Source organism: Dendrobates tinctorius, unplaced genomic scaffold, assembly GCF_039654945.1.
Source record: "Dendrobates tinctorius isolate UK_male_01 unplaced genomic scaffold, ASM3965494v1 ptg000070l, whole genome shotgun sequence".
Lineage (NCBI taxonomy): Eukaryota > Metazoa > Chordata > Amphibia > Anura > Dendrobatidae > Dendrobates > Dendrobates tinctorius.
The window spans coordinates 84,012,740-84,147,500 of record NW_027361738.1 but is presented as its reverse complement, the minus strand read 5'-3'; the positions used below and the strand labels follow the sequence as shown (position 1 = coordinate 84,147,500).

At 45.6% G+C, this 134,761-nt stretch overlaps 3 protein-coding genes across 7 annotated transcripts in view; 2 read left to right on the top strand and 1 right to left on the bottom strand.

Moving 5' to 3' along the window:
* Positions 1 to 787, top strand: part of SGCE (sarcoglycan epsilon) — an 88,091-nt gene extending 87,304 nt beyond the window's left edge. For all 5 annotated transcript variants that reach the window (XM_073582064.1, XM_073582063.1, XM_073582060.1 and 2 more), the window contains one exon: positions 257 to 787. In XM_073582064.1, coding sequence (XP_073438165.1) covers positions 257 to 307 — 51 coding nt within the window. In that variant the 3' untranslated portion in view covers positions 308 to 787. The remainder of the gene's footprint in view (positions 1 to 256) is intronic.
* Positions 788 to 21,311: 20,524 nt separating this feature from the next.
* Positions 21,312 to 93,320, top strand: CASD1 (CAS1 domain containing 1). The gene is made up of 19 exons (XM_073582059.1): positions 21,312 to 21,739; positions 26,712 to 27,154; positions 30,376 to 30,472; positions 31,112 to 31,232; positions 31,708 to 31,752; positions 38,103 to 38,165; positions 38,748 to 38,792; positions 40,772 to 40,895; positions 41,092 to 41,306; positions 41,634 to 42,059; positions 61,213 to 61,302; positions 63,064 to 63,183; positions 63,525 to 63,681; positions 64,744 to 64,823; positions 65,793 to 65,894; positions 67,202 to 67,342; positions 75,813 to 75,890; positions 76,193 to 76,285; positions 83,488 to 93,320. The coding sequence occupies exons 2-19, from the start codon at positions 26,731 to 26,733 to the stop codon at positions 83,740 to 83,742; spliced, it is 2,676 nt and encodes an 891-aa protein (XP_073438160.1). The 5' UTR covers positions 21,312 to 21,739; positions 26,712 to 26,730; the 3' UTR covers positions 83,743 to 93,320.
* A 2,368-nt stretch (positions 93,321 to 95,688) lies between these two features.
* COL1A2 (collagen type I alpha 2 chain) lies at positions 95,689 to 123,904 on the bottom strand. Its single transcript, XM_073582058.1, has 50 exons — positions 123,686 to 123,904; positions 120,100 to 120,135; positions 118,187 to 118,279; positions 118,043 to 118,096; positions 117,701 to 117,745; positions 116,035 to 116,088; positions 115,894 to 115,947; positions 115,751 to 115,804; positions 115,246 to 115,299; positions 114,534 to 114,587; positions 113,769 to 113,813; positions 113,132 to 113,185; positions 112,385 to 112,429; positions 112,037 to 112,090; positions 111,854 to 111,952; positions 111,725 to 111,769; positions 111,398 to 111,496; positions 111,262 to 111,315; positions 111,009 to 111,116; positions 110,329 to 110,382; positions 110,144 to 110,242; positions 109,970 to 110,023; positions 109,192 to 109,290; positions 109,034 to 109,087; positions 108,690 to 108,743; positions 108,521 to 108,574; positions 108,387 to 108,440; positions 107,867 to 107,911; positions 107,629 to 107,727; positions 106,782 to 106,889; positions 106,587 to 106,640; positions 104,931 to 104,984; positions 104,785 to 104,838; positions 104,639 to 104,692; positions 104,435 to 104,542; positions 104,225 to 104,278; positions 104,080 to 104,133; positions 103,429 to 103,590; positions 102,500 to 102,607; positions 102,050 to 102,157; positions 101,674 to 101,727; positions 101,477 to 101,584; positions 100,502 to 100,555; positions 99,689 to 99,796; positions 99,535 to 99,588; positions 99,328 to 99,435; positions 98,918 to 99,161; positions 98,190 to 98,374; positions 97,274 to 97,516; positions 95,689 to 96,389 (listed from the first exon to the last, which is right to left on the bottom strand). Exons 1-50 carry the CDS (start codon positions 123,770 to 123,772, stop codon positions 96,243 to 96,245), a joined length of 4,077 nt encoding a protein of 1,358 aa, XP_073438159.1. The 5' UTR covers positions 123,773 to 123,904; the 3' UTR covers positions 95,689 to 96,242.
* Between the last annotated feature and the right edge of the window lie 10,857 nt (positions 123,905 to 134,761).

Here is a 134,761-nt window from a genome sequence, read left to right as displayed (position 1 = left end):
CTAAATGCCTAAGTTCTATTATTTTTATTTTTCCGTTTTTTTTTTTTTTTAAATATTGTGTAATTATCGGGGTCTCCAGTATACTACTTGGTCCCATATGGGGCTAACATCTGATAATTTGCGGCTTAGAGCAGCGCTGAGGATGGAGCAATCAACCATAGAAACGAATGAGAACGTTAGTTGGACATGATCAGCTAATATGTGGTGATGAAACCTCTTTTATTCTGGAATAATATGTATAAATTACTATTTACAGGTCAATGGTATACCTGAGGAGCGGAAACTCACCGAGGCCATAAATTTATAAAGCAGAAAGGACCAAAGCATCCTCGGTTTATCTCCAGATTTGCAGCTTTTTATTGACGGAACCTGCACGGCGCCTCGGACTCCTCCGTCTACAGGATTATATTTAATTCCAGAACTATTTGCTTTTTTTTAACTTTGACTTTTTATATGGATTTCTTTTTTGTTAACGTTACTGTAATACCTGTGCCAGATCTTGGAACAATCGGTTATATCAGAGCAACCGGCAGTGCTGGAGCAAAGGCAACGGTAGAGTAAGGGCAGTGCACCAGAACCGGGCAGTACCAGAACCGGGCAGTACCAGAACCGGGCAGTGCACCAGAACCGGGCAGTACCAGAACCATCCCTCGTTCCAAAACAACTTCTACGTAAGAGGCAGCAATAAGAATCTGCAAACAATTCTGTACGTAGGAGCCACGGACAGATCCGGGTCTACACCGCACAATGTTTCTGACTACAGTCACAATAAATTACTTTTACAATAGTTTTGCGCTCCATGTTTGTGCCTAGCGGTTAAGCGTGCGGACAAGTGACCTGTAAAGAGGATGTCAGGATATTTGGTGGCGGATCTTGCTATAAGACCTCTTAACAGGACGCTATTTAAAACAATGGGTTACCGTCACCGACCAGTGCACAATGAGTGACGGCATCACCGACTTCACATCACTTTGGCTGACAGCCGGATGGGCAGTGTAGCCGTCAGTGCAGAGGGAGCTGTCAATCAAAGTGCTGGGGCGTGCTTACAGCCGCCGCTAATAGCGCTGTGAGACGTGACTGTAGCCATTCCGTGCGGGACTGAAAGCCGGGAGAAATAGAGTAAAATTTCTCTTGTTATCCGCTGTTTTCAGCCATACAGACTGGACAGCATTGCAACGCTAGTTACCTGCAGATTAACCCTTTATGTGCAGGTTTGTAGGGTTTGTGGACAAGACGGGTTCCTTTTAAATATCTAGAATTGTTGATACGTACAGTATGTTGTTACTGGATACATGTCACTTACATTTGCTGATTGTCTTTTCAGAGAGGAAGAGGACTAGAACTCTAGCGCCACCTATAGGAAGTAGCAATCCTAAAAGTCAGTGTCGACCCTGTAACGAGCCTTGTCACATGACTTAGGATAAAAAACAAACCAGAATCTCAATTTGCAGACACTGTGTTTCGGGGTGTTGCCCCTCGATATTGCTACTTCCTATAGGTGGCACTGGAGTTCTAGTCCTCTTCCTCTCCGAAGAGGCAATTTGCATATTTAATTTCCGAGAGGAGCATGAACGGCTTATAAGTCTCCTCACTCTGACATGCCAGGCCTGGCTTGTCACTCTCCACAAGGAGAAACGTTACCTCTTAGATCCCAGTCTTAGCCACTCACCTAGCCAAATCAGATCTCATACTTTGCACTGATGAGGGGCAGTACCCTGAAACACAGTGTCTGAAAACTGAGATTCTGGTTTGGCTTTTATCCTAAGTTATATTGCAAGGCTCGTCAAAGGGAATCTGAGCTTTTGGAGTTATGTATGTGGGCAAGCAGAATGCGCAAACCCGAGATTTCAGGCTGCGCACATGATGTGAAAGTGATGTCTGAAGAGAAGGGGAGGAGAAAAGTTGTATACTGAAGACCGGAGGCAGTCTTATCTTCTAGGCCCCATAGCCTGGAAGATCGAAGCTATAAAAGATGATTTTTACTGAACTATGCCACATCTAGGAGGCATACAGGTACAACTCATTTCACCTGTATGCCCATATTCATGTATACAACCTCTACGCCCATATTCATAACTCAAAATCACATTTTTGTTTACCGACAGGGGAACGGAGTTCCTTTTTTTTACGGACTATCCAGGAATCCCTGAGCGGCTGACCACCGCATTGGGGGTGCTTTGTTAGGTAAGCGGTTGACAAGTAACATAGTTACAAAATCACTTTACTCTTAATCTAGACTTCAATGTTTATTGTGCAGTTACACTTTTTTAGGACATTCACAAATTTTTTTAGCAGCAATCCTGGCAAACTTGAGGTCTGGAAAAAAGAGACCCCCCTCTCCAAAAAGTGGACAGGACTGAGATATTTCAGGGTGGGTCATACTAGATTGAGGTGCCTGTAATGACAGCTCTAATTTTGGTAGGTTGGCTTGTAGCAATTTCTACATACTTGACATACAAAGACGCACTTTAGTAATATCAAGCCCAGAAACTAAAGGTCCAGGATATTACACATCACGCTCGTTAGGATATAATGCTCCTGGCTGTTATAGTATGTAATGTAATTTTTCCCAGAAGCTGAGGCACAGCGATGGGTTCAGTACAAGGGGGCCCCAGACCAGGTAAAGCAAGTTTACAATCAGGGAGGTGAAGGCTGATTATAGGATGCACTTCAACAGATGGCCATGCTGAAACTATACAAAACTCACTATACAAAGACCAAGATCAATATCACATACAAGTGATTACTGTACAGATATATAGTGACATTCATTCTGCTTCCAGTCGTGACTTATCCCATATTTTTCATCTGGCCCTGACCACCATGACGACTTCTCGACCAGAGTTTGCAACACAGATACATGTCACTTCCTACTTTTCCAGCACATTTCTGTGTAGCCTCCAGATCCTTTTCCTCCCTCCATTAAATTTATGAGCACCAACTGTCATCTTTTATGGAGGGAGGAGCTGGAGGCTATAAAGAGGTTCTACTGCAAGTTCTCCTGAAATGACATTTACAGTTCTCCATAGAATTTTATGAGCACCAACTGTCATCTCCTATGGAGGGAGGAGGAGGAGCTGAAGGCTACACAGATGTTCTAAAGCAGGTTCTCATGAATTAATGCTTACAGTTCTCCATAGAACTTTACGAGCACTAACTGTCCTCTCCTATCTTGGTAATAGGAAAATCTGTATTCACCGAAGACACATTCTATTTGTGAATTTGACAATGAAAGATCAGACCAGGAGGAGAGAGAAGCATCTAATAAGAAGTTTGCTATTTTTACGTGTGTTCTTGATTTATTAAAACAAAGGTTACTTTTTAAGATGTGTGTAATGCAAAGATAAATTGGATCCAGTACAGCGAGACGCGTTGTTTGTAGTTATACTTTGCCAGGTTGTCTAGGTTGTCTTCTTCTCTCTGTTATCAGCCATTTCAGGTTAGGCGTAACCTGAGTGGTATAGTTTCCTTGTAGGTGATGCCTCCCATGAATCCACCTTTATCTCACAGCTCCATATCCCGCCGCCTTTTACCTTTCATAATTCCATAAACCAAGCAGATATTTGCCTAGAAACCTGCTCTGTGCGTCCTTCGCAGGCTGCCATCCGTCAGCAGGCTGCCATCCGTCAGCAGGCTGCCATCCATCAGCAGGCTGCCATCTATCAGCAGGCTGCCATCCGTCAGGGGTTATCACTTAGGACAGTGAAGTAACCAGACATTGTATCAAGATGATAGATAAGTCAATATTTGCTCTGACTCCCAGAGGAGGCGTCCACTGACCGCCAATACAATGGCCACTGTCTGGAACATATCCTGGGGTGTTTGCAAAGCTTAGTACTAAGGCATGCACACTTTTGCAGTCATCCATCACAAATCACAGACCATAACAAAGCAAATTTTGAATATAGACTATTATAAACATTCTGTAAATTTCTGTATACACCTCCGATATGGAGAATTATCATTGGTTCCCACATCTAAAGGCCTCCATACACACTATATGGCCAGCAGTTATCGCAGCCGATCCCTGTGTATAACCTCCAGCCTCTCACACCCCAGTGAATAACCTCCGGCCCCTCGCCCCTGGAGTATTAACTTAGTCTCCTCACCCCCCCCAGTGTATAACATCCTGCCCCTCGCCCCCTGGTGTATAACCTCCGTCTCCTCGCCCCCTGGTGTATAAACTCTGGTCCCTCGCCCCCTGGTGTATAACCTCCGTCTCCTCACCCCCGGTGTATAACCTTCATCTCCTCGTGCCTGGTGTATGAACTCTGGCTTCTCGCCCTAAGTGTATAACCTCCTGCACCTCGCCCCCGGTGTATAACCTCCGTCTCCTCGCCCCCGGTGTATAACCTCCATCTCCTTGTGCCTGGTGTATGAACTCTGGCTTCTCGCCCTAAGTGTATAACCTCCTGCACCTCGCCCCTGGTGTATAATCTCCATCTCCTCGTCCCTGGTGTATAACCTCTGACCCCTCGCTCCTAGTGTATAAAATCCATCTCCATTGCCCCCCAGTGTATAACATCCGGCCACCCAAAACCTTGGGCTATAACATCCGGCCGCGCACCCCCTGGTGTATAACTTCTAGTATCTAAAACCCTGGTGTATAACATCCGGCGCTTCGCCCAACTGCGTATAATATCCGGCCCCTTGTGCCCCTGCCATTTAACATGCAGACCCTCGTCCCCGGTGTATAATATCGGGACCCATTGCCTTGGTGTATAACTTCCAACCCCCCACCATGCCGTCTGCCGGTGGTGCAGAGCTCACTGATACCAGCACGATCCTGTAATAGGAGCCACCGGGGTAATAAGTCCGTTGATGACATTTCTTCCTCATAAATCTTCCCCACCACCTGTGAGTGATATTATTGAGAAATGGAAGGAACCGCAGCAACTCAGTCATGGAGACCCCGTAAGGTTACAGAGCGGGGGGCCGAGTGCTGAGGAGCAGAGGGCAGAAAAGTCATCAACGCTCTGCTGTTCCCATAACTGCAGAATCCAGACCTCCTCTGGTATAACATCATCACAACCACTGCACCCCCTGCTGGAAGCTTCATGGCCGAACAGCTGCATGCAGCCGTACATCACCAAGCACAATGCCGAGCATTGGATGGAGTGGTGTAAAGCCGGCACCACTGGTACCGAGTTTGACCTTTCTCTTAAGGCCAGATACAGGTGCTTCTCACAAGTAGAATATCATCAAAAAGTTTATTTATTTCAGTTCTTCCATACAAAAAGTGAATCTCCTATATTCTATAGAGTCATTACACACAGAGTGATCTATTTCACGTGTTTATTTCTGTTAATGTTGATGATTATGGCTTACAGCCAATGACAACCCAAAAGTCATTATCTCAGTAAATTAGATTAGCAAAAAAAAAAAAAAACCTGTAAAGTCTTCCTATGCGTTTATAAAGGTCCCTTAGTCTGTTTCAGTAGCTCCACAATCATGGGGAAGACTGCTGACCTGACAGATGTCCAGAAGGCAGTCACTGACACATTCCACAAGGAGGATAAGCCACAAAAGATCATTGATAAAGAAGCCGGCTGTTCACAGAGTGCTGTATCCAAGAATATTAATAGAAAGTGGAGTGGAAGGAAAAAGTGTGGTAGAAAAAGGTGCACAAGCAACCGGGATAACCGCAGCCTGGAAAAGATTGTTAAGAAAAGGCCATTCAAAAATTTGTGGTAGATTCACAAGGAGTGGACTGCTGCTGGAGTTATTGCTTCAAGAGCCACCACACACAGACACATCCATGACATGGGCTACAAGTGTCGCATTCCTTGTGTCAGCCACTCATGACCAATAGACAACGCCAGAAGGGTCTTACCTGGGCCAAGGAGACAAAGAACCGGACTGTTGTCAGTGGTCCAAGGTGGTGTTTTCAGATGAAAGTAAATTTTACATTTCATTTGGAAATCGCGGTCCCAGAGTCTGGAGGAAGAGTGGAGAGGCCACAATCCAAGCTGCTGGAGGTCTAGTGTGAAGTCTCCACAATCAGTGATGGTTTGGGGAGCCATGTCATCTGCTGGTGTAGGTCCACTGTGCTTTATCAAGACCAAAGTCAGCGCAGCCGTCTACCAGGACATTTTAGAGCACTTCATGCTTCCCTCTGCTGACAAGCTTTATGGAGATGTAAATGTCATTCTCCAGCCGGACTTGGCCCCTGTCCACACTGCCAAAATTACCAATACCTGGTGTACACACAACAGTATCACTGTGCTTGATTAGCAGCAAACTCACCTGACCTTAACCCCATAGAGAATCTATGGAGTATTGTCAAGAGGAAGATGAGAGACACCAGACCCAACAATGCAGACGAGCTGAAGGCTGCTATCAAAGCGACCTGGGCTTCCATAACCCCTCAGCAGTGCCACAGGCTGATCGCCTCCATGCCACGCCGCATTGATGCAGTAATTGATGCAGAAGGAGCCCGACCAAGTACTGAGTGCATTTACTGAACATGCATTTCAGTAGGACAACATTTCGGATTTTAAAATCATTTTTTCAAGCTGGTGTTATAATGTATTCTAATTTACTGAGATAATGACTTCTGGGTTTTCATTGGCTGTAAGCCATAATCATCAACATTAACAGAAATAAACACGGGAAATAGATCACTCTGTGTGTAATGACTCTATAGAATATAGGAGAGTCACTTTTTGTATTGAAGAACAGAAATAAATTCAGTTTTTGATGATATTCTAATCTTGTGAGAAGCACCTGTATGTGTTCAGTGTCTCTTTCAAACTTTGACTATTTGTAGCGGATTTTTCTGCACAAAAAACAAATACATTGTGTACCATATGTGCGTGTGACGTGAATACATTGCGTACCATATGTGTGTGTGACATGAATACATTGCGTACCATATGTGCGTGTGACATGAATACATTGCGTACCATATGTGCGTGTGACATGGTTTCTTCCCATTCATTTGAACTTGTGAAAACTGCTGCAAAAACGCTGTAAGATCTGACAAAATGCCTGGATGGTTCAAATCCGCAAGTAGGAAATAAGATTTGTGTGCAAGAAATGTCAGAAATCGCCTTCACTTTGCTGGTACTGTAACCTGCAGAGTATTTTATCCTTGAAAAACACAGGAAAAATGAGTAAAAAATGCAGCGTGCGAACAAGCCCTTAGTTTTCTCACGATTATCTTGTTTCTCCATATTTATGCGCTCACATTAATCCACAGGTTTACACTCTGCCTCTGTCTTACTAATCTCATTTTGTACTTGATGGATCGCAGCTTGGAGGCGTCCACCTTAATAGGCATCGGATCTAGTGATCACCTACATATCGGCAATGCTGATACATCATCATGTAGCAAAACAGGTGAGTGTGCATTGCGAGCCTCAGGGGACGCGCTGAACTGTGAGCTATTCGGGAGGGAAGGAGATTGCCGAGATAGACGTCTTTCTTTCCTTTTTAATCACCTCTTAATGCAGCAGATTATTTGGAAATATATGGGTCATTCAACAATTAAGTAATTGCTATTTAACCCCTTCATGACCCAGCCTATTTTGACCTTAATGACCTGGCCATTTTTTGCAATTCTGACCAGTGTCCCTTTATGAGGTAATAACTCTGGAACGCTTCAACGCATCCTAGCGATTCTGAGACTGTTTTTTCGTGACATATTGGGCTTCATGTTAGTGGTAAATTTAGATCGATAATTTTTGCGTTTATTTGTGAAAAAATCAGAAATTTGGCGAAAATTGTGAAAATTTCGCAATTTTCAAATTTTGAATTTTTATTCTGTTAAACTAGAGAGTTATGTGACACAAAATAGTTACTAAATAACATTTCCCACATGTCTACTTTACATCAGCACAATTTTGGAAGCAAAATATTTTTTGTTAGGAAGTTATAAGGGTTAAAAGTTGACCAGCGATTTCTCATTTTTACAACAAAATTTACAAAACCATTTTTTTTAGGGACCACCTCACATTTGAAGTTACTTTGAGGGGTCTATATGGTAGAAAATACCCAAAAGTGACACCATTCTAAAAACTGCACCCCTCAAGCTACTCAAAACTACATTCAAGAAGATTATTAACCCTTTAGGTGTTCCACAGGAACTAAAGCAACATGGAAGGAAAAAAAGGACATTTTAATTTTTCCAACAAAAATTTTCTTTCAGCATCAATTTTTTCATTTTTCACATGGGCAACAGGATAAAATGGATCCTAAAATTTGTTGGGCAATTTCCCCTGAGTACACCGATACCTCATATGTGGTCAAAAACCACTGTTTGGGCGCACGGCAGTGCTCAGAAGGGAAGGAGCGCCATTTGACTTTTTGAATGGAAAATATGCTGGAATATTTAGCGCTTGCCATGTCGCGTTTGGAGAGTCGCTGTGTGCCTAAACACTGGAGCTCCCCCACAAGTGACCCCATTTTGGAAACTAGACCCCCCAAGGAACTTATCTAGATGCATAGTGATCACTTTGAACCCCCAGGTGCTTCTCAAATTGATCCGTAAAAAAAAAAAAGTACTTTTTTTCACAAAAATTATCTTTTAGCCTCAGTTTTTTCATTTTCACATGGGCAACAGGATAAAATGGATCCTAAAATTTGTTGGGCAATTTCTCCTGAGTACACCGATACCTCATATGTGGTCATAAACCACTGTTTGGGTGCACGGCAGGGCCCGGAAGGGAAGGAGCGCCATTTGACTTTTTGAATGGAAAATTAGCTCCAATCGTTATCGGACACCATGTCGCGTTTGGAGAGCCCCTGTGTACCTAAACATTGGAGCTCCCCCACAAGTGACACAATTTTGGAACCTAGACCCCTTAAGGAACTTATCTAGATGTGTAGTGAGCACTTTGAACCCCCAAGTGCTTCACAAAAGTTTATAACATAGAGCAGTGAAAATAAAAAATCATTTTTTTTCCTCAAAAATGATTTTTTAGCACGCTATTTCTTATTTTCACAAGGGTAACAGGAGAAATTGTACCACAAAAGTTGTTGTCCAGTTTGTCCTGAGTATGCTGGTACCCCATATGTGGGGGGGGGGCACTGTTTGGGTGCACGGCAGGGCGCAGAAGGGAATGAGCGCCATTTGACTTTTTGAAATGAAAATTAGCTCCAATCGTTAGCGGACACCATGTCGTGTTTGGAGAGCCCCTGTGTGCCTAAACTTTGGAGCTCCCCCACAAATGACCCCATTTTGGAAACTAGACCCCCTAAGGAACTTATCTAGATGCATAGTGAGCACTTTGAACCCCCAGGTGATTCACAGAAGTTTATAATGCAGAGCAGTGAAAATAAAAAATCTTTTTTTTTCCGAAAAAAATTTTTTTTAGTTGGCAATTTTTTATTTTCACAAGGGTACTAGGATAAATTGGACCCCAAAAGTTGTTGTCCAGTTTGTCCTGAGTACGCTGGTACCCCATATGTGGGGGGGGAACCATTGTTTGGGCACACGTCGGGGCTCGGAAGGGAAGTAGTGACGTTTTGAAATACCGACTTGATCGAATGGTCTGCGGGCATCATGTTACGTTTGCAGAGCCTCTGATGTGCCTAAACAGTGGAATCCCCCCACAAGTGACCCCATTTTGGAAACTAGACCACCAAGGAACTTATCTAGATGTGTGGTGAGCAGCACTTTGAACCCCCAAGTGCTTCACAGAAGTTTATAATGCAGAACCGTGAAAATAAAAAATCTTTTTTTTAACTCAAAAAATGATTTTTTAGCCCGCAATTTTTTATTTTCACAAGGGTAACAGGAGAAATTGGACCCCAAAAGTTGTTGTCCAGTTTCTCCTGAGTACGCTGGTACCCCATATGTGGGGGGGAACCATTGTTTGGGCACACGTCAAGGCTCGGAATGGAAGTAGTGACGTTTTGAAATGCAGACTTTGATGGAATAGTCTGCGGTCGTCATTATGTTTGCAGAGCCCCTGATGTGCCTAAACAGTGGAAACCCCCCACAAGTGACCCCATTTTGGAAACTAGACCTTCCAAGGAACGTATGTAAGATGTGTTGTGAGCACTTTGAACCCCCAAGTGCTTCACAGAAGTTTATAATGCAGAGACGTGAAAATGAAAAAATCATTTTTTTCCACAAAAATAATTTTTTAGCCCCCAATTTTTTATTTTCCCAAGGGTACCACGAGAAATTAGTCCCCAAAAGTTGTTGTGCAATTTTTCCTGAGTACGCTGATACCTCATATGTTGGGGTAAACCACTGTTTGGGCACACGTCAGGGCTTGGAAGGGAGGGAGCACCGTTTGACTTTTTGAACGCAAAATTGGCTGGAATCAATGGTTGCACCATGTCGCGTTTGGCGACCCCCTGATGTGCCTAAACAGTGGAAACCCCTCAATTCTAACTCCAACCCTAACCCCAACACACCCCTAACCACAGCCCTAACCCTAACACATCCCTAACCATAAGCCTAACCCTAATTCCAACGCTAACCCTAATTCCAACCCTAACCCTCTTTCCAACCCTAACCCTCTTTCCAATCCTAACCCTCTTTCCAACCCTAACCCTCTTTCCAACCCTAACCCTCTTTCCAACCCTAACCCTCTTTTCAACCCTAACCCTATTTTCAACCCTAACCCTCTTTTCAACCCTAACCCTAATGGAAAAATAAAAATATTTTCTTTATTTTATTAGTTGTGCCTACCTATGGGGGTGATAATCGGGGGGTTTATTTACTTTTTCTTTCATTTTGATCACTGTGAGAGTGATCAAAATGAAAGAATGGAATCTGCAGCCGGCAGATTCGGGCGGGCGCACTGCGCATGCGCCCGCCATTTTCTAAGATGGCGGCGCCCATGAACCGGACCCGTCGGACACCGGGAGCGACACGGGGACTTAGAAGGTGCCGGGGGAGGTGAGATGGGGTGAGGGGGTTATCGGAAGCTGGCGGGGAGCAGAGGGAATGGGAGGGGGCAGATCATGACAGCGGCGGCAGATCGCCGCTGTCATTCAGTTGCGGGGGGGCGATCGCCGGTGGGGGGGTGGAATCGGTGTCTCCAGCCATGTCTGATGCTACAGCAGCATCGGCCATGGCTGGATTGTAATATTTCATCAATTTTCATTGATGAAATATTACTATCGCTCTGATTGGCTGTTTCACTTTTAACAGCCAATCAGAGCGATCGTAGCCACGTGGGGGCGAAGCCACGCCCCCTGTGGCGAAGAACAAAGCCCCCTGTATCTGCGGGTCGGGTGACCTTTCAGTGACCTAGGTCACCCGACCCGCAGGGGGGCTTTAAAGTCATGACGCCACATAGGCGTCATGGGTCGTTCTGGCACGACTTTTCATGACGCCTACGTGGCGTCAAAGGTCGTGAAGGGGTTAAGCAGTTGACAACATAATGAAAAAATGCAGTCTGCAAGTATGCCTGGGATTACACAATGCAAAACAGAAGCCGCGGAGACACCATCACGTGTTTCTCAACGCAAGCAATGACCAGCCAGGTCTTTGTCCGGGAAGAAACAACCACGGGAAGGGCAGTCTCCAATGAAGGAAACCACCTATGCCAAAACAAGGTATCCATCCACATACAGCTGTTTCGGGGTATTGCCCCTCATCAGTGTGGAGTAGGAAACTGGCTGGTAGGAGCAATGCCTAGTAAAAAGACTATGAACATGAGGATGAATGAACTCATGGAGATCAACATCCGACACTGCGGAGACACCATCACGTGTTTCTCAACGCAGTGATTCTAGAGCAATGCCCCCATCCCTTATGGGAAATATGCAAAACAGAAGCCGCGGAGACACCATCACATGTTTCTCAACGCAAGCAATGACCAGCCAGGTCTTTGTCCGGGAAGAAACACAATGACATTTTATATAATCAACTTTCTATTATTTAGGGAGCTACTATTTAACTACTTGCAAACCGCCCATAGACTTTAAATGTCCAGTGTGATCCTCATTCTACTTTGGAGTAACGTTCCAAAATGTGACAGTGCAGCTACGGAGCGAGGAGCCTACCGTCACACACAGCCGAGCTCCACGTAGAGAAGGAATGGAGGGGCTGGGTACCGTCTCTGCCTTCCTGATCGCTATATACACAGCTGAGGACGAGTGTTTGTCTGAAGAGGTCGGTCTTCAGGTTCTTTTTGAAGGTTTCCATGGTAGGCGAAAGTCTGAAGTTTCCATGGTAGGCGAAAGTCTGAAGTGTTGGGATAGAGCGTTCCAGAGTAGAGGGGATGCACGGGAGAAATCTTGTATGTGATTGTGGGAAGAGGAGATAAGAGGGGAGTACAGGAGATCTTGTGAGGATCAGAGGTTGCGTGCAGGAAAGTACCAGGAGACGAGGTCACAGATGTATGGAGGACACAGGTTGTGGATGGCTTTGTATGCCATGGTTAGGGTTTTGAACTGGAGTCTTTGGGCAATGGGGACCCAGTGCAGGGATTGACAGAGGAGAGAGGGAATAGCCAGGGCATAAGTGGATTAATTAGGCAGCAGAGTTTAGAATAGATTGGAGGGGTTTGAGAGTATTAGAAAGGAGACCACAAAGCAGTAGGTTGCAGTAGTAAAGGCGGGAGATGATGAGGGCATAGACTAGGTTTTTTACGGATTCTTGGTTGAGAAATGTGCGGATTTGGGAGATATTTTTGAGTTGGAGTCTGCAGGAAGTGGAAAGGGCTTGTATATGTGGTTTGAAGGAAAGATCAGAGTCAGGGATTACCCCAAGGCAGCGAGCTTGCAGGACTGAGGAGAGCGGAAAGCATTATTATTATTTATTTATATAGCACCACTGATTTCATAGTGCTGCAGATGAGAAGGGGATACATACAAATTACAAATATCACTTACAGTAAACTAACAATCACAGACTGGTACAGGGGGGAGAGGACCCTGCCCTTTCAGGCTTACATTCTACAGGATGGTGGGGAAGGAGACAGTAGGTTGGGGGGGTTGCAGCAGCTCTGGTGATAGGGGAGTTGAGTGAGATGGGGGAAAGATACATTCTTTTTTTATCCATGTTAAGTTTTAGAACTCTAGCGGAGGATGAAATATCGGACAGACATTGCGGGATTCTGGTTAGTAAGGAGGTGATATCGGATCCAGAGATATAGATCTATGTGTCATCAGAATAAAGGTGACACTGCAAGGTGTGACACTCTATGAGCCGTCCCAGGCCTTTTGGAGACACAGGATTGAATGTTGAGGACCAGATCTGAGGAGGAGGTGAGATGGATGGGGAGGGTGGAGGGAGAGATGGCCAGTTTATCACTAGGTGTTGGGATTTGGAGGGTTAGTAGAAAGTGGAGGACAATAGGGGTGATAGTGGAAACAACAGAAACATTGTTTCCTGTGAATATGTATCCAGTTCCCTGCTGGTTCAATTATGGTCTAATTAATTTTAGAGAAACCAAACAGTATATCAGCCCAAACACCTCGTACCACCTGTCAGCTCAGTGGTGGAGAGGGGATGTTTTAGGCTTGTTTGCAGCGACAGGAACTGGCACCCTGCAGTCATTGCATTGACCATGAAATTTTTCATGTAGCAAACTATTCTGGAGTAAAAATGAGGCCATCTACCCAAAAGCTAAAGCTTGGCCGAAACTGGTTCATACAACAGGACAATGATCAGAATAGTGGAAAAAGAAAAGAATCGATGTGCTGTAATGGTTAATTCTTAAGAACTTCAAGGAACTTAAAGTGTAAACGTTGTTTTAACCCCTTAACGACCGCCAATACTCCTTTTAACAGCGGCAGTTAAGGGTACTTATTCCTCAGCGCTGCTGAGAAATAAGTGTACAGCGCCCCCCAGAATCGGAATTTCTCCTGGGTCTCGGCTACCGGGGTAGCAGAGACCCCAGAGAACATGATTCAGACCAGTTTTTGCCGACCCCAGTGTTGTGGTCGCTGTTATAAATGGGATAACGGCTATCGCACATCAGGAGAGAGAAATGGGGTCCCCCGATACACTTGCATGCCCCCCGTTAAGTCTCCCTGCTGTTGGCGTCTTCTTCCTCGAAGAACATGGCGGGCGTATGTGCAGTGCGCCTGCCGAGATCTGCAGGCCTGCACCCGGCAACAATAGGAAATTATTCCTATTGATTCATTTTGATCACTGTGATAGACCCCATCAAAGTGATCAAAATAAAAAAAAATAGTAAATCAAACCCCGCTTAAGTTAGGTAAAAATAAAAAATGTATTTATTTCCATTTTTCCATCAGGGTTAGAGTTGGGCTAAAGTTAGGGTTATGGTTGGGATTACGGTTAGGGTTGGGATTAGTGGTGTGTTAGGTTTGTGGTTGTTATTACGGTTAGGGTTGGGATTAGAGGTGTGTTATGGCTAGGGTTGTAGTTAGGGTGATGGTTAAGATTAGGGGTGTGTTGGGGTTAGGGTTGGAGTTAGAATTGGGGGGGTTGCACTGTTTAGGTACATCAGGGGGTCTCTAAACGCGACATGGCACCACCATTGATTCCAGACAATTTTGCGTTTAAAAAGTCAGAGCTCCCTCCCTTCTGAGCCCTGCCATGCGCCCAAGCAGTGGCTTTTCCCCACATATGGGGTATCGGTGTACTCAGGAGAAATTGCACAACAAATTTTGTGGTCCATTTTCTCCTGATACCTTTGTGAAAATAAAAAAACTTTGAGTTCCAAATTAAATTTTTCGTGAAAAAGTAAAATGTTCACATTTTCTTTCCACATTGCTTTAGTTCTTGTGAAGCACCTGAAGGGTTAATACATTTCTTGAATGTGTTTTTTTTGCCCACCTTGAGGGGTGCAGTTTTTAGAATGGTGTCACTTTTGGGTATTTTCTGTTATATTGACCACCCAAACTCACTTAAAATGTGAGGTGGTCCCTAAAAAAAATGGTTTTGTAAATTTTTTGGAAAAATGAGAAATCACTGATGTAAAGTAGACATGTGGGAAATCTTATTTAATAGCTATTTTGTGTGACACCACTCTCTGATTTATGGGCACAAAAATTAAAGGTTTGAAAATTGAAAAATTTTTCCCAAATTTCCATTTTTTTCATAAATAAACACAAGTTATATCTAAATTTTTTTACCACTAACATGAAGTACAATATGTCACGAAAAACATTCTCAGAATCACCGGTATCCATGGAAGCGTTCCAGAGCTATATCTTCATAAAGTGACAGTGGTCAGAATTGTAAAAATTGGCCCGGTCATTAAGAACCAAATTAGCTCTGTCACTAAGGGGTTAATTTTATATAAGTCAATAATACACACGAATAGACAAAATTTTGACATATACAGTAATAGCTGAAAGTGTTGACACCCTTGAGATTGTTCCAGAAAATTTTTGCAATTACACGTTTTGCTATACACGTTTATTTCCATTGTGTGTACAGGAACAACACAAACACAGAGAAAGAAAAGTTAATTTGACATATTTCACCCACACAAGAAAAAACAAATATGGGCCGGGCAAAATTGTTGGCACCTTTCCCAAATTGTGGGTGAACACCTTTGTTTTAAGCAAGTGATGCTTGTTCAAAACTCACTTGTGGCAAGTAACAGGTGTGGCCAATATAAAAATCACACCTGAAAAAGATTTTGCCAAAATCCCTTTAGAATGATGTGAAAGACTGATTAAAATCGTATGGAAAACAATCGCTGCGAATTAACACTGCTAAAAAGATCTCTGCAAGCTATTGATTCATGGGGTGTACTTAATTTTTCATACACGGCTTCTGCATTTTGGTGTCCTCCTGATATGTAAAACCTTTAGTGATGAACGAGCAGTAAACTGCTCGGTACTCGAATAGAGCACTTTGGAATTCTCGGGCGCTCGATTCCAGTACCGAGAGTAATGACGGTCAATGAAGCAGTGAAGGTTCCTAGTGGATGACAGCAGGCCGAGGTCTTGAATACTGTGTGATAGAGGATGAAGGGCACAGAAAGTAAGTACAGACTTTTTTTTAAGTTTTGTACGTAGTTATAGAACTTGACACAAAACTTTTACTTAAGAACACGGATCTCGGTGACTCAACAAATATTTATTCTGTTCCTGCTGACTGCAAAACTTCATTGTCGCAAAGACAATAGGATACAATTGAGATTCTGGACCAAGAATGAACAAACAAGACTCCTTACTCCTCAACACCATGAAGTACAGAGAACTGACCGCCTGCTTGATGGAGGTTATGCAAAGTGCAGAAGGCAAGATAAAATGGTCATCAGCTGCTGCGCTCTGCATGAACAGTGACTGACATGACAAACCTCAGTATAATCAATTGAGCTTTGTCTTGTAGGTTGCTGCCTATGCAGAGCGTGGCAGCCGATGAAAAACGGATCTCAACAGCTGCTTTTATTCTGCATAAGCTGCCAGAAGACGATGGATTAAAACAGTATTGAGTCATGAGCGAGGAGAGGAGGGAGGAGCTAGAGGCAAATACAGCCATATTAGGGAGGAGCTAGAGGAAGTCAGATTCTAAGGAGGAGCTAGAAGACAGACATTCTAGGGAGGAGCTAGAGGAATACCCAGACATTCTAGGGAGGAGCTAGAGGAAGAAACATACATTCTAGGGAGGAGCTAGAGGAATACACAGACATTCTAGAGAGGAGCTGAGGCAGACACAGACATTCTAGGGAGGAGCTAGAGGCAGACACAGACATTATAGGGAGGAGCTAGAGGCAGACACAGACATTATAGGGAGGCGCTAGAGGAAGACACAGACATTATAGGGAGGAGCTAGAGGAAGACACAGACATTCTAGGCAGGAGCTAGAGGAAGACACAGACATTCTAGGGAGAAGCTAGAGGCAGACACAGACATTCCAGGGAGAAGCTAGAGGCAGACACAGACATTCTAGGGAGGAGCTAGAGGCAGACAGACACTCTAGGGAGGAGCTAGAGGCAGACACAGACATTATAGGGAGGAGCTAGAGGCAGACACAGACATTATAGGGAGGAGCTAGAGGAAGACACAGACATTCTAGGGAGGAGCTAGAGGAAGACAGACATTCTAGGGAGAAGCTAGAGGCAGACACAGACATTCCAGGGAGGAGCTAGAGGAAGACAGACATTCTAGGGAGAAGCTAGAGGCAGACACTGACATTCTAGGGAGAAGCTAGAGGCAGACACTGACATTCTAGGGAGAAGCTAGAGGCAGACACAGACATTCTAGGGAGGAGCTAGAGGCAGACACAGACATTCTAGGGAGGAGCTAGAGGAAGACAGACATTCTAGGGAGAAGCTAGAGGCAGACAGACATTCTAGGGAGAAGCTAGAGGCAGACACAGACATTCTAGGGAGAAGCTAGAGACAGACATTCTAGGGAGAAGCTAGAGGCAGACACAGACATTCTAGGGAGGAGCTAGAGGCAGACAGACACTCTAGGGAGGAGCTAGAGGCAGACACAGACACTCTAGGGAGGAGCTAGAGGCAGACACAGACATTATAGGGAGGAGCTAGAGGCAGACACAGACATTATAGGGAGGCGCTAGAGGAAGACACAGACATTCTAGGGAGGAGCTAGAGGAAGACACAGACATTCTAGGGAGGAGCTAGAGGAAGACAGACATTCTAGGGAGAAGCTAGAGGCAGACACAGACATTCCAGGGAGGAGCTAGAGGAAGACAGACATTCTAGGGAGAAGCTAGAGGCAGACACAGACATTCTAGGGAGAAGCTAGAGGCAGACACAGACATTCTAGGGAGGAGTTAGAGGCAGACAGACATTCTAGGGAGGAGCTAGAGGCAGACACAGACATTCTAGGGAGGAGCTAGAGGCAGACAGACATTCTAGGGAGGAGCTAGAGGCAGACACAGGCATTCTAGGGAGGAGCTAGAGGCAGACAGGCATTCTAGCAAGGATCTGGAGGAAGACAAACATTCTAAGGAGGAGCTAAAGGGAGACACAGCCATTTTAGGGAGGAGCTAAAGGGAGACACAGATATTCTAGGTAAGAGCAAGAGGAAAGCATTTTACCTGTGAATAGAGAATTTTGAGAGTGAAAGATCAGTCCAGGAGGAGATAAAAAGATGATTTCCCTGATATTATGACAAAGGTTCTTATCTTCGCATGTACTATTTAAAATATCTTTAGTACAGGCTGCTCTGTTACATTACATCAAAGCTACAGTGATTCCATCATCCAGCATTGCCTATAGGTATCTACGGGAGTCTGAAATCCACCTCCTGTCTCATCAGAGCATTAGGAGCTCTTTATATAAAGGCAACAGCCCATAGGAATATGTCATCCAGAACAATAAAACATCTACAATCCTGCAGCTCTGCGTCGTCCAGGTTGATGTCACAGAACTTGTTTCCAGTACAATATAAGCAGCTAATAATTAACTATACGATCTAAAAACAGCGCCGCCATCAGAGTATACTACCCCACTCCCATGTACAGGTGTGGAGCATCAGATTCTTCACTAACAGCAATGGCGACCTGCCACAGGGACTCGTGGGTGCAGCTTGTGCTTTTTCCTTCAGAATTTGCAGCAAATTTCTGTAATAATCCATGATTTACATGTGTATTAAGTGTAAGAGCAGCATTGGTGGACGCACCCTTGAAGGGTTTGAGAAAAGTGTTTGCTTCTGCGATCCCACATTTTTTTAATCTTATCATTAAAATAAAAGAAATGCGGTTTTTTTGGTTGCAAATGTTTATCTTCAGCATCTTATTATTTTTGGATTGTCTGCAACTATCGAACTGGTGATGATGAATTTGGCAGCACAGGTCATCAATATCAGATCAGTGGGGGTCCGACACCCCAGCACACAACCTGTTTTCAAGGACAAATCCGGACTGGCACAGCTCCGCACATCGGGTACTGCGGCTCAGGTGTGAAATTATGTCCAATTTGCTTTTTTTTCAACTTTTTTTTTGTGTTTCAATACAAACAAAGGAAATATACAAAGCCACAATATGTCACCGACTGCATAAAGTCTTCAATTTACGGAGGGATTCACTATTGGTCTCTTCATAGAGCCCCCTGTGTCCATAGTCTAAGTGCAGCAGACACCATAGCAGATCCGCAGCAATATTTGCAAATCTGCAACATGAGCGTCAGACAGGAAAGACTTCAAAAGGCGCTTTTTTCCCCTAAAGGTTATGTCCACCCAACGCTTTTTTCAGGTGAATTCCGCATAAGTGCTTTTATAAGCAGGGGGTCTCTGAATGGGGCGAAGGATGAGCGTGCGCACTCCGCACCTTTGCTAATTTCGAATGTAAGGATTAAACGCTCTCCGCATTTCATCTTTTGTAGTTGCCATTATTAACACTTCCGGATGTGATGATAATATCTAGGTGACCTACAAGGTTTATTTTAACCTTGGGTGGAGAACAATGTAAATTACCGTACTTATAATGATAATATAAATCTTTTGTGAGGCGGCGTTCTGGGTCACGGTGACACGTCACTCGGCTGGTAAGTGGCTTGTGGATGAGTCCAGAACCCGAGGTCTCCAAAACATTCAGAAAACAAGACGTGGGCCGAAGAACCCATCGCACAAGCACCACTTTGATGACCCCTTTTCTTCTTAAGACTCCAAAATACTGAACCATTGATAGTTTAATTTTATTCCTCATTAATTCCATCTCACCGCTCAGCGCCCTGCTTGCTACATAAAACTAGAAGCGGCGTACCCTCTTCCGCAGGCTGCTTCTCGTATTGCAGCTCAGTCTGACCCGTGCACAGGCTCTCTGCAATCCTTATCCAGACTGCATAATGGAGGGCACAGTCAGGACATTACTGGTGTATGAGCAGAAGCAGAGCGGGGGGATCGGACAGGGTGAGACATGCTGCGCAGCCTGCGCTGGACCACTGTACAAACGGCCTGGCAGACTGCGTGGCACGCTGGGGCCCGGGCTAAGTAGTTTATTATGCCCCGGGGTTCCAGTCACTCACAGCCGCAGGTACTTTCATTGTATTGTCACAGCAGAGGGGACCGGCCCCAAATGACCACAGTGACATCAGACGCTGCCAGCCACCCTCTGTTCCTAAGCTGTCGGCACGCCCCGGTCCCTTGCAAAAAATGATATGCAAGAGTTCAGGGCCTGAAAGTGATGCAGGGGCAGCGGAGGAGGGCACCGAAGGACAGGGGCAGCGGAAGAGGGCACCGAAGGACAGGGGCTGTGGAGGAGGGCACCACAGGAGGGCAGGGGCAGCGGAGGAGGGCACCGAAGGACAGGGGCAGCGGAGGAGGGCACCACAGGAGGGCAGGGGCAGCGGAGGAGGGCACCGAAGGAGGGCAGGGGCAGTGGAGGAGGGCACCGAAGGACAGGGACAGCGGAGGAGGGCACCACAGGAGGGCAGGGGCGGCGGAGGAGGGCACCGAAGGACAGGGGCACCACAGAAGGGCAGGGGCGGCGGAGGAGGGCACCGAAGGACAGGGGCACCACAGAGGGCAGGGGCAGCGGAGGAGGGCACCGAAGGACAGGGACAGCAGAGGAGGGCACCACAGGAGGGCAGGGGCGGCGAAGGAGGGCACCGAAGGACAGGGGCAGCGGTGGAGGGCACCACAGGAGGGCAGGGGCAGTGGAGGAGGGCACCACAGGAGGGCAGGAGTAGCGGAGGAGGGCACCGAAGGACAGGGGCAGCGGAGGAGGGCACCACAGGAGGGAAGGGGCAGCGGAGGAGGGCACCAAAGGACAGGGGCAGCGGAGGACAGGGGCAGCGGAGGAGGGCACCGTAGGACAGGGGCAGCAGAGGAGGGCACCACAGGAGGGCAGGGGCAGCGGAGGAGGGCACCACAGGAGGGCAGGGGCAGCGGAGGAGGGCACCGAAGGACAGAGGTAGCGGAGGAGGGCAACTGAGGACAGGGTCAATGGAGGACAGGGGCAGCGGAGGAGGGCACCGAAAGACAGAGGTAGCGGAGGACAGGGGCAGCGGAGGAGGGCAACTGAGGACAGGGGCAGTGGGGGAGGGCATGGGCAGAGGAGGACAGAGGCAATGGAGGAGGGCACCGGAGGACAGGGGCACCTGAGGAGCACACCATAACTGTCAGGATCCCACCATCTGGACAGCGTCAGAGCAGTTCACGTACAAGCATGAACTTCATGTCTAGGTAACTGGCCACCTCCGCTAGACTGCAGCGGTGCTTGGTAACGTAGGCGACAAACCGTAAAGTAGAACATTAGAAAAGCCCTGTGCTCTTCTTGAGGCAAATTGCAAAATTGCTTCTTGTTTTTTACAAGCATTTTTGCAATTTTACGCGTTTATGATAGTGAGAGACAACCTCTATAAATGGTTAATCTGGGAGGGCGTTGTACTGTTAGGAGCCACTTTAATGGTCTGTCAACTGGATGAGTCATAAAATCCTAAAAATGACTTGTGCCGCATAGAATACAGAGAGTGCGGCTGGGGAGGTGGCCCCGTGGCCCTTATCACCGAGTGCAGGGGTCAGAGAGTCCTCAGGTCAATGTCTCATTCTGCAGCAGGTGAGAAGCGGACGATCTCGCCCAGCAGGTTCTAGACGTCATTCTCCGCCCCGTCATCTGTGAACGGGTCACACCGGAGGCGGCTCATTATCCCGACAGCCAAGAAACCTGGAAACTCCGCAGAACTCGCAGCAAGAAAGCTCCGGAGATCAGCGGCCGAAATCCAGAACTGCCACCCGGACAGACCCCGCTGATCCGCAGCCTCGCCCCGGGACGGAGGGAGAGACGAGGGGGGAACGCGGAGCTGATCCAGATGGTGTTCTGTGTATGCAGGATGGAAAGTGACAGCAGTGTGCAGCCTGCGGTGTGACTAGAGGAGCTGCTGGAGAAAAGCTGGGATTCGTGTACTGTATCTGAGTGCAACTGAGGGGCCACCACAAAGTGAGTGCAAGCACAGACTGCAACTGAGTGACCACCAGAGTGCAAGCGACAGACTTCAACTGAGTGACCACCAGAGTGCAAGCGACAGACTGCAACTGAGTGACCACCAGAGTGCAAGCGACAGACTGCAACTGAGTGACCACCAGAGTGCAAGCGACAGACTGCAACTGAGTGACCACCAGAGTGCAAGCGACAGACTGCAACTGAGTGACCACCAGAGTGCAAGCGACAGACTGCAACTGAGTGACCACCAGAGTGCAAGCGACAGACTGCAACTGAGTGACCACCAGAGTGCAAGCGACAGACTGCAACTGAGTGACCACCAGAGTGCAAGCGACAGACTGCAACTGAGTGACCACCAGAGTGCAAGCGACAGACTGCAACTGAGTGACCACCAGAGTGCAAGCGACAGACTGCAACTGAGTGACCACCAGAGTGCAAGCGACAGACTGCAACTGAGTGACCACCAGAGTGCAAGCGACAGACTGCAAATGAGTGACCCCAGAGTGCAAGCGACAGACTGCAACTGAGTGACCGCCACTAAGTGCAAGAGACAGACTGCAACTGAGTGACCACCAGAGTGCAAGACTGCAACTGAGTGACCGCCAATGAGTGCAAGCGACAGACTGCAACTGAGTGACCACCAGAGTGTAAGCGACAGACTACAACTGAGTGACCACCAGAGTGTAAGCGACAGACTGCAACTGAGTGACCACCAGAGTGCAAGCGACAGACTGCAACTGAGTGACCACCAGAGTGCAAGCGACAGACTGCAACTGAGTGACCACCAGAGTGTAAGCGACAGACTGCAACTGAGTGACCACCAGAGTGTAAGCGACAGACTGCAACTGAGTGACCACCAGAGTGTAAGCGACAGACTGCAACTGAGTGACCACCAGAGTGTAAGCGACAGACTGCAACTGAGTGACCACCAGAGTGTAAGCGACAGCCTGCAACTGAGTGACCACCAGAGTGCAAGCGACAGACTGCAACTGAGTGACCACCAGAGTGCAAGCGACAGACTGCAACTGAGTGACCACCAGAGTGCAAGCGACAGACTGCAACTGAGTGACCACCAGAGTGCAAGCGACAGACTTCAAATGAGTGACCACCAGAGTGCAAGCGACAGACTGCAACTGAGTGACCACCAGAGTGCAAGCGACAGACTGCAACTGAGTGACCACCAGAGTGCAAGCGACAGACTGCAACTGAGTGACCACCAGAGTGCAAGCGACAGACTGCAACTGAGTGACCACCAGAGTGCAAGCGACAGACTGCAACTGAGTGACCACCAGAGTGCAAGCGACAGACTGCAACTGAGTGACCACCAGAGTGCAAGCGACAGACTGCAACTGAGTGACCCCAGAGTGCAAGCGACAGACTGCAACTGAGTGACCACCAGAGTGCAAGCTACAGACTGCAAATGAGTGACCCCAGAGTGCAAGCGACAGACTGCAACTGAGTGACCGCCACTGAATGCAAGCGACAGACTGCAACTGAGTGACCGCCACTGAGTGCAAGAGACAGACTGCAACTGAGTGACCACCAGAGTGCAAGACTGCAACTGAGTGACCGCCACTCAGTGCAAGCGACAGACTGCAACTAAGTGACTGCCACTGAGTGACCACCAGAGTGTAAGCGACAGACTGCAACTGAGTGACCACCAGAGTGCAAGCGACAGACTGCAACTGAGTGACCACCAGAGTGCAATCGACAGACTGCAAATGAGTGACCACCAGAGTGTAAGCGACAGACTGCAACTGAGTGACCACCAGAGTGCAAGAGACAGACTGCAACTGAGTGACCGCCACTGAGTGCAAGAGACAGACTTCAACTGAGTGACCGCCACTGAGTGCAAGAGACAGACTGCAACTGAGTGACCACCAGACTGCAAGACTGCAACTGAGTGACCGCCAATGAGTGCAAGCGACAGACTGCAACTGAGTGACCACCAGAGTGTAAGCGACAGACTACAACTGAGTGACCACCAGAGTGTAAGCGACAGACTGCAACTGAGTGACCACCAGAGTGCAAGCGACAGACTGCAACTGAGTGACCACCAGAGTGTAAGCGACAGACTGCAACTGAGTGACCGCCACTGAGTGCAAGCGACAGACTGGAACTGAGTGACCACCAGAGTGCAAGCAAAAGACTTCAACTGAGTGACCACCAGATTGCAAGCGACAGACTGCAACTGAGTGACCACCAGAGTGCAAGCGACAGACAACTGAGTGACCACCAGAGTGTAAGCGACAAACTGCAACTGAGTGACCACCAGAGTGTAAGCGACAGACTGCAACTGAGTGACCCCAGAGTGCAAGCGACAGACTGCAAGTGAGTGACCACCAGAGTGCAAGCACAGACTGCAAGTGAGTGACCACCAGAGTGCAAGCGACAGACTGCAAGTGAGTGACCACCAGAGTGCAAGCGACAGACTGCAAGTGAGTGACCACCAGAGTGTCAGCGACAGACTGCAACTGAGTGACCACCAGAGTGCAAGCGACAGACTGCAACTGAGTGACCACCAGAGTGCAAGACTGCACCTGAGTGACCGCCACTGAGTGCAAGCGACAGACTGCAACTGAGTGACCGCTAGAGTGCAAGCGACAGACTGCAAGTGAGTGACCACCAGAGTGCAAGCGACAGACTGCAAGTGAGTGACCACCAGAGTGCAAGCGACAGACTGCAAGTGAGTGACCGCCACTGAGTGCAAGCGACAGACTTCAACTGAGTGACCACCAGAGTGCAAGACTGCAACTGAGTGACCGCCACTGAGTGCAAGCGACAGACTGCAACTGAGTGACCACCAGAGTGCAAGACTACAAGTGAGTGACCGCCACTGAGTGCAAGCGACAGACTGCAACTGAGTGACCGCCACTGAGTGCAAGCGACAGACTGTAACTGAGTGACCACCAGAGTGCAAGACTGCAACTGAGTGACCGCCACTGAGTGCAAGCGACAGACTGCAACTGAGTGACCACCAGAGTGCAAGCGACAGACTGCGAGTGACCACCAGAGTGCAAGCGACAGACTGCAACTGAGTGACCACCAGAGTGCAAGACTGCAACTGAGTGACCGCCACTGAGTGCAAGCGACTGAGTGCAAGCGACAGACTGCAACTGAGTGACCACCAGAGTGCAAGCACAGACTGCAAGTGAGTGACCACCAGAGTGCAAGCGACAGACTGCAAGTGAGTGACCACCAGAGTGCAAGCGAGACTGCAACTGAGTGACCACCAGTGTAAGCGACAGACTGCAACTGAGTGACCACCAGAGTGTAAGCGACAGACTGCAACTGAGTGACCGCCACTGAGTGCAAGCGACAGACTGCAACTGAGTGACCACCAGAGTGCAAGCGACAGACAACAACTGAGTGACCACCAGAGTGTAAGCGACAGACTGCAACTGAGTGACCACCAGAGTGTAAGCGACAGACTGCAACTGAGTGACCGCCACTGAGTGCAAGCAACAGACTGCAACTGAGTGACCACCAGAGTGCAAGCGACAGACAGCAACTGAGTGACCACCAGAGTGCAAGCGACAGACTGCAACTGAGTGACCACCAGAGTGTAAGCGACAGACTGCAACTGAGTGACCACCAGAATGTAAGCGACAGACTGCAACTGAGTGACCCCAGAGTGCAAGCGACAGACTGCAAGTGAGTGACCACCAGAGTGCAAGCACAGACTGCAAGTGAGTGACCACCAGAGTGCAAGCGACAGACTGCAACTGAGTGACCACCAGAGTGCAAGCGACAGACTGCAACTGAGTGACCACCAGAGTGCAAGACTGCAACTGAGTGACCGCCACTGAGTGCAAGCGACAGACTGCAAGTGAGTGACCACCAGAGTGCAAGCGACAGACTGTAACTGAGTGACCGCCACTGAGTGCAAGCGACAGACTGCAACTGAGTGACCACCAGAGTGCAAGACTGCAACTGAGTGACCGCCACTGAGTGCAAGCGACAGACTGCAACTGAGTGACCACCAGAGTGCAAGACTGCAACTGAGTGACCGCCACGGAGTGCAAGCGACAGACTGCAACTGAGTGACCACCAGAGTGCAAGCGACAGACTGCAAGTGACCACCAGAGTGCAAGCGACAGACTGCAACTGAGTGACCACCAGAGTGCAAGACTGCAACTGAGTGACCGCCAGTGAGTGCAAGCGACAGACTGCAACTGAGTGACCACCAGAGTGCAAGACTGCAACTGAGTGACCGCCACTGAGTGCAAGCGACAGACTGCAACTGAGTGACCACCAGAGTGCAAGACTGCAACTGAGTGACCGCCACTGAGTGCAAGCGACAGACTGCAAGTGAGTGACCACCAGAGTGCAAGCGACAGACTGCAACTGAGTGACCGCCACTGAGTGCAAGCGACAGACTGCAACTGAGTGACCACCAGAGTGCAAGACTGCAACTGAGTGACCGCCACTGAGTGCAAGCGACAGACTGCAACTGAGTGACCACCAGAGTGCAAGACTGCAACTGAGTGACCGCCACTGAGTGCAAGTGACAGACTGCAACTGAGTGACCACCAGAGTGCAAGCGACAGACTGCAAGTGAGGGACCACCAGAGTGCAAGCGACAGACTCAACTGAGTGACCACCAGAGTGCAAGACTGCAACTGAGTGACCGCCACTGAGTGCAAGCGACAGACTGCAACTGAGTGACTGCCAAAGTGCAAGCGACAGACTGCAACTGAGTGACCGCCAGAGTGCAAGTGACAGACTGCAACTGAGTGACCCCAGAGTGCAACTGAGAGACCATCAATAGTGATTGTAACCTACAGACTGCACCGACAGTCCCTAAGTGAGTGCACCCAAGAGATTGTTAATAAGTGAGTGCAATCCACTGAGAACAACCGAGACTACAACTGCGGGCGCCGCACAGCCTGCACTAGAGGGAGCTTGGGCCTGTCTCTCACAGCTGTCTCTTTTACAGCGGCCAGTTATCTGTCTCTCTCACTTGCAGTCACTCTTTCCCACCCTCCATGTCTCTCGTGGACGTGAACTCGGACTCCTCCGCTCACATGAAAAGCCGCATACCCGACGAGCCGGATTCCCACAGGAAAAAACGCAGCTCCGTCCCCGAGACCCCCGACGAGGACAGAGAGCCGCTACTGCCGAGCTCCGGAGACCCCGCCCCCGCGGCAGACCCCGCCCACACCCCGGCCTCTTCCAAGGCAGACCACGCCCAGTCCTCCTTCCCGCTGCGCTACTGCTGCCCCCCAGCGGCCGGCGGCTCCATTGCACGCTGCTGTCATGGAGGAGCCAAGATGGCGGCCCTGGCCTACAACCTGGGCAAGCGGGAAATCAACCAGCACTTCAGTGTGAGGAACGCCAAGCTCCTGGCGCTGGGGGCCGCACTGCTCGTCTCCGCCTGCCATGCCGTGTTCTGGGGATACTCGTCTCACGGTGAGTACTGCTCCTCCATCATTATCACCTTGTGCGGTGTCGTGACAGCTCCCCCTCCCCTTGAGGTGACAGCTGTGCTCTTATCGTGACAGGGGAACAAATCCTGCTTACTGCCCCTCCTGTCAGTGCAGTAGCCCCCTTTACAGACCTATATGGGGGGTGTAATAAATGTCTGCACCGGGGGACGCGCTAACATCACCGTGTAATCATCGTCATTGTCGATAAAGTTGTCTGATGTCGTCACGTGACCTTCGCCAATAATTCGGATGCAGGTCGTCGGCAATGTGGTGTCATGGCAACCGCTTTTTTTTCTCGGTCCTGTGACCCCCGTCCAAAAAAGTCCGACCTGCGAGAATAAAAAACGAAAAAAGTGGTTTGGTACCGTGTTAGCCAGTAGAAAAAAATATATAAAGTGCTCTCAGTGAGAGAAACAAAATAGGAATCTTGTGGGTATGATACCTTTTAATGGCTAACAAATAATAGTGAATGTGTAACAACAAAAAACGACTAAGGGAAAAGCTGCAGATTTGACGCTTTTGGCCGCCGCACCTTTCCCAAAACTGCAATAAAAGGCCGCCGAAACCTCGCATGGGGCCCAGAATGGCAACGTCAGCGCCGCGCAAAAGACGAGACGTCGCACGGGGGGCATCGCCGGGAAAATACAGCCGCAACCGGTCTCGGAAAACGGCGAAAATAAATCAAAGCAAAATGGTGCTGCTCAGGTGAAGGGGGGCGGGGGAGAGGCCGCAGCAGGAAGGGGTTAAACTAGCGGATCTAATGCGACGTCCTTCATTGCTGAGGTCGTTATGGAGGATGCTATGTGCAGCCACAGCGCAGCACCTCCTGTGAACACCGGGCACATTTTTCATTTTTGCAATCTCGATTTTTCTCCTTAAGATTAAGATTTTTTTATTTTATTTATCTTTTAATTTTTCTTTCAATAGTTTTCTGGGTGTTAAAATGTCCTGGTAGTGATACTGTGGTTCTCCGTGTAAGGCTATGTGCACACGCTGCAGATCTGCTGCGGATTCGGCCCCTAAGCCTGTGTGCACACGCTGCGGATCTGCAGCGGATTCGGCCCCTAAGGCTGTGTGCACACGTTGCGGATCTGCAGCGGATTCGGCCCCTAAGGCTGTGTGCACACGTTGCGGATCTGCAGCGGATTCGGCCCCTAAGGCTGTGCACACGCTGCGGATCTGGCCCATAAGGCTGTGCGCACACGCTGCGGATCTGCAGCGGATCTGGCCCCTAAGGCTGTGTGCACACGTTGCGGATTGGCCTGCGGAATTTTCCGCACAGAATCTGCATCTCTTGGCAGAAAACGCAGCCGTAAATGCATGCGGATCTCTTGTGGATTGTCGTGCGGCTTTGCCTTACTCAGTGTATAGTCAGTAGGTGCAGGAACACTGCGTTTCCACGCAAAGAATTGACATGCTGCGGGGAAAAAAAACGCTGTGAATCCGCTCGGGTTTTTCCGCAGCATGTGCACAGCAATTCTCAAATTCAGATTGGCTGTCATTGGTACTGCACTGCGGATTTGATGCAATTCCCGCGCGTCCAAAAATGCTGCGGAAACGCATCAAAATCCGGAACGTGTGCACACAGCCTTACAGCTACGTCCCTTCTTCCTCTTCTCAGCCCGCAAAACATTTTGTTCCCCGGTAGAAGAAGCATCAACACTTTTCTGGCTACACAGCAGTGTGTCTGTGTTTTGTGTTTTTATATTTTATATACTTTTTTATATTTAGGACCTCCCTCTCCTGGGCGCCCGTGCGTACGATAATGTTTTGTAGTAGTGGACAATGCTTTTTTAATATTTTCATCATGGAGTGTACAGGGGTTGTCCAACGTTGGGGGCAATGTTTTTTTTTTTTTTTTCTTTTTTTTCTTCTTCCATGAATTTTTTTTTACTAAAAATTACTTTTTCTATAGGATTTAAAAGTTTCTTTGCACTGAGCTCGTTCAGATGGGGGAGTTTGTGACTCCTTTATCTGTCTTTTTCTGAGCTCCTTCCACCGCAGACCACATCAAAGGCAGGAGAAAATAGGAATAATATTATGTACCATTTAGAACTTGCTCACATATTCGGGTGGTCGCTTTTCAGCAGCTGCACAGTTATTGTTTAGTGATCAGGCAGAGCGCTTTGTGAACGCTCTGCCTGATCATAAAGTAAGTGGTCAGGTAGATTCAGCCATAAAAGGCAGGTGTGTATATAGAAGCCCTGAGTCTCCCGGGTTATGTCCTCTGCCATCCATCTACGAGACGGGATGGCCTCTGCAAGCGACCAAAGCTTCTGATAGCGGTGAAGGAGTGCAGGTTTGACAACCCCCTTCCCTGACTCCTGAAAAGGTGATGCAGAAGGAAAGAGAAAAAGCCACAGTCACAATTTTGCAGAAATGGACGCTCACCTATTGCAGTGCCAATTTCATTGCATGCAGTGGAATTTGCTAGTACCCGCGCCTATTGTGCTGTAATCCTCTCTCCTACAGGGTTATTCCCATCTTCATAGATGGATTCATGCAAGCATTTTTGCAATTTTCTGTTTAGTAAATTTTGCGGCCATTCTTGAGATATGAACACTATTGTTTATAACTCGTTGCCTTGGAAACCGAACGTCGATGCTGTCTACTTTGGAAAGACTGCGCTGAAGCTGGCCAGGATGTAGGAGGTAACTGCATTCACCAGCGATCCTGGCCCAGCTTCTATGCACTGCACCTGTTCTGCTATGTAGCAGCGGTGGTCGGTCTCCAAGGCGACAATTTGTAAACAAGTGTTAATATCTCAAGAACGGCTGCAAATTGCTTATATTTAGAAGCTTTGTCCGACAAGATCCATTTATTAAGATGGGGCCTTTTATCAACCCCTTAGAGGGGCATTTTAAGCCCTCTGCCTGATCAATAGGAAGCGGTCGGGAGGGTTTGTTCGGCTCCTCTGATGCAGTTTTTAGCAAGATCTGGTTTCTACACATGAGCCTATAATTGTCTAAACTCAATCCCGGTGGATCAGCTGACCTTCGTCAGGAGTGCGGCACAAGGGGGGAGCGTGCCTGTAATCGTGTGGTGGTTGTAATTGGGGGCCACTCTTCATTATAGGGAGTAGTAGAGCATTATTTTGCAAGCATGGGAACATTTTTGCTGTATAGCTGATTGGAAATGCGCAGATAATTGTCCTCGCTGGGTGTGTGGCCGTCGGTGATGTCCTCTTATGTTTCCTCTTACTAGGAGATGACACGTGCGGATACCTCATATCCAGCGGCCGCTTCCTGGGGGAGAATGTATGGCAGCCGTACACCTGTATGATGCATAAATACAAGCCAAGGTATGGAAAGGGGCAGAAACCTGATCCACCATTCAAAATAGGTGATATCACAGCTCACCTCCTCCTTCTGTTCAATGACTGATATCACCTCTATATACAGTAGATAACACAGGATCCACCATTCGCAATAGGTAATGTCACAGCTCACCTCCTCCTCCTGTTCAATAACTGATATCACCTCTATATACAGTAGATAACACAGGATCCACCATTCGCAATAGGTAATGTCACAGCTCACCTCCTCCTCCTGTTCAATAACTGATATCACCTCTATATACAGCTGATAACACAGGATCCACCATTCACAATAGGTGATATCACAGCTCACCTCCTCCTCCTGTACAATGACATATCACCTCTATATACAGCTGATAACACAGGATCCACCATTCACAATAGGTGATATCACAGCTCACCTCCCCCTCCCCCTGTACAATGACTGATATCACCTCTATATACAGCTGATAACACAGGATCCACCATTTACAATAGGTGATATCACAGCTCACCTCCTCCTGTACAATGATAACATCTCTATATACAGTAGATAACACAGGATCCACCATCCACAATGATCAGGATTCACCAGTCACAGCTCACCTCCTTCTCTAAATTCCCATTTTTGTATTTCTTTCATAGCGATGCCAAAAGCTGCCTAAGAAACCAGCGTGTCACGTTTGTGGGAGACTCCCGCATCCGTCAGCTGTTCTTCGCCTTTGTAAAAATCCTTAATCCACATGTCAAAGAGCAAGGAAACAAGGTGAGTGTTTGTGGGGATTGTGGCAGGACGTGGGCTGTCCGCTTGTCTGCGGCACCATAAGCCGCGTTGTGCTCCCTCTTCGCGTCCGCTCACATCTTTGTTTCTGACACTAATGTGCTCGGCCCCCCATGTGTCCTGCTAGGGAGACCCCATCAGTTACAATATTGTCGGCCGCTGCCTGGAAAACGTGTAGTCGGCTGTATATTCTGCATGTGTGAGACGTTGGGGCTGACACGTCTGTGGGGTTTCGGGAGTGACAGCTGAAATTAAAGGGGAGGTCCATGTGCATTAATCATTGTAGGTGGGAAACTTTCTAATGCTCTCTGTTTCAAGTTCTCACCGTTTTCAAGATCTCTTCTTGCTGTCAGGGAATAGAGACATTGTAATTAAGTGCCAGGGGTGAAAACGCAGCGTCACGCCTTGTGTTCGTCTAGGATTTATGACACTCGAATGATCATCTTTCTTGTCTCCACAGCATGAGAACATACCGTTTGAGGACCACGACCACAACATCAGGGTGGTAAGTGGTTTCTCTTTCTACTAGCACTAGATCCAAAATCAAAAGTGATCATCCATCTTAATGATAGGTGATCACTTCCTAATTGACGTGTGTACCACCGCTCCTTTCTGTCTACGTGGGACTGCTGAGTACAGCATCACATTGAGAATGAATGGAGCAGTGATGGGCAAGTGTGGCCCCGGTTTTAGAGGCGTGACACATATATTTCTCGTTCGCCTTATTGGGGCACACAGAGACCATGGGGTGTATGCTGCTGCCACTAGGAGGCTGACACTATGCAAAAAAAGGTTATCTCCTCCTCCGCAGTGTACACCCCACCGACCGGCAGGGAATTTCCTCAGTTTAGCTTAGTGTCAGTAGGAGGTGGGCACGGGTCCTTCATTGGACCCATATCTACCTCGATGTGCGTCGTTCCCTTTCAGGTCTTAGGCGGGATACAGTGTGAACGGTCACAACTGTACTCCCACAAAGAGACTATGAGTACGGCGTGTACTGTCACCCTGTATACTCATAGTTCTCCGGGCGGACCACGGGCTCAGCACAGGACGTGCCAGTGAAAACGGATGGTCCTTGCCCCCTGCCTCCCACCCACTCGCCCACCAGAGCCTGTCGGTTGGACGAGGCGCGAAGACGGAGGACATGGACAGACAGCGTGGGATACGGAAGGTACCTTTATTGGACCGGAAGAAGACGCCACCCAGAGTCTCCACAAGGACGCCGGGTTGCGGCGCCAAAGTAGCTCCGCAGGTTATCAGCGGCCGGCGCTTCCCAGTCGCCGCATCCCTTTTGGCCCCAGCTGCGGTGCGGGCTTTCTTCACCCCACCGCCGGTATTCTTGCATAGGGTTGCATCTGGGAGCAGGGCTAGGTCGGCGTCGTCTTAGGGGCGGGCGCGGCTGCGCCGCAGTTCTTCCACACCGCCCCGTACTGACAGGTGGCCGCCGTGTCTAATTTAGCCCCCGGCTTCAATTTGGGCCTTTGCGCCTGTCGCGGCCACGCCTCCGTCCGCTCTCATAGGCCGTTGCCTTCCTAAGCCCTCCCACAGCCTCTTCAGGCTTGTGGCTGGGAAGGGGGGGGCGGGTTTTCCCTCTGGGGAGGCGACTAGCTCCGCCCTTCTTCTTGCACAGAAACCGCGCTTTTACTTCCTCACGTCGGGCTGTCGCCATCTTTGCAGCCTGACAGCCGGAGAATAAAGCAGAGACCAGCGCTTCCTGTCGGTCCCTGGCCAGTTGCAGGAGCCTAATTCATCTCTTTCGGGGTCACTAGACCGTGAGTACTTCTGCATCTGCAGACTGACACCCTACTCTGCCTTTCTGTCCCCCAACCTTCCGGCAGTTCCGCAGGTTTTCATCTTCTCTTCCTTCACCATGTCTACTTCTAAGCCTAATCGTGGCCGTCCGCCAGTCCCCACGGGCACCCTGGTCCAGTTTTTCGCATGCTCCTCTTGCAATCGCAAACTTCCCTCAGGTCAGCCTACTCCCATCTGCCTGGACTGCAGCAATCCCGTTCAGTATGACCCCGCCCAGGAACCATCTATTGCGTCATGGGAAAGCGAACCACCCATTCCTGGCTGGGCCTCGTCTCTTTCACAATCTGTGGCAGACCTCACCAGGGTGTCTCAGTCCCTAGTGGCCGTTCTTGACAGGTTGCCTTTGAACATTTCTGCAGGGTCCAGCAGGTCACAAGACGCTCCATCTGAGCCAGCTAGCAGAAGCCGCAAAAGGCCCAGGCAGGATCTCCGGCCGGAATCCTCTCCTGGCCCCTCATCTGCACCTAGTCCTTCCCAGCAGTCGCCCTCCCGTGCCTCCTCACCCGAGTCAGGCGAAGCGTTCTCGGATATGTCTTCTGAAGGGATTGTAGAGCTGGAATCTGGCCAGGACGTGGACATGAAGGTTACAGTACAGAACCTCATCGCGGCAATTAACTACACCTTCGAATTCTCTGACTCCCCTGCGAAGTCCTCAGATCAGGAGGTTTCGTTCAGACGGGAGGAAACACCCTCCAGGGTATTTCCTTTTCATTCCAAGTTTGGAAAGATTTTTACAAGAGAAAGGGAAGATCCGACCAGACGCTTTCAAAGAGGAAAGCGTCTCGGCGTACTGTACCCGTTTGCTAAAGAGCTCACGGATAACTGGTCTGCCTCTCCCTCGGTGGACCCGCCCGTGTCCAGACTGTCTAATAACACGGTTCTCCCGCTTTCAGGTGTGGCGTCTTTAAAGGATTCTAATGATAGAATTATAGAATCCCTGGTGAAGTCTGCCTTCGAAGCGGCTTCGACGGCGGTATGCCCAATCTTTGCTTCATCTTGGGCAGCAAAGGCCATAGCTACTTGGGCAGAGGATCTTCATCAGGGCATCCTAGAGAAAGCACAACCAGATCGATTGGTCGATCTCGCCAATCAGATTTCCCATGCGGGGGATTATCTGCTTTCTGCTTCATTGGATGCCGCATCCTACACAGTTCAGGCGTCAAGCAACGTCGTGGCAATCCGACGTACAATTTGGCTCAAAGCCTGGCAGGCGGACTTGTCGTCTAAAAAGTCTCTTACTAATCTGCCTTTTCAGGGAGTGCGTCTCTTTGGTTCCCAATTGGACCAGATTATTAAGGACGCCACCGGAGGCACGAGTTCCCTCCTCCTCCCTCAGTCCAAACCCCGCAGACCTCCACTAATGCGTCAGTTTTGACCCTTTTGGGCTTTCCGCCGTTTCAATACGGCGGAGACCTCCTCCAACCAACAAAGGCCGCAGGCACGCCAAGAATAGGAAGAAAGTTTCATTCAGACCCACTCTCTCCTGGCGATCCCACTCTTCACAGGGCAGACCATCCAGATCCAGATCTGGACGGTTCATTTCAGCATGACTATCCTCGGACTCCCGAGGGTCCCTTCCAATTGGGAAGGTCGACTCTTGTTCTTCAAGGACGTCTGGCTGGCCTCAGTAGAGGACGCCTGGGTCAGGGAGGTCGTATCGTCAGGATACAAGATAGAGTTTGTCTCTCTTCCACGGTATCGTTTTTTCGAATCCCGTCCTCCAAAAGATCCAGCCTTGATCCCGGGGTTCTTTACGGCCATCGCCTCTCTCCTCAGTTCCGGGGTGATTGTGCCCGTTCCCGAATCGGAGCGGTTCACAGGGTTTTATTCAAACCTATTCGTGGTGCCGAAAAAAGACGGGGCGGTTCGACCCATCTTGGATCTCAAGCTGCTCAACAAGCGAGTCCGTCTTCGCCGCTTCCGGATGGAGTCGGTTCGTTCGGTAATCGCTTCCATGGAGGAGCAGGAATTCATGTGTTCAATAGACATCCAAGATGCCTATCTACATGTTCCCATATTCTCCGGACATCAGAAGTTCCTGCGTTTTGCGGTTCGTCAGGAACCTTACCAGTTCGTTGCGCTGCCCTTCGGTCTCGCCACCGCTCCCAGAGTCTTCACGAAGATCATGGCTGCGTTGATGGTCTTGTTGAGGATCAGAGGTCTCGTTCTTTTTCCGTACCTCGACGATATTCTGATCAAAGCTCCCTCTTTTCACCAGGCGCGCCTAAGTTTGAAGATCGTCCTAGACACTCTTTCCAATTTCGGGTGGATCGTCAACAGGAAAAAGTCCTGTCTGGTTCCTTCTCAACTCCTTGTGTTTCTGGGCCTACTCTTCGACATTCGTCGGTCAAGGGTCTTTCTCCCACGAGAGAAGATTCTCTCCCTGCAGCAGGATGTACGATCGCTGCAGACCACACGATTTCCGTCCCTCCGAACAACCATGAGGGTCCTGGGAAAGATGGTGGCGGCGATAGAGGCAGTTTCCTTTGCCCAATTTCACGCCAGACCTCTCCAACACGCCATTCTGTCGAGGTGGAACAGGTCTGCTCTGTCCCTGGATCGCCCTTTTCATCTTTCATGCCGGATCAAGCGGTCTCTCAACTGGTGGTTGACGTCACCTCTCATCCTCTTGGGGGCGGTCTTTTCTTCCCATTCACTGGCAGATTGTAACAACGGATGCCAGCCTCCTCGGATGGGGGGCAGTGTTCCGCAATCACACTGTTCAGGGTCGTTGGTCGACTCAGGAATCTGCTCTACCGATCAACGATACGAGCGATCCATCTGGCTCTCGTCCACTGGGAGAGGCTCCTCAGGGGCCTGCCTGTCCGGATTCAGACAGACAATGCCACAGCGGTGGCATATGTCAACCGCCAAGGAGGGACACGGAGTGTCTCAGCCCTGGCAGAAGTGTCCAAGATCCTTCAGTGGGCAGAGATTTCGGTACCGACAATCTCCGCGGTACACATTCCCGGCGTAGACAACTGGGCCGCCGATTTTCTCAGCCGCGAGAGTCTCGCGGCAGGAGAGTGGTCCCTACATCCGGAGGTATTTCTTCAGCTCTGCCGTCGTTGGGGAACCCCGGATGTAGATCTGCTAGCTTCTCGCCTCAACAGGAAAGTCCCACAGTTTGTATCCAGGGCTCGAGATCCTCTCGCAGTGGGCACCGACGTTCTGGCCATTCCTTGGTCGCAGTTCGAGCTCCCCTACCTGTTTCCTCCCCTGCCTCTTCTTCCCAAGCTGTTGAAGAAGATCAAAGCAGAAGGAATTCCAGTCATTCTCATCGCCCCGAATTGGCCCAGAAGGCCTTGGTTCGCGGACATTGTCAACCTTCTCGCGGACGCCCCCTGGAAGCTTCCAGACAGGGCAGATCTGCTGTCTCAAGGCCCGATTTGCCACCCCAATTCTCGGCCGCTCAATTTAACGGCGTGGCTGTTGAGACCGAGGTTTTGAAACGAGCAGGATTCTCCGGTCGAGTAATTCATACCATGATCCGAGCCAGGAAGCCATCATCTTCCAAAATTTACTACCGTACTTGGAAGACCTATTTCACTTGGTGTGAGGCCAATAACATCACGCCCATGTGCTTTTCGCTCCCTTCCGTTCTGGCGTTTCTTCAGGCAGGGCTGGATGCGGGGCTTGCTCTCAGTTCCTTGAAGGGTAAAGTTTCGGCGCTGTCCATTTTGTTGCAGAAGATGTTGGCCTCCCGACCTCAGGTCAAAACCTTTCTTCAGGGCGTGGCTCACACGGCTCCTCCGTATCGAGCGCCCGTGGATCCATGGGATCTTAATCTGGTTCTTGAGGTTCTGCAAGGTTCCCCTTTTGAACCTCTCAGGGATGTTTCCCTTTCTCTCCTTTCTTGGAAGGTAGCTTTTCTGGTGGCCATCACTTCCATCCGGCGCGTGTCAGAATTGGCGGCTCTTTCTTGCCGCTCTCCTTTCTTGGTACTTCACCAGGACAAGGTAGTTCTGCGGCCTCCGCCCTCTTTTCTTCCGAAGGTGGTGTCCTCCTTTCAGCTCAATGAGGATATTGTTCTGCCGTCCTTCTGTCCGAGTCCAACTCACCCTCGGGAGCGGTCCCTGAACAAGCTGGATCTGGACAGGGCGATGAGAGTCTATCTGTCTAGGACGACTTCCTTGCGAAAGACAGACTCTCTTTTCGTCATTCCAGATGGGGCGCGGAAAGGTCACCCGGCTTCCAAAGCTACTATTGCTCGCTGGATCAGATCGGCAATTTTGGAGGCCTACCGGGTTAAGCATCGAGTGGCCCCTCCGGGGATCAGAGCGCACTCTACCCGGGCAGTGGGTGCTTCCTGGACGGTACGCCACAGAGCCTCCACGCTGCAGCTTTGCAAAGCTGCAACCTGGTCTTCGGTTCACATGTTTGTGAAATTCTACAAGGTCCACACCTACGCTTCGGCGGACGCCAGCCTAGGTAGAAGGATCCTGCAGGCAGCGGTGGGGAGTCCACTGGCCTGATGGAAGTTTGGTTCCCACCCCAGGGACTGCTTTGGGACGTCCCATGGTCTCTGTCTCCCCCAATAAGGCGAACGAGAAAACAGGATTTTTGGGTTGCTTACCGTAAAATCTGTTTCTCGGAGCCTTCACTGGGGGACACAGCACCCTCCCATGTTCTACAACTCCTGTTCTTACTTTGGTTGATTGGTTACAGTTGAGTTGTTTGTTCTGTTCTCAATCTATTGTTACTTCTCCTACTGCTTTCTCACTAACTGAGGAAATTCCCTGCCGGTCGGTGGGGTGTACACTGCGGAGGAGGAGCTAACCTTTTTTTGCATAGTGTCAGCCTCCTAGTGGCAGCAGCATACACCCCGTGGTCTCTGTGTCCCCCAGTGAAGGCTCCGAGAAACAGATTTTACGGTAAGCAACCCAAAAATCCTGTTATCACACATTTATGACCTGTCCTGTGGATGAAGAATGCTGCTTCCAAGGGGTTAAAGCTTACCCCCCTGAAGATCGGCTTTTATGGTGACAGATTATGAAACGGTGACAAAATGGATGTTGATTTTTTTTTTTTTTTCCTTTCCAGGATTTCCTGTGGTATCCGGAGGTGAACGGCTCCATGAAGCAATGCTTCCAGACACTGACTGAGGTTTGTGCCGACACTTTCTCCTGTCTCTTGTTAGGAGGCGAAGTGATGACGACTTTCTGTGAGATCCTGGATCTCTCTGACGACGTCGTTTAATCATTTTTCCACTTTTAATGTCACCCATAATCTGTAAAAATCCATTGAGCAACAAACTGAAATCATGTGGTTGCATAAGTGAGAACATCCTCTTATAATTGTGGATGTGGTTGTATCAGAATTGGCCAATCACATTTATATTCATGGTAAATGATATTAAGTGCACGGCCGCCATCATTTACAGCGATACTGATTAACCCCATAGAAATTTTCACTGTTCTAAGAAGATTTTCCTGACATATTATATAGATTATGGGCGATATTAAAGGTGGAAAAAGTTCTTAGATGGTTCTTCTATGTCTGATTTTTTTTATTTTTTTTTATTTTACATTTCAAAGCAATGGCATTTTAACTGGGGTGTGTAGACTTTTTTTCTTTTTTTTTTATCCACTGTGTGTACGGATTAATACTACATCAAATGCAAAGTTGCGGTAAATGTCAGGTGGAGCGTCTTCCTGCATCTAACCTTGTTTATTTTCTTACTTCCAGAGCCCAGCATCAAAGCTCCAAATTGTTGTAGCCGGAGCCGCCACGGTAAGCTGCAACTAATCCTGTAACTGCGTGCACTGAGACTGAGGACCCTGAACTGTTACTAAACTGTCCATTTCTGTCAGCTCATTAAATACGTGTTTCATCTGTAGAAGAAAAGGTTTTATTTTCTCATTAACCCTTACATTTATAGTTTGTGTGCTCGTTCTGTATGGAGCAGGCTCCGCAGCTGACCCAATCCTTATTGCACGGGTGCCGACTTGGTCCTGCTTGGTATAACTGCTTGGTTGCTGTTGTTAATCATGGCAGCGGCATTTAAGAGTTTAGGAAGGTGTTGTGCTGACACTGTACCCCTTCTCTGCAATGAGCTGTCGTGGACCTGACTGAAGAACCCCAAGTCTGGTGTGTCAGTAAAATTATGAAGCCCTGGGTTTCTGGTAGTTTAGCAATACACTGCACTATTAAAGTATTGCAGGGTAATGTACAAGTCTGCAAAAAATGTAAAAAAAAAATTCAAATCACCCCGAGATAAAAGAGATAAGAGATTAAAAAAAATTCACATTTGGTATCACTGCGTCCGATCTATTATGATATAAAATACCGTATTTTTAAGACTATAAGACGTACTTTTTTCTTCCAAAAATTTTGAGGAAAATGTGGGATGTGTCTTATAGTCCAGTTGGGGGAGTGGCGGAGGAACGAGCCGCAGGAGTTGACTGCTGCGGCTAACCCCTGTGCCCACTGTTAAAGAGAAATTAATATTCACTACTCCCCATGCCCATAATTCTGCCTATCTACGCACTGAAGCCGGTGCCGAGAAGTTTGAGGGACTATGGGTGAGGGGAGCAGTGAATATTAATTTTCTATTTAGTAGCAGGCACACTGTTAACCGCAGCCGCCGGCTTCCTACAGCTGCAGGACGATCACGTGTGCCCACTACTAAAGAGAATGACTACTCATTGCTCTCCACTCCCCATAATCCTGGGTGTGGAGAGCAGTGAGTATTCCGGTAGCTGTCTTTATAGCATGAAACAGCTGCTGGCATAAGAACAGGACGCTGCGAGAGAGCGCAGGGAAAGTATAATGGTTTTTTTTTTTTTTTTTTTTTAAATGGTTTTTCTGATGGGGGCCATGCATGCCTGGATGGGGGAAGAGGGGTGCCATGCATTCCTGGATGGGGGAAGAGGGGTGCCATGCATGCCTGGATGGGGGAAGAGGGGAGCCATGCATGCCTGGATGGGGGAAGAGGGGAGCCATGCATGCCTGGATGGGGGAAGAGGGGAGCCATGCATGCCTTGATGGGGGACAATAGTACAGAATTAACCACATTTTTTGCCCTTTTTTTTTCTATTTTCCTCCTTTAAAACCTAGGTGCGTCTTATAGTCCAATAAATGCGGTAAATATTCTGATTGGTAAACGCCATAACGAGAGAAAAAAACCCTCACATTTGATATCTCCATAATGGTTCTGAGCCGGAGAATCCTATTGCTAGGGTCAGTTTTACTGTAAAATTAATGCTGTAAATAATAAACCCAAAAAACAATTGCAGAATTGCACTTTTATTTTCTTGCAAATACAGTTTTTTTCACACTCTTTCCAGTACATCACATGTCCATGTTATTCATAAGTGCAACTCGGCCCTCTAAAAAAGGGAAGCCCTCATACGGCTATATCGATGAAAAAATGTAAAGTTATGGATCTGGGATGAAGGGGAGGGAAAAAAATCAAAACACAAAAATTAAAAATCATCCTATTAAGGGGTTAAATAAAAAAAAACAGTATAAATGTGCCATTATTAGACTAATCCACAGAACAAAGTTACCTTTTACAATTATTACCACGTTTTTGTCCAAACCCCAAGAATACTTTTTTTTTTTCCCCTTTTTTTTGTCTTAAACATTGGGACAATTATGGAAAGCTTATTGTGCTCGGCAGGCAATGTAAATGGTGATGGTGCCCACAAAGTGCTGTGACCAGTGAGAACACAATGAAATGTAAATTAAAGTTTCTGCTTTATTCTCAGTGGTCCATAAAGATGAACAATGGCAGCGCGGAGTCTCTGGCCCAGTACAAGGTGAACCTGACGGATCTAGAGCCGTTTCTGGGGAAGCTGGCGGACACCAGTGACGTCTACTGGATTTTACAAGGTGCCATATGTTTTATGTCCAGGCAGAGGCGGCACAAGACGACGTCCATGTTCAGACCTCACGATATGAGATGTCTCACTCATATCATGAGGAGGCGGTCTGACAACATAGACGTTGTCTTGTGCCGCCTCTGCAGACCGATGAATCTGTCGTTTCCATCATTGATGTCATCTTCGTGTCCTCTTCTCATTCCCAGATCCCGTTTATGAACAATTATTAGGTGAAAGTCGCAGGATGATCACCAACGCACGGATCGATGCCTACAATGAAGTTGCCGCAGCGATTTTAAATGGCACCAATAGAAAATCGAGATCAAAAATCAAAATTTTCAGCGTCTCCAAGCTCATTTCTGAAGAGACTATAGAACAATCTTTGGATGGTCTTCATATCCCAGAGACCAGCAGAGATATAGTAAGTGTCAGAAATTTGGTGGATAGCTGTGGGACGCCGGGCCAACGGGGCGCCTTCTCGCATGGCGCCGGGCCGAGTTTCCAGGACTGTTGGGTGCTCTAGGGTGCCGGGCCACCCTAGCGCCAATCCCAAGAACTATGGGTGCCCTGACACTAACTTGGGGACAGTGGACATTTTATGACTGTCAGCAAGACTGTGAATGTCTGTCCATGAGTCTGTGGGTGTCTGGTGACCATATGCAGGACTGGGCGCATCCTGTGGCCAGTGGGTGGGGGTGGTGGACATGACTGTAATAATATCTGCATGTAATACCGTCCTCTCCTGCAGAGCGCCATGATCCTTATGAATTCCTACTGCAATAAAATCCTCAAGCCCATCGATGGCTCCTGCTGCCAGCCAACCCCTCCGCTCACCCTCATACAGAAGCTAGCTGCCAGTTTCTTTGCTTTATCCATCGGGGCCTATGTGGCGATCAGTGTGATCCAGAGGAACAAACAACGGAAGAACAAGATGTGTACAGACATAGAGAGCGGGGAGGAGAAGAAGCCAGCCACCGTCACCCCAGCCGCCTCCACACTGGAGGTTGCCCTGTTCTCCTTTGCCAAGCTTGGGCTCATCATGACGTACTTCTACTTCTGTGACCGCGCCAACCTGTACATGAAGGAAAACAAGTTCTATACCCACTCCTCGTTCTTCATACCCATCATCTACATCCTAGTGCTGGGGGTCTTCTACAACGAAAACACAAAAGAGGTAACGTCTGCCTTGTGGTGAGCTTGTTTGCACTCTTTGTAATGTAACAAGCAGAATAGTGAGTGCAGCTCTGGAGTATAACACTGGATGTAACTCAGGATCAGTAATGTATGTACACAGTGACTGCACCAGCAGAATAGTGAGTGCAGCTCTGGGGTTTAATACAGGATGTAACTCAGGATCAGTAATGTATGTACACAGTGACTGCACCAGCAGAATAGCGAGTGCAGCTCTGGGGTATAATATAGGATGTAACTCAGGATCAGTACAGGATCAGTAATGTATGTACGCAGTGACTGGGGGTGATCTCTTAAGGTGAGACCTTTAGTGATTGCCTGTTTCTGACCTAAATATGAGCTGGGTACATGCATAAAAAACAGGATTTTTAGTTGCTTATCGTAAAATCTGTTTCTCTGAGCCTTCATTGGGGGACACAGAAACCATGGGTGTATGCTGCTGCCATTAGGAGGCTGACACTATGCAGAAAAAAGTTAGCTCCTCCTCCGCAGTGTACACCCCACCGACAGGAAGTAGGATGTTCAGTTCGTGAGAAAGCAGTAGGAGAAGCAATCTATAAACGAGATAAAAACCACAGAAAACACAAATCCATACTGTAACAATATTATACAGTAAACTGAGCTGTTCAACTTGGGAGGGTGCTGTGTCCCCCAATGAAGGCTCAGAGAAACAGATTTTACGGTAAGCAACTAAAAATCCTGTTTTCTCTATCGCTTTATTGGGGGACACAGAAACCATGGGACGTCCCAAAGCAGTCCCCAAGGGGAGGGAGCAGCAAACAACTCCAATCGGGACGCCACCTCTGACAGGCGCGGGAGCGCTTCCTTCTCTCAGCACACATCAGCCATTTATCTTCGTATTTCTTCTTGAGAGATTCTCCTCTCCTTCTGCACCCTATACAAACCTCCAATATTGGAATAAGCGATAATATGATAAAGGCTCGGGCTGAGCCGAAACGTCTTTTTTTTCCGTCTCCCATGATAGCACACATGAGAGAGGATCCGCCCAGTCAGGACAGGAACCCTACTGAAGATAAAAGGGGCGGTACCTCTCCCTCGCTTCAGTTGGGTTTCCGGTCCTGACAGGGACCCGTGTACTGAAGATCATGTACCTGCCCCTCTCTCGTGCTGGCGTGGAAGAACAGGCAGGGTCCTGGGGGCCGTGCGTCGGGAGAGGGAAGCGCCGTCCGCGGGTCCCCCGGGGGCTCAGCGTCCGAGCGGGCGCAGAAGCAGCACGGCCTGGGGTCCTGGGGCTCTGCCGTGGCTGCCGCGCCGCCCTCTCCCCCTCTGCCGCATCCTGGAGCATGGAGAAAGCAGCGGGCCGCTTCCGGGTCGCGCCCCTCTGACGTCACACGCTGGGAAGGGGCGTGCCCGCGTGACGTCTGGAGGCGGCGCCAGGATCCAAGATGGCGGCGCCCATAGGAAAAAACGGCCGGCAAGATAAGATCCCGACAGCATGGCGGGGGGGAGGGGCTGTGGGGGTAACCGGAGGAGGCGGAGAGTGCAGTGGATCTCCCTTACATAAGGGGGATGACCACAGAAGACGCACTCATGCCCAAGGCTTCATGATGGAAGTGGGGGCAAGATCAGCAGTGTCAGCAGCAGGAGCTCTCGCCAGATGCCAGGCCGGGCCACCAGCATACCAGGAGCAGCCGCTCGAGTGGTGGGGGCGGCAGTCGTAAACGCGACCGGCATGACTGAGACGTCCAGAAGAAACGTCACGAGTGCATCTGAGGAGCCTTCGAGATCTGTACCCCTGATTGACAGCGTTGGTGAGTGATCTACGTGAATGTCACCCTTATGGTAACGGGGTTCCTTTTTTTTCTGTTTGATCACTAGGGGTCAAGGAAGGCCAGCAGCAAAACCAAAAATAGAGAATGCGCCCTAGGCAAACACCCGCCGGCAGATCAGTGGCAGAAAGACCTCTGCGCTGACTGTATAAATAAAACTATACAGGAGGAAACCCCTGATTTGGTAACTCGCCTTAAGGCGTTAATACAGCATGAGTTGAAAGGTTCCCTAAAGGCAGCCCTTAAAAAGGATAAAAGAGGTCATAGAAGGGATTCTGATTCAGAGGCCTCGCCAGGGCAGAAGGGGCGGGAAAGATCCTTGTCCCCCTCCACCTCCTCTTCCTCTACTCAGTCCTCAGAATCCTCCTCGGACAGCGATATAGGCGGCCGTCCATGTTTCCCAACAGAGGATGTGGAAAAGCTGGTCAAAACTATTAGGGCTACAATGGGCCTTAAGGAGGAAAAGACTCCTAAATCATTGGAGGATATGATGTTTGGAGGATTGGAGGAAAGGAAAAAACACACCTTCCTTGTAAATTATAAAATAAAGTCCCTAATTGACAAGGAATGGAAAAAACCTGAGAGGTCAGGGGGCTTGCCTTCTACATCAAAAAGAAGGTACCCTTTTGAACAAAAGGATTCAGAGACCTGGGAAAAAGTCCTAAAAATTGATGGGGCCGTAGCCAAATCCTCAAAAAAGGTATCTCTACCATTAGAGGACTTGGGCATGTTGAAAGACCCGCTTGATAAAAAAGCAGATGGTTTCCTAAAACATATCTGGGAAGCTTCGGCAGGTGGATTAAAGCCACCGATAGCTGGTACCTGTACCGCTCGTGCCCTCATGGTCTGGCTACAACAAATAGAATACCAGATCAGGGATAGAGTTCCTAGGGACGAAATTCTGTCTAATCTGACACTGGTACACGGAGCAGCGGCTTTCCTAGCGGATTAGATTTACAGCTAGAGCAGCAAGCCTGTCAAATGCAGCAAGACGAGCCCTGTGGCTTAAAGGGTGTCCTGGAGATTTACTATCAAAACATAGGTTATGTTCCATTCCATGCGATGGCCAATTCCTCTTCGGAAAAAAACTAGAAGAGATTTTGGAACATGCGGGGGATAGGAAGAAAAGCTTTTCCCCGATTTCTGGGAGAACCTAAAAAGCAGCCCTTTCGGAGGAGGAGATTTAACGGGTCGTCCCTCGGGAGACAGAAAAAGCTGGGACTTTAAAGAAAGAAGAGGATCGGGCTATATGTTTAAAGGGCCCTCCACTTCCTCCAAAAATTTTCCCCAATGACATCGGGCCGGAGGTAGGGGGAAGGCTTTCTCTCTTCCTTTCTGCCTGGGCAAATATCTCCCCCAGTGCTTGGGTCCTAAACATAATAAAGGACGGTTTAAAAATAAAATTCATCCGTTCGCCCAGGCATACCTTCATAATGACACCCAGAAGGAAAGCCCAAGAGCAACAGCTGGCCCTGGAGACGGAAGTCTTGGGACTAGTGAAAAAACAAGTCCTACAGGAAGTCCCAGTGCAAGAAGAAGGAAGGGGGTTCTACTCCCCCCTCTTCTTAATACAAAAACCAGACTGCTCTTTGAGTCTCCTCAGGTTGACAATGGTTCTCCATCAGTGGGTAGACAATTGCTCCTTCAAAATGGAGTCAAGACGGCCACAAAGATCCTGTTCCAGCATTGCCTCATGGCAGTGATAGACTTAAAAGATGCCTACTATCACATCCCAATTCATCGGGAGTATCAAAAATATTTGAGAGTAGCGCTCTATATACAGGGGCAGGTGAGACACTACCAGTACGCAGCCCTTCCATTTGGCCTGTCTACAGCCCCCAGAGTATTCACCAAAGTGATGGCCGAAGTAATGTCTTTTCTGCGTTCCAGGGACATAGTGATCGTCCCATACCTAGACGGCTTTCTGGTAATAGGGAGGTTGGAGTCCCACTGCGCACATCAAGTGAAGGAAGTGATAGCAATTCTAGTAGGACTAGGATGGATAGTAAACATCCCCAAGTCAAGGATAACCCCAGTAAAAGAGCAATCCTTCCTAGGGTTGATATTGGACTCCGAGCGACAACGCTGCCTCCTGCCAGAGAACAAAGTGACCAAGATAAGGGGCCTAGCTCGCACAGCAATGCAAAGACCAAATATGACACTGTCCTTTTTAGGCTTGTTGACATCATGCATACCCGCAGTAGCATGGGCGCAGTACCACTTCAGGCAACTACAGCGGGAAGTTCTGTCAGCACAGAAACAATTAAAAGGGCATTTAGAAGGCAAACTATGTCTCTCAGTAAGAGATTCCCTGCTCTGGTGGACTGTAGGAAAGAATCTAACAGCTGGTGTCCCATGGCAAAAACCAGTCTAGGACATCATTACAACAGACACGAGTGCCACAGGATGGGGAGCACACCTGAGATCCCACTCAATACAGGGGACCTGGTCCTCGCTAGAAAAGGATCACGGTTCAAATGTAAAAGAACTATGGGCAGTGGAAAAAGCCGTGAAACATTTCCTTCCTTTACTTCGGGGCCACCACACCGGAGTCATGACGGACAATCAGGCAGTAGTAGCCTACATCAATCACCAGGGGGGAACGAGATCTCGGGGCCTCATGCAAATATCGGATCTACTCTTCCAGCTAGCAGAACAACATCTGTTATCCATCACAGCATTGCACATAAAGGGGGTAGAAAATATACAGGCAGACTTCCTGAGTCACAGGCACCTAAGACAAGGGGAATGGTCCCTAAACCCCCAAGTCTTCCAACAAATAGTTCAGGCCTGTGGCAAGCCAGAAATAGACCTGTTCGCTACCGCACACAACCGGAAGGTCAGGAAGTTCTGCTCACTAAATCCAAGGGAAAACCCCTTCGCAGTAGATGCCCTACAAATACCCTGGAAGTTCATCCTGGCTTATGCATTTCCCCCGATAACAATGATCCCAGTAGTGGTCAGGAAAATTAGGGCGGATCGAGCGAGAATAATTCTTATAGCTCCGTTTTGGCTGGGGAGGCCTTGGTTCTCCCTTCTGAGACTCATGTCGGTGACAGATCCATGGATATTACCGGAGATTCCAGACCTGCTTTCCCAGGGACCAGTGGACCACTCTCAGGTGAAAGGCTTCCATCTAGCAGCCTGGAATTTGAGAGGGCGCTACTGAGTCACCAGGGATTCTCTCCAGGGTTAATCTCCACCCTGTTGAAAAGTAGGAAACCTATAACATCCCAAATCTACGGTAGAACGTGGAAAAAGTTCCTAGACTTCCTGGGGGAACCCTTGGGGGATGTAGCGCCAGTGGAACCTATCCTAGAATTCTTACAGTCGGGGCTGCAACTGGGGTTAGCCACTAACACACTCAAAGTCCAAGTCTCAGCTTTGGGGGCCCTATATAACTGCAACTTAGCAGCCAATAGGTGGGTTTCCCGATTGATAAAGTCCTGTGGCAGGTCAAGGCCGGTCATTATCCCAAAGATACCACCCTGGGACCTCAACCTAGTCTTAGAGGCCTTAACCAAAGATCCCTTTGAACGACTACTAGAGCTGTCACCAAAGCTACTTACACTTAAAACTGTCTTACTGGTAGCCTTAACATCAGCCCGAAGAGTGAGCGACCTACAAGCTCTATCTATATGTCCTCCATATACACGGATCTTGGATGACCGAGTGGTTCTAAAGGTATTGTCACACTTAGCGATGTACCACCGATCCCGACCAGCGATATGACGTGGTCAGGATCGCTGGTACATCGCTAAGTGGTGGCTAGTGAGCTGCCACACAGGCAGATCTCACCAGCGACATCGCTGGGGTCGGGAGTCGCTACTTACCTGTCACACTAGGCGATCCTGCGTCCTCCCGCCCGGCTCCACGCTCGTCTCGCCGCAGGAAGCTGACGACGAGAAACAGTCCTGGACGTTCTCGCGCGATCAGCGATAATCAGCGGGGGAGCGTGTCGTAGGTAAGTATCACACACAGCGATGTCGCTAGCAATATCGCTATAACGTCACAAGTTATAGCGATATTGATATCGCTTAGTGTGACAGTACCTTAAGACCATACCTTAGGCCGGGTCTGGTCTTATCTCCCCAAGGTAGTCCAAATGTTTCATAGGACTCAGGAGATCTCCTTGCCATCTTTCTTTAACAATCCTAGAAACCCTGGGGAGCAAAAGTTCCATACATTAGATGTAAGAAGAGCCATAGTACAATATATGTCAGTAACTAGTCAGTGGAGGAAAGATCAGTCCCTTTTTGTAGCCTTTCAGGGTAGTAGAAAAGGGCATGGGGTAGCTAAGAGTACCATTGCCAGATGGATGAGGGAGGCCATTATGTTATCCTACTCCGCAAGTGGCGCTCCGGTTCCAGAAGGCATCAAGGCTCACTCCACCAGAGCCGTGGCTACCTCCTGGGCAGAGAAGGCTGAGGTATCGATTGAGCAGATTTGTAAAGCCGCTACTTGGTCCTCACCTTCAACCTTTTTTTAAGCACTACTGACTTGATCTATCTTCCTCTACTGACCTAACCTTTGGTAGAAGGGTGCTTCAAGCGGTGGTCCCTCCCTAAGGTGTCTTATTCTACAAAAGTCTCATGTGTGCCGTCATGGGAGATGGGAAAACACCAAGGTTACTTACTGGTAGCCGGTTTTTCCGGAGCCCATGACGGCACCTGTATATTCCCCCCCTTTTCACTCCTTTGGTGTGCACTATAGTTTGGGTGCTTTTTTTTTTAGTTAGATATAATGTGGTGATAGTTTTACCGTGTGTACTAACCCGGGGGGGCCTCTCATGCTCTGTAAACCAACTGAAGCGAGGGATAGATACCGCCCCTTTATCTTCAGTAGGGTTCCTGTCCTGACTGGGCGGATCCTCTCGTGTGCCGTCATGGGCTCCGGAAAAACCGGCTACCGGTAAGTAACCTTGGTGTATTTATATCGCTTCCACTGTGTGCTATATTCCTGTTTGGCTCCCACATGTAATAAAATGAACACCTATTTGCATAAAGTCTGTTTGAGTGTGCGGTGAATTAAATTAACGTGCCACTAGGAGGCTGACACTATGCAGAAAAAAGTTAGCTCCTCCTCCGCAGTGTATACCCCACCGACAGGAAGTAGGATGTTCAGTTCGTGAGAAAGCAGTAGGAGAAGCAATCTATAAACAAGAGAAAAACCACAGAAAACACAAATCCATACTGTAACAATATTATACAGTAAACCGTGCTGTTCAACTTGGGAGGGTGCTGTGTCCCCAATGAAGGCTCAGAGAAACAGATTTTACGGTAAGCAACTAAAAATCCTGTTTTCTCTATCGCTTCATTGGGGGACACAGAAACCATGGGACGTCCCAAAGCAGTCCCCAAGGGGAGGGAACAGCAAACAACTCCAATCGGGATGAGGAAGTCACCTGCAAGGTCACCTGCGAGGTCTTTTCACCCCGAACGGCACTTGCCGAAGCTAGGCATGGGCTCTGAAAAACCTCATGGACCTGTGGAGGACATATGATCGCACTGCAGAGGTTCCAGAAGAAGGCCCAAAGAGTACCGCCAGGAGGACACACACTGCCCGGGCAGTGTGCGTCGTACTGAAAGGAACGCAGTTGTTCCTGAGCTGGCAACCCTACTAATGTCGACCAGATTCCGCGAGCAGACGCTGACCTGGAGGCCAGAAGACCTCTATACTTCAAGCAGGAGCTTGATAAGTACCGTTGCTGTAGCCAGGTAGCCTGATGAGAGAGCGCCACGAAGGAAAAGTTCGAGGCGGACGAAAGAAAGGGAATTTAGAGTGATGTAGAGTGGACCCTTGATCCACAGGAAGTGTACCACAGCTGCTATAGAGTCTGTGAGGCCCTAGGAGTGGTGGGGAGCCTGAAAGGGAAGGGTACCAACTGAAAAGAAAAATGAACCCGTCCGTTGCAAAAGCAGATATCGGTAAAGCCCTGAAGAAATCAGGACCTGGATAAGGCTGTGTTCACACACAGCATTTTTTGAGCAGTATTTTTAGCAGTTTTGCCAATAAAACCGCTAAAAATAAGCTTCCCATTAATTTCTATGCATTTTGCACTTTTTGTGCATATTGATGGGTTTTTTTTACCGTGAAAAAAAACGCATCGCGGTAAAAAAACGCAGCATGCTCATTAATTTCGTGGATTTTTCCGTGTTTCTGGCTAGTTCAATGCGTTTTGAAAATGCGCCGGAAAAAAACACATCAAACCGCGCAAAAACCACGACGAAAACGCGCAGAAAACGCGAAGACAAAAAAGGCACGGTTTCTGGGAAGGGAGTCAGGTTTTTGAGCAGAAATTTTCTGCTACGTGTGCACTTAGCCTAAGAGCTCCATGGAAAAATCATGCGATTCACAGGAGGCAAATGCTGAACGAAGAAGAATTTCTTCCTGAGAACAAGGATGGACTCAATCCTAGATCCCGAAAAGGCACGCTGAGGAAAATGCGCTGAAGAACGGCGAGGTTCAGCCTGAGGAAGGAGAGCGCTTGTCCTTCCGGTGACCTCCAATAATTTAGCGTATTGGAGCCACACGGAAAGAACGGGAAGCTGGTAAGGGACTTCTTTGGAGAGAATTTCGCTCGTGAAACAAAAAAACAAATGAACCCCTAGATGGGAACGATGAGGCGAAATCTCATGTTTCCTGCAAGAGAAAATTTTTGGATAGTGAGGACGGTCAAATTTTCCGACCGGTCCCCAGCAAGAATGCTGTGACGAGCAAGCTAGACCATGTGTCTATAGAACTTTGTAGCACGGGTGGAGACTAAGGCAGGACACGATATAGCGGCGGATGGGTTCAAGGTTGACCTTGCCAACTACTGTGTGAATTTGCCGTTGGAATCTCTGAGGGATACACTTCTGGGATAGGAAGGACCGTAGAAGTGGGACACTTGGAACCGGAGGGTTCGTAGTCGCAGAAGTAGTCTAATTTGCGAAGGGCTCAGGAGGAAAGAGATATACTAAGGCTCCCTCTTGTTTGGAAACTGCTGAAGGCCGTTCTGTGAGAAAATGACAAGACCTGAGAACAGGCCACTGAGAACCTGCGAAAGAGCCGAACACTGAAAACGTACTGAATGGAACCAGGGGATAAACTGGATCTCATCGCCGCGATGTAGGCTCAGGATGGCTATGAAAAGACAACTGATTGCTCGACTAAGGTAGAACGAAGACTACTGGATGACTTTGAGATCAAAAGGAAGATAAACCCAGCATACCGGCATGAGGGTGGATATGGAAAAAAAAATAGTGTAGTTGGACTTAGAAAAGTGATTAGTCGAGCAAGGAAAGTCCATGCAAAACATGGATTATGACAACTGTAAGGAAAGTTGGGTTTAGGTAGATCAAATAGACACCAGAAGACAACTAGGCTGACGAAAGGCAGGTCAATCCGTATGACGATGTAAACGACCGAATCTATCCTGGACCCTCTGGAGCAGGGAGGGGATGACGGTGTGTAGACCCGCTAGCCTAAGTCTAAGACAACACGCACCCAAGGATAACAGTGAAAAGATACAATACTAGCCGAAGGAAAAAACGCGTTATCAGACTCATCCTTGGATCCAAGACTGGAGCAGCTTTCTACTCCGGTCGATGCTTGCGCAGAGTTAGATCCCACTCCTGTCTGAGGTGGGATACTTGTCACGGTCAGAAGTCACATCTGTGAGCTTTACTTGGCGTCTGTAAGGGTACTGTCACACTTGGCGATCTACCAGCGATCCCGACCAGCGATATGACGCTGTCAGGATCGCTGGTACCAGGGCTGTGGAGTCGGTAAGCCAAACCTGCGACTCCGACTCCTCAATTTCCCTTACACCGACTCCAACTCCGACTCCACGACTCCGACTCCGACTCCCACACATATTGCTTATATTTAAGTGAAAAATTTATTGTAGTACAATGTGAACCTCAGACATTTAATCATTTTTATGATCCAATAATCAAGATATTTAGATAGAACAGAATATATATTGGTGTACTACCCGGTTTTCATTCTTTTTGGTACAGATACGATATGGATAGACAGATATGGATAAATGGATAGAGCAGATTTCTAATCTGCTTTTGCTATTGAAAACATTATCTATGAGCTCAAAAACCTTTCAGGTGATGCGGTTTTTTAAAAAGATGATCAGCTTTTGCAGCGGAAAAACGTATCCTCAAAAAACACAGGAAAAACGCTGTGTGTGAATGTAGCCTTAGATCAGTAATAGAACAGCCATTTATAGGATATTTCATAACTTTCCCAAACTCCTATTAAAAAATATTCAGCACATCCTGCATTGAATTACTGTACCCAATTTATTATATATTTTAGGAGTCGGTCCATTTTATACCGACTCCGACTCCACGAAAATGAGCACCGACTCCGACTCCACGACTCCGACTCCACAGCCCTGGCTGGTACATCGCTAAGTGGTCGCTAGTGAGCTGCCACACAGGCAGATCTCACTAGCGACATCGCTGGGGACGGGGGTTGCTACTTACCTGTCACACCAGGCGATCCTGCGTCCTCCCGCCCTGCTCCACGCGTTGCTCGTCGTCACAGCAGGAAGCGCCGCAGGAAGCAGACGACGAGAAACAGTCCAGCCTGTTCTCGCGCGATCAGCGATAACCAGCGGGGGAGCGGGTCGTAGGTAAATATCACACACAGCGATATCGCTAGCAATATCGCTATAACGTCACAAGTTATAGCGATATTGCTAGCGATATCTCTTAGTGTGACATGCCCTTAAGAAAGAATAGGTAAGTTCCGACAGATAAGGAGCTTAGGTATTGTGATAGCTCGAAGGCCCTTAGGGCATACTAGAACTTATAAACTACTGTTTGCCAAACATTAAAGATAGGCGGAACACACCGGCAGTAAAGATAGCTTCTGGACAGTACTGTAAACTGATCAGAAGATGGCAAAAAACTCTTGTGGAGCAACTCACAGGGTACAGAGCATGCCGCAGTAAAACCGCGACCATCCGTACCTGACACGAGAGAGTCTGACCCACCTGAAGGTGGAGTATCCAGTTATGTTGCTGCCAAGATCCGCTCTGTGGGACAGAGATCCGTTCTGTTTGGACATGGTAGTGCTTACGTTTAACTGTTAACAAGCCACAGATGTTATTGACAATGAAATATGTAGCTGAGAGGTGTCTTTGACTCACCTGAAAGCGGCTTGTAACCGCAGCTGTAGCCCGCCATGAGCAATAAATGCCGGGACCTCACCTCGAGTGGCGATTAGACGAGAGCTTAGGCAAAGGCTGCAAAAGACCGTGAGGGACGCGAGAGAGGACGCTTCTGACTCACCTGAAAACGGGACAGTATAGCCGGATCGGTGTAGTTGATGGCCTTGGGTACGTTTGAGTTACCAAGGAAGACGGCATGTATTTACTAAACATGTCTGGTAGTGGACTATTCAAGTGCTTGATAAGGGATAGAGTACTGCTGCAATAGGACACGAGGAACCTGAAGGTTAGAGCGTCTGACTCACCTGAATACGGTACAGAACACCAGTACCACTGAAGCAGTCAACCCCAGACACGTCTCCACAGTAATACGGCCGTTTGACTACTGTACCTGGTAGGTAATGCGTTTGCAGCCTGGATAGCGGATATAACCCAGCTGCAATTGTCTCTAAGTATCCTGTGTACAAATCAGCGTGGAGAGAACCCGGAGAAGGGTATAGGAGACCGCCATTTCTGAGTTGCGGAGCGGTCTAGGCCTGGATACCTGACGACATTAGGCAGAATGACGGCTTGTGTGTTGCGGTCTAGGTCTGGGTACCTGACGGCATTAGGCAGAATAACGGCTTGTGTGTTGCGGTCTAGGTCTGAATACCTGACGGCATTAGGCAGAATAATGGCTTCTGTGCTGCGGTCTAGGTCTGGGTACCTGACTGCATTAGGCAGAATAATGGCTTCTGTGCTGCGGTCTAGGTCTGGGTACCTGACTGCATTAGGCAGAATAATGGCTTCTGTGCTGCGGTCTGGGTACCTGACCGCATTAGGCAGAATAATGGCTTCTGTGCTGCGGTCTAGGTCTGAAAACCTGATGGCATTAGGCAGAATAATGGCTTCTGTGCTGCGGTCTGGGTACCTGACCGCATTAGGCAGAATAATGGCTTCTGTGCTGCGGTCTAGGTCTGAAAACCTGATGGCATTAGGCAGAATAATGGCTTCTGTGCTGCGGTCTGGGTACCTGACCGCATTAGGCAGAATAATGGCTTCTGTGCTGCGGTCTAGGTCTGAAAACCTGATGGCATTAGGCAGAATAATGGCTTCTGTGCTGCGGTCTAGGTCTGGGTACCTGACGGCATTAGGCAGAATAACGGCCTCTGTGTTGCGGTCTAGGTCTGGGTACCTGACAGCATTAGGCAGAATAACGGCCTCTGTGTTGCGGTCTAGGTCTGAATACCTGACGGCATTAGGCAGAATAACGGCTTCTGTGTTGCGGTCTAGGTCTGGATACCTGACGACGACAGGTAGAATAATGGCTTCACGCGTAGTAAGCCGTGCCACGAAGTCTGTAGTAAAGCAGATTCTGACCAGTCTATTCATCTGACGGTAGAACAGTAGGCCTTGGATCAGAAAGAGACTAAACTCTACTCTCTGTTGTGCGCCATGGTTCCAACTTCTGGACCTGCGAGTTGTGGTCAGCTTCTTTATCCGCTGAGCCACAGCAGACAATTGCCAGGTAACACGGACTTCTATTCAGCTGGAAGACCGGCCCAACCCTGGAGACGTGAAGAGATATAAGCATAATAAGGAGCTGCTTCTAACAGTATTAATCCAGCGTCCGCGGAGGGGGCTGCAGAAAAATGAAGGGCGAGTGTCTGTGAGCCGTAGATATGGGAGCAGTTGCTATGCCAGGACCCCAACGTCTTTATGTGAAGCAATGGTTGAGACCTGCTCTGCTGAAAATCAAGGCACCTATCTGTAATGGCCGAAAACACAACAATCGTGTGAAAAATCAGATTTCCGCCAGACATACTGATGTACTACAGACTGCGCGGCAGAAGATAACAATTATGCCAGTAAAATACACGACTCTAGAGTACTATTACGTCAGTGACTGTACAGCTCTAGAGTAAAATTACTTCGGAGACCGTACGGCTCTAGAAAAAACATTACGTTAGTGACTGTACTGCTCCAGAGACTGTGCGACTGGGTCAATTGGGGGCTCCTGGACGGTGGGAGAGGACCACAGTGGAGGAAGAGGAGGAGATGGAGTGACTTAGAATTAGACATGAGAACAATCCCACTAATCGCTGCAAGAAGGTTAGGGGACAGGAGAGCAGAGGAGGGAGTCAGTCTGCAGTGCAGCTACTTACGGCAGATGTCCTGTAGGAGACTTCATGGCTGTAGAGAGAGACAGGTCCCATAGATGGATGCTGCTCCTCTTTACCTCAGCCGGAAAATGGCGTCTGTTAGAAGACGCAGGGCAGAACGCGCGCGCTATGAGGGCGGTCAGAACACCGGGAAGCCCGCTCTAAGCTAAACGCGGGGCCCGGAGGAACAATATGGCGGCGGCTCCAGCCCACAGTGGAGGCTGAGGGTAGTGGGCGGAGACTGACGCCACACAGGAAGAGGAGAGAGACACAGGCGGGAAAAAAGCCCGCCCGGAGCCGGGAGGAAGGGGGGGGCAGAGTCAGCGCTGTAACTAGGCCCAAGATGAAGCCGGGACCTAGATTACAGCCGGCGGCGCGGGAGACCGCGGAGGTCATAAAATATAAAACCTGCAAAAGACAAAGTGAGCAAAAACCCTGCTGTAACTAAATAAGTAAAAGCAAAAGTGCATCTAAATTAATACAGAGTTTTTAGTAATACTGTTTTTGATCAAAAGTAGCATGAAAACCATCCCACCACGACACGGTAACTCTGTTCGGGATAGTCCTACACTGTCTAATATTAAAAACCTTGTTTTGTGTCAAAGTTGACCTCAATGTGTGAACAAGGGCAGACAAAAGGACTGGGTCCCAAACAGTAGACACCAGTCTGGGGAAGCCTTATATACAGTTTCCAGCTCTGGAGAGGGAGGCCACACCCCAGCTTGCACAGAATGCAAAAAATACAAAGAAAAAACACAAAAATTGAGCTTGGTTTAAGATGATACACATGCAGCGTATAAATGCATGTTGACATTGGCCATAAAACATAAAATAGCGTCAAACGGGTCCCCACAGTGCTAAAATTGGCACAAACAGAGTGCCATGACGCCACTTAGACAGGCTGCAAGGGGGCACAAAGAATAGGAAGCCTCTGTGTGCCAAAACCCCTCTCTTCCGCAAAGGATCTGCAAGGCAAGTGCTGAGGCCCCCGGAAGCTGCCGGAAGGTATGAACTGCGCTAGCCGCCCAAACTACCCTCTCTTTGAATAAATGTTGTTGTTTTTTTTTTTTGTTTTTTTTTTCCTTTCTTCTTCCTTTCCCGTTTTCTTCTCCTCTTCAGCACCTGGGGGGAAAGATGGAAAGTACCTCCTCAATCACGAAAATCGGACGTCCGGAATCCATGTTGCGGGACGTCCGTGTCTCCTTGACCGACAGGCTCTGGTGGGTGAGTGGGTGGGAGACGTAGGCAGGACCAGGTATTCTTTCACTTGCAGATCACCTAAACACACGTCTGTGTTAGGGATTTTGGGGTCCTGCCGTCCAGCCATATGAGGATACGGGGTGGCAGTACACGCCGTACTCATTGTCTCTGTGTGGGAGTACAGTAGTGACCATTGACACTGTATCCCTAAAAACCTGAAAAGAAACTACGCACATTGAGGTAGATAAGGGTCTAGTGAAAGACCCGTGTCTACCTCCTACTGACACTAAGCTAAACTGAACATCCTACTTCCTGTCGGTGGGGTGTACACTGCGGAGGAGGAGAGAACTTTTTTCTGCATAGTGTCAGCCTCCTAGTGGCAGCAGCATACACCCCATGGTTCCTGTGTCCCCCAATGAAGCGATAGAGAAAGAGAGACACCGGACACGGTCAGATGTATGCTCCTTCCTCGGCAAAAGCTGGCACACAACTGGACTTTATTAGTAGAACAAAGAGATCATGTAACAGGCAGGAAGTGGGTGTTGCACAACTTTTCAACAACTATGGTGTCAGTCTATGATTGGTCCATGTTAGGTCCACCCCATATATACAGTGCTGTGCAAATTAATTGGGACAAAGCATTTTTTTTAAGTAAAATCGTAAGTTGGTTACCAGTCAGTGATTCAAACCAGTTTTAACTGATTTGAACAGGTGTGAGTGCCTGATGAAAGCAGATAAAACTGGTTTAATCACTGACTGGTAACCAACTTATGGTTTTACTTAAAAAAAATGCTTTCTCCCAATTAATTTGCACAGCACTGTAGTGTCTTGGTGTATTCACTTCACATTCCAAAAATTCCTTCCAGGGCGTTGTTCTAGGATATAGACGCCATTTTGACACATCATATCTGAACTGGTTTATGTAAGGTTAATAATTGATTTCATTAGCCATTCTTTCCTTCACAACTGCACCAGCAGAATAGTGAGTGCAGCTCTGGGGTATAATACAGGATGTAACTCAGGATCAGTAATGTATGTACACAGTAACTGCACCAGCATAATAGTGAGTGCAGCTCTGGAGTATAATACAGGATGTAACTTGGGATCAGTAATGTAATCTATGTACACAGTGACTGCACCAGTAGAATAGTGAGTGCAGCTCTGGGGTATAATACAGGATGTAACTCAGGATCAATAATGTATGTACACAGTGACTGCACCAGCAGAATAGTGAGCGCAGCTCTGGAGTATAATACAGGATGTAACACAGGATCAGTACAGGATCAGTAATGTACAGGGGTTGGACAAAATAATGGAAACACATGGAAACATCAACAAAAGTTAGTTTAATATGGTGTAGGTCCACCTTCTGCGGCGATTACAGCCTCAATTCTCCAAGGTATGGATTCATACAAGGTGTGAATTGTTTCCAAAGGAATTGTAGCCCATTCTTCAGTTAAAACACCCTCCAGTTCTTTGAGCGACGATGGCGGCGGAAATCAACATCTAACTTGAATCTCTAAAATCGACCATAAATGTTCAATAATGTTGAGGTCTGGGGATTGTGGGGGCCAGATGAGATGCTCAACTTCATTACAATGTTCCTCGTGCCATGCTTTAACGATTCTAGCTGTATGAATTGGTGCATTATCATCCTGAAAGATAGCGTTCCCCTCCGGGAACAGTGCTTGAACCATAGGATGCACTTGGTCGCCCCAAATACCTAAATAATCTCGGCTGTTAATTCTTCCATGAAGGGATATCATTGGCCCGGCGGATCTCCACGAATAGCACCCCAGATCATCACAGAACCTCCGCCATGTTTTACTGTTGGGAGAAGGCAGTCTGGATGGAATGCTTCTTTTGGCTGTCTCCAAACGTGCACTCGGCCGGTGGTCGGGAATAGGGTAAACGATTCGTCTGAGAATATCACATGTTTCCACTACTCGAGGGACCAATTCTGGAGGTTTCTACACCACTCTAAACGCTTTGTCATTGAGAGCAGCGGTTTTCGAATTGCAGCTCTTCCGTGGAATCCAGATTTGTGCAGCTCCCGACGAAAAGTTTTCGTGGAAACTGGTTTCTGTAGGTGTTCATTGAGCTCAGCAGTGATGTTCGGAGCCGTGGTCTTGCGATCCTCTCTCACAGTTCGCTTTAGAGTCCGACGGTCTCTCTCAGTCAACTTCGACTTTCGGCCGACCTGTGCGTTGCTGCGGTCGTTTTTCCTTCTCTTTCAAACGCAGTCATTACTTTGGAGACAGTACCGCTTGACACGCCAAGCATTCGGGCACTTTCTGTTACACTAGCGCCTGCCATACGAGCACCAACAATTTGGCCTCTTTGAAAATCCGAGAGGTCTGCCATTGGTATCAGGTTCTCACCAATGTACTTAGGCTGTGTGCACACGCTGCGGATTTTGCTGCGGTTCCGCAGCGGTTTTGGCCGCTGCGGACCCGTAGCAGTTTTTACCGCGGTGTACAGTACCATGATTCCCTATGGGAATCAAAAACCGCAATGGAGACGGTGCGGAATTTTCCGCGCGGATTATCTGCGGTTTTCAATCCGCAGAAAGAATTGATATGTCAATTCTTTCTGCGGATTCTGCTGCGGTTTGCCATCTCCTCCATTGAGGAGATGAAAAACCGCAGGACAAAACCGCAGAGCAATCCGCAGGTAAAACCGCAGGTATTTTGACCTGCGGATTTTACAAAATCCACGCGGATGAATCCGCACCTAATCCGCAGCGTGTGCACACAGCCTTACAATTCTGCAAAACAGTTAATTTACAGACACATATCACATAACACAAGTAATCAACTACAAAACCTTACCATATGTCACGGTTTGCATGTTTATAACATGTTCGAAGACTGCACCAGCAGAATAGTGAGTGCAGCTCTGGAGTATAATACAGGATGTAACTCAGGATCAGTAATGTATGTACACAGCGACTGCACCAGCAAAATAGTGAGTGCAGCTCTGGAGTATAATACAGGATGTAACTCAGGATCAGTAATGTAATGTATGTAAACAGTGACTGCACCAGCAGAATAGTGAGTGCAGCTCTGGAGTATAATACAGGATGTAACTCAGGATCAGTAATGTAATGTATGTACACAGTGACTGCACCAGCAGAATAGTGAGTGCAGCTCTGGGGTATAATGCAGGATGTAACTCAGGATCAGTAATGTATGTACACAGTGACTGCACCAGCAGAATAGTGAGTGCAGCTCTGGAGTGTAATACAGGATGTAACTTGGGATCAGTAATGTATGTGCACAGTGACTGCACCAGCAGAATAGTGAGTGCAGCTCTGGAGTATAATACAGGATGTAACTTGGGATCAGTAATGTATGTACACAATGACTCTCTATACTCTTTTATGTATTTAAAACAATAATCATCAAGCACAATGTAGCACTGTGGCCAAGAGCAGAAATGTCTCTCTTCCAGAGTAAACATCCAACAGGGATGAGTTAAACAGACAACTCCCAAAGATGTCGCAAACCAAAAAATGGTGTATATACAACGTCCCACAAATCACAAAAAAATGAAACACTTTTATTAGATAATCCCATACAAATGTAATGTCCAACAAACACTACAGAACAAACACGGAGGGGGAACATGGAGGAGACATGAAGGTAAGCTAGGGATGGAATGGGAGACAATGTATATCCAGAGAGGGCAAAGTCAGGACTATAGTCATTATAGGCAGCTTCAAGTATCATAAAGTTGGTAGAGAAAAAAGGTAAAGAGGGACTATGCCCAATATTCGATACCAATGCTGTAGTAAATCACTCCTGCTTGCCACATAGTTAGTGGTGTCTCCCACACTATGCCCAGCGGCCCCTTGACACACGTTTCTCGTTGCAGCTTATACAAAATGGGGTATATACTGGCAGAACTCTTAGGCTTAAATAGAATATTGCCTAAAGTGCACATGAATGCCGACGCACGTGTCTTGGAATCCATGTATCCCCTCCCCCATTGCTGTCGCTACACTGTAGGCATGCAGGCAGAAACCCGCTCGGTGACGTCATTACGCATGCGCACAGTGCATATATCGATAGCTACCGAGGAGATATAAACAAAGGAATCAAGATGCCGTGTCACCATCGGCGGCCATTTTGTTGAAGACCATGAACACAGCCATTTTTAGAAGTTAATAACACTACTCTATCTATTCTCCCCATATTAGAAAAGAGCACTTAATGTGCAGGATACAAAAGATGTGGCAGCAGGGGATAAATGATCTCTAATGAAAGGGGCAATAGTCTTATTTAAACCTAAGAGATCTGCCAGTACATACCCCCTTTTGAAAAAGCTGCAATGAGAAACGTGCGTCAATGGGCCACTGGGCAAGGTGTGGGAGACACCACTGACTATGGGTAAGCAGGAGTGATTTACTATGTTGGTGTTCTGTTGCTGTTTCTCGCTTCTTCTGACCTCGTTTTATTGCAAACCATCATGTGAGGAGAATTATCTCTGCTGTCCCTGTACTTTGGATCACTTAGAGGTTTTCAGTAATGACTTCCTGCTCTATCTAGACCGACGTGACTGCTGTAGTCAATCGCAGGCTGTTAATAATGTGTTGGACACCGCTGCGGGCAGTGATTGGCTGCAGCTGCCACATGGCCAGTGGACTAGAGTCGGATTGTTTTGCTTGGAGAGATATTGGCTGTTTTCTGCCTTGGTGCAGGAGGCAGCATTTGCAAATATGATCACAAGAAGGGCCACCATATTGATTGTCAGTTTGGTGGCCGTAGTGAAGGTTTATATGGTCCTTATACCAGCGCTGACTCCAACTTTCTCTTTCTTGTTTGATTTCAGACAAAATTGTTGAATCGGGATCAAACTGATGAGTGGAAGGGATGGATGCAGCTCGTCATATTAATCTATCATATATCCGGAGCCAGCTCTGTGAGTATCGTCACTGCGGTGACTGGTCCAAGTCGTTTGTATTGTAACACACGGAATAAACAGAATCTGCACAGACAAGTCTGTAATAACGTGTCCTATGAGGATGTGCGGCAGTACATACACTGGTATGTAAAAGTTTGGGCACCTCTGGTCAAAATTACTGTTGTGAATAGTTAAAAGTTAAGCAAGTTGAAGATGAAATGTTCTCTAAAAGGCCTAAAGTTAAAGATGACAAATTCCTTTTGTAATTTAGGCAAAAAAAAACAAAAAAGTATGTGTGTTTGTATTGTCATATAACTTTGACCAAGGTTTCAGACCTTAATTAGCCTGTTAGGATTATGGCTTGTTCAGTATCTTCGTTAAGAAAGGCCAGGTATTGCAAATTTCCCAGCTTTATAAAAACTCAGCCTCCAAAAATCTGCAGCCATGGGATCTTCTAAGCAGCTGCTTGGCACTCTGAAAATGGTGGAGGCCTACAAAGCAGGAAAAAGCTATAAGAAGATAGTATTTTCAAGTTGCTTTTTCCTCTTTTCAAAATGTAATAAGGAAAGGTCAATTAACAGGAGCAATGGAGGTCAAGATAAGATCTGGAAGACCAAGCACAATTTCAGTGAGAGCTGCTCGTAAGATTGATGGGCAAATCGGAACCCCCGCTTGACTGCAAAAGACGATTTAGCAGACTCTGGAGTTGTGGTACATTGTTCTACTGTTGAGACACCTGCACAAATATGGCCTTCATGGAAGAGTCATCAGAAGAAAACCTCTCTTGCGTCCTCACAATTAAATTCAGAGTCAGAGAAATATGCAAAAGAACATCTACGCTGATGCATTTTGGAAACAAGTCCTGTGGACCAGTGAGGGTAAAATCTCTGGCCACAATGATCAAAGGTCTGGAGAATAAAGGGGACAGGAATTCAGGAAAAGAACATCTCGCCAACCATGTTAAGCATGGGGGTGGCTCAATCATGCTTTGGGATTGTGTTGCATCCAATGGTACAGGAAACATTTCACGGGTAGAGGGAAGAATGGATTCAATGAAAATTCAACAATTTCTTAATGGAAGCATAACACCATCTGTAAAAAAGCTGAAGGTGAAAAGAGGAAGAGGATGGCTTCTACAAATGGATAATGATCCTAAACACACGTCAGAATCCACAATAGATGACCTCAAAAGGCGCAAACTGTAGGCTTTACAATGGCCCTCACAGTCCCCTGATCTGAACATCATTGACAATCTGTGGCTAGACCTCAAAATAGCAGAGAATGCAAGACGACCCAGGAATCGCACAGAACTGGAAGAATTCTCCAAGGAAGAATGGAAGAAAATCCCTCAAACAAGAATTGAAAGACTCAAAAAGCATTTATAAACTGTGATACTTTCAAAATATATATTTTTTTCCTAAAATACAAAAGAAACGTCATCTTTAACTTTAGGCTTTTTAGAGAACATTTAATCTTCAACTTGCTTAACTGTTGACAATAACATTATTTTGACCAGGGGTGCCCAGACTTTTACATGCTACTGTAGACGCTGCTGATCTGACAGCAGAATGCTTCATCGATGGGGCCAAACATGGACTGACATGTAGGGCTTCCTCACTCAAAAAGAGGGAGTTGCAGCATATCAGAAGAGGCTGCTGCAGAACCTCACAACACACCCATCAGCTACTGCGGCATCTCATAATATGCACCTCAGCTGCTGCAGAACCTCATATACACTCTTCATGTAATCACTAGTGACTTCTGTTACCTCTCTCCTAGTTTTTGCCGGTGTACATGCACGTACGGGTTCTGGTCGCTGCCTATTTATTTCAGACTGGATACGGACACTTTTCCTATTTCTGGTTAAAGGGAGATTTTGGAATCTACCGCATCTCCCAGGTACGTAGATTTTCGCATATTTGTAGAGTAGTGTAACTGCATTAATTGCTCTTGAGTAAATATTCGTGTTTCTCTGGGGGGCGCTCTGTTGATGGGATTTTATACTCATCGTCCAGAAGAGCATCAAAACTCTTGTGGAATGGTTTCTCTTTCATGTTAAAGGCATGTGAGTGAGTTGGTTGGGAGTTCAAGAAGTTAGGGATCCCACATTTCTCTAAATGAGAAAGACCTTTAAAAAAAAAAAAAAAAAAAAACGCTGGCTAAACCTTGGGTTTTCATCATGAAATGTTAATATTTAATAGGTTTCATGGTATTAATGCCGTTCATTTCTGCCGTCCTAGGTCTTATTCCGCCTGAACTTCTTGGTGGTCGTCCTCTGTATCGTCATGGACCGGCCCTACCAGTTCTACTACTTCGTTCCGTTGGTCACCTTCTGGTTCATGGTCATTTATGGATCCATGGCTTTATGGCCACAGATCACCCAGAAGAAGGCAAATGGTAACAGCGACCTCTGGTTTCTTCTAAATTTACACCTTTGTGTATTTTAAATGTGGGTCAATTCTGTTGTCGTTTTTAACTTTTTCAACTCTTTTAATCCTTTATGTTTGGGTTAAAAACGTAAATCTAAACATAATAGATGTATAAAAAAAATTGTCAATACAGACAGGCCCCTGGTTACGAACTTGATATATTTTTTAACTTTGTAACCTAGATATATATTTAAGTAGGGGGAAAAAATGATGCTGATCGCCACCCATCATACAGCCCTCTTCTTTCTGTCGTTGGCGGTGGCACGTTTTTGGCCTCCTCACTATAAGCCAGGACTTACAGCTGCGTCCAGGCTATGTCATAAGATCCAGGGCGTGGAAGCGGCTGGAAGTCTTAGAGATGCATTGGAAAGTAGAAGACCGGATAGTGAAGAGGTGAGCAGAATTTTTTTTTTTTTTTTTTTTTTTAATCTTTTTTAACCAATACTCATCACATGGATCTGTTTTTCTTCTTTCCATCATCGGGTAGACGATGATTTCCGGCCACGTCCAGGCCGTAGCTTTACTGCACATGATATGCAGTGACTTCCAAGCCTGTACGCGGCTGGTAGTGAAGGGGCAGGAGATGTGGTGCGCGACGGTGGAAAGAAGGGGACTGGACGGTGGTCGGAGAGTTCTGTTGTGAGGAGAGACTATACAGGGTTTTTTTTTTTTTTTGAACATCTGATGTTCGTTACTAGGGGTCGTACATCAATCTGATGTCCTCATGTCCACGCAGTAATCTAAGTATAAGTATAGAAACGCAAGCATGTGCCGTGTGCTAATAGACGTGTACTCAGATAAACCCTCCTGTAATTGTTAAGTATTGATCGACGCTCGCTGACTGCAGCTTATCTGTTACAAACACTTGCCTGTCCAGTAGGTTTTTCCTCCCTGGAATTGTGCGAGCTGGGGGAGCGGGAGATGAGTCGCTGGCAGACTCTTTTCACAAACATATGTTATAATGAATAATTTGTGTAGTAATTTGGTTCTGTTCCTCCGTCACATTGATGTTGCATTTCCTCTTCTCCAGCTAATAACATTTGGTATTTCGGGCTGGTGTTGAAGCTCGGCTTCCTGCTGCTGTGTATCTACGTCCTGTCTCGTGCTCAGGTACGCTGCATTTCCTTACGTGGACCTCCCCTGTAAATTATGGCTGTGAGGGTCATGAAGGGCTAACTGTACATGCGGGGCGACACCTCATGGTTTTTAGCTTCTAAAGACCCTAATAAATATGACCAGAGTCTACCATCTATCCTACGTGTCCTTGCATGGATGCATCTTGCCATGCACACTGATGTGACACAGAGGTAAATCAGATATTAATGGGGGGTGGTGTGCAACACCGAGATATTGATCGCCTATCGTAAGGATCATTGACATCAGCCCGATCCGCTGTTATGTGATCATTGAATGGAGTGGAATAGCGCGGCTCCGTGCACTGTGTTGTGGCCATTTCTCAATATTGCAGATCGGCTCCTATTGGAGTGGATGAGATCTGAGCTACAGTACATGAGAACAGCCAGTACACTGTGTATGGCGCTGTGCTGCTCTGGCTCCGTAGACCATAGATCCGGCAGCTGATCCAGTGGGGGTTTGGGGTGCCAGACCCCCGCTAATTAGATATTGATGAACCACCCTAAGTTCTGGAAAACACATTTTAGTGTAGATGGCCATTTGGTTCCATACAGTTCCCATGACAACACTGATGGAAATTGGACGTGGCAGCCGTGGAATCCAGAGAGAATATATATAAAGGCGTCAGTGCGTTGCGTTCGTGAGCTGCAGTTACACACCCTTTCTCATAGGGTTGTTGGACCCCCATTTCTCTGTTAGATGGGGGGGTCTGTGTTGTGTAACCTTCCGGTATCTGAAATTTGTGTTGCATCTATATGACTTTAGGAAGGCCAGGAGTGTTAACGTTTCAGTAATCTCATCATGTCTGACATTTACATCAGTGCCATACATTAATTACCACTGTGGAAGCCACACTAGGGGGGGAAATCACGGCACAATAGTAGTGCGGATCTGGTGTTTATTTACCCCCACGATATTCTCTGATGTTCTGCTCTTTCCTCCCAGGACTCCTTCGAGAAGATCTTCTCTCTTTGGCCGATCTCTAAACTGTTTGAGTTACATGGTGAAGTCTACGAGTGGTGGTTTCGATGGAGTTTAGACCGATATGTAAGTATTTTCTCTACACTCCTATGGATTGTGGTCACCTCTTCATTTTAGAGCATCTGGAGCGTCTCTTTTTTTAGGACTTTGTGCCTGTGTCTTCCTCCACTATTGTGGCTCCTTAAATTATTTATACATTTCCTGGAGGAACAAGAGAGGGATAATGTAATACAGAGATATTAAATGTTCAGGCCACTTTCTAATAATGTTTCATGCCCTAACATGAACAGTTTACATAACTCATTGAGTGTCCCAGAGGCCGCTGTTAGATGCTGCGGTTATTAGTAACCATTGCATCTAAGGGTTAAGTCAAAGAGAGAGAGAGTCCTTCAGTCCATCGATTTTCCCCTGTGATTCAGTCAGTAGTGGAGTGTATTCTGTAAGATAAAAGGATCGCAGGGTCCATTTCAATAATGTAAAAAAAAAATCCAAATTGAAAAAACCCCCCCACAAACTTCTTACGTAATTCTGTATTACGTAAGCATTCTATTTTACAATGACATTCTAAAAAGGTCACAGTACATAGAAGACAGAGAGGGTTTATTAGTGTGTCTGCCTTCCCGATCGCTGTGTGTACAGTATATAGGAATCGCGGACAACAATGTGATCGATGGGTGTAGGGATATAACGGGGGGTCCTAGAAGACCCTGATCCCCCTCTGCCTTGCAGTTAGTTACTAGGCTGAATTTGCACCTTTTAACTGGGACTAATGTACCAGCACTAGATACAGGGAAAATGAGAAAAAAAAGTGCTTGTGTTGAAATTCCCCCTAAAAAGTCTTTTATGACCTTATAGGCAGCACAACTTGTGAAATAAATATATAAAAATCAAGAAAAAAAAATAATTGCAATCTTGTCGAGGGGGAAAAAAAAACAACTTGTCTTGATTACATAAAAATAATTGTTACGGGAAGTGGAACACAATTTCAATGTCTTTCAGCGATCCTTTATGGTTCTAGAAAAAAAAAAGAAAAACAGGCGCATATTTCTTCTATTTACCTACCAATATGGCACGATATTGGCAATAAAAAATGTTGAGAGGGTGAAAGTAAAATAAAAAATTATGCTATGAAAACTGCCTCATCTTGAACTGGTTAATAGAATATGGCTCTCAGAATATGAAGAAAAAAAAACAACACTGTCTTCTGTCCAAAGAATAGCAGCATCAAAACACAGCATCTATAATCCATAGTTTCTGGGTTGGATGTGTGGCCCCCAATATGGCTGCCGCCACATCCCTTGGAGGGGTGGAGAAAGGCAGATCTTACTAACATGGCAATGGTGGCTGATTCTTCTGTACGTTGTGTCTTGCAGGCTGTTTTCCATGGCATGCTGTTTGCATTCATCTACCTGGCGTTACAGAAGTATCAGGTGCTTTTTGAAGGAAAAGGGGAACCTCTGTTTTCCACCAAAGTCTCCAATGTGCTGCTCTTCTTCTCCGTCGTGTCTTTTTTGGTAAGTCCTGATTATATCGATATATCCAAGAAATATACCATAACTTTATATCATGGGAACTCCCTTTTAAGAACCAGGACAGAACATCTGGGAAACTTAGTAGTTGTCTAGTACTTTTTACTTTGCTCCAATATGTGAAAGTAGCGCTAAATAGACCAGAATGCAAATGTTCTTCTTCTGAATGCCGGAACCACTGGGAGGTCACTTGGTCCCTGCTGTCATCTTTTGGTCCGTTTTGCCCCAGTTCCATCCCTTCTCGGTTCTGGATTCATAAAGAATCCCTATTGTTAGTCAGTCTATAGAGTTTTCTTTCCACCTGCCTGCAACAGATGCTGGGGGAGCAAGTGGGCACAGGAGAGAGTGACCGAGGGGGGGCTTCTAATTCTCCGGTGCCAGCAAGTCTGCGATTTGCATGCATCCGGCCACATTCCAACTAGACGTGCCGCTCAATACACTTGCATTACGTCTAGCTTGCACATGACCACAAGTATGCAAATTACATTCTTGCGCTCCTGGCACCAGAGAGTCCTGACCGCGCACACTCACAAGTCTGCAGTCACATCGAGTGACTGCAGACTTGAGCCCAAAGCCTGGAGAACCCCTTTAATGGAGTGCTAAGCAAAATACGTGTAAATCATATGCAATTAAAAAAAAAAATGGAAGACTCTTTCAAAAGATCTGATGCACTTCCTAAATGTAAATCATAGATATTATGTAACAAAGACAAGACAAATAAAAACTTTTAAAAAGAACCTGTTTCTGAGGACAAAATCTCTGTAGTTTGTAACCCATAAATGACCAACACCTGGAGGGATTGCCTAGCAAACTGGAAATCCCTGCATGTTTTTTGGCTGTCGGACAGCCGCGAGATATGCAGCCGCAGGGACTCGAACATATTATTCGAACACCCCAAAGACACTCGGATAGCACCCGAGCATGGGCAGGATAACACCCATATATTAGTACTGTGCAGCATTTTTCACACACCTGCCTACAACTTTTGCAGAGTGAGAAGGTTTAAAAAATAGAATTATAATTAAGAATAAATTTTCAATTAACAAAATGCTCAAAGACTTCAATAATTACTATGCTGTAATTCCAGAGGAGATCTAATTGACACACAGCCCGTGAGACTATTGAATGACACTTGTGCACCATTAAACAATTAGAGTACATCTGTTATGTAGCCAGAGGGATTGTCACTAAAGATACCACATATACTAGGTCCAATATAAGTACTGGCAACTTACTTGTAGGTTGCTCAATTTCCTCTGAGTCCTTATCCATAATGTGAATGGTAGTAAGGAACTGTAGTAATCGTTCTGTATATAGCTTTCAGTTGCAAGTTCACAGCGGCATTCCTCAAAATGTGCAGACCTGACAAGGAAAAGTAGATGGGTGCAGCTTAGCCCCACTGGTTGCTGCCTGAGTTGATGGAACTGCTGGACATCAGATTTAAAAGACCCGTTACCATGATGGGTCCTTCATCTGCTGCACTAAGTTTCCTTGGCCGTCCAGTGTGTATTACGTCTTCAACTTTGCCCATTTCTTGCTGCTGCTTCAGAAGAGATTAAACAGCACATCTGGAAATCCCAATCTTCTTTGACAATTTTACTTGGAAGAGACCTGGCTGATGCAGTATAACTTGTTACCTGTGACCTGATATGATCTTCTGCAACCTAACCTTTGTAGCAGTTTGTCTGTTCGTCACCCACTTTTAAGCCTCCTACACGGCTGTTTCCGTTTCAGTTAGTGACCATGTTACACCCTACATATGAAAATGATGATCATTATCACCTGTTTGGTAGAAATGGTTACCCACTCACCTGACTATAATCCTACAAAATCCACAACTATTTGCAAGCATATCTAGAAAAAGGCAAAGGGCGACCACCAAATATTGATGCGATTTACATTTCTCTTTTGTTCATTCACTTTTGATTTTGTTAATTGGTAAAAAACATACGATTAACTAGCCACCCCTTTCCCAATTAATAAAAAAAATAATAAAAAGACCCATAATTTGCACTGCGGCGTACATTGAAGTCCCATATGGTAAACCACATAAAGGAAAAAAGTTCTGTGGTTTTGTTTTGTTTTTTTAAACCACAAAAATATGAAATAAACTGTACTTTTGGTATCTCCATAATCGTACTGACGTGAAGAATCATTTTTACCACACTATGAATGCCATAAAAGCAAAACCCCTGAAAAAAAAGCAAAAGTGGCGGAATTGTATTTTACTCTGTCGCCTCATTGGGGGACACAAGACCTTGGGTGTTATGCTTTCTGTCCACTAGGAGGCGACACTATGCTTAATCTGAAAAAGATTTGGCTCTGGCTCCTCCACAGTATACACCCCTGGGCGGCATCCGCCTTACCTCAGTTTTTGCTTGGTGTCGCAAGGAGGCACACCATAAGAAGATTCTTCTTGACACAAATGAAGAAAAGAGAGTCTCTCTGAGACTCCCGGCATGGCTCCCTCCTCGGTCCTCTTTTTAGCGGTACCCGGTTGAGGTAGAGATGGCTCTTCCCCATGTCGCTCCCTCCCCAGCCCTTCGGGTGCATGGTTCGAGGTCGAGAACCCCCCTTCTTCCCCAGGCCCTGGGCCTTTTGGGTTGAGGCTGAGGTGATTAAGAATTCCTCCTGATGGCGTTGAAGCGCCCTCCCTAACCCCCTCTGGGGATGTTAGGTTGAGACGCCGCAGGTAGGAGCTGCGTTCGCAGCGCTAACTTTATTGTAGCCCCAGCACTGCTGTGGTCTGCTATGGGGCCGGGGGCTGTCATATTTGGGCCACAGTATGCAGGGATTCCTGTCCCTGCGGCAGCGACAGCCCTCTAAAGGGGTCAAAAAGACCCTACACAGGGCTGCGCTGCGTATATAGGGGCGTCCGGGCGATATGGCACTCATCCGGGGGGGTTTTTGGTTCGTTTTCTGCCCCCCTCCGGACTACCGCACCGCTCTGGAGCCCTTCCCGGGCAGGATTTTGTACTTTAGACCGCGGCTTCGGCCTAAGCCGAAGCCGCCGCCCTTGTTACCGCCCCCGGCCTGCCCCCCTGGATGATAATGACGCTGCACAGCGTCATACAGGGAGCGGATCGAGCCAGGAAGGCGAGGTTTTGCCTGGCTGCGCGCCCTTTTTCTGCTCTCCGCCCCTCCTCCCTCCCACCTCTTTACCTCAGGGAAGACAGCAGCGCTGCTATATTACTCAAGAACGCTGCACAGTCTCCAGGGGGCGCAGAACCGAAGTTTTTCTGCTGGCGCCGGATCTAGGAGCACACCGGTGGGGTAAGGCACAGCAGGATATTATCCTGCTGTGGACGCAGACTCCCTATAGGTTCCCTATAGCGCTCCTCTGCATAGCCACCCCTATAAGGTTTTTGGTCAGAATAACCTGCTGGCACTCAGTGCACTATGTCGGTCTCCAGGTCCGAAAGAAGGAAAAAAAAAAACAGGTTTATCTGCTGTTACGCAGTCTGTTCAGCCTGCAAAGCCAATCTTCCCAGTGGCAACATGCACCGTACTGCCAGAGTTGTTCCCAAAATGCTGGGTCAGTGCCCCAAGAGGCTCCTGTCACTGTTTCAACTCCACTGACATGCCGGTATGGGCCGCATCTATGTCACAGTCCATAGATACGCTGACTTCCACATTGCTTCAGGCTATGCAGGGTCATATCCCAGCTATAAGCGGACAGGCAGTCCCTGGCAATGCTAGTAGTGAACTGCCCCATAGGTCACGTTCAGCTACGTCCTCCCATGGCTCACGGTCGTCCCGCTCTAGGCAGAGACACCGTAATTCTAGGTATCCTAGACCGTCTCGTTCCAGAGACGGGCGCAGCAGATCTCCACAGAGATCTTCGGGCATGGAAAAACAGCGGTCCAGTTCTCCCTCCAGGCAACGCCTCAGCGATGCGCAGGATTCAGAGGGCATCTGTGACTCCGAATCAGAAAAGGAAACATAGGAGTCTCAGGCTCCTTGTCATCCTAGCAATACAGCGCTAGTTGAGGACATTATCACTTCTATTCATCGGGTGCTGGTTTTATCCGATGCTCCCCAAGAACCCCCAAAACATAAGATCTGTTTTGAGGGGTCCCTGAAGTCCCTAAAGTTTTTTTCTGATCACCCAAGCTTTCAGGACATCCTTGATAAGCATTTTTCGCAGCCTGCCAAAAAATTTGCCAACCGTAAATAAAACCGTAAAAAAGGGCTAGATACTCTTTTTTCTCAAAAAGACCAAGAAGTGGACAGATCCTCTGGAAATCGATCCCCCTATCTCTAAGCTTGCAGCACAGTCTCTCCTCTCACTGCCAGATAGCTCAACCCTGAAGGATACAGCAGATTGGCAGGTTGAGCGCATGGCTCGTTCAATTTTTGAGGCTGCAGGAGCCTCCCTAGCTCCCGCGTTCACCTCAACGTGGGCAGCCACGGCCATTCTGGAATGGGCCAAAAAGATTGCAGGAGAGCCTCCAAAGGTCTGCTCCTCAGATGTTCGATCAACTAGTTCAGATAGCGGTGGTGGCAGATTACATACGCCTTGCAGCTTTTGATTCTGCAAGAGGCGTAGCAGGTATAGCAGCGAATGTAATTACAATCAGACGTATCCTCTGGCTGTGAGAATGGGAAGCGGACGCGTCTTCAAACAAGCCTCTTACGGATCTCCCGTACGTCAGTGGGAGATTTTTTTCGGGGAAAAATTAGACAAGATGTTTTCCAATGCCACGGGGGGTAAGAGTACCTTTCTTCCCCAACCGCAACCTAAACGTACGTTTAAGCGACGTAACCAGGCTAGGTTCTGGTCTTTTCGGAACTCCTCAGGCTGGGCCGCTTCACGTCCTTCACGGAATTACAACCGTTCCCCCTCACAGGGACAACCAAAGGACAGCACAGAGGACGGACAAGAATTGGCGGTCAACATCAGGCCAGGCAAAGCCCAAAGGAGGGAATTTTCAGAATTTCTCCTCGTCATGACTCACGAAATACGGAAGACACCCCACCTGTAGGCGGTCGACTTTTAATCTTTCAGCAAGTCTGGCTGCCTATTACAGAGGACAGGTGGGTCAAGGAAATAGTGTATCTCTCTCCTTCAAGCAGGAGTCATAATACGGGTTCCCGAAAACGAGAGATTCCGAGGACTCTACTCCAACCTATTCGTGGTTCCCAAAAAGGGAGGCAGCGTTCGGCCAATTCCTGGACCTAACGCAACTCAAAAAGTTTGTAAGAGTTCGGCAGTTTCGCATGGAGTCCCTTCGATCCATCATTGCGGCTATGGAACAGGGAGAATATCTCGCCTCCATAGACATACAAGAGGCATACCTGCACATCCCTATTGCGCCTGCTCATCAAAGATCTCTCAGGTTCACAATAGGGCAGAATCAGTACCAGTTCGTGGCTTTGCCTTTCGGATTAGCCACGGCTCCCAGAACATTCACCAAGGTTATGGCAGCCACCATGGATGTCCTACACTCCAGAGGCATAGTGGTCCTCCCATGTCTGGATGATCTACTCATCAAGGCACCTACTGTCAAAGACTGCGAAGACAGCGTCTCGATCACGATCAACACACTAACTCGTCTAGGCTGGCTAGTCAACTTTACGAAGTCGTCAACTACTCCCGAGTCAGTCACTGATCTTCCTAGGGATCCTATTCGATACCTCCAGGGGTCTGGTACACCTTCCCAAGGACAAGGTACAAGCTATCCGCGGTGCAGTTCGCATGTTAATCCACATACCTTGCCGATCTCTTCGGTTTGCCAGGAGACTCCTTAGCAGGATGGCAGCAACAATGGAGGTGGTACCATTTGCCCAGTTCCACCTCAGACCTCTTCAACTAGCCATTCTCAGATCCTGGGACAGGAACCCTTTCTCCCTCGAAAGGGAGTTCCGACTGACGGAGTCAACCAGGAAATCACTGTACTGGTGGCTCAAACCACCCGTACTGGCCAAAGGAAAATTCTTTCTTCCCAGTCGATGGAAAGTCCTGACCACCGATGCGAGTCTAACAGGATGGGGTGCAGTGCACCTACTTCACAGGGCACGTGGTCTCCAATAGAAGCGACCATGCCCATCAACATTCTGGAGATATGAGCTATCTTCCTGGCGCTAAAAGTTTTTTGCCATCTGCTGAAGGCCTCTCACATCAGAGTGCAGTCGAACAATGCCACGGCAGTGGCATATGTGAACCACCAAGGTGGGACTCGCAGTGCCCAGGCAATGAGAAATGTGGTGCGTCTCCTTCGCTGGGCAGAAAACAAGAAATCAGTACTCTGTGGTCCACAGTCCGGGTGTGGACAACTGGGAAGCCGACTACCTCATCAGACAGGAAATGGACTCGGGGGAGTGGTCTCTCCATCCCAAAATCTTTCGTCGGATCTGTTATCGCTGGGGGACTCCGGACGTGGACCTAATCGCTTCTCATCTCAATGCCAAGGTCTCCAGTTTCATGGCAAGGACACGCGGTCCGAGGTTGCTCGGGGCGGATGCCCTGGTTCAGGACTGGACTCAGTTCCAGCTTCTGTACATTTTTCCCTTTTCCCACCTCTTCCCCTGATGGCCAGAGTCATGAGGAAGATCAAACAGGAAGGAGTTCCGACCATCCTAATTGCGCCGGACGGGCCCAGACGTACATGGTACGCCGACATCCTTCAGCATTACAGCAGACACCCCTTGGCGTCTTCCAGACCGTCCCGATCCCCTGTCTCACGGCCTGTTCTACCACCAGAATTTAGGGACTCTCAATTTGACGGCGTGGTCCTTGAAACCTGGGTTTTAACCCAGGCAGGGTTTGCTCCAGACGTCATTAGAACCATGATCAGGGCACGGAAACCAGCTTCCGCCAAAGTTTATTATCGTACCTGGAAAACGTATTTTACTTGGTGCGACTCTCGCGGGCGAATTCCGTTCCCTTACTCTCTTCCGAAAGTTCGTGGTTTCCTTCAATCAGGTCTGGACGCCGGCCTATCCTTAGGATCGCTTAAGGGTCAGGTGTCAGCGCTTTCAGTGCTCTTTCAAAAGCGTATTGCTAACAAACCACAAGTCAGGACGTTTCTTCAGGGAGTCTCCAGATTGGTCCCTCCTTACAGACGTCCACTGGATACGTGGGACCTTAATTTGGTCCTAACTGCTCTACAGGCACCTCCTTTTTCAACCTCTTAAGGAAGTTCCACTTCGAGTTTTATCACAAAAGGTGGTCTTCCTCGTGGCAATCACCTCGCTACGCAGGGTGTCTGAGCTGTCAGCGCTCTCCTGCAAACAGCTTTTCCTATTCTTCCACCAGGACAAGGTGGTTCTCCGTACAGTTCCATCCTTCCTTCCAAAGGTTGTGTCTGATTTCCACCTCAATGAGGGCATCTCATTACCGACCCTTTGCCCGGCTCCGGTTCATAGAGTGGAGAGGGCCCTGCATACGCTTGACCTTGCCAGGGCATTGCGTATGTGTGTGTCTAGGACTCCACCCTTCCGGAAGTCTGATTCCTTTTTTTCCTTATTCCAGAAGGCATTCGCAGGGGTTTACCGGCTTCAAAAGCTACCCTTGCCAGGTGGATCAGGTCCGCCATCCATGATGCCTACCGCCTAAACAATTCTCCTATTCCGGCCGGTATCACGACACATTCCACACAGGCGGTAGGAGCCTCCTGGGCCATTCGACGCCAGGCTTCAGCACAACACGTGTGTAAAGCGGCCACTTGGACTAGCTTACACACGTACTCAGTCCTCAGTGGAAGCGAGTCTGGGTAGACGGGTACTGCAGGCGGCAGTGTCCCAAGTCTAGGGACCTGTCGGCACAATATTCGTCCATTGCTTCCCACCCAGGGACTGCTTTGGGACGTCCCAAGGTCTTGTGTCCCCCAATGAGGCGACAAAGTAAAGGAGATTTTTGTGTACTCACCGTAAAATCTCTTTCTCTTAGCCTCTAATTGGGGGACACAGCTCCCACCCTGTTGCCCTTGCGGGCTGTTATTATGTTGGGTACTCATATTGTTCCTTGAGCTGTACATAGTAGCCTTTGTTTATAGGCTTGGTTATGTTGGATTTGTTATCTTCTCCTACTGCTTGGGTACAAAAACTGAGGTAAGGCGGATGCCGCCCAGGGGTGTATACTGTGGAGGAGGAGCCAGAGCCAAATCTTTTTCAGATTAAGCATAGTGTCGCCTCCTAGTGGACAGAAAGCATAACACCCAAGGTCTTGTGTCCCCCAATTAGAGGCTAAGAGAAAGAGATTTTACGGTGAGTACACAAAAATCTCCTTTTTTTTTCACATTTCACGCACTTTGAATTTTTTCTGTTTTTTTTTTTTTTTTCCCCCCCGCTACATTGTATGGTAAAGTGAATGATGTCACTCAAAGCTAGAACTGCAAAGAATCCTCACACGGCTGTGTCTACGTGAAAATCTAAGAGCTTTGAATTGTGGAAGAAACAAAGAATGGCTGCTTCCTTGATGGGTTAATAACCACTGTCCTTCTTCTTTCTTCAGACTTATTCCATATGGGCCAGCAGTTGTAAAAACAAGACCGAATGCAACGAGATGCACCCGTCCATTTCTGTTGTACAGGTACCGACTGTTCTCATCATGTCTGCAGGTGGTGGGCACAACCTAAATGTGTCACAAGTCTTTCAGACCGATCATTGTTGCTTCCATAAGAGCATTTAAAAAAGCGCTTCACCTCTGAGGCCTAAAAAGAGGAAATACTATTCCTCCGCCATGCTTTATACTGCAGCTTTACTTGTACAGGTTGGCTCTGGGTGTACAGGAAGCAGGGAGTCCATGCATAGAGAAGAAGGCTGGACTGAAAGTCTTACAATTAGTTAAAAAGAAAAATTTGAGACCTGATCTCTTTCTCTTTTGTTGTGCAGATTTTAGCTTTCGTCCTCATAAGGAACATTCCCGGGTATGCCCGCTCCGTGTACAGCTCATTCTTTGCCTGGTTTGGCAGAATTTCTTTGGAGGTAAGTAATGTCACCTGTATGAAGCTGTTTTAAAGAAGTCATAAAATGGATCCATTCTAGGTCTTTCGGCTCCATCATCTGTGAGGTCAGGACAGGCTTTTATAGTCTCTCGATGCCAACAAGTCTGCTTTCTCTCACTTGACATGTCTGCGTGGCAAAAGTATGTGAACTTCTGCAGTAACTACATGTAAACTCTTCCAGTAATTGTTTATTAGTCCTACTCATTGATTTGGAGGAATTTTAGCTCATTCCTCCCTACAAAACAGCTTGATCTCTGATATGAGAGGCCTTAAGTTAATTAGATGCTACCTTGGGTTTCTTTGTGACCTTGCAGACTTTTACAAGCCTTGCTCTTGGAGTTAATCTTTGTTAGTCGATCATTTCTGGCGAGGGTAATAATGGTCTTGAATGTCCTCAGTTTGTACACAGTTTGCCTGACTGTGGATTGTTGCATCCAAATTCTTGAAGGTTGGTTTTATAAACAACTCTTCTTCCTCAGAAATCTTCTTTGTTCGTTCCATGATACACTTCCATAAAAATGTGCTGTGAGCATCAGACTTAAATTCCTATTTAAATAAAACTGGTCGCCCAATCACGCCAGGTTGTAATCCCATTGATTGAAAACAGCAGAATCTAATATCACGTTATCTGATAACCCTAAAGGTTCACATAACCTTTGCCACTCTGACATGTGATATTGGATCATTTTTTGTCAATTAAATAAAGGTCAAAAACAGTGTAGGCCTATAGTGCATGGTCTGCAAAGGTGGGGCATAACCAAAGGCTTGTCACGCCCCTGAGGAGCTACTTCCTGTGCCTTACTCCACTCCTCCAGCCCTGCTCTAAGAATAACTCTATATTTCATCTAGGTTATCAGGGATACAGTGGGGAAAAAAGTATTTAGTCAGGCACCAATTGTGCAAGTTCTCCCAGTTAAAAAAGATGAGAGAGGCCTGTAATTGACATCATAGGTAGACCACAACTATGAGAGTCAAAATGAGAAAACAAATCCAGAAAATCATCTTGTCTGATTTGGTAAGATTTATTTTGCAAATTATGGTGGAAATAAGTATTTGGTCATTAACAAAAGTTCATCTCAATATTTTGTTATATTTCCTTTGTTGGCAATGACAGAGGTCAAACGTTTTCTGTAAGTCTTCACAAGGTTGGCACACACTGTTGGTGGTACGTTGGCCCATTCCTCCATGCAGATCTCCTATAGAGCAGTGATGTTTTGGGCCTGTCACTGGGCAACTTTCAAATCCCGCCAAAGGTTTTCTATGGGGTTGAGATCGGGAGACTGGCTAGGCCACTCCAGGACCTTCATATGCTTCTTACGAAGCCACTCCTTGGTTGACCCGGCAGTGTGCTTGGGTCATTATCATGCTGAAACACAAAACCGTTTAGCACAGCTATAAAGTGGTGGTGCAGCAAGTAGGATCCTAGTCCGTAGTCATATGAATATAGAAATTGGCACACACTATATATGATTTCCAGTGAAAAGGTAGTTTTTAATATACAGTACATACAGTATAGACGTTTCGGTCACATTGACCTTCATCGCAGTACTGTAAAAAATAATGAAATAGTCAAAACAACAAAGGTATATACATAGCAACAATCAGAGTATCTGGGATACAGACAAGATTGAAAATGATGTCTATAACATATCAGACATTAGTAGCACATACATGAGTGTATTTTAAGTTGACCATCTGTACCCAAAAGACCAAGATAATAATAATAGGATGAATTCATCCTGTTATTATTATTATTTTGGTCTTCTGGGTACAGATGGTCAACTTAAAATACACTAATGTCTGATATATTATAGACATTATTTCTCCATCGCTTCATTGGGGGACACAGGAACCATGGGGTGTATGCTGCTGCCACTAGGAGGCTGACACTATGCACATAAGAAAATTAGCTCCTCCTCCACAGTATACACCCCACCGACTGGCGCTCAATTTGTCAGTTTAGCTTAGTGTCAGTAGGAGGTGGACACGGGTCTTTCATTGGACCCCTATCTACCTCAGTGTGTGTCGTTCCCTTGCAGGTTCCCGGAGGGATACAGAGTGAACAGTCACATCTGTACTCCCACAAAGAGACTATGAGGACCGCGTGTACTGCCACCCCGTATCCTCATAGGTCTAGCCGGCAGGATCATGAGCCTCTAACGCTGATGCACATTCGGCGTGTCTCGTGTCCAGACCACCACAGATCCTAGCCTCAGCCTCCTACCCACTCACCCACCAGAGCCTGTCAGTAGATGGAGGCACGGACGTCCGCCAAGGGTTACGGATGTTTTATTCCCTCACTGGATTCCAGGTACCTTTCCTTCTACAGCGCCTGCTCTATGGGTCCTAGGTCAGCAAGCGCTGGCCCAGGCATCGGACATCGTTGCGGCATCTCCAGCCCTGTGCTCTCATAGCGCCGCGACAGTGCGGCCTCCAGGATACCTCCGCACCGCGCCCCTCCGACGGCCGCCGCTTCTAATTTAGGCCCCGGCTTCTATTCGGGCCTTGTGCTGGGTGAGGCCACGCCCCCTCATTCAGGCGGGCTTTCTCCCGCCCGCCTCCTACCGCCCACCGCCACACTAAGGGGACTAGAGGCGGCGAATGGTTCCGCCCACTCCTCCCAGCCGTCCTATGGGCTTCAAGCGGGTGTTTTACAGGGCGGTGCAGCTTCCTAGCGCGGTTGTTCCGCCCATCCTCTCTTCCAGCCACTTTTACCGCCCACTACTTCAGCAGAGCGCGTTTTCTCCCAGACAGTCGCCATTTTCTTCAACCTGAGAGCCGGTCGCCTTTCCCTGTCTACAGGAGCCATCCCCAAGTGAGCCGAGCACATAGCTGGAAGTCGCTCCACACACCGGTGCCGTGAGTAGCTCTGCACTGCAGACTGACACCCTCCTCAACTCTCTGTCCCCTAACCGTCTAGCACTAATTAGTGGGTTAGCTCACCATGTCTAATTCTAAGCCACTTCGCTCTCGCCCCCCAACTTCCTCTTCTTCCTCAGCTGTGGTCAGTCACTTTGCATGTTCCGCTTGCAAACGCAAATTTCCATCAGGTCAGTCCTCTCCCCTCTGTCAAGACTGCAGTAACCCCATTGATCCCACCGCTCAGGAGCCCACGGGTGTCCCAAGTGAGAGTGAGACCCCTATTCCAGAGTGGGCTTCCTCTCTTTCTCAATCTGTGGCAGATCTCACCAAGGTGTCTCAGACCCTGGTTTCCGTACTTGATAAGTTGCCCCTGCTGACTTCCGCAGGGCCCAGCAAGCCACAGGAAGTTCCGGCTGAGCCTACCTACATTAGCCGCAAAAGATCCAGACAGGGGCACCGTTCCAATTCGTCGTCTCGCTCCATAGCCCGTTACAGCGGCCCGGGTCTTCCAGATCCTCTTCTCCTGAACCAGGCGAAACTTTCTCGGATGCGCCCTCCGAAGATGTCTTGGAGCTGGACTCGGACCAAATCGCAGACATGAGGGATATGTTTCATTCTGGCGGTCTAAACCACCTACCAAGGTCTTCGCTCCTCATTCTGAGTTTCAGAAAATTCTGACTAGGGAAAGAGAGAATCCGACCAGGCGCTATCAAAGAGGGAAACGCCTTGGCGTCTTATACCCTTTCTCGCCGGAGCTCACCGCGGAAGGGTCATCTTCTCCTGTCGTAGACCCGCTGGTTTCCAGACTAACAACACTGTCCTTCCGATCTCTGGGGGAGCATCGCTAGGAGATCCTAACGACCGAATCATAGAATCTTTTGCAAAATCAGCCTTCGAAGCGGCAGCATCTGCCCTAAGTCCGGCCCTCGCTTCTACCTGGGTTTCGAAGGCCATAACCAATTGGGCTAAGGATCTCAACAAGGCATTCTGGCCGGGGCCCGTCCAGAGCAACTGGCGGACCTCGTCGACAAAATTTCTCATGTGGGAGAATATTTGGTATGTGCCTCCCTAGATGCTGCGTCTTGCACAGCCCAGGCATCTAGCAACGTAGTGACGATTCTGCGCACAGTTTGGCTTAAGGCCTGGCAGGCGGACGTCAGTTTCGGCCCTTTCGTCGTTTCTCGACTGCAGAGACGCCTTCTCACCAGCAGAGGCCACAAGCGCGCCAGGATAGGAAAAGAGTTTCCTTTAGGCCCACTCCTTCCTGGTGCTCCCATTCCTCCCAAGGTAGATCCACCAGGTCTAGACCTGGAAGGTCTTCCTCAGCATGACTGGCGTCAAAACCCCGGCGTATCCCACCGCTTGGGCGGCCGACTTTTTGCTTACAGGGACGTCTGGCTCGCCTCGGTTGAAGACGCTTGGGTCAGGGAAATTGTATCCTCAGGATACAAAATAGAATTTGTTTCTCGTCCTCGGGATCGATTCTTAGAATCCCGACCCCCGTAAGATCCCTCCCTGGCTTCCATACTGCCATCGCCCCTCTCCTCGATTCGGGGTTAATTGGTCCCGTTACAGAAGCAGAGCACTTCACAGGTTTCTATTCAAACCTGTTTGTAGTACCAAAGGCGGTACGGTTCGGCCCATTCTGGATCTAAAGTTACTAAACAAAAGGGTCCGTCTGCGACACTTCAGAATGGAGTCACTTCGTTCAATAATCGCTTCCATGGAGGCACAGGAGTTTCTGTGCTTCATAGACATTCAGGACGCTTATCTACATGTTCCCATCTTCCAAGGACATCAGAAATTCCTGCGCTTCCCGATATATCAGGAGCATTTCCAATTTGTCACTCTACCGTTCGGTCTCGCCACCGCTCCCAGGGCGTTTACGAAAATCATGGCAGCGCTGATGGCCATTTTAAGGATCAGAGGTCTCGTGCTCTTTCCATACCTCGACGACATCATCATCAAAGCTCCTTCCTTGCCCCAGGCTCACGAAAGTCTCTCCATCATTTGCGACACCCTTTCTTGATTCGGGTGGATTATCAACAGAAAAAAGTCCTGCCTGGTCCCAACGCAACGTCTTGTGATTCTAGGCTTACTTTTCGACACCCGTCAGGCAAAGGTTTTCCTTCCCGAAGAGAAGAGAGTAATTCTCCGGCAGGATGTTCGCTTGCTTCAGAGTCCCCTGCCCACTTCTCTCCGTTCAGCCATGAGAGTCTTGGGGAGGATGGTGGCAACGTCGGAAGCGATTTCCTTCGCCCAATTCCACTCGAGACCACTTAAGCACGCCATTCTGGCGCAGTGAAACAGGTCAGTCTCCTCCCTGGATCGTCCAATTCGACTCTCGTTTCGAGTCACTGTCCCTCAATTGGTGGCTAACATCACCTCTCATCTCCCAGGGCCGGTCCTTTCTTCCGGTGCATTGGCAAGTGGTGACGACGGACGCCAGCCTCCTCGGCTGGGGTGCGGTGTTTCGCCATCTGACCGTGCAGGGGCGTTGGTCTTCGCAAGAGGCAGCTCTTCCGATCAACGTCCTGGAGATACGGGCAATTCTTCTGGCCCTTCTTCATTGGCACAGGCAACTCAGGGGTCTGCCATTTCGGATCCAGACGGACAATGCCACGGCGGTGGCATACGTCAACCACCAGGGAGGGACTCGGAGTGCCTTGGCGTTGGTCAGGGCGACGAGGGTCTATTTGGCTAGGACTGAGGCGTTCCGGAAGACAGACTCCCTTTTCATCATACCTGATGGTGCACGAAAGGGCCTGCCGGCCTCCAAGGCGACTTGCTCGCTGGATTAGATCGGCAATCTTGGAAGCTTACCGGGCCAAGAGCAGAGTGCCTCCTTCAGGGGTTAGGGCTCCACTCGAGCAGTGGGTGCCTCCTGGGCGGTGCACCACAGAGCTTCTGCGCTGCAGCTTTGCAAGGCTGCAACCTGGTCATCTGTTCACACGTTTGTGAAATTCTACAGGGTCCACACCTACGCTTCGGCGGATGCCAGCCTAGGAAGAAGGATCTTGCAGGCAGCGGTGGTGAGTCCGCTGGCCTGATGGAAGTTTGCTTTCCCTCTCCAGGGACTGCTTTGGGACGTCCCATGGTTCCTGTGTCCCCCAATGAAGCGATGGAGAAAACAGGATTTTTGGTTGCTTACCGTAAAATCTGTTTCTCGGAGCCTTCATTGGGGAACACAGCACCCTCCCACTTTTCACAACTTCTGTTATTCGTTTAGTGTATTATAGGTACAGTTGAGTTGTATTTGTTCTCTACTATATTACTTGTCCTACTGCTTTCTCACTAACTGACTAATTGAGCGCCAGTCGGTGGGGTGTATACTGCGGAGGAGGAGCTAATTTTCTTATGTGCATAGTGTCAGCCTCCTAGTGGCAGCAGCATACACCCATGGTTCCTGTGTCCCCCAATGAAGGCTCCAAGAAACAGATTTTACGGTAAGCAACCAAAAATCCTGTTTTTCAATCTTGTCTGTATCCCAGATATTCTGATTGTTGTTTTGTATATACCTTTATTCTTTTGATTATTTCAATTATTATTTTTTACAGTACTGTGATGGTCAATGTGACCGAAACGTCTATACTGTATGCACTGTATATTAAAAACTACCTTTTCACTGGAAATCATATATAGTGTGTGCCAAGTTTCTATATTCATATGACTATGGACTAGGATCCTACTTGCTGCACCACCACTTTATAGCTGTGCTAAACGGTTTTGTGTTTCAGCATGATAATGACCCAAGCACACCGCCGGGTCAACCAAGGAGTGGCTTCGTAAGAAGCATATGAAGGTCCTGGAGTGGCCTAGCCAGTCTCCAGATCTCAACACCATAGAAAACCTTTGGCGGGATTTGAAAGTTGCCCAGCGACAGGCCCAAAACATCACTGCTCTAGAGGAGATCTGCATGGAGGAATGGGCCAAAGTACCACCAACAGTGTGTGCCAACCTTGTGAAGACTTACAGAAAACGTTTGACCTCTGTCATTGCCAACATAGGATATATAAGAAAATATTGAGATGAACTTTTGTTAATGACCACATACTTATTTCCACCATAATTTGCAAAATAAATCTTACCAAATCAGACAAGATGATTTTCTGGATTTATTTTCTCATTTTGACTCTCATAGTTGTGGTCTACCTATGATGCTAATTACAGGCCTTTTAACTGGGAGAACTTGCACAATTTGTGGCTGACTATATACTTTTTTTCCCCACTCTATTTTGGGTGCTTATTTCCCTTCTATTTTTTCGAGATTAGTGCTTTTTTCTTTCTTTGCATCGATCACCTCTACATTTTATCTTCCAGTTATTCATCTGTCAGTATCACATTTGGCTGGCGGCTGACACAAAGGGGATCCTGGTCCTCATCCCTGGGAACCCCATGCTGAACATCATCATTAGCACGTTCATATTCGTTTGCGTGGCGCACGAAATCTCCCACATAACCAACGACCTGGCACAGATCGCTGTTCCCAAGGACATGTCAGCACTTACCAAGAGGTTACTCTGCATCACCAGCTTCTTTTTTATACTGCTGTTTCTATCCGCTGTCCAACAATAGCCGGACGGCGGGCCTAAACTGTCACAAAGACTCCAGGAAACGCGTCTACCTAATGTCACGCAGCGTCTGAGGACACATGGTCCTCGTCTTCTACAGGAGCAACCTGCAGTCGCTGTCCCTGCTGTGGCAAGACTAATACTCCGGCCAAGTGGGAAGTAGTGGTTTCACAACAGCAGAAAGACCGCTGACCTATAAAAAATAAGATGGGTATGGATATAGAAGTGAAGGAAAAAAAACTCTGTACAGAAGAAACTTTTTTTCTTAATTTTAATAGGAATACCTTCTGTTTACATGTTTTTATACAGGGGGCGGCCGTGAGGTGCTGTCCTGTTCCTCTGCTTTTTTTCTTTTGCATTTGCTATAGATGTTGGGGGGCGAAAGCTTGATAAGCTTTACTGACCACTGAAGCTGTGAAGGGGTGGAGCAGCTGACCTCCGCGTGGAGGCAAGGGGTGGGGCGGCTGACCTCCTCTTGGAGGCAAGGGGTGGAGTGGCTGACCTCTGCGTGGAGGCAAGGGGTGAAGCAGCTGACCTCTGCGTGGAGGCAAGGGGTGGGGCGGCTGACCTCCGCGATGAATGTCGGGCTGATAAAGCTTTTGTTTTTTGTGCAGTTATATATGTGAGATTTGTAATTTTATAAGGAGGGGGATGTATATATCTTTTGTGAGCCTCTACATAAGGTAGCACACTCTTAACCTAGCAGCAGAAGAGAAACGTACAGCGTATATACAGAGTAGATCAACATACAAAGCCGAGTCGCTTCAAAGATACATTATTTTATTTTTTTTATTGAGGGTAACACTCCTCCTTATAGATTCTGCTCGGTGACATAGGAGGTATTACAAGCCATGCAAACTGTTAACAGAGAGGAATGAAGTGACGCTCCCCAGGCAATTTATCCTTCCATATTGCTTCTCACATGACTTGCAAAAACGTCACAAGGGTTGTGAGGTTGCAAAAAGGCAGGCACTTCTCCCTGGAGAAAAAGGTTTGCAAATTAGCTCGTCTCCAGAAGGAGGAAAACTGTCTTGCTAGTGCCACCTATAGGTAGTTACCCTATAGCTCAAACAGAAACCACTCTATGGTTTGGTTAACATTCTTGGGACTCATTCACCTGACCGTAAATGATCCAATAAGGGGTCATATAGAGACAGTTTTCTTACTTCTGTGTGAGAGGGTCCTGGTTCTCAAGGTAGATGAGTTTCCCAGCGGCGAAACACCTATCGGACATGATGGTATGTACCGTTTGTGCCAGTGATATCCAGAGTTGCACACCCTTTGGTGACTGATGCCGTGGGGCTTGATTCGCACCATGTACGCTCTGGGGTCCTGCCATTATCAGGAATTCTTGATAACTGGCACTTTCCTATACTTCTGTAACACGCACTCCTTTACCGGTGCGGGGGTTAAATATTTTATTTCTTTTTGGTATTTTGGTGTTCTTTCGTTCTCTGGGCATTGATTTGACGTTTTGCGTGACTGTGAGTGTATAGATGTATATTTCGGGCTGATTAGCCGAATACAGATGAGATGTATATATTTTAAGTCTTTTTTTTAACGTTTATTTATTAAAAGAAAAATTACGTTTTATTCTATTCTTCCCGTTTCAGGCTGCAGACACACAAGGAAGGATTATTATTGCACTTTTGCAGTAAATAACTTTCTCTTTCGCCTCATTGGGGGACACAGAGACCATGGGTGTATGCTGCTGCCACTAGGAGGCTGACACTATGCACAAAAAAAGGTTAGCTCCTCCTCCGCAGTGTACACCCCACCGACCGGCAGGAAATTCCTCAGTTTAGCTTAGTGTCAGTAGGAGGTGGACACAGGTCTTTCATTAGACCCATATCTACCTCGATGTGCGTCGTTCCTTTTCAGGTTTCCGGAGGGATACAGTGTGAGAAGTCATAACTGTACTCCCACAAAGAGGCTATGTGTACGGCGTGTACTGCCACCCTGTATCCTCATAGTTCTCTGTGCGGACCACAAGCTCGGCACAGGTGCGTGCCAGCAACGGATGGTCCTTGCCCCCGCCTCCCACCCACTCGCCCACCAGAGCCTGTCGGTCGGACGAGGCGCGGACACGGGAAAGATTACAGATAGCGTTGGATAAAGAAGGTATCTTTATGGAGCGGCGCCAGGGCAGCGCCGCAGGTTCTATATGCTGCCCGCGCCTCCCGACGGTCGCCGCATTTCATCTAAGCCCCGGGCGGGCCTTGTTTCCCCCCCCCCCCCCGCCGGTATTCCTCGGGGGCTTCATCTTAGAGCCCGGTTCAGGCGGTGTCTTCTTTGTGGGTGGCAGCGGCAGCATTGCGGGACTTCCGCGCCACCCCGTGCTGACAGGCGGCCGCCGTCTCAAATTTAGTCCCCGGCTTTATTTTGGGCCTTCGCGCCCGTCGCGGCCACGCCCCCCTGTTCACTTACATAGGCCGGCTGCGCTCCCGCCCGTTCCTAGACCCTCCCATCGCCTCTTGGCCTGTGGCTGGGTAGGGGGCGGTTTCCCTTGGTTCAGGCGGCTAGCTCTGCCTTTCTTGTCCATCCTGAACCGCGCTTTTTCCCTTCACCTCAGGCTGCCGCCATCTTTGCAGCCTGTCAGCCGGAGACGAAAAATGGACGTCAGTTACCCCCTGCTGGTGCCCTGCAATTTCATGAGCCTGGTACATCGCTTTGGGGACACCGGACCGTGAGTAGTTCTGCAACTGCAGACTGACACCCTCCTCTGCCTTTCTGTCCCCCAACCTTCCGGCATTTCTTCAGGGTCTTTCTTTTCTTCATTCATTATGCCTAACTCTAAGGCTGAGCGTGGCCGTCCGCCGGCCCCCACGGGCTCTCTAGTCCAGTTCTTCGCATGCGCCTCTTGCAATCGCAAACTTCCCTCAGGTCAGCCTACTCCCCTCTGCCTGGACTGCAGCAATCCCATTCAGCATGACCCCGTCCAGGAACCATCTATTGCGCCACGTGAAAGCGAACCCCCCCATTCCTGGTTGGGCCTCGTCTTTCACAATCTGTAGCAGACCTCACCAGGGTGTCTCAGTCCCTGGTAGCCGTCCTTGATAAGTTGCCCCGGACACTTCTGCAGGGTCCAGCAGGTCACATGAAGCTCCATCTGAGCCAGCCAGCAAAAGCCGCAAAAGGCCAAGACAGGATCTCCGGCCAGGATCCTCTCCTTGCCTCACATCCCCACATAGTTCTTCCCAGCAGTCACCCTCCCGTGCCTCCTCTCCCGAGTCAGGTGAGGCGTTATCGGATGTGTCATCCGAAGAGATCTTAGAGCTGGATTCGGACCAGGACGTGGACATGAAGGTTACGGTACAGAACCTCATTGCTGCGATTAATCACACCTTCGAAATCTCAGACTCCCCTGCGGAATCCTAAGAACAGGAAGTTTCTTTCAGACGGGCAGAAATACCTTCCAGGGTCTTCGCCTCCCACTCTGAGTTTGGCAAGATCCTTACCAGGGATAGAGAAAATTCGACCAGGCGCTTTCAAAGAGGGAAGCGCCTCGGCGTGCTGTACCCGTTTGCCAAAGAGCTCACCGACAACTAGTCTGCTTCCCCCTCGGTAGACGCACCCGTGTCCAGACTTTCTAACAACACGGCCCTCCCGATTTCAGGTGTGGCGTCACTAAAGGATTCTAATGATAGAATTATAGAATCTTTAGCAATGTCAACATTCGAAGTGGCTGCAGCAGTGCTAAGCCCAGCCTTCGCTTCATCTTGGGTAGCGAAGGCCATAGCCACTTGGGCAGAGGATCTCCGTAAGGGCATCCTAGATAAGGCCCAACCGGAGCAATTGGCCAATCTGGCCAACCAGATTTCCCATGCAGGGGATTATCTGCTTTCTGCTTCCTTGGATGCCGCGTCGTGCGCTGTTCAGGCGTCAAGCAACGTAGTGGCAATCCAACGTACAATTTGGCTTAAGGCTTGGCAGGCGGACTTGTCTTCTAAAAAGTCTCTTACCAATCTGCCTTTTCAGGGAGCGCGTCTCTTTGGATCCCAGCTGGACCAGATTATTAAGGACGCCACTGGAGGCACGAGTTCCCTCCTCCCTCAGTCCAAGCCTCACAGACCCCCACTAAAGCGTCAGTTTCGGCCCTTTTGAGCTTTCCACCGTTTCAATACGACAGAGAACTTCTCTAACCAACAAAGACCGCAAGCATGCCAGGATAGAAGGAAGTGTCCTTCAAACCCACTCCCTCCTGGCGATCTCACTCCTCCCAGGGCAGACCATCCAGGTCTAGATCTGGACGGTCCACATCAGCATGAATATCAACGAACTCCCAAGGGTCCCTCCCAATTGGGAGGTCGACTCCTATTCTTCAAGGATGTCTGGCTAGCCTCAGTAGAGGACACTTGGGTCAGGGAAGTTGTATCTTCAGGATACAAGATAGAGTTCGTTTCTCGTCCCCGGGATCGTTTCTTCGAGTCCCGACCTCCAAAAGACCCTGCCTTAGTTCCGGGGTTCTTTGCGTCCATCGCCTCTCTCCTCGGTTCCCGAGTGATTGTGCCCGTTCCCGAATCAAAACGTTTCACAGGGTTTTATTCAAACCTGTTTGTGGTGCCGAAAAAAGGCGGTACAGTTCGCCCCATCTTGGACCTCAAGTTACTCAACAAGAAAGTCCGACTGCGTCATTTCCGAATGGAGTCTCTTCGGTCGGTAATCGCTTCCATGGAGACGCAGGAGTTCATGTGTTCAATAGACATTCAAGATGCCTATCTACATGTTCCCATATTCTCCGGCCATCAGAAATTCCTGCATTTCGCGATTCGCCAGGAACATTACCAGTTTGTTGCTCTGCCGTTCGGTCTCGCCACCGCACCCAGAGTATTTACAAAGATCATGGCGGCGTTGATGGCCTTGTTGAAAATCAGAGGTCTCGTTCTTTTTCCGTACCTCGACGACATTCTGATCAAAGCTCCATCCTTTCATCAAGCTCGCCAAAGTCTTACCATCATCCTCGACACCCTGTCCAATTTCGGGTGGCTTAACAACAAAAAGAAGTCCTGCCTTGTTCCGACACAACGTCTTGTGTTTCTGGGTCTATTGTTCGACACTCGTCAATCGAGGGTTTTTCTACCACAAGAAAAGATTTGTTCCCTGCAGCGGGATGTACGTTCGCTGCAGATCATACGACTTCCATCTCTCCGGACAACAATGAAAGTCCTGGGAAAGATGGTGGCGGCGACAGAGGCGGTTCCCTTTGCCCAATTTCACTCCAGACCTCTCCAACACACCATCCTGTCTCGGTGGAACAGGTCTGTTCTTTCCCTGGACCGTCCATTTCGTCTTTCATACCGGGTCAAGCAGTCCCTCATTTGGTGGCTGACGTCTCTCATCTCCCTGGGACGGTCATTCCTCCCCATTCACTGGCAGATTGTGACAACGGATGCCAGCCTCCTCGGCTGGGGAGCAGTGTTCCGCAATCACACTGTTCAGGGTCGATGGTCGACTCAGGAGTCAGCCCTGCCGATCAACGTCCTCGAGATATGAGCGATTTATCTGTCTCTCGTTCACTGGGAGACACTTTTCAGGGGCCTGCCTATCCGGATTCAGACAGACAATGCCACAGCGGTGGCATATGTCAACCGCCAGGGGGGGACACGGAGTGTCTCAGCCCTGGCAGAAGTGTCCAAGATTCTTCATTGGCAGAGGTTTCAGTCCCGGCAATATCCGCGGTGCACATTCCCGGCGTGGACAACTGGGCCGCCGATTTTCTCAGTCGCGAGGGTCTAGCGGCGGGAGAGTGGTCCCTACATCTGGAGGTATTTCTCCAGCTTTGCCGTCGTTGGGGAACCCCGGACGTAGATCTGCTAGCTTCTCGCCTCAACAGGAAAGTTCCACAGTTTGTATCCAGGGCTCGAGATCCTCTCGCAGTGGGCGCCGACGCTCTGGCCATTCCTTGGTCACAGTTCGAGCTCCCCTACCTGTTCCCTCCCCTGCCTCTTCTTCCCAGGCTGTTGAAGAAAATCAAGGCGGAAGGAATTCCAGTCATCCTTATCACCCCGAATTGGCCCAGAAGGTCTTGGTTCACGGACATCGTCAACCTTCTCGCGGACGCCCCCTGGAAGCTTCCAGACAGAGCAGATCTGCTGTCTCAAGGTCCGATTTGCCACCCCAATTCTCGGCCGCTCGATTTAACGGCGTGGCTGTTGAGACCGAGGTTTTGAAACGATCAGGATTTTCCGATCGAGTTATTCATACCATGATCCGAGCCAGGAAGCCATCGTCTTCCAAAATTTATTACCGTACTTGGAAAGCCTATTTCACTTGGTGCGAGACCAATGACATTCCGCCCATGTGTTTTTCGCTCCCTTCTGTGCTGGCGTTCCTTCAAGCGGGGCTGGATGCGGGTCTTGCCCTCAGCTCTTTAAAGGGTCAAGTGTCGGCGCTGTCCATTTTATTTCAGAAGACGTTGGCATCCCGTCCTCAGGTTAAAACCTTCCTTCAAGGTGTGGCTAACACGGCTCCTCCGTACCGAGCGCCCGTAGATCCATGGGATCTTATTCTGGTTCTTGAGGTTCTGCAAGGTCCTCCCTTTGAACCTCTCAGGGATGTTTCCCTTTCTCTCCTTTCGTGGAAAGTAGCCTTTCTGGTAGCCATCACCTCCATCCGGCGCATGTCTGAATTGGCGGCTCTCTTGCCGCTCCCCTTTCTTGGTACTCCACCTGGATAAGGTAGTTCTGCGGCCTCCGCCCTCTTTCCTTCCTAAAGTGGTGTCCACTTTCCACCTCAATGAGGATATTGTTCTCCCGTCCTTTTGTCCGAGTCCAACTCGTCCTCGGGAGCGATCTTTGAACAAACTGGACTTGGTCAGGGCGATGAAGGTCTACCTAACTAGGACGACTTCTTTGCGGAAGACAGATTCTCTCTTCTTCACTCCAGATGGGGCACGGAAAGGTCACCCGGACTCCAAAGCTACTATTGCTCGCTGGTTCAGATCGGCAATTTTGGAGGCCTACCGGGTCAAACATCGAGTGGCCCCTCCGGGAATTAGAGCGCACTCTACCCGGGCAGTGGGTGCCTCTTGGGCGGTACGTCACAGAGCTTCCGCGCTGCAGCTTTGCAAAGCTGCAACCTGGTCATCGGTTCACACGTTTTTGAAATTCTACAAGGTCCACACCTACGCTTCGGCGGACGCCAGCCTAGGTAGAAGGATCCTGCAGGCTGCGGTAGTGAGTCCGCTGGCCTGATGGAAGTTTGTTTTTCCCACCCCAGGGACTGCTTTGGGACGTCCCATGGTCTCTGTGTCCCCCAATGAGGCAAAAGAGAAAACAGGATTTTTGGGTTGCTTACCGTAAAATCTGTTTCTTGGAGCCTTCATTGGGGGACACAGCACCCTCCCATGTTCTACAACTCCTGTTCTTATGATTGTTGGTTGTTTACAGTTGAGTTGTTCTGTTTTCAATCTGTTCTGTTACTTCTCCTACTGCTTTCTCACTGAGGAATTTACTGCCGGTCGGTGGGGTGTACACTGCGGATGAGGAGCTAACCTTTTTTTGTGCATAGTGTCAGCCTCCTAGTGGCAGCAGCATACACCCATGGTCTCTGTGTCCCCCAATGAAGGCTCCGAGAAACAGATTTTACGATAAACAACCCAAAAATCCTGTTATGTCTAGACGTAGCCCCAGCTCTGCTTTTTAGGACAGTAGGACAGGATGTTCACATTGTAGATTTACTGCCGACTTCATTAGATAAGTCACATTTCTTGAAGGGGATTGTTCAGACTTAGAAAAAACATGGCTTCTCTTTTTTTCGACGCAGCGCCATGACTTTCCATGTGTTCAGTCTGGTATTGCAGCTCTTTTTCAAGTAAATGGGGCTGAGTTTCAATACTATACATATCCTGTGGACAGGGGGGGGATTTGGATTTTTCACCCCCGCACATTTTGTCCCCAGCATTTGGCCTCCAGAATGTGGGGATTTGGATGTTTCGCCCCCAAAATGATAGGGGCGAAATGTGCGGGGGTGAAATGACCCTGGGGGTGAACTGCTGGGAGCAAAACTTCCTATAACCGGACAGGGGTGGTGTTTTTTTTTTTTTTTGCAGAAAATTGCAATTTTATATGCGCCCTTTAATCTGCAAGGTCTTCTGGGTATTTTTTTTTTTTGTGATAGACTATCAGAATTTCAGATTTGTGTTAAAGGGTGTATTCCAGTCTACAAAAATGCCAAATGCCATTACTATTAGAAAATCATAGTCTATAGATTTGCAGGACCCTGGTCCGGCGTCTACGTCGGTGTTCCTCTGTAGCTGGACCAGGGCCCTGTGCACTCGAATGCTGAGAATTTGGGCGCCTCTGGCGTTTACAAGGCCCTAAAGCAAGCACTAGTGGCACCCAGGGTGATGACATTAAAGTGACGGCCGAAGTTCACAAACCTCGGCTTCGCCTGCCACGAGTGCTGACGTGGACATCGGACCGGGACACTGCAAATCTTTCTGCTCATCTCTGGTTGGATTCTCAGTATAGGCTCACACTAATTGCCAGAATGGGGACACTAATGTCCCCCGCGTTCTTCCCTGGCCGAAAAACCATGGTCAGGAGTTGATGAAAGAAGGATTCGGTCCTGCTGTTCTCCATAATTTATCTAGGATTAGGATGTTTTTTGCATAAAGAAGTAGTGGTACGGCTATGTAGGTGCTTGTCTGCCCATGAAAACGATATATCTTATGTATAGATCCGATGTGCCAGTCATGAGAAATCTAGTGTAGAAGGCCGTATGCAAATCCAGGAGGCGTGTCAACGCATTTACAGGAAGTCAAAGTGCACTTCCTGCCCAATTTTCACGACTTCGACTAAGGATTTCTCCTGACTGGCACTTCGGATTTAAACAAAAATAGTATTGTTTTTATTGGGGTGATGCACGTATACAGCTGTACCATTATTTCCATATGATGATAGATTCCCTTTAAATTCAGAATAGCCTGCAGTAAGACAGGGGGCATAATTCTTGCTATTCAGACCAACGCTGATTTAACAATTCCCACCATGGGAGATAAATTTTGGAAACTGGGATGCTCCTTTAAAGAATAATCACTATTCTGTATAAACATCGCCCTGGACTCTTTCAGACCATGTCCAACTTTCCAAAATTTTTACACAGTAGATATCTGTTGTGTAAAGTGTGGTAGGATAATATTTATAGGACAAATTGGTTTTCAAGAGAAGAAAACCCTTTTTATTTATCTTCTCCCTCAATAACAGCCCTATTCTTGCCCATCAAAATTGAACTAAGCTGTACTTCCATATAAAAGAGTGGTGCTGGTTTTATAGAGGTGGAAAAACAGACCCTTCCCCCTGTTTTGATCTTATATTGAAGTCTTTTTAGGTTTTGCGGGTCCACGGCTGCGGTCTGAGGATGGAAACTTTTGGTACTTGGGTTTTTTCCTCCTACAATACTATTGTGGGGTCTCGGCCTGTCGTGAATGAGCTTTATGTAGGACATTCTTATTTTTTCTGTTATTTATACGTGTGCACGTGTTTACACCCTGATTGCCGGGATTCTTTATTTAATTTATCTTATGAAGTGTATATTAGATATCGGGGGGGAATGTGAGGGAAATAAATCCAATTTAACTTCCTTCTTGTGTCCTTTTTTTAAATAATTTTTGCTGTGATAAATGCTCACTTTTATGGATCATAATATCGTAAACGCAAATGAGAAAAGTGCTGAATACTCCCCATCGCTTCTGAATTGTTAAGATGGGACTGAAAAAGTACCAAGCAAGACATAACAAAGATAATTTATCATACAGTTATGGTAACTTTCTATCCAACGGACCATCCATGAGGAACAATTAAAAGGGAATTTATTCTTAAATGATACCCCACCTCCTTCGGGGCTTCCCCACCTTTCCCAGTTCAACACGTGACCACTTCTATGGTCTGTTCTTCCTGGTCCCAGTCTTCGTTACAATGGAAATGACTGCTGATCGGTGGGGGTGCACGAACAACCCCTTAAATCTTACCAATAAAAAAAGGAGCAAGACCGAGAGCTAAACCTGCAGCATAGAGATGGGTCACAAATTTTATTTTGGCAATTCCACCTTGTTTTTTGGTCCTTAGAAGACTGACTACTTATATACTAAACTCTCCGTTGCCCCAGATCATACACACAAGGACTGACTGTGCTCTACTATATGTTTCAGCCCCAGATTGAGGTTTTTATCAGGATTGTGGATAACAGAGTTACCATTACTGTTGCCTTCTTTGTAACGTGTACGCAACCTTTGAGGCTTGAAACAGCGCTGAATGAAGTTGACACTTTCTTTTGGATCACTTTCATCATGTTTAAAGGGAATCTGTCACCCCATTTTTGCTGTATGAGCTGCGGCCACCGCCATCAGAGGCTTATCTACAGTATTCTGTAATGCTGTAGGTGCGGTGGGTGTCACGGTCCAGTCCAGCGCCTCCCATCTTCTAGAGATGACGTCCTTCTTACTTCTGCCGCGACTCCTGCGCAGGTGTACTTATCTACCCTATTGAGGGCAGAGTAAAGTACTGCAGTGCGCAGGCGCCGGGAGAGGTCCGGCGCCTGTGCACTGCAGTACTGTACTCTGCCCTCAACAGGGCAGATATAGTACGCCTGCGCAGGAGTCGCGGCAGAAGTAAAGGAGGAGGACGTCATCGGACCGGACCTAGGGGTCAGTATAATATAACTTGTTTTTCTTATCTCTCAGGTTACATCGTGGGCTTATCTACAGCATTACAGAATGCTGTTGATCAGCCCCTGATGGCAGTTGGCCGCATCTCATACAGCAAAAATGGGGTGACAGATTCCCTTTATGGTTGCTGCAACACCCGAAACGTGTAGATTCCAATGGCAGTGCTATTTTACCACATGTCCTCTTTGTTACATCCACGTGAACAAAGAAGATTGCTTTTTCGATAGTCGGATTTTCTCTTTCTTTGGATCACTTTCTACAAGGCGCCTCTGGGAGGGTTGCAAATGATGTGTCTTCAGGCTTGGCGCCTCTAGTTGCTTCGGATGCATCTTGCCCGTCAGTGTCATACTAATAGAAGTAGTAGAAATGGTGGGCATTGTTAGGACCCTGACCGCAATGACAAACCATCAAAGGGAGTCAAGTAGAGTGACCCTCGCTTTCCTCTAACCTCTTGGATGCCACGTTCAGCACTGAATCCAGAATCTGAGTTCTCTCTGATACTAGTTAACTGATGCACCCTGGGATCATCACTAATCAGAAGAATAATGAGATCCCAGGCTGATCTGCTCTTATATGTTTTTGGTGAATGTGATTATTTTGTTGGATAATCACAGGATGGCCCATTTTAGAATACTCTATTACTGGGGAGTTTCCTCTTCGTGACCTTCATTTATTAGTCAACCTGAAGCCACTACTGAGTAATACTTCATTTCTCCTTTGGGGGCACTGCAGGAAAACAAAACATTTGCAAAATCCAGGGCTGTTGAGTCAGAGTCTGTGTCATGGAAATTGAGGAGTCGGAGGTTTGGCTTACCGACTCCACAGCGCTGGTAATGATGGAGTCAAAGTCATGGAAATTGAGGAGTGGAGTCGGAGGTTTGGCTTACCGACTCCACAGCCCTGGCAAAATTCACTTGTCTTCCTTTTCTTGTATAGTCCAACATGGTGTACAGAAATATGGCTATGGTTTCATAGCTATCCTCACTACATTCTTAACTCGCCTCGATTCATAAACTCGCAAAGCAAACACCCGAAGCCTTTATCAGCAAGAAACTGTTCCCAGCCTCTTTGGTCCACGGACAATAGACATGCTTTATTTTTCACACGTCACACATACACAAAACAAGAGACAATGGCAGCACCAAAGGCCCAATGAGATGATCATTTTTGGAAAAAAAATTCAAAGACCATCTGATTTATCAGTTTGGGAAAACATTTCACACTTTCTCCTGGATTTTATGGAGAGATTCCCCTCCCCTGGGAAAAAAACACAACACAACTTGGTACAGAAAAATGGATGTTAAAGTTTATTAGCACCGTTTCACTGGTTCAAGTACCATAATTAGCACCTCAGTACGACCACTTCCTTCTCCTAGCACCACTTTTAGGATACTCATCTGGAGCCATGAACATTAAGTGTGAGGTAGCTAAAACCTATTGGAAGCCTCAGCTTTAAACTTCCTCCATGGTAGATATTGACAGGCCACAAAGATGCAATCTTTCACTTTTTTTATTTCGATTTTTTGAAAAAAATTTTTTTTTTTATCTTACAAAAGCTGACATTTTGGTTTTTAAATTTCACCACGACTTGATGTTACGATAGTGAAAGACTTCCGTATCCTCTTTTGGTACGTTTGAGATTTTATTTGCACGATGCTCCTTTTTTTAAAAAAATAAAAAAAGAAAATTTCTTCTCTTGCCCAAAATTTACCCAGGTAGATGGTGGGAAAAAAATAACGACCTAGAATTGCAGGTGTCAGCTTCTAGAAAAGGGGCGAAGAGAGAGAACGCGTCCTAAGTTAGTTTTTTTTTTTTTTTTTCAAAAAAACATTGTTCATTTACTTGAAACAGACTGGACCAATATCTATTCCGAACTCTTGGTCGGCACCACCAATGTCCAAAGGTGCAATGTCCACGAGGGGTAAGCGCGATGGTTTGTTTGTTCTGTATTCGAAGACTGTCTTGCCCCAATTTCCGTTATGTGTCTGTAATAGAAGGATACAATTAATGAGTAGGTGCCCTCGTAAAAATAAAAATTGGCTTCTCCAATAAAGTGTCAGCCTTCACTGTAATCAACATTGGGAAAACTTCTTATTTACATGAAAATTATTTACTGTGAGTGTTCCACTCTGAAGATCATAGACATTAAATTGACCACCATTGCCATCTAAACAGTTATGGGGTCTCTCAAGTGGATGTCTGCTCAATCTGAATGCCCCGCTTTTCTATTATCTTGTGTCCCCAGCCTCTCCAGAAGGTGGCCTCTTGTGTATGGTCGATTCTAATTAGGGACTATTCACATCAAGTCGCAGTTTTTGGAAATTGTGCAAAACTGTAATGTGTCAAAATCTTAAAATTCGAAAAGGTAGTTTTTATTCTTTTTCCCTAAAATGGATGGTGACTAGAGTTGAGCAATTAGATTCGCACGACCCTGGTCCAGTGGCCATATGGATAGTCTGTGGCTGGCGAATAAGATTCTTGCAAACGTCCTACCTGCTGACAACCCTTGACTAGTTGGCGCCACAATATAATTGTGTTACGGTGCTACGCATGCATTGACGTTGCGTAAGGCCCGTTAAGAGGAAGAGGTGCCGGGGATGCCAAAAGGTAGGAGGTTTGCAGGACTCTGGTGTGACCACTGGATTAGTCTTCTGAGAATCTTTTTTGCTAACTTCATTGCAAATAGTAGTTGCAGAGGGCGCACCAAGAACTCCACATGGCCCTAGACTTGACGTTTACCCACCACTCCCATAAAAGTAAGGACATGTGGAGTTGGCATGTATTAAATTCATGGTTCCATCATGGAAAGATGTAGTGCCACAATGGAGACAAACAAGAACTGTGTTTTACGACTGCTCTGTGGACTTACCGTGCAGCCGTCTTCAAGAACGCTGAAAGTGAATCTGCTGTTGCCCTCTGCTCTGAATTCGATCTCGTTGGCTCCTTGCAGAATGACGGCCTTTTTCAGGTTGCCGGTCTGTCCGTCCATGTAGGCAATGCTGTTCTTGCAGTGGTAGGTGATGTTCTGGTAGGCATGGTTTGCCAGCAGACTCATGAAGGCGAATTGAGTGGCCATATCCTTGGGAGTGACACCTTCATCGTTGTATTCAAACTAACGAGGTAAGGAAATACTTTTGCACGTAAGTATTAAAATTCCTACATTCATGCTTTATACAAAGACAGTATTGAATTGTGTCTTATAAATTGATGGACTGTGGTTGTGCCATAACCTTATGGTTGATCTGACTTCTGGGAAACCCTCCAATCCTGAGAATGAAAGATGTGCAATGCTGGTACAGCCCGGTGAACTCTTCTAAGTTCTCCCTACATATCAGTGCTCCTAACCATCCGGCAATGCAGAGTACTGCAGCCAACCCTATTGACTTGTATGGAGCTTCTCGGCACAGCGGCCCCATGCTCCCACCTTTAAGACCTTCATTGTTCCTAAGTATGAAGGACCGCATCCATTAAATGGGGCCAGTTCCAGTTTCTATTTGGCAAGGAGTGCTATTGGGTAGAGGAAACTTAGAGGGGGATTGGTGTAGGTTCCAAAACTCAAATCTCCACCGGTCATGACATAATGGCATATCCCTGTGTGACCATAACACATCCACCATTCACTCACATAGGGTATATTGGAAAATATTTGGGGCTGTACATCGCAGTTGTCTTAGCACTATATGGTAATTTTTATGTGGGTTGCATTGCTTTTTGCCAGAGGTCCATTTTCTATACAAGTAGCCCTTTGATCTGAGATTGTGCCAAACATTGCTGGAAATAGTCACCTGTGTGCCACCATTGATGGTTTCACCGAACCAGACGTGCTTCTTGTTGGATGTGTTGATGTACCAGTTCTTCTGTGGGATGCTGTCTGGGTTTGCGTGGATGCAAGTCTCGCCACTGGAGAAGTCACAGAACACTCTGATGGCATCGGAAGAGCAGCCTTGGTTGGGGTCAATCCAGTAGAATCCTGTGAAGTAGGAAAACGTCGGCGGTCATTCATTTATTTTTGGATGGCACCTTGATATTGTTTCTATTTTTTTGGGGTTAAATTTTCTTGGCTTTCTACTCGAAACTACCTAAGATGAAGTACCACTGCTTCTATAAGGATACAACCCCTTACATTGGGTAGTTGGTAAATAGATTATTAGTGGAGGTCTGACCAATGGTATCCCCACCAACCCTGAAAACACGAGTTCTGTATCGATAACGTGAACAGAGCAGCAATGCGCATGATTGACCAGCAATTCATTCACTGTCTTGTGGGCGGTGGTTACGTATGCGCGCTAGTTCGCAAAGTTTGATCACGGGACCCTTAACCATACAATGCATTCATCACCTATCCTGTTCGTGGGCGATACATTTTGTTGATGGGACAACCCTTTTAACAGTTATAGGTGGACATTTAGTTGGAGAATTGGTTGTGCAAACAAGATGCTGAAGTGGCCAAGATAAAAAAAAAAAAAACTACAAATGAAAAGTCTGCCAGGCACACTCTTATGGTTATACATACCGCTAGTCCAGTCAGGGTGGCTGAGTCTTAAGTCGCGGCAGGTACGTGCTGGGTTCTTCCTTGAGCCTTCTGGGGTCAGGATGGTTTCGATCTGGTTGTTCAGAGATTTCAAAGTAGCATCCACTTCGTAATCCTTGGGTCTGCGAATAGGTTGGTCAGCTCTGTAGAATTCACCTCCGTCATGTTCATATCCACCACCAGATGGACCAGCGTGTCCAGGAGGACCAGGGGGACCAGGAGGACCCTATGTAACGTTAAAAGTAATCATTTAGCCCAGGCTTTAAAATAGCAACATGAAAAATATACGTCTGATTAGTTTGTCCAAAGACTTGAAGCTCACAGTGTTGTCTTAATCCAGAACATCATAAGTGTGACTTTTTAAGACAGAAAAATTAAATTAAACTATTTACCATGGGACCGGCATAACCGGGTGGACCACGGGGACCAACGGGACCGATGGCACCAGCATGTCCAGAACGACCCTCTTTGCCTGGAGGACCTGATGGACCAGCGGGACCCTAAAACACCCCCACCCCCCAAAAAAATTATTAGCACTTCAAATACAAAAATAAATTGGATTATTACTTATTAGGCTAAATTGAATTAAATTTACATACACGAGGGCCAACTGGACCCATGGAGCCTGCGGGACCAGTCTCTCCTGGAGTACCCTGATTGCAAATGGTGACAAGAAATATTAGACTTAACATACAGATCCAAGGATGGTTGAAAATAGCACAATGTATAATATATAGTACACGCGTTACTCACATGGGGGCCGGGAAGACCTTGGAGACCGTTATGTCCTTTGCGACCATCGAGACCTCTGGCTCCTCTCTCACCAGCTTCACCCTTGTCACCACGAGGACCTTGAGGACCCTTAAAAATAAATAATGTTGGTCAAGAACGAATGTTACCATCAGTTTTCATTGGACTGTGTAAAAAAGCCAGTAAACTAAAGAGCTCTGTATAGTTAGTCAGTGCTCGTTAACTGGCCAAGATTGGCCCCGTCTAAATGCACTTTTGCCTCAATTATTGCTCAACAATATGTGGAACCCCCATAGAAGAGAATGGAGAGAGCTGTACTTTCAATGCCAACCCTACATTTGGGGTCCCCTTCTTGAGAGCGGGTCCCATACCATGTGAATATGTAATAGACGTGTGAAATGGGAAATACCCCTTTAAAGGACCAGTCAGTTTGGAAAAAAATCTGAAGATTTCCCTAGCAATAAATCGAGCAGATGATGACTTACTGTTGGAATCTTCATCAATCTAAAGGAGAACCTGACACCAAGTGTTCAATATTTCTATAGCACCCCTGCAGGGGAAATACAGTATTGCATGGTGTCCATTGAAATCTGGCTATTTCTAGGTAAGACATGGACTTTTTGGATCTTCCTAGCGATATAGTCAATATTTTTTTGTAGCCACTCTCTTTTGCAGCTAGTAGTAGTGGATCCCATTTATTAACCTCAAAATCCCTTAATATATTTAATAATTTCTGATTCTTTGTTTGGGCACCAGGGTTTTGAAGCCAATAAGGTGTCAATATTTCTAGAATATTTAGATAAAAATTATACATACAGCAGGGCCTCTTGCACCAGCAGGACCGACTGAACCAGAAGGACCGGATGGACCCTAAAATAAAGAAACAGATTTCCAATTATTATATTAAAACAATATATGCCACATAATAATAATAGCAGCACAAAAGTAATTGGCAGAAGAAGTTGGAACCAGCCAAGAAGAACTGACTATGAAACATTCCAGATGGAAACCAAGATCTGACTACACACGGTTTATTTGTAGTCTGTTGCTATAGCAACACATAGGTCAGCATAGGAGCTGTAAACACAAAATTGTAGATTTTTTATCGGGACTAAAAATGGATTAATTAGGTTAAGTTCCATAAAATTAAGGGATACTTAACAGAAATGAGCAAAATAATTTTGCAGCATTCTGATTCCAGGACCACGTTGGTAGCCCATGGCTGCCAGAGCAGAGCCCTGTGACTCTCTTCCTATCTACTAGCATCCCTGGTGCCTTTCTTTTTTTGATTAGTCAGCCTGAGGTGACGCAACAATGAAGTTGCGCCGGACTTACAAATCAGAAGAGGTACCAAGAATGCGGGCAGATTCGGAAGAGCTTTGCAGGGCTCTGGTTCAATGATCGCTGGAGCAGGGTACTGCAAATCTTTTTTCTGAACTTATAGTGCAGATGCAATCAAGCTAAAAAGTGACCGTATTACAGATTTGTGACCAATTTTGGTGACTGCTATTCTGTACAGGAGCTCATGGTATTTTTTTTTTTCTCACAAACATATCCAAAATCTGGGAGGAAAAAAAAAAATTATGGCATGTTTCATGTTGCTCCATTATGGCGGTATGACTTGCTAGACACATAGGAGGGGAAAATACCCATCTGCAAAGATGCACCATATGGCAGATTGATACATCGGAAAGTTGCAATAATACTTTGTAAATATTGTATATCCCCATTTAATATATTTTTCCCATATTATCTATCCTAAAAGTGGAAATTCATCAAGTTTCAACTTACACTTTCACCGCGGTTTCCAGATTTACCAGCAGGACCACTAGAACCGATGGACCCGGGAGCACCAGCAAGACCAGCGGGACCAGTATTACCAGGATAACCACGTTCTCCCTAAAACAAAATACATTTTTTTTAGGAAGTTGCTCAACAGAGATATTAATATTCTACGTCAAAGAAAGAAAAAAATAGTCCAAACTTACTTTGGCGCCGGGAAGACCATCGCGGCCGGGAGGTCCATCGTTACCGGGGTGGCCCTAGAATAACATAGAAGTGTTTAGTTTTTGAGAAATGACTGTAACAAAAAGCACAACCTATGCTTTGGATTCCAGGACATGTTGGATTTGTGTCTTAAGGATCTTTATAGGAAGAGGGATTGTTGGAATGGATCACAGCTGTGGGATAATTTTTGGACGCATTTGAAGGTGTTTTGCTACAGCTTCGAAAAGAATGAGTCGTGAGATGGGAAATTATCGTGAACCGCTATAATTGATTAATTGACCACATCTGACTAATCCATCATCCGATATAATAAACTGATGGACATAACATATAAAAACAAAAAAATAATATACTCACATCACGACCGGCTTCACCAGCATGGCCAACGGGACCAGGGGCTCCAACATTACCAGGAGAACCACGAGAACCTGCAGGACCAGCAAGACCAGAAGGACCAGACTCGCCCTATACAGGGACAAAAAAAAAAACATCAAATGCATCATTAAAGATTTTCTTAAATGCCTATTGTCTACAGGAACCGAAGGTAGCCTAGCCTAAATTAATTTGACATCACACCAGAACCTTGAGCTGTTATTTTGACACTCCTCCATACTTTATACTACAGCTCGGCAAACTCTGGCTGCTGTGTGGCTTCACAAGACCACCAGCCAGTGCAAAGAGTGATAATTTTTATTAGATCTGTTTTCAGATTTTTTTACTGCGTTGTATTTAAGGGCCAGCTATTTTTATATCTTTATATGGATGGTCACTTTGGGGGTATTTTATGTTCAATTTTAAGGTACTTACATTGGAACCAGATCCACCAGGAAGACCGCGCTCTCCTCTTGTACCGGGAAGACCAACAATACCGCGAGCACCAAGAACACCAGAGGGACCAGCAGTACCAGGTGCACCCTATGGTCGCGGGAAAGAAGCGGAAAAAACTCATAGTTTCATAGTAAATGAGCAATGTAAAACCTCATAGGTCACTTTTGCAGAGCAGAAAGTGTTGAAGATGAAAGAAAACTGTCCGATTTAATCTTTTGCGTATTTTTCTGAAAGTCACTTTTTTTTTTTTTTGTCTAGCATTCATTGCCTTTCTTTTACCACCAAATTCATCAAAATGGTGCATGAAAATAAAAAAAATGCTCTTTATTTTTACCCTTTTTAAAGTGAAAAAATTTAAAATTTTGCATGTAACTCCTAACAATTGCTCGCGAATATGCAAAAAAAAATTACTCTAGACAGAAATTAGAACACGTTTTGCCCCAAATTTTTGTGATCTATCAAAAAAAGGCAAATAATGCAACTTTTTTTTTACTTTAATTTTTTATTATCTGCAACTGGATTGCAAAACCCAGAAATAGAGAAAAATCTACAAAAAAAACCCAAAACTTAAACTTTAGAGTTTAGATTAAAAAAAACAGCCGTAAAATGGGAAAAACTGGGCAAAAATAAAATAGGCGCAAATGTATTAATTAATTGGGCCCTATATGTAGTAAAGGCTAAAAAAAAAATCTGCATGGCTAAAAAAAAAAATAGTATCTTTAATTGTTTAGAAAATGGTATGAAAAGTAAACATGTATTTCATGTGTAAAAAAAACTCAAAACATTGATGAAGACCTGTAATCATCATCATCAATAATATTCTTGACAACCTGAGTCTTTAGGTTTTTGGTTTTTTTTTTACACTTTTTTATCATTGTAAATTGTTTTGTTTTTTAATTTATACTTACAGCGGGACCGGCTTCTCCAGAAGGACCTTTATCTCCAGCCAGACCTTGAGGGCCAAGATGACCTTGCTCACCAGGGCGACCAACTGGGCCACTGTCACCACGTGGACCTCTTGGACCATCTTTGCCAGCGAAACCAGTTGGGCCAGAGGGGCCAACAACACCCTACAAGGGGGAAAAAAAAACATCTTATGTATAGATATAGTGTGAAATATTATTGAATGAAAATCCCGAGTATATTCTAGTCAGTAATGGGACGATGGATGTGTCATAGTGAAAGCATCACAGTCTCGGAATGAAGGATGTTGAGTTGCAAATTTTGGTAAAATTGTACTTTCCTATCTTTCAACTTTCTTTATTTCTTTTTACCTTTTATTAAAAGCAGGCTATAAACTGATCAATTTTTTGTTTTTAGGATCAGCGAATGTATATGGAAACAGCCTATAAACCTTTTGTTTTGTGTTGGTACTCATCAAGAGTAACGTTCTTCTCCAAGAACCAAACGAAGGTGGCATCTTCTAGATTTTCTTTGTAAAATGCATCGATGTAACTGGTTACAACTATTACAACTCGTTTACGGTAATAAGCAATTAGCAAATTAATAACCAATGAAATTAAAATTGCCAATGGAAAAGAAATTGCCGATGCACTTACGGCGGGTCCGGGAGCACCGACTCTTCCAGCAGGCCCAGGGAATCCAGTTGCACCCTATAATTGGGATATGTGATGTATAGTTAATAATTTTCTAACACAAGTTCACGGTAATCCTAATATTATGGTAGTCACGCCATTGACTTACAGAAGGACCAGCATCACCACGAGCACCAGTGGATCCAGCAGCTCCATTGGGACCCTGAGCAAAAGACAAAAAAAAGATTTTACTCAATTGATCTCTCGGGTCACCAAGCCACTATGGTTCAGGAAAGTGGTCTGTATTTACATGGTCTATAACCCATTATATTGTTCCAAACTTTACCATCCCCCAAAGTTTTAAGAATATGTTACTTACGGCAGGTCCAACTGCACCAGCGGGACCGAGTTGGCCGGCAGAACCAAGTTCTCCTTTGGGTCCCTTAGGACCTCTCTCTCCTTTAACTCCAGCATGACCAGCAGCACCCTAGGGAATATAACGCAGCATTATATTAGTCCATTGTAATTAAAGTGACTAGAGTTGAAATCATTGCACGGCACTTTTAAAAGTCCAGTTACTTACAGGAGGTCCAGCAAAACCAGTAGGACCAGCGGGACCAGCTTCACCACGTTCACCCTGGATAGAGTAAAAGAAGAAAAATTGTCAGTTTGTTTTTTTTTCTATTCCTGAGGTATGAAAATCAATTTATTATAATGGATATCACTTACAGGATTACCACGGAGACCAGCATTACCAGAAGGACCGGCAGGTCCAGATTCACCCTATAAAAAAAAGGAAACCAAATATTAAAGCCACAATAAAGGATAATTGTAGTGTAAAACTATAGTGGAATGGATTCTTATGACATCCTTACCCTGTCACCGGGACCTCCAGCTGGACCGGGGGCACCAGCAGCACCGGCGGGACCCTATACAGAGCAAGATAAGAAAACAATATCAGAGCGATGGATCAGAAATAGATAGAAAATAGGAAACCGTCCTCATTTCAGGTGTTCATGGTGAACATTATGGCTAACCAGAAACCGGCGTACGATAACTATTATTGCAAAAACCAATCTACGCAAATTGAAGGTGGGTTGTCAATGCTCCTCCATATGTAAATGGACTTTTCTATTACATGGAAGTCTCTTAGGAAAGAAATTCCCAACTGAGAGGCCTAGGATGTGTTATACTGATGTGCCTCAGAAATGCTCCTCCACTTTTGACCAAACCCTGATGATTAGTGTAGGGTAGTAAAATTGGAAAAAGGCACATATAAGCCCACATACAGTGGTGACGGGATGCCACTAACATAACGTGGAGTTGTATATATTAGGGTACATATTACATAGTGAGGGGACAGGAAAGTGAACATCAGTTGTTGAAAACCTGTGATGGGATGCAAATAAGATAACATAGAGTTGGAAAGGGGTAAATTCTGCTCTACAGTAGATCAGATATTGAGAGTTGGGTATGGGTACATATCAGATATTGAAAGTTGAGTATGTATAAATGTAGAGTCGGATATGGGAACATCAGGTATTGAACGTTGAGTATGGGTACAAATCAAATATTGAGAGTTGGGTATGTATTAATATAGATGGGTACATATCAGATATTAATACTGGAGATGTATTCGTGTAGAATTGGGTATGGGTACATATATATTGAGAGTTGGGTACAAATGAGTGTAGAGTTGGATATGAGAACATATCCGATATTGAGAGGGGCATGTATTAGCATAGATGGGTATGTATCAGTGTAGAGTTGGGTTTGGGTACATATCAGATATTGAGAGGGGCATGTATTAGCATAGATGGGTATGTATCAGTGTAGAGTTGGGTTTGGGTACATATCAGATATTGAGAGTGGGTATGTATCAGTGTAGAGTTGGGTTTGGGTACATATCAGATATTAATACTGAAAGTGTATTAGTTTAGAGATGAGTATGGGTACATATTAGGTATTGCACATTGGGTATGGGTACACATGAGATATTGAGAGTTGGGTACATATAAGGGTAGAGTTGTTTGGGTACATATCAGATATTGAGAGTTGGGCATGTATTAGTATAGATGGGTACATATCAGATATTGAGAGTTGGGCATGTATTAGTATAGATGGGTACATATCAGATATTGAGAGTTGGGTATGTATTAGTATAGATGGGTACATATCAGATATTGAGAGTTGGGCATGTAGTAGTTTAGAGTTGGATATGAGAACATATCAGGTACTGAGAGTTGGGTACATATGAGTGTAGAGTGGGGTTTGGATACCCTTCAGATATTGACAGGTAGGCATGTATTAGTATAGAGTTGGGCATGGGTCAGATATTTACATTTAGGTATAGCACATATTAGCGCAGAGCTGTAATGAGGTGCATATGCTAGCATGCTACTGTAGAGTCAGAAAATAATACATATTGCATTGTAGGAGTATATACAATATATTTTGCAAGCGGTAAGGGGTTGGGAAGGGATACATTCTAGAGTTTGGAGAACTACAACGAAAGATTACAGTGTACTCACACGAGCACCATCTCTTCCAGGGCTACCATAGTCTCCAGCATTGCCAGCATCTCCCTGTGGATCAAAAAGTCATATTGAGTATTTTCACCAGTCGTGGTCATGATTGGGATCTATGGAATGGGCCAATATTAATATATCATTAGTCCAAATTCTTGGTGTCATTCAATAAAGTTTTTTTTTATTTTTGCATTTTACCTTTTCACCCTTGCCTCCTGGGACTCCAGCGGCACCTCTCTCTCCTGGGATTCCAGCAGGGCCTTGGGGACCAAGAGCTCCATTCAGACCAGCAGCACCAGGCTCTCCCTGGATGAGTTACAACATTACAGTGTAGAATCAATTATAAAATGTAAAACTACTGTTATTACTAGTATAGAACCCGTCACGGTCAGAGCATGACACTTGACCTTTTATTTGGTGTTTTGTCAACCCCTTTGTTATGCACTTATCCCTGACCTGGAACTATCACAATTTATGATTTTCCCTTTATCAATAACTATTTCTTTCAAACATAATAGTGTATTATATCTATAACCATACATCCAAGGTATTCCTGATAAGTATAGAGATACATGTATATAAGAGAAAGAAAAACGTTGTCAATGTTAGTTCACTAAACCTTGAAAAATCTACAGTAGATGCCATAATGATATTTGGGTAAATAAATTTTTTTGCCACTATGGAAATTTGTGATAAATATAATAATTTCAATCACTGACCACCTATGGTGACCACTGTAATAATTTTCCTTACTTCAAGCACTATGGTTGCAGATGGATAATCTACGATTACTGACACAACTTTACCAATGCATATCATAAAATTGATCATAGCAATAATGCAAGAACTAATTATATAACCCTAATTTTGGCTCCATCCCATAAGTACAAATGCACTCTATATGGCTATAGATAATGATAATTTTTCATCATGGACCAGTCTCATGATTGAGAGATGTTTGTGTATTACTATGCTTGTGTCCTACAAAAAGTTGCATTTAAGAAATTGACTATTTCTAAATAATAATAATAGGAAAAAAATTTACTTTGCTTCCATCAGTTCCGGGGGCACCAGTAGGTCCACGGGGTCCGAGAGCTCCAAGTGGACCAATGGCTCCGCTCTCACCAGGGTTACCACGCTCACCCTAAAGAGCAATAATAGGATTAGCATTATGCACAAGTTATTTTTTACTGACTACTCAACACATGGAAATGTTTTTCACAGAGATACACGATGAAGAAAAATGGAGGAAGGAGACCAGAATAATTTAATGTAATACTCACTCTTGTACCAGCAACTCCAGCAGGGCCAAAATCACCAGGGGCACCCTAGAAAATATTATAAAAATATTAGTTAACATCGGACAGATATTGACAATCAAGTCTTTCTTAGATGGAGTCAGTGTGATAATGAGGGGCTTTCTTGTAGAATGCATTGGAGGCACAAAAAGAAATTCTCCAAGAGACTGCAACTGGTGACTCGATGATTCTAAATCCAACATCTACAACAAGGAATATGCAGGTTCCCACCATGTTTGCTTTAGTTTTCTACAGTTTTTTTTCCCAAATTCACCCCCAAAAAATGGTAGGATAATTGGCTTCCTATGAAATTAGCACTAGTTTTTGTGCAAAGGAGGCTTAGATTGTGACATCCATTGAAGTCCTGGATCTTTGGACATTTCTTTGGAATATGGAAAATGATAATAAATATCTGAATAAGGTAACAAATGGGCAAGATGTTACCACCAAACCCATAACTGGTGTCTACTAGACGACTGCAAATTTATATGAATTGGCAACTTACTCTTTCACCGGGTTTGCCAACTTCTCCTGGAGGACCACCGGGACCTGGCAGACCCTATCATTACGGAATGAACCATAGTTAATAATTGTACGCACTATTCATATTGTATTAAGATAGTAGTGAGAAGTTTTTACCTGGAAACCTGCGGCACCAGCTGGACCTTGTTCACCCTTATCTCCTTGACCACCCTGAAGACCAAATATAGGAAATATGAGTTATCATAGATCTTTCTCTGGAAAGAAGTTCTGTTTTGTGTTCTGTAAAGGAAGGGTGCAAAAACAGGTGTTAGAAAATTCAACTTACACCAAGACCTATGGCACCTTGGGCACCATTGTTTCCATCGGGACCTGGGGCTCCCTAAAAACAAACACATTGAAATTAAGGAAATTCAAAAACATTCTCTGAATTTTACAGCCATTCTCAAAAATCGTGACTAGAGGTCTATAGTAACTATAATATAGATTGCACCAAAGGTAACTACTAGCAAGTGACTCTTCTGCCACCAGCTAATTATATTTTAAAACAAAAATGTTTCACCAAAATGTAGCATCTACTAAACGGAACTGAAGTCTACACTATATCTACAAGGACTCTAGCTTTCAGTCTAAATACAACTTATTTGAAATCACTTTAGATATTGTACATACTCTGTTTCCAGCAAGACCCTGGCTTCCTTTTTCTCCGTTCTTTCCGGGCTCACCCTGGGGGGAGAAGACGCCGCCATTAATGTCAGGTATGTTTTGTTTTTTTTTATTAATTTACTCTCTCAATTACACTTAAGGTTATATTTCAGTAATATACTCACATTTGGACCTTTGGGTCCAGGGAATCCAATGCTACCAGGTTCACCTCTGGGACCAGCGGGACCAGAAGCACCAGCGCGGCCTTCAATACCTTGGGGACCCTTAAACATAAAACAAACAGGTAAGCACAAAATAAAGCACAGGTTCAATAATATCAAAGGTCATTGTGTTTTTGAGGGTGATGCACTCTACAAGATGCATCCTCCACCTATGGTTACCCAACGACACTTGACCAAGCATCAAAACCCTTAACCAATAAAAACCCACTGAGAAACACTTACTTAGATGGCTTGTACAGGATGAGAAGAACATTGCACCATAACTATCCATTGGTTATGCCTGATTTTGCAACTTGGATCAGGTGAAAATCAAACTATGTCCTGGTGTGATGCTACTACTGGAGGAAAGCAGTCATCTTTTTCTAACCCTTGACAACCCCTTAAACATAATCTTAATTGAGCTGAAACACATTGTAGACTAAGGTGCAAAAAGAGCCCAAGAGTTTCTCTCCTAAGATTTAGGATTGGGGGTATCTAGATAGTATCCTCTAGAATATAAGGTCTTTAATCTGACCATCAAGGACGACATCTGCCGAGAGTTTGTATGTTCTCCCTTTGTTGTGGGGGGGTTTCCTCCCACAGTCCAAAGAGATACTGAGAGGGAATATATATTGTTAGCCCCAACAGGGACATAAATGATGATGTCTGTAATGCTCTGTGGAATATGATGGAGCTGTAATAAGAGACTAAACAAAATAATCTAAAATAGTACTAAACTTACAGCAAGACCTTCTTTGCCAGCAGGACCAGTGCTTCCCGAGAAACCAGGAAGACCCTAAAACAAGATTGTCAATTAGTACGTACATAACACCTAAAATAATTTTATTACGATTTTGTAAAAACTTCCCATCGAACACATAAGACAGATTTATAGATTGAGAAGAGATTAACTTACTCTTGCTCCAACAAGACCGGGTTCTCCAGGGCGTCCAGCATCTCCATTAGCACCTCTTACTCCAGGAGCACCAGAAGCACCGCGATTACCAGCTGGGCCCTAAATAAAGTAAAAGTTATGGATTAAACTGGTTTGGAATAAATTGAAATATTCAACAATTGAATAGAACCTTGAAGTTAACTTACAATGCCACCAGCTCTACCATCAGGTCCAGGCAGACCACGGGTTCCGGGAACACCCTAAAATAAATATAACACAAGTTAGGTTTTGTATGACATTATAAAAGTACAAGACTATACAGGTTTTCTCTATAGTTGGAAGCTTAACCCTAATTCAGCCAACCACTTTTCATCCTGACTTGCAATGTTAATTGGGGGAGGGGAAAAAGCTTCATCTAAACTTTTTTATGTCCCAACTAATCTCCTGTAGAAAGAAAGAATTGGGCATGTTGAAAAAGTAGCATGCCCAATTCTTTGTTTCAGCAATACTTGTCTTTATAGGCAGAAGTAACAATCCCTTACACACAAATCAGTGGGTTTAATCAACTTTCATCTTATGTGTATGGACACCTTTAGAGGCTCTTTCTAGTGTGATAATCTGTAATACTGATCATTCTCACAGCAAGTATTTTGATCATCTGGATGACACACACTGCTTTAATGCCAAAATTTGTGTGTATTATAAGTTTATCTACGAGTATCAAAAGTAATCTGGATAAGTACAATGATATATATGTATTACATAAAAAAGATGTCGTCTATGTATCGTCAGCTAACCATGAAAAAATCATGATATCACATCTGGACTCTAATATTTGGTGAAATGTATTAATTTTTAATAATTATTAATTGCAGATCACACTTACTCTAATTCCAGCATTTCCAGCGGGACCAGAAGATCCAGCCTCACCATTGGGTCCTCTCTTTCCTTCCTCTCCAGAAGGACCGGCAGGACCAGAAGGACCAGAAGAACCCTGCGTTAAAATACAAACTGTGATAACTAGAAAGAAAAAGCTAAAGAAGGGATTATAACATTTTCCAGATCTGATTTGAAATGTAATTATTACAATCGGTCAACAAATTACTATAATAGACCCTAATGAGATTGCTGCTACTTACAGGTTCACCCTTTGCTCCGGTATCTCCTTTAGAACCAGAAACACCAGGATCTCCCTGTGACAAAAGAATTAACGTGAGTATAGTGAAAGAACAGACGGATTGCGCTATCTGCCAATATGTACATACTGCCACTTACAGCAAGACCTCTTGCTCCAGCAGGTCCAGAAGGTCCAGGTGCTCCAGGAACACCACGACCACCAGGCAATCCAGGAGCACCAGCTACACCAGGAAGACCCTGAAATGAAACAAAAGCATATTAATATTTGCGTTTCGTCACATCATAATCTCTTCACTCCTCTCCCTACATTGCATTGTTTATTTTTTCGTCCACAAACATGGAAATCATGAAACTAAGTTGGGAACCTTAAATATAGACGCAAGAGTCCTACAGGGCTCAAGTTGTAAGAAGACCTACAACACACGGACAACCCCTTTAACCAATACAATCCGGATATATACTTACAGCTGCACCCTTTGCTCCGTTGACACCATTGTTACCAGGGTTGCCCTAAAAATTAAGAAAATGTCATTAATAATGATGTGCTCACCCATACATGATATCTTACACATGTACAAAGCAGGAAGCGCTTACAGGTGGTCCAGCAGGGCCAACAGCACCAGGGGGTCCGGGTTCACCTCTTCCTCCAGCAGCACCAATTGGACCAGTGTTACCAGAAGGTCCTATTTCACCCTATTAAAACATTAGAAGACAATTAAAAAGTTGCTCCAAGATCCCCCTAAAATATTTGTGGACTTCACAAAATATCCAAGTTACCTTAGCACCAGGGGCACCGGGGAGACCGGGGGAGCCGCCTGAACCAATTGGGCCCTGAAAGAGATGAAACAGTTAAAAATCAGAAAAAAAAGTCATATATTAGAGAAGAATCCACCAAGTGCTCGCCTAATAACTAATAGAATTAAAAAAAATATTAGCCCGTTTTATTGTTTATTCATTAATCCTAACTCAATTGGAATTTTTACATTTTTTTAATTTTTTTTTGCTGTATATTAATATAAATATTTTTTATATATTAGGGCATAACCCTAAAATGCCACACATAATGTGACACGTCTCCACTATTACTCATTAGCAAAGACATTTAAAAATCCATGTCATACTTACAGCGGGTCCGACTGGGCCACTGCTACCGTCACTTCCGCGGGCACCCTGTCAAAAAAAAAAAGAGTAAGATTTTAAGGAAAGTAGCAAATTGTGTGTATGCATTGAAGCTTCATCCATCACATGGTACATAGGTGTTCCTTCCATCACGGGTCATGTGACTGCCATGGGGCCCCTATGCAGAAGGGGCCCGACTTACAAGTGAGAATAAAACAGGCCACAGGATGATGCCACCCGTCTTGCTTACAAAAGTGAATCATATGCTCTGAATATTAGGACATGATGGCAAGTGCCACCTACAGCCCCACTTTGGGTTCTTTGCTGTACCACTACCACTGGTACCAATATTAATATGATGCCAGATGATCTGTCGTTACTAACAGGCCTGGATTGTTTGGGACTGTTCCAAATTTTCAAAAACAATTCTGGAAAATTTTGGCAAAAGAGGTTGGGTTTAGGTAAGCCCTGCCCAAAAATCGGTGTTCTTTGGGGGGGGCGGACTTAAACTTTATGGGGAGGAGGCAAGGCAGGGGTCAGGGGGGAGGAGCAAACACTCCCTTCGTCCGCCAAATGTCAATATACCTGTGACATAAAGTCATAAAATCTGGTCTTGAAATGTAATGCTTTTATAGAAGGCGATTAGTAATAATAACACAACTTATTCTAATATTTTAGAATATGTATCATCTTCTGTTAATTACTACGATTTAATTATTTCATTGATCGCTGGCGAGGTATCCATTTACTTACAGCGGGGCCGGAGGCTCCAATACGACCTCTCTCACCAGGGAGACCACGAGAACCCTTTAATATGATACAGGGGAAAAAAAATAACGAAACACGTTATTGTATAAAATGTAATCTAATTTGGAAATATAGTAAAATGTAAAGAAAAAAACAATATAGAATTATCTTATTATCAGACATTATATAATAAGACATTACTAGCTTATTAGTATATTACTAAGTATAACTAAAACGGTTACATAATTAAAATAAGTAGTTAAAATATGGACTAAATATAAAATGTAAAAAAGGTAAAAAATATAACAATATAGCAAGAAATTAAAATAATAATGCAATCTAATAAAATCAATATAGTAAAGAGACAAAATATTAAAAATAATAATAGTTAAGAAAATAACATTATCATAATACAGTAGAACAATAAAACATACTAATAATAATATCAACATGGTGATATAAAAATATTAATACAAATGAAAAAATAGTGAAAAATAGTGAAAAATAGCATTATAATACAGTAAATGAAATATAATAATAGCAAATAATTGTAATAATAGCAAATAATAACAGAAAATATTATTATTAATAATAATAATAATAGTAGCAAAAACTATATGAAAGTAAAACATGTAATACTTACAGCCTGACCTGGGGATCCATTTTCACCATTAGCACCATTCTCACCCTATAGGGAAAAATAAATATAAACATAAAATGTAATAACCTGTACTGATGTGAGTTTAGTGTAGTCGTAGTCAGGCCCTTCCCCCATACTATCTGTTACTGTGACATCACTTCCTGCCTTCCTGGAGTGACAGCTGATTTCTAAAGCACCTTAGGGAACAATTTTATTAAAATAAATCTGTTTTCATCCAAATACAGAGCTGACCTGCAATACCAAAGTGTTTAGCGTTAAGCTGCAATACCAGACACAACCTGTGAAGAAGGGGTGGCACTTATTTTAATGCAGCCATTATTTTGCTAATCTTGTACAGTTGTATAATTTAGGTTACACAGATCCTCATACAATGTCATTCAGGACTTCACCCTAACTGGATTAACTAAGGGTACCAACACTGAGAAGTGAATTAACCATCCACCATATTGATCTGTATTGTACGAATCTGACTTTTGGAAATGCTGAATTGTCATTTAACAATAATTCCACCTTTAATGAATAACACCCATATTATATAATTGTTTATACTTTTTTTTTTACCTTTTTATTGCAGCAGGTCACGGTCCCTTTTACTCGATTACATTTCGATTCTAATATTTTTTTTGTTTTTTCTACTTCACATGTCATAAAATATACTCTTCCCACTAATTATATAACTTCATATTTGGGTAGAGATTGCTATTAAATGTAAGGCCGGGTGTCTTTGTTGATCACGAGAATAGATACCTTGATACCAGGGGCACCAGAAACTCCCTTCTGTCCATCGCTGCCAGTGTGTCCCTGAAATAAATCAAAAAGGGTCAATTTATCCATCTGTCAAGCCAAAAATATCTCACCCAATTACCGATAATTGGTAGATTGTAGCCCTGTATGCCGAGCATGGAACAGGTTATGGTGAGGGCAAACGGGGAAACGTCCCGCAGCCACTAGCACTTGTAGAGACTCGGCAGCACAAAAAGTTTATCCTGATCTCAGCTTGTGATCACGATCGGCCAAAAGCGATCCCACCCAATCCCCAATACATATGCCCAAACTTGTGCCAAATTACTGCCAAGCACTTCTGGGGATGGCTATGCCCTCTGAACACAAGAGGGTGTAAAAATTCAACATGGCCGCTCTTCTCTCCCAAGGCCCTTGGGGAGAGTAGGGAGGTCCCATCATAAACATTATATAGTCAACATTAGTAGATTTGGTTGACCTAAGTCTAATATGTATGGTGGACCTTGGTGCTACCTACACTAGCACCAATGTGGCCAACATCATAGGTCAGTGAAATCATACAGAACAGACTATTTTCCACTCTTCCAAAAATGTGGAGGAGCCCCCCCACCCAAACTTTTGACCATAGTGCTCCATCATCATGCTCTATACTGCAAAATGGAAGTGAGATCAGTCATGTAGACTTGTGTGGCCACCATAAAATAAGTATAATACTTACTCTAATGCCTTTGAATCCAGGGAGACCATTAGTTCCTGGGAAGCCACGGGTACCCTAAAAGATTATAATAGGCACATTATTGGATATACAAACTGAGATCTACATGAGCATGTGACACAAACCTTGTTTCAATCATCTAGATATTTTATTTCAGGCTTAGGGCTTTCATGAATATCTGGATTGGAGGGTTGAATCTAATGAGCAATTTCAAGGCTCGGAGAACCTCCACCATTTTTCCCATACTGGCTCCATTCAGAAGTACAAATGGACTATTTAATGATTCACACCATGTATGATGGGTGGATACATGGTGGGTTCCACAAAGCCAACTGTGATGGCCAAGATAGTTATGGATGAATAATACACCCCTAAAACTTTGCAAGTCCATCTGAAATTTCAGTATTGGTTGAGGTTACTCTTCAGGAAGCCCTCGATTCTGTAAATTTTAGGGATAAATATCTAACACTTACACAGAAGACAAAATCACTAACACATGATCTCATACCTGACCACCGACTATGCCTCTCTCCCCAGGTCTTCCAGGTTTGCCGGAGTGACCCTGAAAATGCCAAGCATGGTTTTCGTCAACACAAGTAAATAGTAATATATAATAACTTGGCATCTCACACCTTCGGCCTTAGCACTTACATCTTCACCAGGTTTTCCAGGGGGGCCAGCAGGGCCTCTGGAGCCTAAGGGACCCTAAAGATATGAAAATTATGTGATGTTAATGGGAGCATTCTTTTCTAACTACACAATGTGAAAATGTTATTATTAAGAGGAACTTACAGTCTGACCGGGTTCACCAGGCTCTCCTGCCAGTCCTTGGAAACCTTGAGATCCCTACAGAAGCACCAAAAAGATGAGAAAGGTCATGAATAATAGATACGAGCATCTCTCCTGTTCTGCAAACCATCAGTAAATGAATCCCCTGCATAGCAAGTATAGATTGTCCCTTACGTTCCTTCTTTAAGAACTGTTATCCCCTAACTCAAAAGCTCATCACTCACCCCATGATTACTATGTAGTTGTCTACTATATGTACCCTACATTACTTGATCCTCATACAACAGCTTCATCGCCGTTATCTCAGACATATAAGACATGATCTGTAAGTTTTATCACCTATTTCTCAAACTTTTGTCTTTAATTTCTATTCTTCCTGATGTATAGCACCCCTATCTAAGAGCTCCATCAATCTCATGTACAGCTTAACTACTCTATACAAAATCTAGACAACCCTTACTGCCAGAGCTTTACTAACCTCATCCAAAAGTTCCATTACCTTTATTGTACAGCTTTTTTTTTTTACCTTTATCCAATGGCTGCATTACCCTTGGTCATTGTACTTGGTTATGAACCTTACTACCTGAACCAAAAGCCACACTACAACACACTTTCCCAAGACAACACACTTACCTAACTTTAGCCAAATACTACACAACGCTTGCTCCAGATCTTTAATGTCCTTATCCAAAATTTCTATCACCCTTACTCCAGAGCCTTAATCCCCTTATCCAAAATTTCTATCACCCTTACTCTAGAGCTTTTATCCCCTTATCCAAAATTTCTATCACCCTTACTCCAGAGCTTTATTACCTTTATCCAAAATTTCCATCACCCTTAGTCCAGAGCTCTACCACCCTAACCTTATCGAAGAATAGCATCACCCTTATGCCAGAACTTTGCTACCCTTATTGAAAAGTTGCATCACCAGTACTGTAGAGTATTTTCACCCTTATCCGATGGCTGCATTCCCTTTACTCTAGAGTTTTACTACCCTTACCGAAAAGGTAGATCACCATTACGCTTGAGCTTTACAATTCTATACAAAATCTACAGTACAACACACTTACCTAATAGCGCTACTAACCTAATAAAAAATCTACATCACCCCTACCCCAGAGCTTTTTGCCCTTATTCGAATCCTGTGCCACCCGTACCCCAGAATTTTGCTACCCTTATCCAAAAGTTGAATCACCTTCACTCTTGAGCTTTTTGACCCTTATCCAATGGCTGCATTACCCTTACCCCAAGGCTTTCTTTTCTACCTTCTTCAATAGCTAAATCACCACCAACCACAGAGCTTTATTACCCTGTTCAAAGCTTAACCTCAAAGCTTCATTACCCTTATCCAAATTCGACATCACCCTTATCCCTGAGATCCACCTCCATAATCTCAATCACCCTTACCCCAGAGATTTTCTCTTTTACCATAAGGCTTCTTCGCTTTTTTCCCTATCCAATATCTCTAAATCACTGATAGTTTACATCTTCATCTTCCCTATTCCCGTTATTGAAGTTATCTCCTATTGTTCCAGCACTGCAATATTCCTGATCATAAAGATACATCATCATTTTCTGAGTTTCCCATTATTTTTCCATACAAAACCTACCTTAGTCATTATTATCAAAAGATTAACAGATATGGTCCATTAGATAGTGAAATACTTACAGGTGATCCGCTGGGTCCTGGAGGGCCTCTTGGTCCCATGATACCCTTTAAAAAAAATAAAATGTGATTTGCTATTAGCAACTCGTTAGAAACATCTGATCTATTTTTTGTTTGTTTAGCATTTATAGTTCTCCGAGCTATCCATATGTCTAAATATGAGCTCAATCAAGTCAACGTCATGGGTGTAGCACCCACCAACCCAAAGGTTGCCATGCTAAATTGATAGGGTTGTATGTCCATCTTCATTCGCCTTGAACGAGTATCACCAGCTACATCTATATGGCCAGATAATACCCAGAACAGGACTTACAAGCACTATTTTGCAATGTGGATGGTTCTCACCTGTGGGCCAGGTTCACCGCCAGCTTTGGAAGCGTCATATTGAGCTGCAAAATTCTACAAGAGAGTAAAACACAATTTCTGTCAAAATTTTCAATTTTTCATTTTTAAAATTCTTTTTTTTTGTCTATAAGCTTAATGTCTTACTCCGCCAAGTCCAGGGGGTCCAGGTAAGCCTGGGAGTCCGGGTAAGCCTGGGAGTCCGTCTTCGCCATCTTTGCCTGGTCGTCCTGGGAGGCCCTAGAAAAAAACAATGTGGGAATCTTACTACTAAGTTGTGTTAATCTGTACCAAAACACAACAATCTCGCATATTTATCAGCATTTTTTACACTCAAAACTTAGTCGGATATGAAAGAGTTGAGTGATAAACCCAAGAGGTTACACCAAAAGCTGTCTCTAAGTATAGGACTAAAATTGGGGGAAAGATGGACCAACATTCAGCCATGGGCAAGGGGAGTTGTGGTGATAACCATGGGCCAACCTGTTAGGCCAACAGATGACCTAGACCTACACAGTGAATCAACCATCAGTTGTTTAGGTTTGCATTGGGTCTAATTGGCGGTGTAGGCCTATAAGGTAGGGCTAATTATACTCAGCATTGACAATACATGACCTTTGTACGGCACTTGCCTTGTCAACTTGGTTTTCAAGCCTGGATCTTAGAGAACGTTCATCATGGAGGTCTGGTGTCTACACACATGTCCATATGGTCTACATGGACTCCCAATAAGACAGTCTCAACCTGAAGACTAACATTGACTCATAGAGTTTATTACAAAATTTAGGCATTCCCTACGGTCACCTTGTCCTAAAGCCGGCATCTTAGGGGACGTTCTTCATGAACGGCTGCTGTCTACACGCATTTACAGTACATATGGACTATATGGAAGTGTACAAATGTACCCAAGCTATGAATATAGGCTATTCATGTAGCTCAGCTACAGTTTTAAGACCTGCGAATAGGCCATGAGGTCCATACAGAGCAGTCCCAACTTACAGACTAAAGTTGACTCAGACATTATAGTACAAAGTTTAGGCAATCACTGTGTCAAGCCTGGAACTTGGAGGTTGTTCGTCATTGAGGTCTGGTGTCTACACACACATCCATATGGATTATATGAAAGTCTACACGAGTTGCTGGCCTATGCGTATAGACCACCATATAGTCCTTATAAAGCAGTCCAATCCTGAAGCCTAAAGTTGTCCCATAGAGTTTATTGTGAAGTTTAGACATTCCCCATGTCAACCTTGTCCTAGAGCCTGGATCTTGGAGGATGTTCTCCATGTAGGTCTGGTGTCCATTTGGACTATATAGAATGATTAATATAGTACAGTCTTGACCTGTAGGCTAAAGTTAACCCAGGGGCTACAGTACAGAGTATAGGCACTCTCCATGAATGGCGGCAACTACCATTACAATATATAAAGCATAATTCAACTGTTAACATAATAAAAAGAGAAAATAGATCGTCAATATACCTTCACGCTTATACATCTATATGGAAAGTTTATCTCAGTGGTCTATAATCATTTGCTCTCCAGATGCTAGGAAACTAGAACTCCCTTCATTCAGAGCATTCTAGGAGTTGCAGTTACCCATCTGGTAGATAACTGTTTTATAGCATTATTACTGTGACCAACAGTAGGAATTAATTCACATTTGTTTGTGTGATATTTGTTAGTAAAATACATGGAAAAGACTCACATGTACTACTGACAAACACACTAAGTGGGTAAAAAAAAAAGTCACGAAAAATAACTATTTGTAACTTATTTTTTTTTTAAAAGACAAAATTCCCAAAAATTTCTAAAAAAAAATTGTACAAAAATAACCTGAGAATTAAAATAACAAGGAAAGAAAAAATTCGGAAGAAGTTGACTCTACAGTTTTTTTTTACAAAAAAGTTGACTGCTATAATTTAAACTTTTTTTTTTAAAATTGAATAATGTAAATATTGAATATTAAATAGTAAATATTTACTATCACAACCTCAATATTTACTATCACAACTGAAATCGCTGGAAGGTTAAGAATCCTTCAGTGGATTTGCTCCTTACCTGCTCTCCTCTTGGGCCTCTATCTCCTCTTGAGCCCTGCAGATAAGAACAGGCGTGAACAAGACATCATACTGAGGAATCACAACCGTCTGCAGCAGCAAAAGACCAGAGGAAGCTGAACGATGCCATAGGCAGCCATTGAATGCTTAAATATTGCCCTCTTTTTGGGCTAAGACCAGCTAATATCTGAGGTCAGACCTACAACACTCAAAGCCATTATCACAGCACTTCATATAAATATATGCATGATTTTCTGTAACCCAGCGATGGATACAGATGTAGCAGAGCTGAGCTTGTCAAGCATTGCAGAGCTGATAATCAGTAGAGCTCCTTGCAGCGTTCTACCTGTCGATTTGCATAGGACTGCAATAGAGCTTTTTACAATGTGCAACGATACAGCTGCATAGAGTTACATCAGTATAAAAGTTAAACCCAACTCTGCTGCATACAAACTATTTACATTGTATCCAGAATGTCAATCAAAGCGAAATCTTCTTCATTTCTTTCAATCAATCCTGAAACAGCCTCTGGCCCTGTTATATTACCAAGGGCTGCCTCGACCTGTCGGCACCTGTCACCGGAGGCAGCACATTCCACAAAATTCAGACTAGCTGACTCTAAGCTTATATATATATATATATATATATATATATATAGAAATGTAGCAGAGCTGTATTTGTTATTTAATACTTTGCACTATTTTAGCCTAAGACAGCAGGTATCACCTGAAGTCCTATGGGAGTGCATTATGATAAGATAATGCAGTCCTATGTAAAATCTACTTATCACAATACGATTTTGGCAAAATGACAAATTCAGCTCTGTTACATCAGTATCCATTGATATTGCAATGCAAATATCACAAGACATAGAAAAGTCCTGACCCCTTGAACCTAAAAACAATAGAAAGGTAAAAACAACAACAACAAAAAAGAGTAAAAAAATGGCAAAAAAATTTGCAAAAAACCCCCAAATACAAAACAGAAATACTAGTAAAATGTTTGCACCCGCCACCAATACATTCCAGGACCACAGATGGTTTCTGTTAGTTTTATGACTCTTCCTTATGACAAATCACTTGATCCCATGGTAACTAACAACAGGATGCAAGCAACGAATCAAATGGATTTCCAACAAAATGTTTCCAAGATAGAAAAAAAAAATGATTCCAAAAAAAGTTGCAAATTTGTATCCGCACCTGAGCTCATCCATAGTAAAAGTGCAGAGTCCAATGGAAAAAAAAAAACACAAAAAATCCATCAAAATGTTATTAGCTGAAATCCCAAAATTCTACATCGGAGTTATAGGGACTGTGCCATGTTGCCCCCTATATGAGTGAGACTCACAGGTAAAGCCAACCCACCCAGGAGATCTGGGTGGGCTCATTCTGGCCAACATGTCGGTCACCAATGAAGTACCCAACACCGGGCTCGCAGATCGTGGATAGCCCTCCCCATTGGGCTAATGTAAGCAAATATACAAGGACACATGGGACATAGAATAGGAACAGAAGAATGTACTGACCTGGTCTGTGCGGGAGACGGGCAGAGAAGACGGAAAAAAGGGGGAGGAAAAAAAATAAAATAGAATTAATATTTAAATAAACTTTATTTTAAAACATAAAAGTAATAAAAGAATGATCAAACTAAATGGAAACTGGATTTTAATAATAAAATAAATAATAATAATAAATAATAATAATAATAATAACAATAATAATAAAAAATAAATAATATTAATGATACATAAAATTACAATAATATTAATAAATAGAAATTGAAGACACAATAATAAAATAGTGATGAATAGAACAAATATAATAAAACAATAAAAGTTGTAGAACTAATAGAATGAAGTAGTGAGATATAATATTGCCATTTAAAAATGCTAATATTTAGGTGATAATGTATAATAGTATAATGATACATTTTTAATAATATTGCTATAAAAGTAAAATAAGAGTCAAAGCATAATTATAAGATTGTAAAGGAAATTATGAAAAAAGTAATAATAATGATATTAATAATAACCCAATTAATAACTATTTTTACAATGTCTCGGATATAACTAAATATTATATTTATAGGAACCCAAGCCTCTAGTCTAACATCTATTTTAGCACTACAAAGCCCAGCATGGCGTACACTGTCAGGGGAGGTTCCTCCTCATCAGTCTAGGCCATTTCTGGGGTGTTACCTCTGTCAGGGGAAGGGGAGAATAGCTATAATTTTGGCCTCATCACCTATAGAATTTTTTTGTTTTTTGCTCTCAGGACAAATCATAAGGGGGAAATTAATTCTGCAAATTCTGCTACACAGTAAAATATGTTATGACTATACGTGGTCTGTAGATATATCAGCACTGTAGACTCAAGTCATGTCTAATCTACTTGGAATAGGGGTGCAATGAACCAATGAAACCCCTGAAACTTAGGCTACACCATATAGATATAGCAGAGCTTAGTTCGTATCTGAACATTCATGCAAGTTCATAGTTACCTAGTTACTTGCAAATGTATGTAAAGCCATAACACGTCATGCAATTAAAATAAATTGTGCCAAATGACAAACTCAGCTCTTGCTAGATCTGCACCTATTCTTCTAAAGCAAAGGGTGCTGTGCTATTGCAGAATAACCACTAGAGGACGCAGGTATTCTCAGCTCTATGGCCACAGTGCATTCCTAAGGGAACCAGTCTGTACTTGGAGATGCCTGGAAGCAGCTGTGGGAAAAGTCAGAGATCATGTGCATTAACTCTTCACCTGCCTAGTGCTGTTTGAGCAATGCAAGGCTATAGACTGTAAGTGTCATGCTACAGGTTCCAGCAGAGCTGTCCATTTCACATAGGATGTACTGCAAGAACTCCTGAACAACTGATTTGTTCTGCATCCATCTTTCAATATTAAGCCGTGTTCACACGTTCAGTATTTGGTCGGTATTTGTGTATTTATGAGTCAACATCAGGAGAGGAACAATCAGTGGAAAAGTATCAGAAATACATCACCACCACTTCATCACCAGAATGATATTTTGGTGTAAATTCTAGAATAATCTATAAGGTTAGCGCTCAGGCTTGCCCTGAAATAGCAGACAGGGAATTTTCCTGGGTGATGTAATGTCTGTTTTATGTAACATTGATGTTATATGGAGACAAGGAAAGTCTTAAAAAAGGATTAATGTAGAAAAATCAGCTATGTGCATTACACATCTTGGCCACTAGATGGCGGAGTCGTGCAGGCTTAGTTCCTGGCAGACAATACAGTACAACGCCCAGGACTCCCAGATGTGCAAAGTACCAAAAACTTTTGTTCTATCCATCCCTGAACTCCTACACAAATAACATGAAGCCATGCGGAATTATATCTCCTTGTATTCCCCTTTTTCAAATGCCTTAAATATATCACAGGTCATGACAGTCCCTTTAAGCCCATTCTTGGATCTTGGCCTTATCTGAAGACATGAAACATCTGTAGCAGAGCACAATGTCAGTCCCAACCTACACTATTAAGGAGACATTCATAAAAGTTCCAAGAAAGTAAAGGATATCCAGCTAGAAGCTATGCCCCAGCACTATCAGCAGACAATACTGGAGGGAGACACTTACTTTGACATGTTACTAGGTATAGGGTCACTGCAAGCAGCAGCAAAGTCCGTAAATCCACAAAGCTGAGCATGGCTAGTGGCGGCCAGTCATGCAGACTCCTTGTGAGAAGGTGGCACTGCTTAGGTCCTGGGGGTTCCTGGCATGCAGTGTTGTTGAGTTACTCCAAACTTTGCAGAAAGCTGCCTTGATGCTAAGATAATAATGCCTGGTCCTCCCCATATATACGGCAGGAGGTTCCCTCTGCTGAGAGTCATCAGGAGCCTGCAGGCCAATGAGGAGGAGGCTGAGCCTCACCATCTCCAGCCTTCTCCCCCACTTTTGGCAGCAACAAAGGAGAGGTGGTGACGAAGGCAATTCTGTTGTTAAATTAGTTCCATTCTTTTGAGGACGTGGACAGTTTAAAAAGATTTCAACTTCTTTTTTTTTTTTTTTACTTGAAATTGCAGGTTGTGTCTTCTTTAGCAGAACCATTGAGGAGACGGTGAGGTCTCCTGGTGGCATCAGGTGGCAAGTTCTCTCTTACTGATCACTACAAGGGATCTTATGTCCCGATAGAACTGCAAGATGGATCCCTGGTGGCATCAGATGCCAAGTTCTCAACTACTGATCGCTACAAGGGATCTTATGCTGAGATAGAACTGCAGGATGGATCCCTGGTGGTATCAGGTGGCAAGTTCTCAGCTACTAATCACTACAAGGGATCTTATGCTGAGATAGAACTACAGGATGGATCCTTGGTGGTATCAGGTGGCAAGTTCTCACCAACTGATCACAACAAGGCATCTCATACCCTGATAGAACTGGAGGATGGATCCCTGGTGGCATCAGATGCCAAGTTCTCGCCTACTGATCGCTATAAGGGATCTTATACCCTGATAGAACTGCAGGATGGACCCCTGGTGGCATCAGGTGGCAAGTCCTCAGCTACTAATCATTCACTACAAGGGATCTTATGCTGAGATAGAACTACAGGATGGATCCTTGGTGGTATCAGGTGGTAAATCCTAACCTACTGATCACAACAAGGGGTATCATACCCTGATAGAACTGCAGGATGGATCCCTGGTGGTATCAGGTGGCAAGTTCTCACCTACTGATCACAACAAGGGATCTTATATCCTGATAGAACTGCAGGATGGATCCCTGGTGCATCAGATGGCAAGTTCTCACCTACTGATGACAAGAGATCTTATGCTCTGATAGCACTGCAAGTTGTGTGTTTTCCAGGGATGGATCCATGGTGGCATCTGATAGGATCAGGCGTGGACACCGACAGAAGAGCGCCCCTATGAAAAAAGAGTATATGGGCCCTGTGTAGTCCAATAACTGTGGCAGAAAATGCTTTTGAGGTAGAAATGGCCCTCTTATCTCTTGGACCCCTGTGTGGCTACACCAATGATATGTTCACCTCAGGGTAGAAGGTCCTTATTTGAGGGATCATTAAATGGACACAAGCACCACAGAAAAGATGGCTTGGGATAGAGGCACAACGATAACTATGATAGTACATGGTCCGTATATGATCACCTTATGATTGCTACCAGAGGCGGCTTTTATCTTCTCCACCAACGGGGTTACGGAGTTTTTGGTGGCATCATGTACAAGGTCAAGATATGGACACCAATTTAAAAAGCAAAGTTTGCATCTTTTCTTTCAGTGAAGAGATAGTTTCTGGTGGTGTCAGGTAGAGGGTCTTTATCTGGTCACCTAATGATAACTATTAGGTACAGGCTCTGTTTTTTTCACCAACTGAGAAGGTGGCAAATAGAGATTCCTTGTCTGGTCACCAAATGAACTGTGTATTCACAACACAGAAGATGGCACAACATAAAGGTCATAGACCAGGGGGTCAACTATTGATGCTTTAATGTATAGGCTGTGTCTTATTTCACCATTGAGAAGGTGACCTAACCGGTCACACAATAATAACTACCATGTAGCAGAAGGTGGAGCAGTAGTAGTGGTCAAAAGACCTTATCTGGTAGTCTTCTGATCACTATAGGGGTCTGTAAGTGAACACTACAACCTGTCAGATTATGTCTTCATCACCAGGTGTATGGATGTTTGTTGGCATCAAGTACAAGGTCAATATCTGGTCATCAACTTAAAGAACCAAGGTTGTAACTTTACCTGATGCCACCAGAACCCATCTCTTCGGTGAAGGTAGAGGGTCTGTACAACTACTAGGCTACAGACTGCGTCTTATTAACCACTGAGATAGGGGCATAAGCCAGGGGTTCCTTATCTGGTCTCCTACTGATCGGTATAAGGTATAGGCTGTGTCTTCTTTCACCACTGAGAACGTGCCATAACTTATGGCTTTATGATAACTACTTAGGTACAAGATGTGTATTATCCACCACTGTAAGGATGGCACTATGTAGAGGGTCCTTATCTGGTCGTCTTCTCATCACTAAGTGATCAGTACAGAACGGCAGCCTTTGCCTTCAACACAACCTAGAGTTTAGATTTTGGTGGCATCATGACTATCAAAATATGGTCACCTACTGATCACTATAAAGGTCTTTATGGGATTACCATAAGGGTAGAGCTGAGCTGTGTCTTCACCACTGAGAAATTGGCATAGCGTAGAGGGAACTCTAAGGAGTCACTAATCAGGACAGGACAGATCTCGGGGGTGAGGGGGGGTATCAAGTGGAAAGTCCTTAGTCACCTACTAAATACTGCAAGTGTGTTTAAGTTGTTACTCTAAGTGTACAGGAGGAGACCCCACCTCTAAGTAGATGGCATACGGTAGAGGGTGCTTATCTTGTCACCTTTTGACCACTAGAAGGGATCATTAAAAGGGTCTATTTTGAATCTTCTGCTCCACCGAGGAGATGGTTTCCTGGTGGTATAACTAGAAGGTCCATATCTGGTCACCTGATGACTAGAGATGAGCGACTTTGCCTTTTTTAGGGTCGAGTCGGGTTTCATGAAACCCGACTTTCTCAAAAGTTGAGTCGAACGAAATCGTCCGACTATCGGGAAAAGTTATGGGTCCAACTGAAACATGAAACACAATGCAAGTCAACGGAGAAGCAAAGTCGGCAGGGAGTGGAGGACAGTAAACACACCTACATGCCGGACGGCTTTTTTTAAAGTGCACAAAATCTCTCTCCAGACGCTGCACATGTCATCTCGTTGCCCACATTGTACGTCCTTGCTCAGTGGCTGAGAAAACTCACGTGCAGGCATTCTGGGAAATCCAACTTTGGCGCTCGTTTTGCCGACCGCATGGCCGCCTTCACGCTATGGTAGGGTTTCAGTCGGCGAAACCCGACTTTGCCATAAGTCGGCGACTTATGAATCTCGCCGACCTGTTTCGCTCAACTCTACTGATGACCACCAGAAGGGTCACAAAGTGATCAGTAAAAGGGGGGCAGCAGAGTCTTCTCTATCATCTCTGAGATGGGTTCATCAGTGATACGAGGTAGAGGGTCCTTACTAATGGCCACTACAAGGGTGGCATCACGGTGGCATGCCGAGGTGGCGTCAGGTAGGTCATCTAGTCAGTAGCGGATCATAAGTTGTCAGTACTTGGGTACAGACTGTCCTCCCCACCACAGAAGGAATGGATTCCTGGTGGCATCAGTTATCTGGTTCCCAACAAGGATCTTAAAGGGGATACTCATGAGTAGAGGCTTTGTCTTCTCTACTGAGGAGGTGAAGACCTGGTGGCATTAGGAGGAGATCCTCATGTAATCACTATTCTGATGCCCCATTACAGCTACCGCCACTTCTTTACCCATATACTCTGAATCCGAAGAAGATATTCATCCTTTCTTTGTTGGACATGTTGGGTGTTGTAGTCCCACATCTCAATCGATGGAGCGGGTGTGTTTCTTTAAGAACTGTAAGGAGTGGAGTAGGTTACATTCTTTGGGGTTGGTGAAGCTTCTGCTTTATTTTATGACTCCATAAGGCCTCAGGACCAGCCCCGATGATGGGGAGGATAAGCAGAGCCTGAACTTGGCTGCTGAGACAAAGTTTTCCAGCTTGATGATGTGTTAGATTGTTTAACCATTTATTGTCCTGTGGGGGCAGGGATGGAGGTAGTGAGAAGGGTCTGAGCTCTGCTAGAACTTCTCCTTCCTACACAACTGATAGGAAACATGTGTCTTGTTGTGTTAAAGATACAGGTTGCAGGGTCCCACCCCCGACTCCATCCCCCAACTAGGTCATATTTTCCAGACTTCAACCAGTTTCTAATGAGACTTCAGGATGGTATATAGAGAATCAGAAAATATACAGTATATACACAAGCGATGCTTATCCTTCATGGAGCCAGAGGGTCAGTGGTGGTAGTAGAACTACTAGTACCAGCATGTACTGTAATGCAAAGATCTTGCTATGACTACAAATCCCAACTCAGGGGGACTACAAATCCCAGCTTAACTTACCGGAGGTTAAATACATGCCCACTTGTAACATCGATATAGCTCTTCGAACATCAGGGGAACTACAGATCCCAGCATAACTTCCAATAGGTTAACTCCATAACTACTTGTAGCATCAATATAGTTCTGTAAACATAAGAGGGACTACAGAACCCAGCATAACTACACCCACTTGTGCCATAATAAATGTAGCTCTGAGAACCCCTGGGGGGACTGCAAATCCCACCATACGCTTCCAGACAGTGTATATATGCCGTTATTTCAGTTATATGAGGGTAAAATACATTTGACTCTCCAAAGCCTGTGGCACTACCAATCCCAGCAAATCCTCCCAGGCAAATGCTGCCTGGGTACTCACATACTCGCAGAATCACTCTTTTGCTCAGGGTCAGTTACATTTAGGGCTCGTTCACACTGGCGAGAGAATCGGAAGCTATATGCAAAGATCCTGGGCTCAAACTCTGCTGCGAGAGAATTGGATCACAGGTGTGAAGATGGAGAACTTAATCTCTCCATTTTCTTCATTGTGTGAGTCGGCGTCTATCGGACTGCACTCAGGTGACATCCGAGTGCAGGCCGATGTTTAGCACGCAACCATAGACTTGTACGGGTACGCGCCATCCGATATACACTACCAATCAAAGGGCAACAACGGCACGAGAAAATAAACGCCTATTGTCACTGCCACATAGAATAAAACTGGAGTGAGTGCTATCTAATAAAACATCAGATAGCCCTCGTCCAAGTAATACGCTGGCTACTCGCCATTGTTTGCGGACCCTAAGGATATGTGCCCACAGAATATTTTTTTAGCAACTTTCCGAATCTTTCGCAAAAACTCAAAACTCCTCTAAAACTTGGAGTTTCTGCTCAGTTCTTGCACCAAAACTCTGCAAAACCACTACATGGAAAGTTTGACTTTTTGTTATCCGTCACTAACAGGTAATGAAAATTGCCCTTGGTATTACTCATTTGTAGGACTACAAGTCTCAGCATTTGCATGATTTCAGGCTGTAGTGAACGGTTATGAATGAACTTGCTGCTTCTCAAGAATGTCTCCATGAAGATCATCATTCCTTAATGTGACAGCGAGGGGAGGACTAAGGATTATGAAGATGGAAGATCAAGACTCTCCCTGCAGCTAAAAAGCATATTCTCTGTCACACACATTCCTGTCCAGACAGCCTGGCCTGCAGGAACTCGTCCCAACCTCCCCCTGTAGCATCCCTGCTCCTAGGACATGGCCACAGCCTGGATATGGCTCCTCACTTCTTGCTGAGCTTTGCAGAAATATCTTCTCTGATACTTAGCACGTAGAAAATGAAAAAAGAATATCCTAGAAAATGTAATAAAAAATTATCACCAGGCGACAAAGCAAATCGGCCATGTACCTGGATGCAGAAGACCCCAGATTACCCCAACCGGGCAACAAAGTGTTGAATTTTCTATAGCATTCCACTATTTTTTCCACCTGTGGCATTAGCAAATTACACCAAGCCAAACATAAAATGTGTATAATTTGGTTATTTTGAACACAATGTTTTTTTTTTTTATATGTGACACTGGGAGAAAACAAAGAGTACTGCCCCTACCAAACAAAATTACTATTACAGCACCTGTAATACTGCCCCCTATGTTTAAGAATATAACTACTATAATACTGCTCCTATGTACAAGAATATAACTACTATAATACTGCTCCTCTGTACAAGAATATAACTACTATAATACTGTCCCTATGTACAAGAATATAACTACTATAATACTGCCCCCCTATGTACAAGAATATAACTACTATAATACTGCCCCCCTATGTACAAGAATATAACTACTATAATACTGCCCCTATGTACAAGAATATAACTACTATAATACTGCTCCTTATGTACAAGAATATAACTACTATAATACTGCCCCTATGTACAAGAATATAACTACTATAATACTGCCCCTATGTACAAGAATATAACTACTATAACACTGCCCCTATGTACAAGAATATAACTACTATAATACTGCCCCTATGTACAAGAATATAACTACTATAATACTGCTCCTATGTACAAGAATGTAACTACTATAATACTCCCCTATGTACAAGAATATAACTACTATAATACTGCTCCTATGTACAAGAATATAGCTACTATAATACTGCCTCCTATGCACAAGAATATAACTACTATAATACTGTCCCTATGTACAAGAATATAACTACTATAATACTTCCCCCCTATGTACAAGAATATAACTACTATAATACTGCCCCTATGTACAAGAATATAACTACTATAATACTGCTCCCTATGTACAAGAATATAACTACTATAATACTGCCCCTATGTACAAGAATATAACTACTATAATACTGCCCCTATGTACAAGAATATAACTACTATAATACTGCCCCTATGTACAAGAATATAACTACTATAATACTGCCCCTATGTACAGGAATATAACTACTATAATACTGCTCCTATGTACAAGAATGTAACTACTATAATACTCCCCTATGTACAAGAATATAACTACTATAATACTGCTCCTATGTACAAGAATATAGCTACTATAATACTGCCTCCTATGTACAAGAATATAACTACTATAAGACTGCCCCTATGTACAAGAATATAACTACTATAATACTGCCAAATGTACAAGAATATAACAACTATAATACTGCTCCTATGTACAAGAATATAACTACTATAATACTGCTCCTATGTACGAGAATATCACTACTATAATACTGCTCCCATGTACAAGAATATAACTACTATAATACTGCTCCCATTGTAGAAGAATATAACTACTATAATACTGCCCCTATGTACAAGAATATCACTACTATAATACTGCTCCCATGTACAAGAATATAACTACTATAATACTGCTCCCTGTGTAGAAGAATATAACTACTACAATACTGCCCCTATGTACAAGAATATAACTACTATAATACTGCTCCTATGTACAAGAATATAACTACTATAATACTGCTCCCATGTACAAGAATATAACTACTATAATAATGCTCCTATGTACAAGAATATAACTACTATAATGCTGCCCCTATGTACAAGAATATAACTACTATAATACTGTCCCTATGTATAAGAATATAACTACTATAATACTGCCCCCTATGTACAAGACTATGACTGCTATAATACTGCCCCTATGTACAAGAATATAACTGCTATAATACTGCCCCTATGTACAAGAATATGACTACTATAATACTGCCCCTATGTGCAAGAATATAATTACTATAATACTGCTCCCTATGTAGAAGAATATAACTACTATAATACTGCTCCTATGTACAAGAATATGACTACTATAATAAAGCTCCCTATGTAGAAAAATATAACTACTATAATACTGCTCCTATGTACAAGAATATAACTACTATAATACTGCCCCTATGTACAAGAATATAACTACTATAATACTGCCCCCTATGTACAAGAATATAACTACTATAATACTGCTCCCTATGTAGAAGAATATAACTACTATAATATTGCTCCTATGTACAAGAATCTAACTACTATAATACTGCTCCTATGTACAAGAATATAACTACTATATTGCTGCCCCTATGTACAAGAATATAACCACTATAATACTGTCCCTATGTATAAGAATATAACTACTATAATAGTGCCCCCTATGTAGAAGAATATAACTACTATAATACTGTCCCTATGTACAAGAATATAACTACTATAATACTGACTGCCCCTATGTAGAAGAATATAACTACTATAATACTGCTCCTATGTACAAGAATATAACTACTATAATACTGCTCCCATGTACAAGAATATAACTACTATAATACTTCCCCTATGTACAAGAATATAACTACTATAATACTGCTCCCATGTACAAGAATATAACTACTATAATACTGCCCCTATGTACAAGAATATAACTACTATAATACTGCCCCCTATGTACAAGAATATAACTACTATAATACTGTCCCAATGTACAAGAATATAACTACTATAATTCTGCCCCCTGTTGTGAGCTCATTTTCTCGTTCGCCTTTGATGTCCGATGAACTCCCACTGCTGGTGAAAGGAGGTGGTGAAACTGATTTTGATGGGAGAAACCTGTCACCTGAACAGGTGGATTGCGATTGGACATCTGGAATCTCTGAGTGGATATAAGGTAGCCGACGCCCTGTAGGTTTGCTGGTGATTTCTCTGCTCTGAGCTCTGGCCTCCAGTTAAGTTCCTGTCTTCTAAAGCTAAGTTTTGTTCTGTTATTGTTCCATGAGATTTTGTCTGATTTTCTTAGTTTTGTGTTCTGCCAGCCCCGGCTGGGGCTCTGCTGAATTTCCATTTTTGTCCCTGATCGGTTAAATCTCTTTTGCTCTGTCTTCAGAATATATCGGAGTGCTGATATAGGGATTTTGAAGTCTTGTGACTTCAGGGCCGTTTTTCCTATCAGACGTGTTGGGACATTTTTGGTAGGGTTTTTGCGGATTGCAGCCAGCATCTTTTCTGTCCTTTCCTATCTAGTTAGTTGGGCCCCATCGTTTGCTCTGCCTGTCTTTCTGTCTGTGTTTGTGTCTTCATCTGTTTTCACCGACAATACATGTTGGGAGCTGTCTATTGCTTTGTTGTCTGCTCTGGGGCAGTTTAGATTTCCCCTTTCTTTCTTTAGGCTTATTTAGTTCTCCGGCTGTGAAGAGGCGTCTTGGACCACCGTAGGAACTCTCCACGGCTACTGTTAGTTGTTGTGAATAGGATCAGGGGTCTGCAATCCGCTAGCTACCAACCTCTCCGGTTTTCGGGACTTAGCTTGCATTTTTGTTTTTTCCTCCTCCGGTGACTGATTCATAACAGAATCACCAGCCATACCACAGAATCTAGGGAACTCAATAGCAGGAAAGAATTGTAAAAAAAAAGGGAAAAACGTGTCAGAATTTTTTATTTTTTTTTAATGTATATTTTTTCCTCTTTCTCTGGGGCCGTAGGAGGAATTTTTTCTTAATGGAGATTAAGCAATTGTCTGATCGTATGGAGCAGATCGCTGCTGAAGTGCAGGGAATTTCTGCCTATCTTGCTCATTCACATGCTGCTGAACTCCTGATGTGTTTTTTGGGGATCGGTCTAAATTTTTGAATTTTAAGAATAATTGTAAATTATTTCTTGCCTTGAAGCCTAGGTCATCGGGGAGCTCTGCGCAGCAGGTTAAAATTGTCATCTCTTTGCTGCTCGGCGATCCCCAGGATTGGGCGTTTTCTTTGACACCTGATCATCCTACTCTAACTAATGTGGACGCATTTTTTCAAGCCTTGGGGTTGTTGTATGACGAAATGCTATTGATCAAGCTGAAAAAGCCCTGTTGGCATTGAGCCAGGGTCAGGATTCTGCAGAGTTGTACTGTCAAAAATTCCAAAAGTGGGTGGTCCTTACTACCTGGAATGATGGTGCCTTTCGGAGGGGTTTGTCAGAAACCGTAAAAGATACTATGGTGGGATTTCCTGTTCCCTCTGGTCTTGACGATTCTATGTCATTAGCCATTCAGGTTGATCGGCGTTTACGTGAACGTAAAATTACACGAGAAATGTTGCTACCTGTTGAACAAATGTCTGAACCTATGCAATGTGAGAGAGCTTTGTCTAGGGCGCAACGTCAGGAGTTCAGAAGGCCTAATAAGCTGTGTTTTTTCTGTGGAGATGCCTCTCATAATATTTCTGTCTGCCCTAAATGAGAGAAACGTTTTGCACACACATTTGCTGTGGGTGGTGTACAACCTAAGTTTCTTCTGGCAATTACTCTGATCTGCTCCCTGTCCACATTTTCCGCTAAGGCTTTTGTGGATTCAGGAGCGGCTCTGAACCTGATGGACTTGGATTTTGCTAAACGTTATGGGTTTCCTATGACACCTCTGCGGACGCCTATCCCTTTGAGGGGTATTGATGCTACACCTTTGGCGAAAAATAAACCTCAGTTTTGGACCCAGGTGGTAATGCGGGTCGCCCCAGACCATCAAGAAAATTGCAGATTTTTGGTGTTGCATAATTTGCATGATACCATTGTTCTGGGGTTTCCCTGGTTGCAAATCCATAATCCAGTTTTGGATTGGAAATCTGTGTCTGTGGTGAGTTGGGGTTGTCGGTGTGCTCTTAGTGACACTCCTGTTTTCTCCACCTCTCCCCAGTCGCATGATGTTCCTGACTATTTGGCTGATTTTTATGATGTATTTAGTGAGAATAAGTCTGCGTCTTTGCCTCCTCATAGGAGTTATGACTGTGCAATTGAGCTGAGCCCTGGGTGTAAATTTCCCAAGGGTCGACTTTTCAATTTATCTGTACCCGAGCATGAGGCTATGCGATCTTATATTAAGGAGTCGTTGGAGAAGGGTCACATTAGACCATCCTCTTCACCCTTGGGTGCTGGGTTTTTTTTCGTGGCCAAGAAAGATAGTTCATTAAGGCCTTGTATTGACTATCGTTCCCTCAACAAAATTACTGTTAAATATCAGTATCCGTTACCCCTGATTTCTGATCTATTCTCCAGAGTTAAAGGTGCTTGCTGGTTTACCAAGCTTCACCTCAGATGGCGTATAATCTTATTCGCATTAAGCATGGGGATGAATGGAAGACGGCGTTTAATACTCTGGAGGGACATTTT

Excerpts from the sequence above, each read along its gene's own strand:
- CASD1 (XM_073582059.1), top strand. The coding sequence starts at position 26,731 with ATGTCTCTCGTGGACGTGAACTCGGACTCCTCCGCTCACATGAAAAGC. Across the intron at positions 31,233-31,707 it reads TCAAAGAGCAAGGAAACAAG|CATGAGAACATACCGTTTGA; the intron begins GTGAGTGTTTGT and ends TTGTCTCCACAG. Across the intron at positions 38,793-40,771 it reads TTGTAGCCGGAGCCGCCACG|TGGTCCATAAAGATGAACAA; the intron begins GTAAGCTGCAAC and ends CTTTATTCTCAG.
- COL1A2 (XM_073582058.1), bottom strand. The coding sequence starts at position 123,772 with ATGCTCAGCTTTGTGGATTTACGGACTTTGCTGCTGCTTGCAGTGACC. Across the intron at positions 115,948-116,034 it reads CTGGTGAACCCGGTCAGACT|GGTCCCTTAGGCTCCAGAGG; the intron begins GTAAGTTCCTCT and ends TCATATCTTTAG. Across the intron at positions 113,814-114,533 it reads CTGGTGCCCCTGGTATCAAG|GGTGAGAATGGTGCTAATGG; the intron begins GTATCTATTCTC and ends TTTTCCCTATAG.